The sequence below is a fragment of the Vitis riparia genome, chromosome 5 (genome assembly GCF_004353265.1).
Source record: "Vitis riparia cultivar Riparia Gloire de Montpellier isolate 1030 chromosome 5, EGFV_Vit.rip_1.0, whole genome shotgun sequence".
Lineage (NCBI taxonomy): Eukaryota > Viridiplantae > Streptophyta > Magnoliopsida > Vitales > Vitaceae > Vitis > Vitis riparia.
The window spans coordinates 8,698,183-8,828,890 of NC_048435.1; the positions used below are offsets into that span (position 1 = coordinate 8,698,183).

General features: G+C 33.9%; 11 protein-coding genes and 1 long non-coding RNA gene across 19 annotated transcripts; 4 read left to right on the forward strand and 8 right to left on the reverse strand.

Annotated features, from left to right (window-relative positions):
• Nucleotides 1–14,717: 14,717 nt before the first annotated feature.
• Nucleotides 14,718–16,610, forward strand: LOC117914086 (transcription initiation factor TFIID subunit 7-like). The gene is made up of 3 exons (XM_034829275.1): nt 14,718–15,090; nt 15,172–15,260; nt 15,406–16,610. Exons 1-3 carry the CDS (start codon nt 15,007–15,009, stop codon nt 16,232–16,234), a joined length of 1,002 nt encoding a protein of 333 aa, XP_034685166.1. The 5' UTR covers nt 14,718–15,006; the 3' UTR covers nt 16,235–16,610.
• Nucleotides 16,611–17,080: 470 nt separating this feature from the next.
• On the reverse strand, nt 17,081–23,721 carry LOC117915400. 2 transcript variants are annotated; one of them, XM_034830978.1, is made up of 2 exons: nt 22,741–23,697; nt 17,081–17,609 (listed from the first exon to the last, which is right to left on the reverse strand). In XM_034830978.1, exons 1-2 carry the CDS (start codon nt 22,959–22,961, stop codon nt 17,552–17,554), a joined length of 279 nt encoding a protein of 92 aa, XP_034686869.1. In that variant the 5' UTR covers nt 22,962–23,697; the 3' UTR covers nt 17,081–17,551. The 2 variants fall into 2 exon arrangements, with proteins under 2 accessions (XP_034686869.1, XP_034686868.1); XM_034830977.1 differs by lacking the exon at nt 17,081–17,609 and adding an exon at nt 22,021–22,410 and having other exon boundaries at nt 22,741–23,721.
• Nucleotides 23,722–25,804: 2,083 nt separating this feature from the next.
• LOC117913817 (actin-related protein 2/3 complex subunit 2B) lies at nt 25,805–32,139 on the forward strand. Of its 2 annotated transcripts, XM_034828868.1 has the most exons (10): nt 25,805–26,188; nt 27,626–27,692; nt 27,995–28,202; nt 29,197–29,363; nt 30,342–30,419; nt 30,526–30,658; nt 30,985–31,076; nt 31,159–31,215; nt 31,417–31,468; nt 31,751–32,139. In XM_034828868.1, the coding sequence occupies exons 1-10, from the start codon at nt 26,130–26,132 to the stop codon at nt 31,924–31,926; spliced, it is 1,089 nt and encodes a 362-aa protein (XP_034684759.1). In that variant the 5' UTR covers nt 25,805–26,129; the 3' UTR covers nt 31,927–32,139. The 2 variants fall into 2 exon arrangements, with proteins under 2 accessions (XP_034684759.1, XP_034684760.1); XM_034828869.1 differs by lacking the exon at nt 31,159–31,215.
• Nucleotides 32,140–37,184: 5,045 nt separating this feature from the next.
• LOC117914554 lies at nt 37,185–38,009 on the reverse strand. Its single transcript, XM_034829906.1, has one exon. The coding sequence runs from the start codon at nt 38,007–38,009 to the stop codon at nt 37,185–37,187; it is 825 nt and encodes a 274-aa protein (XP_034685797.1).
• A 22,289-nt stretch (nt 38,010–60,298) lies between these two features.
• On the forward strand, nt 60,299–61,221 carry LOC117914689 (protein PROTON GRADIENT REGULATION 5, chloroplastic). Its single transcript, XM_034830133.1, has 2 exons — nt 60,299–60,738; nt 60,922–61,221. Exons 1-2 carry the CDS (start codon nt 60,457–60,459, stop codon nt 61,024–61,026), a joined length of 387 nt encoding a protein of 128 aa, XP_034686024.1. The 5' UTR covers nt 60,299–60,456; the 3' UTR covers nt 61,027–61,221.
• A 145-nt stretch (nt 61,222–61,366) lies between these two features.
• LOC117914688 (eukaryotic translation initiation factor) lies at nt 61,367–70,777 on the reverse strand. The gene is made up of 5 exons (XM_034830132.1): nt 70,541–70,777; nt 69,696–69,864; nt 69,446–69,571; nt 61,839–61,904; nt 61,367–61,758 (listed from the first exon to the last, which is right to left on the reverse strand). The coding sequence occupies exons 1-5, from the start codon at nt 70,744–70,746 to the stop codon at nt 61,711–61,713; spliced, it is 615 nt and encodes a 204-aa protein (XP_034686023.1). The 5' UTR covers nt 70,747–70,777; the 3' UTR covers nt 61,367–61,710.
• Nucleotides 70,778–72,035: 1,258 nt separating this feature from the next.
• Nucleotides 72,036–73,706, forward strand: LOC117914655 (peroxygenase-like). The gene is made up of 6 exons (XM_034830079.1): nt 72,036–72,165; nt 72,407–72,556; nt 72,641–72,726; nt 72,875–72,969; nt 73,062–73,187; nt 73,274–73,706. The coding sequence occupies exons 1-6, from the start codon at nt 72,057–72,059 to the stop codon at nt 73,425–73,427; spliced, it is 720 nt and encodes a 239-aa protein (XP_034685970.1). The 5' UTR covers nt 72,036–72,056; the 3' UTR covers nt 73,428–73,706.
• Nucleotides 73,707–74,279: 573 nt separating this feature from the next.
• LOC117914656 (60S ribosomal protein L23) lies at nt 74,280–77,171 on the reverse strand. Its single transcript, XM_034830080.1, has 4 exons — nt 77,097–77,171; nt 76,576–76,860; nt 74,909–74,950; nt 74,280–74,626 (listed from the first exon to the last, which is right to left on the reverse strand). Exons 1-4 carry the CDS (start codon nt 77,107–77,109, stop codon nt 74,544–74,546), a joined length of 423 nt encoding a protein of 140 aa, XP_034685971.1. The 5' UTR covers nt 77,110–77,171; the 3' UTR covers nt 74,280–74,543.
• Nucleotides 77,172–78,236: 1,065 nt separating this feature from the next.
• LOC117914653 (probable inactive histone-lysine N-methyltransferase SUVR2) lies at nt 78,237–86,793 on the reverse strand. 3 transcript variants are annotated; one of them, XM_034830076.1, is made up of 11 exons: nt 86,715–86,793; nt 85,730–85,788; nt 82,946–83,217; nt 82,096–82,717; nt 81,504–81,614; nt 80,254–81,374; nt 79,816–80,081; nt 79,477–79,543; nt 79,335–79,385; nt 78,587–78,741; nt 78,237–78,486 (listed from the first exon to the last, which is right to left on the reverse strand). In XM_034830076.1, the coding sequence occupies exons 3-10, from the start codon at nt 83,147–83,149 to the stop codon at nt 78,604–78,606; spliced, it is 2,580 nt and encodes an 859-aa protein (XP_034685967.1). In that variant the 5' UTR covers nt 83,150–83,217; nt 85,730–85,788; nt 86,715–86,793; the 3' UTR covers nt 78,237–78,486; nt 78,587–78,603. The 3 variants fall into 3 exon arrangements, with proteins under 3 accessions (XP_034685967.1, XP_034685968.1, XP_034685969.1); XM_034830077.1 differs by lacking the exon at nt 86,715–86,793 and having other exon boundaries at nt 85,730–85,886; XM_034830078.1 differs by lacking the exons at nt 85,730–85,788; nt 86,715–86,793 and adding an exon at nt 84,046–84,100.
• A 15,237-nt stretch (nt 86,794–102,030) lies between these two features.
• On the reverse strand, nt 102,031–102,993 carry LOC117914646. The gene is made up of 2 exons (XR_004651297.1): nt 102,927–102,993; nt 102,031–102,646 (listed from the first exon to the last, which is right to left on the reverse strand). It is a non-coding gene; the product is annotated as an uncharacterized LOC117914646 (long non-coding RNA).
• A 1,622-nt stretch (nt 102,994–104,615) lies between these two features.
• On the reverse strand, nt 104,616–109,028 carry LOC117914645. 2 transcript variants are annotated; one of them, XM_034830061.1, is made up of 3 exons: nt 108,475–109,028; nt 105,588–107,470; nt 104,616–105,032 (listed from the first exon to the last, which is right to left on the reverse strand). In XM_034830061.1, the coding sequence occupies exons 2-3, from the start codon at nt 107,355–107,357 to the stop codon at nt 104,874–104,876; spliced, it is 1,929 nt and encodes a 642-aa protein (XP_034685952.1). In that variant the 5' UTR covers nt 107,358–107,470; nt 108,475–109,028; the 3' UTR covers nt 104,616–104,873. The 2 variants fall into 2 exon arrangements, with proteins under 2 accessions (XP_034685952.1, XP_034685953.1); XM_034830062.1 differs by having other exon boundaries at nt 108,458–109,028.
• Nucleotides 109,029–113,406: 4,378 nt separating this feature from the next.
• On the reverse strand, nt 113,407–116,993 carry LOC117914232. 3 transcript variants are annotated; one of them, XM_034829471.1, is made up of 5 exons: nt 116,786–116,993; nt 114,893–115,696; nt 114,158–114,343; nt 113,909–114,019; nt 113,407–113,821 (listed from the first exon to the last, which is right to left on the reverse strand). In XM_034829471.1, exons 1-5 carry the CDS (start codon nt 116,828–116,830, stop codon nt 113,714–113,716), a joined length of 1,254 nt encoding a protein of 417 aa, XP_034685362.1. In that variant the 5' UTR covers nt 116,831–116,993; the 3' UTR covers nt 113,407–113,713. The 3 variants fall into 3 exon arrangements, with proteins under 3 accessions (XP_034685362.1, XP_034685361.1, XP_034685363.1); XM_034829470.1 differs by having other exon boundaries at nt 113,409–113,821; nt 113,909–114,034; XM_034829472.1 differs by having other exon boundaries at nt 113,734–113,821; nt 113,909–114,009.
• Nucleotides 116,994–130,708: the final 13,715 nt, after the last annotated feature.

Consider the following 130,708-nt stretch of genomic DNA (forward strand, 5'->3'; position numbering starts at 1 on the left):
CAATTATAATTATAAATAGGAAATACAATGTATAATCTTTTTCATAAAAACGTTTGAGTTTCAAACATGCTAAAGCATCTAAAAAAATTTAAACAAACATCTCATATTTATGTCAATAATAATTTCATATATAATCTAAATCAAATGCATTCAAAATATTTTTGCTCTGATTATCAAATAACAAATAATCCCAATTAGGTGGGACTTTGTTACCTGATTAGATGAGACTCAACAAATGGAGTAACTTCAAATGTGTTTCTTTTAAGGTGAACGAAATCAAACACTATTAGCATTAATAACCTCTAACCAAAACTATAGAGTCAAAGCAATTACATTTGCTACCAAGAAATGTAAAGGTTAACAATTATAAGTCATTGACTAAGATTGAAAGGTTAACAATTACAACTCGTTAACTAAGGTCATTGACTAAGATTAATTTACATAATTCAAAATAACATATAAAAAATTATTTTCGTTGACAAAATATGTATTAATTTCCTTTACCTCAAACAAACACTCAAAATCTGGAAGAATTTAATCTTAAAAAATCTACTCCTTATCTAACAATAACATAAAGAAAAAAAAATGATTATATCTATTGACTATTTATCTAAAATTATTACTTGATAATTCTGATAATATTTCATGTTAATATCATTATTTTAAAAACCAGACTGGATCGGCTGGTTTGAATCTAACAATAACATAAAGAAAAAAAAATGATTATATCTATTGATTATTTATCTAAAATTATTAATTGACAATCTTGATAATATTTTATGTTAATATCATTGTTTTAAAAACCGGATCGGACCGATCGGAGGGCTTTTCAGTCTGGTTCCCCTTTTTGGACCGTCTACCAATTAGATCAATCTCGAACTGATTAAATTGGCGGTTAGATTGATGACCCGGGCAAGTCGGACGGTTCTTTAAGAACCAAATGAGTCAACTCCATCACCTCATTTTCCTTTTAGCAAGCTCACATTTCAAAAAATTATCACTGGATTATTTTCAAAAAAGATAGTCCTAAAAAAATTAACCATTTATAACCCAATTTAAACTAAAAAAATTATCCCCAATATTAATTTATATTCCTAAATTATTTTCAAACAAAATAACAATTATTAATATTTTGATTCATTTTTAAATACTTTCACAAAAATATATTTTAACCGCAGATTATTTTAATTTATCAAAATATTTTTAGGAAATGAGTTATTTTCCATTTATTACTATCCTATTTTTCAAAACATATTTTCAGGCATTTCATTCACATTTTAAAATTTCAAATACTAAAATTATTGTTTTTATAAAACAACAAAGCACGTAAATTTCAACTACTAAAATTATTGTTTTTATAGAATAAACAAAGCAACATATACTTTTCTTCCATTTACTAATTCAACTATTACAATTACCCCAATATTTTGTTCACCTACCAATAATTCATTCCATGTAGGTGACTCTAAAAAAAAAGTCATATTTATAATACTCTTTCCCACTTTGATACCCAATATTCTATTCCATTTAGGCGACTCAATACAAAGAAAGTGGGAATGTTTTCTTAGGTTAACCGAAGAAAACCCTAAATAGCTTAAGTGCTTTTGGATTAATTGAGCATTTTCCTTGTAGTAGATGTCAATCTTTGTTGTTAGACTTTACCAAAAAGCTCCTAGCACGGTGGAAAAAAGTATCAAATATAGTCAAGTCTTCAATAAAATATTTTCACATGTGAAAAATTACAACCAATACACTATATAGTCAGTCTTCAATAAAATATTATTTCATGTGAAAAATTACTACAAACTAGTGTATCTCTCATTCTCAATTAGACAAAAAATTTAAAAATCATTCATTTTTCTTGTTTTCATTTGTTTTGGGGTTTATTAGCAATGAAACGAAAAATATGTTAGAATGTTGAACCTAGTTTTTACTTCCCTGGAACTCGATAAAAAACACCATTTACAAAACCCACATCATAGATATACTAAATCAAGAGATATAAAACAATTATACTAACAAAGATTTTTGCATTAATAAAAAAAAAATGAAGATGATAGATAAGGGATTTTGACTTACCCGAGATTTTACGAAGCAAAGAATATCAATTATGGGTGTGCTGACCATGGGTGTGAGAAGAAGGAGAAGAAAACGATGGTTAGGGTTAAGCAATAAGATCTTTTATATTAGTTAATGTATATATGGAAACAATGGACTTTTCATAAATTGTTCCTACTCACTATTTAAAAAAAGGGCCCATTGAGTTATAAAATTTAAAATTTTTTATTTCATATGGTGCTACTTCCAAAAAATGACACCATAAATATGAAATTAGCATCATCTAACTACCCTAATTGAAGATTTTTTATATGATGTGTCACCTTTATAAATTTTAAACTCAATGGTGTCATTATTTTAAATGCGACACCATAAATAGTGACATCATAAATTATTTTTGTAGTAGTGTCAATCTTCAAACCCTAAGCTCCCAACTCTCAACCCTACGGTTTTTTTATCTTTCCAATCTTCGTGCAAAAGGCTTTATGTATAGAGAAGTTAGGAAAATCTAATTTATACCTAAGGCTTAAATGCGAAAAGACCTTTCTACTATTTTTAAATATATTTAATTTATTCTATATTTCTAATTTATAACTTTACCCTTGAAAATAAAGTTAGGGCGTTACAATAAGACTACACAATTTTCTTGCATTATGATTAAACTTTATTTGGTTGCATGGAATTGGAATTAAAGGTCAAGTCCCAAGTATATCGTTGGGTTGCACTTGCATACATCTATGCACATTGCCTCTACTTTTGTTGATTTAGAACTTTAAAAGGCATTTAGGTATCAAATATGACGTGGTCCATGTAATTGATAAAAGGAAGCTTTCTTAGATGCTTTACCTTTCTTGATTTTATATACATCTCATGCTATGTTCATAAATGGGTCCAACTCAAAATATTTTTCTAGGACAGATTGTTGTAATAGGCATGTCACATGAATAGAACTTAACTCTACTTTGTGAATGTCTTGTTTGTTTCATGTGACTTTGTTTAAAGTCTCTATTTGTGGATCTTTGTGTTTGTATGTCTTATTTTCCCATTCTCAAATGACTTTTCCTTCTCAACCAAGAAGAGGATATTTTGAAATATATGCGAATAAAGTGATAATAAGTTCATCAGTCCTTTAGTAAAACTCATACCTTATCACTAATTGTGTCATAAGAAAGCATTATGTTCTTACCATTATTTGTTAGCATGATATTCTTTTTTTTTTCTTTAATGGTTTGCATTTTAATTTATTTCATGTACTATACATCTATTATATTCAACTATATTTTAATTTGATCATGAAATTGTGTTGACTAAAATGAAGTATTTTGATGATGAAGACATGCAAGAGGATAACCTATTATGAAAAAATATGCATGGGGCTAAGTAGAGATAGTTGGAAAGGAAGTGGTGACAAAGGAGAAGTAAATATGGGGTAGCTTAAAGAGGGTAACAAATACTTAAAACATAATACATGATGATACATTAGAGATGGCAGGTATTCCCTTTACATGTCCATTTTCACAACCACATGTTTTTATTTTTTTTTCCTTTACACCTACACTCATGCAAAACCTTCATGCCCATGACCATTGAACTCTCTATTTTATTTATTTATTTATTCCACGTACAACCACAAATTTATATTATTATTTTATATATTTTTATTATTTTTTCAATATAAGCCATGTACATCCACAAAACCTTTTTTTTTTGCACATCTAAGATCTAATATTTATTTTTATCCATTTATTTTCTTATTTAGATTTATTCATTTGAATATTTAGAATTTTCTTACCTTTATCAATAAATCTACTCATGTTCAAATGTTTTTAATTTCTTTATCTAAAAAAATTAAATAAATAAACCCTAATCTAGATTGAGATCTTCCAAATAATATTTAAAGTGTTTAAAATTATTTAACAAATACAAAATACTAATCTAGTGATTAAAATCTTACTTGGAAAAATCAATCTTCAAACCCTAAGCTCTCAATTCTCAACCCTATGTTTTTTCATCTCTCTAATATTCGTATAAAAGGCTTTATGTATAGAGAAGTAAAAACAAAACCTGATTTATACCTAAGACTTTAAATGTGAAAAGACCTTTATACAGTTTTTAAATATATTTAATTTATTTTATATTTCTAATTTTTATCCTTGAAAATTAATTTGGGATGTGACAATAGGACTACATAATTTTCTTGAATTATGATTGAACTTTATTTGGTTGCATAGAATGGGAATTAGAACTCAAGTCCCAAGTATATTGTTGGGTTGGATTCACATACATCCATGCACATTGCCTCTACTTTTGTTGGTTTAAAACTTTAAAAGGCCTTTAGATATGAGCTATGGTGTGGTGCATGTAATTGATAAAAGGAAGCTCTCTTGGATGCTTTAACTTTCTTGATTTTATATGCACGTCATGCTATGTTCATAAATGGGTCCAACTTAAAATGCTTTTCTAAGACAGAATGTTGTAACATGCATGTCACGTGAATAGAACTTAATTTTGTTTCTTGAATGTCTTGTTTGTTTCTTGTGACTTTGTTTAAAGTCTCTATTTGTGGATCCTTGTCTTTGTCTTTGTTTTATTTTCCCATTCTCAAATGACTTTTTCTTCCCAACCAAGAAGAGGATGATTTGAAATATGTGAATAAGGTGATAAATAGTTCATTAGTCTATTAGTAAAACTCATACCTCATCATTCATTGTGTCATGAGAAACACTATGTTCTTATCATTATTCATTTTGCATGATATGCTTATTCTTTTTTAATGGTTTTCAGTTTAATCTACTTCATGTACTATACATCTACTCCACTATATTTTAATTTGATCATAAAATTGTGTTGAATAAAATGAATTATTTTGATGATGAAGACATGCATGTGGATAACTTATTATGAAAAATATGCATGAGGTTAAATATAGTCAGAAATGAAGTAGTGACAAAGGAGAAGTAAATATGGGGTGCCTTAAAGAGGATAACAAATACATAAAACATAATACATGATGATAGATTAGAGGTGATAGGTATGCCCTTTACATGTCCGTTTTTAAATACCAATATGAGAGTGATGGGACCAATGTTGGACATATCATTTCCTTGTGTTGAATAATCTCAATCAAAGGTGTCATATTTATTTGTTAGCCTACACCTACACCACTACTCGACAACCTTATACCTACACTACTACTTAACAATACTAGCGACGAGAGGAAAGAGAATAAAATATAGAGTTAAGCTTAAGGTCTCATTCATCCATTAGTATCTCTAAAGTCCAAAAAAAATATGAAAATGAATTTGAATATAATTTAATTATAGAAAATTAACCAAATTTAAGTAACCTATATATGATAGACTATGAAAAATTATTCATTAGACTATGAAGAGAACTAAAATGATTTAATTTCTAGAATTCAAAATTTTATCAAGATTAGAAAGAATAAAACATGAGCAAAGAAAAATAAACTTCAATTCTAGGAAACGTAATTATCAATAACCTAATATCGCATTTCATCTCCATTCATTATTTCAACCAATAAATTTAAGGTGAAAAAATAGAGATATTCAATTTAAAATTCATCTAGTCGAATTTCTATTTAACATGACATAATTTATTTGACATAAATATTCATAAATATCAAGTGACTTTATAATTCCATAAACATTTTCAAATTTTTATTTATTTTCCCATTTCTTGTGGGGAAATTTTAGAATAAAATCAAACACTACTTTCATCTATAATTACACATTCCAATTTGGGGATTTTCCACTTTTGCAAGTGATTGCTTCATTTTTGGATTAAAGATATTGAATTTTGAATTGTTATTTGGGGCAGAACTATATCTTTCTAACAAGTTGATAGAAAATGTTATGTCTGGTCTAGTACAATTTGCAAGATACATTAGTGCATCGATTGCACTAAGATATGGTACTTCTAGACTAAACAATTCTTCATTATCTTCTTTAGGATGAAACAAGTCTTTGTTTGTTTTAAGTCAACGAACAACTATAGGGGAACTTAATGAATGTGATTTATCCATATAAAAGTGCTTCAAGACTTTGTTTGTATATGTTGACTAATAACTAACATTTTATTTGAAAAGTACTCGATCTACAAGTCAAGGCAAAAATTTTGTCTTCCAAGATCTTTCATTTCAAATTTACTTTTGAAATAGTCAATTATTCTTGTAAGCTCTTCAACAGTTCAAACAAAATGCAAATATTCCACATATACTATAATAATTACAAATACTTAACATAATAAATATGCATAGGCAAATAAGGTATTAAACATATACTTCCCGTTTCAAATATTCATCAAGGTAATTGTACAACATGCCTTTGGATTGCTTAATCAATACAAGGATTTTTGTAGCTTAATTAAGTATATGTTACAATGTTTTGAATTAGTTGTTTTAGGCATTTGAAATCCTTCAGGGATTTTCATTTGTATATCATTATCTAAAGATCCGTATAAATATGTAATAACAACATCCATGAGACGCATAGTCAGTCCTTCTGAAATTGCTAAACAAATTAGATATCTAAATGCGTTTACATCCATCATAGGAGAATATGTTTCCTCGTAATTAATACCAAGTCTATACAAGAAACCTTGAGCCCTGAGTCATACTTTATATCTTGTGATTTCATTTTTCTTATTGCATTTTTTTTATTAATACCTATTTATACCCAACAAACTTGACAACTTCAAGCATCTTGACTATTGGTCCAAATACTTTTTATTTTTTAATGAGTCTAATTTTTTCAAGATATATTTTTTCCATTTTGGCCAATCTTTTCTATGTTGGCATCCTTCACATTCTATGGTTCAAGGTCATTATCATTTCTTATTATGTCAATGACTATTTGGAAAAAGAATACATTATCTATAATAAAGGTATTTCAATTCCATTTTTCTCTTGAATGTAAATAACTAATTGAGATCTCATCATTATTAGGTGTTTGTACCTTTTTAGGAGCTAATTGTATAATATATGTCTCCCCTAGGGCTACTTATTTAAACTAGGCCTCTTTATGGGCTGCTTGAGGCTAATAAGTCATTTTAATAACCCATTTTTATATGCAACTTCTTTAAGAGTGCCACGTTTTCATATATCCTTCCTTATGTTTGTCTCTTCAAGGTCTACCACGCTTCATGTGTGCCTTAAACTCATTATTTAATAGTCCTACGGGGATATAAACCCGTATTGGAATATTCTCAATTAGTAAAAATCATTTTGTCACTTTCTTTACATCAATGAAAGTATCCGATGGTTAATTTGCAAGTCCTTACAAATAAATAATCTTTTGAACTTCCAATTCACATTGATTAGTATGAGGATCAAGATGAGACAAAGTCAACGCATTCCAAATAATTCCATTTTATTCTTCTAAAACTAGCTCTTCTCCCCCTAATGACGGGAAAATTGTCTCATTAAATTAGAAATTTGCTTAACATGTAATAATGTGTATCAAATATTCAAATATACCAGTCACTAGTTGAAGAAACTTTTGGTTCTTTAATGAATATCCATTTGACATTTCAAGGAGTTGATGCATCATTGTTCACCCTAGGGAACCAAGTTGGTCATCTCATATTCTTCTAGATTTCGTCGAACGTCAAGTATGATTTTTATGCCACTAGTGACATAATATGAGCTCGTCTGGAGCTTTCAATCAAGTTTTCATAAATTGATATAATTAGTAATGACATCAATCAACTAATGACATGGCATGAGCTCTTTTGGAGCTTTCAATCAAGTTTCCATAAATTGATATATGCGTTAATAACATCAATTATTACACATTGTACAATTAATGAGACAAACATCTTAGAATATACTTATTAAGCAATCAATATTATATGTAAATAAAACATAAACATTTTTCGTAACCAATCAATCAATAAATTTTATCATTAGGATTTCTAAAAAATGTTATAATAATCTAGGTTAGATATGCTAACCTTCTATTTACTAATCTGTTTTTTCTAATTTTGGTAAAAGTCAATGAAATGTTTGATCGTATGACTAGTATACATCAAGAATCATTTTTTGTTCAACTATGATAGGTTTATTCTACAAACCTAATTTTTTTTTTTTTTTTCATTTCACTTCACAACTTTGGTGATAGGGTTTGAATTTCTTTTTGGGAAAACAATGACCCTCATGGATAAAGAAGTTATTGTATACTTAGATTGAGATCATATTATAGTCTATGATCATATTGCTAATCAATTACATTCACAAAAAGGAACAATTCCAATCTGATTAGCAAAGATTAGTGGTTATTAATGAAAAACTTACTATTCTTAATTACATCTAATTGTAGTAAACTTAGAGAAGGATCGTAGTCTTTTAGTGAGCATATCATTCTTTATATTATTCTAAGGAACTAAAGGGCTATTATATTTTAATTACATAGAAATTACAGACAATAACAAGCAAAATAGAAAACTAAAAATATTTAAATAAATTTATAAATGTAAAACATTTAACTATGCCTTTTCATGAAACATGACGACTATTTTTTTAAAAAAAATAAGCATAAAAATTATAAATCTAGATATTTAAACCTCCATATCTAACAGAAAGAATACTAATGATACATTCAAATCCAATCATAGAAAATTAAGGATTTCAATAATTGAATTCTTAAAAAAAAAAAAAATCATATTTCATAACTTCAAGCTATAATATATATATATAAAATTCTTGTAACTCTAGGCTATAAATGAAACAACAATATTTATATTATAACACTTATAATAATTTCTATTTATGTGTAATACATATTTTGTTTCACATATATGACTTTAGGTCATAAATTTTATATATGGCTTTTAGTCATGAAAGATTATAAAATTAATTGTTCCACATAGATCTTAGCTATGAGAAATTATATAATATTAACCTTTATATATATATATATATATATATATCTTTTAGCTATAACAAAATAAAAATAATAATTTCTATAGTTTTCATTTATAGAAAATACATGCTTTCTTTCATAGAACTTTAGGTTATGAAAATATTTTACATATTTATTTTCAAGATATAAAAATATATACAAAAAAAATTCATATAGTTTCGGGTTATAAGAATATATAAAAGTTTTTCATATAGCTTTGGGCTATAAAAATCTGCAAATTAATTATTTATATAGCTTTAAGCTATAACGATATACAAATTATTTTTCATGTAGCTTCAAGCCACCAAATACAAATTATTATATTACTTCTAATTATAAGAATATATATTTTCCTTATCTACATAGGTTGATCATGATAAACAATATTTTTTTAAACTAACAAGGCAATATTAAATAAAGAATAAATTTGTCAAAACTTCTAGTTAAACAACAAAATTTTAAAAACTGTCTACATGAGTCTTACTATGAAATACTTATCAGTAGAAATTTTTTCATAACTTTTGCCTTTAATAAATTTTATGTATAGCTTATGACTGTACAAAATTAAAATATTAATATTTTCAAATTTATACATTGAGTACAAAAAGTATGGCTTATATAGCTTCTAGCTATAAAAACATTTTTTATATAGATTATACTATATATTCTATTTTATTGTAACATAAATGTATAAATTTATACATAACTTCATGTTATGAAATATTCATTGTATAGCTTTTGGCTATAAAATTTTGTTTTGTATAACTTTCGGTTATACAATATAATTAAAAGAAATTAAAAGCTAATATCTTTCATAACTTTAGGTTATGATTATTTTGTCAGAACAAAAATGTGAAAATTTGTACATAGTTTCAGGCTATGAACTATTTATTGCGTAGATTTGTACATAGTTTCAAACTATGAATTATTTATTGTATAGATTTATGCATACCTTCAAGCTATGAACTATTCATTTTATAGTTTATGACTATATAATATTGTTTTGTATAACTTCCAGTTATACTGTATAATTAGAAATCATATACATAGTTTTTTACTATGTATTTGTAATTTTGTAATTTACCCAAAAATTTCTAGTTATGAGGATTGCACTTTTTTTTTTTATAACTTCTTATTATGATTTTTTTTTTCTCATGATTTCTGACTAAAAAGAAAAACATATTCTCTACGTAATATTTGTACATATTTATGTATTCAAATAAAATAAATGAAATAGAAAATCAAAGGATAATTTTATCACACAAATAAAATAGAAAATTAGAGTAAAAGTTTATGACATCCCTTTGTTGTGAGAAAGAAGAGAAAAAGTCTTTCTATTTGTTTTACAGAGACAATTCGTGCTGATAACGCATTATAACAAAATTGAAGAAGAAGAAAACAAGAAAGAAAATATGGAATGTACGGGAAAAACCGAATATATTTTCATTAGGGGTCCCTCCATTTTATACAAAAGATATATATGGATAATCATTCACAAGTTACCATAGTGGTACAAAAGCTCATATTTTTATAACACTATTTACATTTATAAAACCTCTTTTAATTTAAAATTTTAGAAAGTTTCCTAATTCTAAAATATTTCAAAGATTTTTTTTGAAATCAAATAATTAGAATTTAACACAAATTCAAAGATAATTTTCAAACTTATCAAAAACAATTTTTGGAACTGAAAACATACTAAAAACTAAATTAGGAAATATAAAGCATTCTCTTCGTAATTTTTTATATTAGTCATTCCAAAAGTTTTATCAATCATATATTCATACTTACATTAAATTTTACAACTTCAAATAACCCGAATCTAAATTTGATAAAGTCTAAAGTCATATTGAGTCATATAAGACCCAAGGGAGTAAGTTGCATCTAATTAGTAAGAAAGAAATAAAATTGTCAACTAGGTAAAATACACTATATAGAGAGAAAAAATAAAAAAAAGAGAAAGAGAGAGAAAAATGAAATATATTTTCTAATTTCATTTTTATTCCAATAAAAAAACCAAATATTAACCATGAATATCATTTTCCTTAAAAATGATATCTTAAGAAAATAATATTACATCCATAACTGCATATTCATTCTACATCTTTAACCCATAATTGCACCAGGTTCTATTCTTTTTTGCAGTTTTTCTTGTTTGTTAATGGAAATTTCTCTTTTAGGGATGATTCTAGTTGCCTATTTCGATCCTTTTAAAGGTTTCAACTACCACCACCCATCATAGATCCTAAGACCCTTACCTTTGACTAGAGGTTAGTCAAACCACATCTCAATGGGTAGCATTTGTAACTAAATTGATACTCAATAATGGTACACCTTTAGTAGGTATGCGAAGCTCTTTGCTTACATTTATATTATCTATTTTTTATGGTTTAAAATATCTATAACAAAAAAAAAAAGGTAGTGATAACATGATTTTATGAAACATACTTGAAAAAAAAAATTGGTTATGAAAATTATTATAACAATTTTGTTTAAATAATCCTATTTATCTTATGGATTTTCAAATTCATTCTTTTTATTTTCCCTCTTTATTTCCTTTTCCCCAAACTTTCTAAAAACCATAGTTTTACTATTCCATTAATTTAGGTTGAACTCTTAATAAAATGGTCTCTTTGATGGTATTTGAAGTTTTTCAAGCTCTCAATGTTGGCTTGAACTTGTAATAAGTTCATTAGTGGTTTTTATTGATTTTTGTGAGTTGTAAAAACCAAATGTTTGTTGTGTGACATTTTTAGGTTAATCTTGTAAGACCAATTTGAGTGCATAAATATTGTTATGTAATTTGGGAGTAGATATATGCTTGAGGTTACTTGTAAATTTTTTTTTTCGATGTATGACTCCTAAAGAGAGGGGCATAAGTCAAGGACATAGGATCTGTTCAAGGAGCATTGAAACCAAAAAGATAGGAAAAATAAATGCCTCAAGCACTTAAGAGAACTTCAGCCCATTCTCATCCTATCAAAAGTAGTGTTTGAATTACTTATATTCATGTCTTTCATTTGAATTGAGTTTGTTTTTTCATCATTGTATACTATTCATGTTCTATCTTGCATTTCCTATGTTGATTAGTTGTCCTCCTTGTTTGTACAATTATTAAGTTAAAGGAACTTATCTAGAGAAAATATAGTTTTTGACCAATCAATCCTTTTCAATTTATCTTTGAAATGGTTATAGCATATTGAAGATCACAATGAAAATATTGTTCTTCTCATTTTAGAAAAAGAAAAGTTGGTGACTTTTCTATGTCTTGTTTTTATATTGTTGATGTTACTTTTTTTTCTCTCTATTATTGTTTCAAATTACATTATATTTATCATTGATAATGTTAAGCATTACTTAGAAAAATTTTGGTGTCATTGGAAATCATAGGTTTCATGCGTTATATAAGGCATGTTGTCTATCTAAAAAATTCATAGGGGTTACGAGAGGTTTTTTTTTTTTTTTTTTTCCCTTATAAATCAACCGTTTTGTTATGGATATGTTTTGTTAGTATTAAATACTATAACGGATTTTATACCTTAGAATATAGTATTAGTAATATCAATTACTTATATGTTTTGTTGCTTTTAAAGTTTTTCAATTTCAATTTTTTCCTTTTTATTATATTATAATTTTGTTAAATTTAAAATAAATTGTCTACTATAAATGAAAACCAATCCACGATATCATTACAACAAGTCCCTAGTAGCATTACAATATGTCCTAATATCATTTTTTATTTAAAATTAAATATTTATTGATGACTTTTCATGATCATCAATTAGTGCATATAACATTGAAAAGAAAATTACCATAATAGGTAAAGATAACCATTTTCATAACGGTCATCAATGAATAATAATGATAGTGGAAAATTGACTTCATTAACAAAAGATGACTTAAAGAAATAGACGTTATTAAGAAAAGATAGCAGGAAAAAACAATCATCATTAACTTCACAATGCAGTTTAAATGATGGTTAACAAATGACCCTCTAATTGATGATTGTAAAAAATATGACTCTTTATGAAATAATCATCATTAAAAAAGATGATTGTGTTTTCTCATCATCCTCTCCCTTTTTTCCTTGTAGTCTCCCCAAATAATGTTTACTTCTTCCTCAAATGTTCATTGACTAATGCATTTGATTTTGTGGCTGCATCTTTACAATGGAAAAGATTGCCTCCCAAACCATAATACAAAGGAGTTTTTGCTATTGCAATATAGATAATAGAGATGAGAAACAAAATTTGTGAAAAAACTACAATTGTTGCAAGTTTACCAAGAGTAACCACTTGCCACCAAAGCTTGTTCCAAATAGTTGTGTTTCAGTGGATTATTTCTTTGGTAAATATAAATTATGAGTCGAAAGGACCTAACATTTAATGATAAACTCAATTGAAAAAAAATTGTGTAAGAAATTAGATTTTTGAATTTAACATTATTCCGATAAAATTTTACCTTGTACCAATTGGATTTAATGATTAATTAATTTGATCAATATTCCTAATACTTCTTTTGTAGTTCTCATTGCGAGATCCTTTGTTCGGGCTTTGCAAAATAAGATAGTTTTTTTTTTGTCCTTTTTTTTTTCTTTTTAAACTAGTTCTATTAATTCTAGTTAACTTAATATTGTAACAAATGGAGTATTTGGCTTGTCGATGCATCAAACACAAAAGAATTAGAGTAATCATCAATTTATCATGGTAAAAATGATTTTTAGTTGAATATGTGTCTTGGAATTAATCAAGTTGAGATGTAAAGCTCTTTCCCTCCTATACATTTTCAGTACAAAACAATTATATGGATGGTAGAAGGGATTGTATAAGACGCCTCATTATGGATCTCCTCAAGGTTTTTCCTCCATATCCATTGATTGGATTTCATAATGAACCACATAATAACATTGTTTACACACTCGTACACATGTTGCCTTCAATTTATTCACGCTTTCATAATATCTAAACAAACTTTATACCAATTGTACAAGGCAACCCATTAAGGGTATTTTGGGTATTACGAAGGTACATTGAGTGTATAAAACCTAACTCGAAGTCATTTATCACTATAACTAAGAGACAATCAAAGCATCATTTTTGAAAAGTGAGTCTCCTTGTTGATGTGGGGAGCTGGACACAGCAGGACACATGAATGAAAGTTTCAACAAGTTTCACCGAACCATTACTCACAACATTGGGTTTCTATGCAGCCATGCAGGCCGATATGTAAGCAGAAACTAAATGATTTTTCTCATAATTTCAAGGTATTTTGGCAATTCCATTGCTGATGTTCGAGTTCATTTGATTATTATCTTGAGACATATTTTAATTGAGGAAATTTGAATGATTTTTTTTTTTTTTTTTTGTAATTTCCAAACTTTTTGGCGGTTCTATTTTCTCAGACACAGCCCCGAACTAAGAGCGGCTGGTTCATGGGTTAAACGGTCTGGGCAGTGGGCCAGCAGATAACTCCTCTTCCTTTAAGGCTTTAAGCCCCGTCAACTCAAATTTAATACAGCCACTGCCTCACCGTGTGTCAACTCATTCATGGACCCACACTATCAAAATTTCAAATTAATGTTTCTTAAATTCATATCCTCGACTTCCAGTCCATGTTAGTAATGGATAATTGAATGTACATGGGTGGAGTCTGGAGACAAACAGCAATCCAAAAATTGGGAGAGCCATCACCCAGGACCAGGAGAGGCAAAAATTAAAATACAAGGTGGGGGGGAGGAGAAGAGAGCAGCAATTTTGGAAAGCAGTGTAGGAGACACGGCTGCTTTAATTGGACTCATCCTTTTCCCCTTCATCATTATTCCTACCCCCCAACGTTCCTATTTTTCAAAAACATCTTTGGAGCCAATTCTTTCAAATTTCTCTCTCTCTCTCTCTCTCTATCTTTGTCTCTCGTGTTTGAGTCTCTAGTTTCTACTTTGTATTTGAGGCAGGCACTCTCACCATGAAAACCCTCTAGAAAACATTCTTCCTCAACAAGGCAGTCTTAGAAGAGACAGACCAGACCTCCAATGGGGTGCTTTCTTGGATGTTTTGGATATTCTGCCAAACACAAACGCAGAAAACCCGCACATAAATTTCTACAGGGAGAACAGGTAATCTCATCTATCATTTCAGACTCCATTATTTTGTTTACTTTCTCACCAGACGCCATTGTTCTTCCAACTTCGTTGCAGGGGCTTGGATGTTATGAACCTCTGGAATCTTCCATCTCTGTAAAACTCGACGTGACAGAGAAACCCATCACCTCAGATTCTGAGTTCAGGTCAGTCGTCGCTTCATGGCCATTTGGTTTTCTTCTGCTTTTTATTGTTGTGCATCAACCCAGAAAGGCCCGATTCCCCCGAAAAGAATGGCAATTTTTTTCTCATTTTTATGCTTTTTTTTTTTTTTTTTGGGCATGTATGTAGAGATAAACCTAAGGAGCGATCAAGCTTAAGAATTCGAAAGAAGGTTAGCTTTAATTTGAATGTCACAACCTACGAGCCTATACCAACAGACGACAACAGTACAGATAAATTTTTGGGGAGTGATGAGGAGAAAAGCTGGGCAAGGGGCAAAGAAGAAACAGAAAAAGAAAGACCATCCCCTGAAGGGGAGTCAGTTGCCTCAGGAACGAGATCTTACCCCTTGAATTATAGATATCACAATTGTGAAGACAGCTTTGATGAGAATGAGGACTTGGAATATGAAGAAAATGATCTGGATGATGAAGATGAGAATGATGGCGATAAGGATGAGGATGATGATGATGATGATGATGATGATGATGAAAGTGATGGTGGGGGCAATGTGGATGATCTAAAAACAAGGCAAGAATTCACTAAATTCTGCTCTGCTCCTACGGAATCTCAGAAGGGAGTCACTTTGACTCAAATGGCTGACGAGAAGACAAACAATCTTATGTCCCTTCATGCTTCTCAAGATCAACAACTGAAAGCGGTAGGGTTGAATAAAAATGCTCGAGATAGGAGCCAATATGTATATTCTGTACTGAACCCAGTTGAAAATCTCACTCAATGGAAAGAAATCAAGGCAAAATCAAAACCACCATTAAAGAATCAGAGAAAAGAGAATATTGCCATAGTGCAATCACCACAGGCACCTTTCAATTTTAAAGCTAACAAGCCTCTGTTGCTTGAAAGCCCGGTTGATGCCAGCCTCTCAAATTGGTTGGGTTCATCAGAAATCATGCCATTAAAAGAAAAGTGTGGGAAGACTGATTTCAAAGGTTTCTGAATCACAGACCACAGAAGACCTCCCATGACTTCTGGAATCATAAGCAGACAGATTGTGAATTCAGACTGCCACAAAAGAGTACCGAACAAAAGAAAGCAACTGATGTTGATATAGAGTTGAAAGAGGACCTTTGAACAGAAGAATTGCAGAAGGTAGCTTAGTGAAGGTAGCAGTGTGAAATAATCTGGGAGTGGTTTTGTGTTCTATTTCCCTGTCTCTGGTGTTTTGTATTTGCATCTTATTGTATCTTGAGTGATGGTGTTGTTGGCTAATCTTGTACTGTCAAAGAGACTTGGCTATCTTTTGTTATTCCTTGGATTGCTTCTTGACCAATAATACAGTATACTATGTGAGATAAATTCTCAATAGATGAAGATACACATGTTTCAGATGAAGATTTACCTTTCATACATGGTTTATACTCCATATAGTAATAAAACTTAAAAGACTTACTACTCTGTATTACAGAAGTGAAAACACTATAAAAGTTTATGGAAGTTTAAACCAAACCTTTTTCAAGTCAAACAATATTCCTTGTTCCCAGTGGTCGAATCTTCACTCTAAATGTGGAACTAATTCATGCGGTTTCATGGAAGTTTATAGAAGTTTAATACCAAAACTTATGTTACCGTTTCAGAAGGATGAAGTGTAGTGCACACTGGTTTTGGTTGGAACATTAACATGAAGTCCGTCAGTTCAACTATTTGTTTTCTTTAATTCATTCGAGTGGTAAGACCTGGACTTCATCTTTTAAATGCAGTAATATATACCTCAAAACAGAGCATTGTGTTGGATCAGATTGGTGCAGAAGGTGAACCACTGGAACTTTCTCAAGATAAGGAAATAGATAAACATCAAACAAATAGGAATAGTATTGAAGTAGCTGCTAAGTCATGAACTATGCTGACCGTGCAGAGTAATCTATTGAGTGAATATCCAAAAGATACATATCAACATATGTGACAAAAGCAAACAAAAAGCTTAATTGTACTACAGAATATATTACATAAGGAAGGAAGATTGCCGTTATCCTGTCATCCACCTCTATCCCTAAGAAACAATCCATGTGGCTCATCAGTTGATTCGAAACCCCACCTCAAACCCATTGATGAAATGTATTAACCTTACCTTTTGATAGAAAGTGAAAAAATGTTTCCAGAGCACGAGAGATTGCCTTGCCCTTTATTGGGTCCTTTGGTCGTCCATCCTTACAATAGAGACTTGGAAACATGGCTACCTTTATACTAAAATCATCAAAATCAGTGTTGGAGGGGGATGGCCCTTACGGTTATCAGGCATATATCTTGTGATAAAAGTCTACATTAGGGTGCAGATGCAAGAATCTGACTCCTCATCATCAGTATCACTCACATCACTGCAGGCACAAATGGGGGAATAAGGAGGGGTTTAAACAACATGATACAAAGTTAATTGTTCATATACAAAGTTGATCACATCACAAATTCAAGTGATTCTCCAATGGAGAAATTTTGTTTTGCAATTTCAACTGCATTGTAATTTACAACTTTAGATAACCAAAGGGTACTGGTTATTTTTATTTTATTTCTGGTGGTATTAAACAAATCGAAGAATTTAAAAAGATTGTTTGTCTAAAATTTGAGCAAACAAGGAAGCCATACTGAATAAAGGCATGTTTCTAACAAGTGTTCCACCAGCCTCTTCGGCATGTTTTCGTAACTTGTTAAATATGAAAAGCCACTTACATCTTAGGTATATTCATATTTTCTTGACAGGCCAACAATTTTGAACACACAGAACAGCTATCACAGAGCATTAGTAGAATTACTGAGTCTTGTCACCACAAGTGAACTGGCATACATAAAAACCAGAAATCCAAATACTATTGGTGATTCTTTTGAAAAAAAACTCTTCACTCTTTCAAGCTGAATGCACAATCCATCCTTCTACAGTGCATTAAGCAATATAATATAATTCTTGTACTAGAAAACTGAAAAATGTAGGAACCTTTGTGTTTCTATGGTTCTAGAATGAGTTTCAATTCCCCATACCAATCAACTGTACAATTATAGAGTTGACTCAATTTTGGAAAACTATTTTTTACACTTAAAGCTATTATATTGGAAAACAATGAACTAAAGTCTAGCTCAAAAATAGTATATATTTGCATGTTTTCAAAATAAATATTCAAGTGTAAGATTTTCATAATCCACTCTCAGTTAAAGAAATGAAAAGTTATAAATCAAATGAAATAAGTTCAGATACTAAGAATTTGTGTTTGTAGTTAGATCAAGTATTTGAAGCTATTAACTTAGATTGCACCTAAACAAGCATGGTAATATATATATATATTGGCAGATTAAACTGTCAATTATTACAATAATAAATTAAAATTATTTCACCTAATATTGCCGGATTAAACTGTCAATTATTATAATAATAAATTACTATTATTAAACTGTCAATATAATAATTGACTGCTTAATCCACCAATAGTAGAAAAAAAAGACCATTATAATAATGAGTAATTACCTTTACTACTACAAATAGACCCATTTAAATATGAGCTCAGAAATTACTATCACCCCCCATGAAACCTTTTAAATTCACTACAGATCTCACCATGACACGAATCAGCATGGAGAATTAACAATTCCCTTGCCAAAGTATATAATCACATGTAAATGGAATAACTTACTATGGAAGTATCATACTTTATTTGTAGATAAAAGAAACCCAGGGTAAATTGAGCATAATTGGGAGCAGAAGACCAAAGTATAAATGAATTGGGTTTAAGTAATTTGACGGTTGTTTCAGAAATTCACATGGATTACAGAGAAATAAGTTCTCGGCTTGGTTAGAATCCAGGAAAATTTGAGATCTAACTATTTTATGACCAGCTAAAGATTTGCAACAGCTTACTTTTCATTTTAATCTTGATTTCCAATAAAGCTATAAATTAAACCTAGTTTCTTTAATCTAGAACTTAAGTTTCCAAGGAGAATAACAGCCCAATTTCATTGTAAGATGCAGTAAAGACATGGATACCTGGAATAAAGATGATGGGTTTCCTGCAAATAATCAATATGGATGCTCAAGAGCTCACTATTCATGCCACTTCAACATAATTAAAGCTATTTAATGCTGTCAAGGGAAGATTCAGATTGTCAGCAATCTTTGAATGTGATAAGAGACTCTAAGAAACCTCTGCCATGATTATGTGTTACCAGCAGAAAAACAACTGCAGTGTCTCATTGATGCTGAAATTGGGTCCAAGGACACTAAGAATAAAATGTAGAGAAGCTAATTTAGTTTCTGATGCAGCTTTCTGATACATCAGGACATTTATTGTAACCAAAAGGAGCCTATTTGAGGAGGGAGATGTTGACATTGGGGGACTCCCTTGAATCAACTGCATCTGGTTATATTGAAACTTCAACAAGCCTTAAATTCCTAATCTCTCTAATCCCTCAAGGAATATTTCAAATACCAAGCTATTCCCTAGATTTTCACCCATCACTGCACATTCCTTTCTCATTAAAGGCCATTCTTTGAAAGTGCATTAGCAAGCACTTCCCTAAATGAAAACAGGGGAAACTTGACATAATAGAATTTGTATATTTGATGGAGATCGGGAAGGCTTCAATGGAATGGTCTTGAATTCAGTCCTAGAGTTCCTAAGAAGTTGGACCTTGCAAACAAAAGCTAATAGCGAATGGTAACAGCACCAGCTACAGATTGTTTCTGATTCTCTCAATGGGTGGGCAGCAAAGAAAAATGACACAGTGCATAGATATATGCCAGATTACCATGCAACTTATAAAAACCAACTTCTTAGGTTGAATAAACTTCCATGGATGACTGATAAGCTCAACAAAGAAGAAAAAGAACTCTCATCACATTAGTTCCAAGAATATACAACTCTGTCCCAAAATCAGCCTGATATCTTTAGCAGCTTCTCTCAAGGTTAATTGAAATAAGTGCTCACAAATCACAAACTTTGCCCCGGTTGAACATTAGGCCCTACACAGGCCAAAAGTAGCAAATAACTTGACCTAAATTCAACTGAAATGAGTCCCACACAGGCACGCTCAATAGGTTTGGGCCTAGATGGGCTTAAGTCACAACCTAAAACACATAACCAAGTAACATGGTTTATTACTAATAATCATCAGGATCACAATCCATGTAAACTAGGGGCCAATTGCCTATATATAAGGCTGAACAAATTGTATCTGCATATAATTGTGGTCAATAAGAAACACCCAGTTTGTTCCTCCTTTTCTCCAACTTCTTTTATCACCTTTGTTGTTTCCTACTTTTTTCAATTACTTTTTTTTTTCTTTCCCAAAATGCTGAATCTCTTCTTTTTCTTTCTTGCCTAACCAAAAAAACAACAAGATAACAAAGAGAGAGGTGTCATTCTTGGGAAAGCTATCACATGTGCCCTTTTCTTTTGTTCTTTGGTTTGTTTTTAGGAGCCTAACCACAATGGCTTACCATTCTTTCAATCTCTGATCTCAGACCCTCATTTAAAAGACAAATAGATACAACAACAGTAACTATGACCCCTCCAGTGTTGTATTCTCATTTAATGTCTCTGTTTCTTTCTTTGACCCAGTCATTTTTGGACATAGAAATGAATAATGCTAGCAACAAAGCCTTTTCTGATACTCGATAAAGTTGCCAATGTTAGTGTGCAGTGATGAGGCACAGTACACATTCAGCCAGAGCATACACCAAAAGAAAAACAATCCAGATTCTCAATGAGGAGAAAACAGAGGCATGAATAGATATAGATTGAGATTGCTGAAGATCAAAATACAGATTCAAAACAACAACTAAGCAACATGATTATGTTGATTTGAGACAATTCCAGTGTCAGCAAGAAAATAGATGACTGATGAAAGGGACATATGATGAAAATGCCAAATCTGAAGATAGAACTACTAGGAGAGTGGGAAAAAGAATTCTACGGATATGAAATAACAAAACAAATGATAGTTCTTTTCTAAAGTCAGATTATTTTTAGGATCAAGAAAAAGAAAACCAATACTTGTACATTCTAAGGGAATCCACTAAATAAAACTGCTGGGGAAATAAGAACAAAAAATATATAATTATCTGCACCTGTCTATCTGCCTCTCTCTCTATCTATCTATCTATCTATACACACACATATCTATCTATCTATCTGCCTACCTACACACCTATCTATCTATACACATATCTACTTATCTATGTATCTACACACATATCTATCTATCTACACACATAACTGACTACAAATGTGATTAACAAATGGCATGGTTCCAGATCTTGCTTATCCTATGCTTGCAGAAATGCTGCAAACTGCATTATTGATACCACCTGAAAAAGAAGTTCCAGTTCTGCTGTTATCATGCCCAGAGTGTCTTAATGGAATTAAAGACACATTGCAAATTGGTACTTAATGAAAAAAGATCAATAAAGTCTAGAATCATGAAGAATTACAGGAATTTCCAGGTCTGCTTTGATAATTATCCATGTCACAGCTCAAGGCTGAAAGGAATGATTATTATGATGAAGAGGTCTAGAAATGTGTATTGGAATAAACTACCCTTGATCACCATTCAGCTCTATCTAGAGCCATGTCCTCTCACCATCCCACAATTGACAATTTGACATGACCCAAAAGGTAAGTTCTTTATATCCAGGGTCAATCATCCCTGCTCAATCATCATTATATGTGAAGAAAAACAGGACATGGAAAGGGCACAACATGGTTACTTTTACATGTAAAATGGAAAGCCAGTAGTGATACAAGGTGAGACACAATAATATTCACATATAGTCATATTTTACTTGATAAACATATGACTTGGATTAAGCCATTCACACTTTTATATGAAGATAGCAATTGCATAACTTTGAAGATGAAGCTCAATAAATGTAATACATAAAGCATTACAACTAATACTACCCTGTCTATCTCTATCTTATTAAATTTCCTTACCCATATTCATTTTCTGTGCAAAAACAACCATTCATGTCATAATGTCTCCACTACTTTTTGACCGGTGTTGACATGTGTAGGATATCAAAGGTTTAGCTTTAAATTCTGGATGCATTTGGGTCCGTGCCTGACATGTATATAGGTGTGTGAAGAATGTTGCATGACATACATATCGCTCCTCTTAGACGTATTTGTTCCACAGCTACAGATCAGCAAAAAATTACTCATTTAAGATGTTGAATGACATTAGATTGCCTTTTTCTTATTTTTGGAAGTACTTTCCTTCCACAGTTGGGTTCATTGCAGAATTTTAAGAGACACCCATTTGTTCTAAACCAAAATGAATTGTTCAGTCAGATTGAAGAGAACCCATCTAGGGAACAAGATAACAAGTTTTGGAAAAACTCACTACTAAAAGCAAAGCCAATTTATACCACTTCAGAAGCAAATTGGAAACATACGGAATTTCTTCTCGGTAGTTTTTACCATAATTAAGTATATGTGGACAATTAAATTTGCAAGCAAACATTACCTTGGTTGAAATTCGAGAACTTCCACGAGCTTGTTCCCATTCCTATCGTTCCACTGGACTTTCCTCCGTACTTTGTCCTGCCTTCTCGACATCCCACCTCTTCGTGGTGGCAACAAAGAATTTGACTCACTGTCCTCCCCATCATCACGATTTTCGATCTTTGGTGAGTCTAAAGCAACCAGAGGCTTATTTGTGCAGTTAATAGGGTCCTTAACATCCATATCTGTTGACAACCCCACTAGTCCAGAATCTTTGAATTAATTTAGAAAAACATACGCCTTCTGGCTGGCAACCAATACAAAAGCCTGAGATTTTGGATGGATAATAAAAAATTCCATTCACCCAATCACAAAAGATCCAGAACCCTGAAACCCTAAACCTAGATTCCAGTTATGCAAATAATGCGCCGCACAAATTCCAGATTTTCTAATTCTCCAATGAGGTCAACGCACATTTCAATATGATCCAACCTCTAATATTCAGAAATGAAACCAAACCATGATTCTGACCCCGAGATATCATTCAGATAAAGATAAAGAAATCCGTTGACCCTGTTTGATTGCAGAGAAAACTTGGGAAAACGAAAAGAAAATAAAATAGACTTTCCAAATCTTCCGTTTTTCTTTTTTTGCCCCTCTTCTTTCACAAAACGAAAAGGTCAGCTTAATTGACCCATATATCAGAAAGCGTTGAAAAGAGAATCTTGTTCAAACAATGAGGGAAAATAGAAGGATTCAAAATCATACTTTGTTCCGCTTTCCTATCTTTTCTCGGCAAACAAACAGTAAAAATAAATGAGGCGTGAAGGAGAGAAAAAAAAAACACACACACAAACAAAACAAAAGATGACAGTATATGAGGCGGAGAAGGAGAGCCGTTGGATCAGAAATCAGGAGGCGAATAAAAAAGGCGCGGGGGTGGAGATCGGAGGGTCAGTATTGGAGGGAAGAGGGTAATACGGAGAGAGATCTGAGGTAGGTTAGTTAATCTCGTTATAAATAAAATAGGGACAACATGTGATTGGTCAGTTCGTAATGATAGATGGGTGATCCGCTGGTGATCACAGCGGCATGCGTCAGTTTTGTGCGAATGCTGTGTGCGCTCGTACGAAGATGTCTATGATCGGTGCTTTCTGACCTCATCCCCCATCTTTATTTTTTTATCATTTATTTTTGGAATATTTTCTTGGGTCAATTTAAGGTACCGATTTCTTTTTCTTTTTTTCTTTTTTTATTTTAGAAAAGCACATGCCTATATCACATCCTCCACATAGAAATAATATTTATATTTTTTAAATATAAATTTTGTGAATTATCCTAAGTCATCACCCTTGGTCAAAACTATCATCTAATAGAAATAGTTGTACCATTATTCATTATCATGAATTATAAAGTAATTTAATAATTCCATTTGCATAATGGCTTCTAGTAATTTAGGATATGTTTGGTAAATATTTTTAAAAATAATTCTATAAAATAGTTAAAAAAAAATTATTCTCTGATTTTGTAAAATAAAATTTTATTTTAAAATCTAAAATGTTTTTAACCTATTTTTTTAATATTTTTAAATATGTTTTTAAAATATTTTTTATATTTAATGTTTTGTTTTTAATCATTTTATATAATTATTTTTTTAAATCGTTCTAAAAAAATAATTAAAAAGATGTTCTTTAAAAATACTATATTTTTTTTTTAAAACCAAATAATAAAAAATAACTTTTTATTATCAAACATGATTTCTGTGTTTTTTGTTCCGTTTTCAAATACCAATTCTCAAACAAAACCCTTCCTTTTTCTAGGGTTTTTTTTTTCATATTTTTCAAAAATTTTAAAAAATGAGACAAAATAAATTTTAAATTAATAAATCATTTTTATTTATTACTTCAAATTTATTCCCCTAATTTTAACTCAAATAAATAATTTAAAATATATAATTTTTTAACCAATTTTAATTATTTTTAAAATTTTCTATAATGAAATCAAATAGAAAATATATATATATATATATATATATATATATATATATATATATATATAATATTTTTACTTCTTTCAATTTGCAATTTCTTTTTCAATAGTTTTGGTTAGGCATCATTTGATGGGACGGTTGTTTTCACTCCATTACAAAAGCTGGCGGTCAATAGAAGCCACGGTGCGAATAAGGACAAGATTATATTCTCACACTGGGAGGATTATCTGAGGCCGTCGGGTCTTAAATTAATTAATTTAATAGTTTAATTTTTTAATGGTAGACTCGAGAATATCAAGAACTCATAAACAATAATTGTTGAATTGGCAGTGTTGGAAGAATGGATATCATTTACAATAATTGAAGGCTTGGCACTGTAGAGCATGTGATCCATGTTTTATGTATATTATGCAGTGTGCACCACTACCAATCTTATGGTATATTATTGACTTCAATTATTCCTAGATTTGCTTTTCTTTCCACCACACAAGGTATTCATGTGGATAAGAAAATTAAGAACATGTTTGAAAATTTATTTTTGAAAATAATTAAAACAATTTTTTAAAAAAATTGTTCTTGAAAGCTATCATGTATATTTTAATTATTTTATGTTATTTTCACTTTTTTATGGATTATTTTAAAAAATAAAGATATTAATATGAAAAATAATTAAAAATAATGCATTATAGGTAAAAAAAATAAAATAAAAGATGTTTTTAAAAAATATTTAAAAGGGTACGGTACAAAAATGTAATTTTTTGATACTTATTGAAAATGTATCATCAATCAAGAAATGTCACCTATACATTTGTCGGTCTTAATGTTTGTACTTTTATTTGATAGGTACCATTATAGTACCATAGCATTTCCCCAAGTTCTGAAATCAACTTTTGTTTTAAAAAAGATCATAAAACTAATTTTAAAGCTGTTCGGAAAAATTATTTCTTTAAAACTATTTTTGAAAACGTTCCGAAACATGTTTTAAGGTTTTTTTTTTTTTTTTTTAATTATATGATTAAAAAAAGTACCAAAAATACATAAGTTCGTACATGTTTGGACATGGGTGGATGAGGAGAGATGACCAAATCTTATTTAGCACCAGAGAAAAAGGAAACAAATGGTTGTTGAAGGCAGGCAGTTCAAGTTTGGGTTTGTTTACATGTAAAGTATATGCGAGCCTTGGAGCTTTTTCATAGTGGTTGCAAAGAAAGTGACATAGATTTGGCATGGTGGGGAGTAGGTGTTTGCTTCAAAGGTTTCCTAAACATGATTGCTACATGGGACTTACAATTCACTCAAAGTTCTTACCAACCCAGACATTTAACTAAAATGTTCAACACTGCATTTCTCAGTTCATCACCCTTCACCCCCAATGTGTAGAGAGGGAGAGAACTAGGCAGAGATCAAAGAGATTACCCAGAATGGCGTGCTTTGAAAGGGCTTCGCCTGCGCTGAAGGAGATCCTGCTCAAGTTGTACCGGTAAGAATCTTTTGTCTCTGGGAAATGGCAACAGAGCATCAGTGTTATATTTAACAGGTGTGCAAAGCATGCATGTAAATTTTCTTTTTCTGGTTTGCTGATGAATTTTTAGATTGTCACTGCGATTTATGTAATTCTTTATCTACATATTTTTTTGCTTCTGTCCAAATTGATCTGCAACTATGACTACTGTGTGTGACAATGTTGAAGCAGTTGTGTTCATCCAGTGTGGACCAGTGTGAGTCATTATAACATAAATAGCAGTAGAGAAACAGAAGCTCTTGTCTACTTTCTAACATGTGTCACTTGAATATTAAAGGATAGGATGATATTTTCTAGATATTAAATCATCAGTAACAGTAAAAGAAAGTGATTAAGTTAGCAGAAAGAAACAATAGTAATTTCATTTGACGACTGAATTCCAGAAACCAAACCCAGGAAAGAGATTTTCATTTTGATATTTTGGATGGCAAGTGTGGCAGAGTAAATAGCCTAACCAATCCATCATTCTAAAGAATTGAAAATGTAGGAGCTAGGAATGAAACAGGACATAATGGAAGGTACAGAATTGCACATATGGATGAGGGAGCCATATGTAATTTTCACCTTTGGTGGGGACCTCTTGAGCACTCGTGCTGTTTGGCAGACAAGAAAATGTGATTTCCAGGTAGATACCCAGTGAATAGAGTTCCAATGATTGCCCTGTGGGATGAAGCTGTTCTCTTCTTTCACTTTGGTTGGTAGTCACAACATTTTCCAACAAGTGGGTAAGGGGGATCTGTCAATTCTTGTCTTCAAATTTTGAAGTCAAAGATCACCAACTTGGGTGGGAAGATGGCAACCTTCTAGCACGTTCTATCTTCAGTTTCAGTCATCCGGAAATGAGAATCTGCCATTTCATAGTGTTGGATAGGGTGCAAAACAAAAGGTCACTTTTAGTGCCCTGCATTTTCAATGAAAAATGAGTCATTGTAATGCTTTGTGAGAGCTATCAGGTGCATTGAACCTTTAAATCAAACATCAATCAGTAATTATTAACCAACTTACAAAAGTTTAATCTTCTTTAAAGTACATATCATCAGTTAATTTGACAAGCTCTCATTAACCTCCTAGTCTAATAACTCAACGTTAGTAGAATCAATCTCATGGATATTTGCCATTGTTCCAGCTGCAAATGTTTCAGTATGAATTAGCTGTTTTGCCACATACAATTTCATTATTAAAAAGTTAATCCCCTGTTTGGTTTCCTGAGAAGATGAAGGAAAAGAAAAGAATTTTTGGATCTTTGTGGGAATGAAAATGCTATTGTAGTATTTTTGAGGTTTCATTTATTTCTGACCATCTTCTCAGCAGCCAAATGGAGCATGGAAGAAGTTTGATTAGTGCAGAACAAAATTAAAATTACACTAATGATCAAGATTACTTCTTTCATGGCAGCACTGAGAAGCCTATGGAGATTGATCACCACTTGTATGAATTTGGGTCAGTGGAATACCATGTCCAGGTAAAACCTTTGGCAAGCTTCTCACATACTTTAGATACTATACTTTAAATAAGTTTTCCATTGTTTCCCCCCGATCTTGATTGACCCTTCACTAAATGGATTAATCAACTGCTCCATCATGTATCATCTATCATTTTTCATGGAAAAGTTACAAATTCAAAACCATGAGATAATCTAGACTCAGGAATTACTCAGTTTTGGGAATAAGGTGCATCCTAGGGTAAAAATATTTTATCATCTTGGAACCATATCCAAATATTGACAAATAGTTTCAGAATTTCTGACATTTCTGTGTTTAACAGTCTTCTGCATCTGATCCACATGACACCTACTTGTCAATAGCTACCCCACTACTGTCCCAAGGAGTTCTGCCCTCACATGGCCTTTCACATTACACCGTAGAGATGATAAAGGGAATTTGTTCTGATGTTTTGGAGATTGTTGAACCTGCAAGAGAGGGATATCAGCTCACTCTAAGACTTGATCTTGCTAAAATTCCACAAGGCAAAGGTTTGGTAATTTCAATTGACCTTAGTAATCTAACAATAGTTTATTAGTACACAGATGCATTTTCTTAAACCAGTTATATTAGTTTTATTATTATTACTCTACTACAACTGTCAATGTTATATATATTATTATAATTCATATTCTTCTAAGTGAACAGATCTATTTGGAAGATGAATTAAATACTCAATTTAGTTGCTAAGAAGGACAAAAAAAAAATAATATGAATTTTAACAACTTGCCACGGGATGGTGGTTTTATAGGATTCCAAGAGGAGGACTAGATTAAGTCTTATAGAAACTGATGTAAGTGGCATATGGATACTGAGATCAACTTGAAAGGGTAAAGCAATATCATGATATTTGAGAATGAACTGTCTCATTGTTACATTCAAGAAGAGATATCAGCATGCATCATCACATTTCCAACAGTGGGCTAAATGAAACAAAGCCAGACATAAATTAGGGATAAACCATGTGTGGAAGAAGAAAGATGAAGTGTACCAGCATTTTAGCTCCAATAAAATCTCCATTTTAATTGAGGATTCCAGCTTCTTCCCAGCACGGATGTCTCAGGATTTGGGTTGGAGCATCCATCCAAGAATGTTTGACTCTAAACATTCTGAAGGAAATAGCATAAGACTTCTAGTTTTCCCAAAAACAAGTTATGGAGCTTAAGTTAAAACACCAGTTGTTAGACAGAGAAATAAGCAGGTTAAGCTTGTAACATTAGTATTAAATCAACAAAAAAAATACAAGAAAAGTCCCATTGAGACTTATAAACATAATAAGTTCTCCATTACACCTTGTGAGTTCTAGAATCTTCTAGATTCACCAAAATAATGTGTCTTCTCATACTATTGAGTTGTAGTGGAAAAATAATAGACAAATAAAATACTTACTAGAAGATAACATTCTTATTCTTGAATGCAAAAACAGTACTCATTTGAAAATCATTTAGTGACTTTCTAATTGTGTCCATGGATGTCATGTTCCAGACGGTGCAAAGGTAATAGCACAGATTTCCTCAGTACAAGCTGTAATCCTAAGCTCTCAGCTGAAAGAAATGTTGCAGAATGTCAATTCACAGGACACATCACAAGGGATGTACAAACCAATCAAACTTGTCTATCATCCACGAGAGCCTTTCTTTGTCATCAGGCAGGTAATTTCCATGTCTCAAATAAACCTCTTCTTTGGGAAAATTAAGACTTGGCCAATATAAAAGAGAAATAGCAAACTAAAGTATGCCTACAACAAAAACACACCTAAAAAGGACAAAAGAAAAGCCTCTTTAGGACACCTCTTCTTCTTAAGAAAAAATGACAATTCCCGAAAAATGTAAAAATGGTTATCCAGCTATTTATCCCATCACAGAACTTGGCCAAAATTTCAAAGTATGAAAGATTCAAGGTATAATCTTTAGGTCATCTCTATCATTAACAATTGGCATGTCAGACACTTGTTCAGTGTTCACACCAAAAACAACATATATATAAAATATATATTCATGTCAACCAATGTTCAACACCAGTTTGTACACCTAAAAACGACCATGTTTACTCACAAATGTTGTGCAAAAGAAAAGCTGTATCATGGCCATGGCGTTTTCTTTCAGCTTACAACACCTGCTATGAAAATGATTAAATTCTGCAAACAAGCACAAATTCAAACATAGAGAACTATCATATTCATTGACACATAGGTGTAGTTTGCGTCCTCATGTCTCAATTTTGAGGACTTGTCATGTCCTACACTTCTTGACAGTCTTAGAATGCAACACTTTTTTCTTTCCTCATATCAAAGGATTTTAAAATTTTCAACAATTTGAAATTTCAACTGATGTTAACCTTGGGTTTCCAGTATTTTGACCAAAATTCCTCAAGATTACAGGATTCCAACTAAAACTGAAGCTGACAATGTGAAACTTAGTATCATGACTTGCAAGGTCATAACCTCTATTATTTACTAATTTGGAATTTATACCACCCTAAAAACATATTTGGTTGAGTTTATTTGAACCTATTTAACAGTGGCAACTGAAGCCCTTCACAGTTATAATATATAAAGTAACACTGTATGAGTTATAATTTCTTATGCTACTAGAATTGTCTAAACAGAAGTGGATTTGTCTATTTGACAGCCACAAAAGATCACTGCAGTATTTCCAATGCGCTTCAGAGAAAATTCAGATGTGATTATTGCAACCGCCTTCTTTCAGGTTTGTGGCAGACAATTATTACAAAACTAATGGTGTTCTCACGATTTCTAGAATTGAAATCAAATTCTGCTTCCAATTCCTTGGAATAATGGAATTTTTTTGACAGGAACTCATGGATGTGGGAAGTTCAGAAGCATGGGCTAAAGCACCTCCTTGCACCTGGTCACCCATTCCTCCTCCTGAGTTGAGAGGAGAGCTTTTTGAAGATTTGAGCACTAATGGAGGATTTGTCTCTTTTGGTATTTGCTAGACATACAATATTAAATCAAAGCCATCTGCAGTATAGTGTAGTTCTAACTACATTATGGTCATCTAATTAAAAGATGGTCACACACCATTGCATAACTAACAAACTTAAAATCAAATGCCCCAACCACAAATAACTGAAACATAAATCATTCATCTGAAACTCAAAAGTGACATCTATTTTTGTTCAAGAACAAACCTTACGAGATTTTCCTAACCTACCTAACGCTTTTCAATGTATATAAATAGCAGTTTTTTTCTCATGTCCTGGGCCTGAGAAGGCTTTTCTTAAATTTATCTTTGCGTGACCTATTTGCAGATATTTTTTCACATCATGTTGAAGGTAAGCAGCTAGACAAGACAGTGTGGAGTCTCTTGAACTTTTATGCCTATGTGAAATATCATGTAAAGGTAAAACTTCATTCTGGTTGTTTATGGAATTATTAAGGACAGGTGTTCTTGCATCTTTGGACTGAAAAGATTGTGCAAATAGTGTACCAGAGGTTTCATACAAAGAAGGATGAAAAACCGTTTGGAAAGTTTAGTTGAGGTAATGAAATGAAAACCTTAGAACAAGCGGTTTAACAGTAGTTATACTAAGAAACCTTTTCTTTTTCTTTTATTCTTCTTCACATTAACAAGCATATTGAGACTGAACCATACTTCAATGTTGCAAAAAATGAGCAAATCCAATTGAGCTGTTGGAGCTGAGCAAGAAAGAACCACTGATTTCCGGTTTTGCAATGAGCAGGTTCTGCAGAATGCAAGCATGGAAGAAGAGGTGCATATTCAGAAGGTTGAAGGTATGCTTCAGTTGATGAATCTTAAAAGATAATAACAAATATAAATAAATAAATAAATAAAGAAAGAAATGTAGGAAGCAGCTGGTTTCTATTGTTTTCAATGTTTAAAAACTTGATGAAGAGCTTGGCTCAACCCACTATTCATCTGATTATTTCCTAATTATTTCAAGCAAAAGTTTTGCAATAGGGAATTATGGAAGAAATAATGACCACATAAGGTTTCTCTTAGCTGTTGGTATTGACTATATTATTTTATTCATGAAGATAAATGGTCTGGTGCAGGATGTAGGTATGTAAGGAAGCTGGTCAGTTTATCAAGATCAAAAGTTCTCAATCGAAGATGTCATTTCACCAAGAAGATCCGATCTCCTATTAAAATCCATGGATTCAGTCGTTTTCGCCAACAGTGGTTGACCATGCCAAAGTTTTCCCTGACAAAATATACCAAATTAGATTAATTTCTATTTCATTATCAATAATCAAATATATCACCATGTTGATTATTGTCATAAGTTCACAAGTTTTTTTTTTCGTTTTTTTTTTTTTTGGGTAAAGCAAGTTATAACTTATCAATCAGTCCATCACTGGATCTCCATTGCTTCTTTTGTCACAATATTTATGTTGAAGGGCATAAATTAATAATTTCAGGAAATTTTCAAGAAAGTTTAACATTCTTAATCTCTGGTGTGCTTTACATTTTAAAAACCAAAATGCGCAATGTGTCTGTTAGTCTACTACACATTTATAAAAACAATTCCCCATTCAATTCTCACAACACCATTTGTTAATCATAAAATCATAAAGCACAGAAGAAAGTTGGTACATATCAACATCTAAGTTGTAAGCAATACATGAATAAAAGAACTTCCAGAAACAATACCTTTGATGAAATCAAATCTATTTAACAAGTATTTCAAGCCAACATTTAAAAGGAAATGGAAAGTCCTACTATTGCAAGTAAGAAAAATGGGTTTCTCTTGGATTTTACCATGAAAACCTGTTATAAATTCTAAGTCAGAAAGATTATGGCAACAGACAATTCAAAGAGGCACCACACTGAAGTATGACTGAGTGATTGGCAATTTACACTACAAACATAATATTCTAGTTTAATCCAATTTACAGGCACAAAGGAAATGGAAAATTAAGAATAATCTGACCCAATCAATTCATTTTCTGGAAGACAACATATATATCTGGTTTTGAATTGATCATTGCCACAACAAGATCACTAAGTACTAAAATAAACAAAAATCAATAAGTCTGAAAGAGAATTGCCTCAAAGCTCCTTTGCTGACATTGACTCTTTTGCATGTTCATATATGAATCCCCTAAATGATTTGCCTCGTTTTGCTCAACTCTGTAATTTGAGAGCAAGGAAAATAATGAAACAGCAAATGCAATTTGTTTGGCACAAATTAACTCCCACAGTAGGTGCTAGTCATGATACACATGCTGACGAAGTAGAGGGGTTTTACCCATCTCTTCAGTAGAGCTTTCATCTTATGATATTTTGTATGCCTTGCTTCTGGACTTGATTTCCAAGTGTTGAAGTTAGTCATCCTATCTAGTCATAGTGTCTAACAGAATTTTGGAAAGCCTTTCATGTTTCACAAATGCTTTGACAAGTGAGGGCACCTTTGAAGGATGATTTACTTGAATTCCAGTCAAGTATCAAATCATAAAATCACAATGGTATTGTCTTACTAAGGATTCTGTCAAGATGTCCTCTTCTAAACATATCCCTGGACTTTGATCTCCAACACACCTAATACACTCCCCACCCATGACCAACATAACCATTACAGACCAGAAATGGTGCCAACTGAACAGCCAATCAATATAGGTTGTATGATTGCCTCCAAGTTGAACAAGTAAGGCTCACCACAAAGGGTGCTATGCTAAACACAGTGAAGCTTTTTGATCAGTAGAATCATCAAAGCTCGTTATTAATGCCAATTAGGAATTGTCATTAAGAAATAGTGCTATTACAGAATTACCTTATATGACTGATCTTCAAAATTAGAAGTCAACTAACCGTGCTCTCAGCTGCTGGCACATGGCCTTACAAAAAGGTGCCATCTAGAGTCATTTAAAACTTGAAGAGCCTGAAAATATACACTGTTTGAAGACATAAATATTCACTGCAACCATGAAATGTGACATCAACTCTGTTTCATGCACTGAAGTGGAAGATAGAATTACAACAAAAGAAGTTGACCCCCAAGAACTTAATTCCAATGAACAGCCATTGGCACTGGACCTTGATGTGGTCATTCTCAGTTGCATGTCCACTGCTTTATTCTCTTCTATTAAAAAAAGGACCTTTAACAAAGGATAAATTTGTAAATAAAATAAGGATAAAAATCACAGTTGATGAAACGAAGTCTGAAATCCATGAAAATCAACAATGGTGGAACATTCTACAGGTCTTGCAAAAGAAAGAAACCATATTTTACAAGAACAGATTGTTGATGATTCCAGGAGAGAAGTTAAGAACCTTTCTTGTCATACAAGAGCAGCTGATTTAAGTTTGATAAATTGGACAAGACAGTAATATATCTATCTTGCAAGGTACTAAGTATTAAAAACTACAATGTGCCACCACAATTAGTATGATGAGTGTCTATGATATCAAAAGCCAGCAAATTTACATGCCATGGAGAAATTTCAAAGTAAGAATAAAATTTTACTCAAGAAAATCTTACTAGAGATACAGAGAGATCTATCTGCCAAAGGCCAATGAAAGGATCAACATAAAATTAATTCCCTTTACATCACAAAACCATCCATCTTAACCTCAGAAATAACTCATCACTTAATGGAAGAAAGTTCAAATATTTACTGTTTCTAGAAGAAGCTACTGTAATGTGCTGTAATCAAGTCATTAGATGCAAACTACATAGTATTGACTTTGGTAAACTATCCACAACTGAATTGTATGTAATAATTTTCTCTACACAAGGAAAAATCTTTGCCCTCTGACTTGTTAAAGAAACAAAAGAAATAAACCAAGCAAGCAAGCAAGAAATTTACAAAGCTTATGCTGTAATACACACACACTGGGGACAATGTACCTTGAGATGTGAACTACATGGTATTGACTTCAGTAAACTGTTCCTTGCTGAATTGCGTATAAGAATTTTCTCTATACAAGGTAAAACTTAGGCCTTCTGGCTAGTTAAAAAACAATGAAATATAGCAAGCAAGAAAGGGCCAAGCTTGTGTATAACCGTATATTAATATGTCCTTTAATTGTGGGTTTGAAACACAATCAATGCGAGAATCCATCAATCCAGTCAATCATGGGATGGTAGATTCTCTACTCGGAGCAGAGCATGACCATACTCAGAGATTCTTCATCTTGATCCCCAACTTCAGAGCCATTTGTACTACTCCAGGATAAACCAGTCATTTGCAACTTTATGAAAGTAGATCCTCAAAATGATCCCAGAAGTCCTGCTCTCATGTGTATGCCCCAATCAGTAATGCATAATTGAGAGGTACAGGAATCAGGTAACTGTTTTTCCTTGACTTAGATACTATTTTTCTTCTCTAAACACAAGCTAGGGGATGAATTCAGGAATCATTTCCACCATCTAACTTTCTTTTGAATAGAAATTGCAGCCATATTGTTAAGATGTCCATGAGAATAAATAATTAGGCTAATGATCCCCAGTTACCTATTTCACTAGACACAATTATAGGTTTCAGGGTGTTCCAATAATCTAAACATACCATATGTTACTCATCAATAGCAGAAAAATGATCATAACAGTTTGCTTTCTTCAATACTGAAATTATTTACAAGAACAAGATGTTAGAATATGGCTACAATCCAGTTTATGAGCCCCGTGCTCATGGACAATTGTGTCCATGTGGATTTAACTATTTGATATCATGGAATACAAATTTCAATTGCACATGTGCTCAGTCTGCTTTATTTATTTTTTGATTCATCCATGTCAATTTAAACTATGTGCACCATATTTCTAAGGAAATTATTTATAGGGAAAAGACAAAAGCAAGATTCTGCAAACAGCCACAGTTTTGCATATGGATTGATGCATTTACTTCTATTCACACTAGAAAAAATTGATAAATTTTTAAAAAACACAGTGGCTTTATCTTGCAATGTGGAAACACGTTACAAGTAAAATTTTCATAATATGATCCATTTTCCATCATTTAGCAAAAACCATCAAGTGGTTTCCAACATATTTAATTGACACAAGGAGAAGCATGAAAAATACTGATCATCATTATAGTTTTAATCAGTGATGCAATCTTATCTTTCTCAGCCCACCGTAATTAGAAAGGGAGATACTTCCTCAGTTTCCTATGAGCTGTAGGCAGTAATAGTGCAAACTATGGTTGCTGTAAATTAAGAGTGTTCTTGGCCAAATGACACTTCAAAATAAACTTATGCTATGCAGGTTACTTCTACCTTCCACTCATTAGGCTTCAGACACTTGTAGACCTGACAAACATGTCCACATGCTAATGACCCTTGCTTTATGAACATATCAACCTGTGTTTGCTTTTGAAACATGTAGACGAATATTTGCTTTGCATTTAGTAATATAATAATGCAGTTGTGTCTGGTGGCCAAGGCACATAATAGCTTATGTCTCTTACCACCAGTATATTTAATTGAACAACCAAAAACAAGTCCACCTTGTTCTTTGCACACACACACAAACATCTGTGTAAACATGGCCTATAATACATAGACTAGAACACAAATAATTGTGTTCTTGAGTGAAGATTTTGTAGACTTCTTTTCTCTGGGAGGAACAACACCCAACTTGATGTCCACAAACTTTATGTAGAAACTCATGCCAGAATCTGGGGCATGATTCTCAAATTCAAATAAAAATTAAATGAGTGGCTAACAACTACTTTCTGGATCATCAATCTTCTACAAACAAGTCCACCTTGTTCTTTGCACACACACAAACATCTGTGTAAACATGGCCTATAATACATAGACTAGAACACAAATAATTGTGTTCTTGAGTGAAGATTTTGTAGACTTCTTTTCTCTGGGAGGAACAACACCCAACTTGATGTCCACAAACTTTATGTAGAAACTCATGCCAGAATCTGGGGCATGATTCTCAAATTCAAATAAAAATTAAATGAGTGGCTAACAACTACTTTCTGGATCATCAATCTTCTACAAACACCTCCATGTATCTTCACTAAAGGCTGTAGAACCAAGAACTGGCAGGAAAGTAAGTCTGAAGGGAAAATCCCCCCAAGCAGATAAAGGCATCATTGAATGACAATAGGCATCCATATTGCTATCGCAAGTGCAACAATTGATCTTTAGCAGAGCTACATTTCAACAAATGACCAAGAATTGGAGCCTTAAAGCGAGACTGTGCAGACTTCCCATGAACCTGATTTTCTGTACTTGAATAACCGAGATCAATCAATCAATCAATCAAAAAGATATACACATCATGCATACGGTCCACCCTCAGTAGTTCCTCAAACTGGAATTTGACCATCATTATTTTCAATAATTACGAGTAAAATTAACAGTAAAATCAAAATGGAACAGCCAGCTCATGATTAAAAGAATCTAAGAAACAAATTCTGTATGCCAACAAGTAAATGGAAGAAAAAGGTCAACACAACCTACCTGTAGAGAAGTAACAAACAAACAATCCCCACATGATACCATTTTCTTTGGTACCATGATACAAGCTCACTCAACCTCAAATTCATGAAGCAAGTCAGGCTCTGACAACAATGATCCCGTCCCATCGGCATGCCTCAAGTTCTGGTTAGAAGACAAGGTACCGAACAACACGAGACATGTAATCAAGACTCCAATTGCATGCCCAATAAACAAAAGATTCATTAAAGCCACACCCCTCAAGCTATCCTCTTCAAGATCACATACAACATCAGTCAAAAATTTATGACACCCCTTCAATGAGAATACATCAGAGTACAATGACAGCCCCGCTTGCAATAACCATGTCCCCTTAAACACAATCCCGGAACACAACAAAAACTCCGCGAAGAAAGCAGTAGGCCTAATTGATAGATACAGGCAAGAAGCAGCACAAAGGAGAGTCAATCCACCTAACCACTCGTACACAGCTTCGCCCAGGCCATTAATTCCCTTACCAATCACCGAATACTCGGCGACAAACGAAATTGCAGCGAAAACAAATACCAAACTCTCGTGAATGAGAATATGATCAAAATTTTCCCGTAAAACGATCAAAACGGCAAGTATCCAGAAGAGCAAAATCACCAGTGATTTCTGGATGAAGGCGAATCGATAGATAGGGTGCCCGGAAAATGTCAAGAAAAGGAAAACGTCTGCAAATGAAGCAATGGGAAGGGCGATGATGAGGACGTAAAAATCCAAATTTTTCCACCTGGGATTTGAGAAATACCATAATTTCGACCTGTATTGAGATGGGTTTTTGAGGTAGAGAGAGGAGGAGCAGAGAAGACGGCGAATGCCCAGGGGAACGAGGAAGAGTGATGCTGTGAAATTGGTTGCCAGTGATCCCATCTCCTATGATTTCTTTTTGGTCTTTCGATCACAGTTGTGGGATATAATGAATAAGAATTTGATAGAATTCAAGAGAGAAATCTGGAATCCCAAGATGAAGAATTCGTCACCTTGACGCGCTGAGAAACGTTGGATTGACAGAAAGATTCAACTCTGAGGAACGCGGCTTGGCACGTAAGCAGAAAACGACGGCGTTAGCAGTGTAAATCAAACGGTGTCGTTTTATAATGATGATAACGGAGATAGTAGAGGGGTTTTGACGTTCACATAAGTTTAACGACATCGCCTCATCGGGGAGTGCAACAAAGAGGGACACACAAATGGTGTCGTTTCCACTGTCGGGGAGAACTAAGAAACTAATAATCAATATAATTAAGATATAAATATTCCAAAACTAATAATTCCAAGAAAAATAATTTTGTTGTAAAAGAAAAGAAAATAAATAGAAGAATTAATAGAATTTTTTTTTTTTAGAAAAGAAAAAAAAAAGGAAGAAGAACTTGAAGTTATCTATTTCTAACAACATATAAAATGATCCGATCAGAATGACGTCAAAAAATACTTTTATAATTATGATAAACATGATATGGATATACAAAAAGTTTAATATGAGAATTGATGATATTTACAAATTTCTACACATGATATGTAATACTCTTCCTTTATATATCAATCATTCTTAAAATATGTTTCATTAAAATATTATTAAGAGAAATCTTAAAGAAAGAAAAAGAATGTAATATTTTTTAATGACTTAGACTATTAAAACCGTCTCAATAAAAGTCTTATTAGGATAACGGGACAAAACTTAGATGAAGGTAAAAAAAAATTAAAAAACTTAACAAAAAGAACCATGCACTAACAACCAACAACCACACTATATAAACATAGTTGTACTTTAATGCAATAGCTTGAAAATATTTCAATCTTTGTATTCCAATGTCATGTCTTAATTTCTTCAATGTAAGAGATAGTAATGTTTTCATGAATACGCTTTTAGATTATGACATGATCATATATATTAACGAAGATCAATTTCACAACTTTTCTAGAACTTATAAGTGTAAAATAATTTAGAAGAGATATGTTCCATTCTATCACATTTTACATATTATCCTTTAATTTGTGTAATGCAAACAATATTGCCCTCATCTAACATTATAGATTTATCTTTGATGAACAATAATTCATACAAAACTTGAATATGTTGATCATAAATCTTAATGATATGCAATCACAACTATCTTTGAAGGATTTGAAGAAAAAACTAGCATTGTTTGCTACTATAATATGTAAGATTTCATACATGAAATATTCAATTCAATGAACACTTACAACATGAATTCAATCTGTAAAAGACTTGGACTTACCTCCAGCCATCGGATCAAGTTGCTGGAATCGGTTCAACCTTTGGTTTCCAAACTCTGATGATCTCCTATGGATGGTGTATTGCTGAATAATGAAGACACAGATATCGAGTTCGGGACCATGAGAAATATATAACCGTGGCCTCCCATCATACCATGTTTCTGCAGATTTGCCACACCCTCTTTAAACGCAGCGGAAAAAGTGCGATCATGGTGGAGGACGTGGGTGTTGGACCACTTCAAGATCACCCCTTAATGGTGGTGAACGTGGAGACGACGTGGGGTGATAACATTCTCCCACTTGGTCCACACCTTTAACTTAATGTCCTATCTTAATCCATCAATTATCCGTATTAAGTAACAAATACTTGAATCATGGCGATAAGTCCTCTATATAACGAGTGTTATCTTCCATGTATTACAGTGCATTCATTTCTTAACATTTTACTTTATGTGGCAATATTACTTAATGAATAAACCCTATGTTCATTCTTGGTCCAATGAAGTTGAATTTTTCTCAAAATTAAATAAAGGTGCACATCAATATGAGAAAACATCATAATAAGAGTTTGTACAATAAAAAAAAAAAAAACTACATAAGGGAACTAAGTCCCATGTTCATTACATGATCCTTGAATTTCAACGGTGGCATGCCCTTAGTCAAAGGATCAGCAATCATCAATTCAGTGCTAATGTGTTCAATGACCACTTTCTTTTCTTTAACACGTTCTCTTATGGCTAGATACTTAATGTCGATGTGCTTGCTTCGACTTCCACTTTTATTGTTCTTTGCCATAAAGACTGCAGCTGAATTATCGCAATATATGCTCAATGGCCTAGATATTGAATCCATAACTCTAAGCCCCGAAATGAAACTCTTAAGCCATACACAATGTGAAGTAGCCTCAAAACAAGATATGAACTCAGCTTCCATAGTAGAAGTAGCAGTCATGGACTGCTTAACGCTCCTCCAAGATATAGCTCCACCGGCCAATATAAAAATGTATCCAGATGTTGATTTACGTGAATCAACACAACCAGCAAAGTCTGAATCTGAGTAGCCAACTACCTCTAAATTGCTTGTTCGTCTGTACATAAGCTTGTAATCTTTGGTTCCTTGAAGATATCTCATCACTTTCTTTGCAGCTTTCCAGTGGTCTATACCTGGGTTACTCTGATATCGTCCTAACATTCCAACAGCAAATGCAATGTCAGGCCTTGTGCAGACCTGAGCATACATCAAACTTCCGATTGCAGAAGCATATGGAATGTTCTTCATCTGTTCCCTCTCAAGATCATTTTTCGGGCATTGGTCCAGATTGAACCTATCACCCTTCACTATAGGAGAAACACTAGGTGAACAATTCTTCATCCGAAATCTCTCTAAAACTTTATTGATATAGGTTTCTTGAGACAAACCTAAGATACCTTTAAATCTGTCTCTATGGATCTTAATGCCAATGACATAAGATGCCTCACCCATATCCTTCATGTCAAAATTTTTAGAGAGGAATTGTTTCACCTCATGAAGTAAACCCTTATCATTGGTTGCAAGTAAGATGTCATCCACATATAAAACGAGAAAACAAACTTTACTCCCACTAACCTTAAGGTATATGCATTGATCCATAACATTTTCAACAAAACCAAATGAAGAAATTATGTTATGGAATTTTAAATACCATTGGCGGGATGCTTGTTTCAAACCGTATATGGATTTCTTAAGCTTACAAACCAATTGCTCACCATCACTAGAGGGGAATCCTTCAGGTTGTTTCATGTAAACCTCCTCCTCTAACTCTCCATTAAGAAATGCTGTTTTCACATCCATTTGTTGCAATTCCAAATCAAAGTGGGCTACTAATGCCAATATAATGCGTAAGGAATCTTTCTTTGATACAGGAGAAAAAGTTTTCGTGTAATCGATTCCTTCTTTCTGAGTGAACCCCTTTGCAACAAGTCTGGCCTTGTATCTCTCAATGTTGCCTAATGAGTCTTTCTTTGTCTTAAAAACTCATTTACAACCAATGGTTTTTGCACCATTAGGCAACTCAACAAGGTCCCAAACATCGTTGCACTTCATGGAACTCATCTCATCCTTCATGGCATTATACCACAATTCTGATTCTTTACAACTCATGGCTTGTGAAAAAGATTCGGGATCATTTTCGGCTCCTATATTGTAGTCACATTCTTATAGATACACTACATAATCACTAGGAATTGCTGACCTCTTAGTTCGAGCAGACCTTCTTAAGGTTGCACCAATATCTTCCGAGGAAGTATGAGGTTCAACTTGTTGTTCAGAAGTGTTAGGCAACTCCTGATCAACTTGGTCTATTGGAATGTTGTCAACAACTTGTGGAACTTCAATGACTGGTTGAACTTCATCGATTGTTCGTTCAACACCCGTTTGTACTTAAGGGGTGTTATGAACAATAAACAATCTATCGCTTGAAGTGGAAGGTTGATACTCTGTATGATCAATATCAGAAACTATGTTTCTAAATTGATCACTCCCACCGACCAAGTCATATTCAAGAAATTTAGCATTTCTTGATTCCACAATCCTAGTGTTGTTAGATGGACAATAAAATCTGTACCCCTTGGACTTTTCAGCATATCCAATGAAATACCCACTAATAGTCCTTGGGTCCAGTTTCTTCTCCTGTGGATTATAAATTCTCACTTCAGACGAGCATCCCCAAACGCGCATATGTCGCAAACTCGGTTTCCAACCTTTCAATAACTCAAATGGCGTTTTTGGGACAGCCTTGGTTGGAACTCGGTTTAATATATACACAGCTGTCTTAAGTGCTTCAGTCCACAAGAATTTAGGAAGTTTTGAGCTACTAAGCATACTCCTCACCATGTTCAATAAAGTTCGGTTTCTTCTTTCTGCTACACCATTTTGGTCTGGAGAACCAGGCATGGTGTATTGGGCAACAATCCCATGCTCTTGAAGAAACTTCGCAAATGGCCCAGGTGATTGTCCATCTTCCAAGTATCTACCATAATATTCTCCACCTCTATCTGATCTCACAATCTTAATTTGTTTACCATATTGTTTCTCTACTTCTGCCTTGAAGACTTTAAAGGCATCTAAAGCTTCATATTTATTATGAAGTATGTAGAGATACATGTATCGTGAGAAATCATCTATGAAAGAGATGAAGTATTTCTGACCATGAGAGTCCATGTCAAGACTACATATATCAGTATGTATGATCTCTAGTATGGTGGAACTCCTAGTAGCACCTTTCTTTGACTTATTGGTCTGCTTACCCTTAATGCAGTCCACACAAGTCTCAAAGTCAGTAAAATCTAGAGTACTAAGTACCCCATCATTCACCAATCTTTTGATTCTATCTATGGAGATATGACCTAATCTCCGGTGCCACAATGTAGAGGAATCCTCTTTTACAACACATCTCTTAATGCCAGTTTGGACATGTAATGAATTATGAGCGGTATCATTTTGTAAGAATATACAATAAAGACCATCAGACAAGATACCATTCCCAACACAATCAGATTTATAAATCAAACTGAAAGATGTTTCTGAAAAATGAAAGGAATATCCAAACGGCACAAGTCTAGAAACTGAAATCAAGTTTCGTGAGAAACTTGGTACATAAAAGGTCTTTTTCAATTCTAAAACAAAACCACTATTTAAAGTTAAATAACATGTCCCTATTGCTTCCACATGCGAGCCCATCTTGTTTCCGGATAAGATGAATTGCTCACTTGTCATTGGCTTCCTTAGGTTTTGCATACCCTGCAAGGAATTTGAAATGTGGATTGTAGATCCAGAATCAATCCACCATGTGTTGGTGTTTACATTAACCATATTAGATTCATAGCAAACAAATGAGGTAGGGTTACCTTTCTTCTCAAGCCAATTCTGAAATTTCAGACATTTCTTCTTCACGTGTCCTTTCTTTTTACAGAAAAAACACTTTTCGTCTTTCTTAATGTCAGATTTGGGAGGAATTTGTTGCTTCCCTTTCTGACTAGCTTGAGATTTTCCTTTCTTTCCTTTCCTTTGCGTCACCAGCATGGCACTTTCTCCCTGTTCCATCAATAACCTTCCTTCCTCTTGAACACACATGGTCATCAATTCATTGATAGACCACTTATCCTTATGTGTGTTGTAAGAGATTTTGAAAGGTCCATACTGAGGTGGAAGAGTGTTAAGGATAAAGTGCACCAAGAAAGATTCAGACATTTCTACCTCGAGTTTCTTCAATTGAGCCACTATGTCCCTCATCTCCATGATGTGTTCTCGCACACCTCTTATACCGGTGAGCTTCAGGGATGTGAACTTCATAATCAGGGTGCTTGCCAAGGCTTTGTCTGAAGTGACGAATTGCTCGTCAATAGCCTTTAGCAATTCACGGACATTCTCATGTTGCTCGATTGAACCACATATACCAGCACTGATTTTTGTCTTAATGTACATCACGCTAAGGCGATTAGATTTCTCCCAGCGTTCGTACAATAAAATTTGTTCAGGTGTGCTGGTATCAATGATTGATTCATGCCTAATTGGTGTCTCAGCTGATGTATGTCCAGCTGGTGCTCCTTGATGGCAGGTGTAATCAACAAAATTTTTAACCTATAACACCATGAACTAGGGTAGCAAATACAAAGCTACTATAACATAGTGGCTCTAGGATCGTTCCACTGGGAAGGATACTCAAGTTGAAAATGATACCAATTCAAAGTGAATTGGTGTTGTTTCATTTTAAGATTAGCTTAAGAAATAAAACACAAACTTTGGTTAAAAAAGGTATGGACTTAGATTAACAACACAACAAGTGATGAAAATAACTTAAGAAGAAAAGCATTCCTTGGAGATTCAGGTATACAGGGGAGGTTTCTCATGCAAAAGCATAGCTCCGGTCACTTGGTTCAATTACTCACATTAGAGACTTAACACTAAGTCAATTCTCTAACAGGTGCTGCATAAATGCATCCCTCAATTGGATTTCAGCTTTAATTCTCTCACTGATGCAACTTGCAATGGTTCAAGCCTCTCACTTAGCTTTTACCATTCAAGGTGATCTTTAACCTTGGATTATCCGTCAAAAGCTCGCAAGAGGTAACTAATGGATGTCTCCTAAGAGTCCAAAAGCTTACCAAGTGTTGGCTATTCTAGAAAATCCTACCTTCAAGTCACCTACCAGAGGCTCGCAAGGGGTAAACTAGTGCATCTCCATGGGTGAAGATCACTTGCCTTACCAAGTGTTGGCCCAGGTGACTCCAAGGTGTTTTAAGTTAACTAAAAACATTAGAAACCATTCACGGGACACACTTACTCTTCATTCATAGCTGAAACCACAAAGCTTCTGATTGATGCACTTGGAACCTTTCCCGGCAACCTTAACTCCAAGGAACTAAGAGGTTTAGCTACTCATTCTCTGGGGAAAACTCCTCAGAGAGTGCATAACTTAGTAAAAATATTAAAATACAAAGAGAGAAGGTAAGGTAGTAAAGAGCTAAAGCTCTTTGTATTTCTTTCTTTTCAAACTTACAAAAGGTTCAACAACCAGAACACCCTCAGAACAGGCTCCTCGGGCTCCCTTTTATACCAAAAATCCCAAGTACAGCTATCCCAAGGTATTTTGCTAAATTCCTAACTTAAAAGCTAAGGAAATCTATCATTGGTGACTTACAAGGAGAATTTAGGCATTTAAGCAACAAAAATCTAATGAAAAATATCTCCAAGAGTCGGTTACAAATATCAGGAAGCACTAAGGACCACTTCGCAGGTGAAAGATGAGGTCTGCGAAATTTCGCAGGTACTCAAGAGGAGCTGCGAAATTTCTTCATAGCAACCAGCTGCTTCAACACCTTTGCAAAGTGGACTTCCAACTTGAGGTGTTTGGCTTCCATCGCGGCGTGAAGCTTCAGGGGAACTCCATAGCACTGTGCAAAAAGGCTGCGAAACCATTCCGCAACAAGAATGGTGATTTCGCAGCACTTTACTGAAGTCTTCCTTCCTTCAGCTTGGAGTAGTTATCTTCCAACGGCTGTAGCTTCCTCATTTCAGATCCAAATTGCACACTGTTTGAGGCATTGGATTGTTGACTTCCCAAGCTTTCAAATGACATATTGTATGCATAAATTGAACATCAGGAAGTGCTCCAAAACTAGCTGCAGTGACTGTCATCAAGAGTGCTCCATGGTTGAATCCTCTTTGCTTCCCTTTGCATTTCCACTTTGCTTATGGCATAAGAGCTTCAAGGCTCTGATTCTTCATGCCTCTGAGCTTCCTATTGCTTGCCAATGATTCCAAATAACTCTCCTCAATCTCATAATGCTTTGGTGATCAAAATACTAACAAAAACACCAAAACTTACACAATTTGATTAGTATTGATTGAAAGGGGCCTTAACATGCTAATTGGGTTAAAAGGCACTAACTACTACTCAAAAGTGCTTAAAAGGATTAATTAGATGCTATCAAATAGCACTTTTTGAGTAGTAATCAATGATCTTATGTGGTTCATCTTTCCTTATAGCATAATCTATGTCCATGCACCCTAATTGAAGAAGAATTCTCTTCTTCCATATCTTAAAGTTATCTCCTCTAAGTTCGGGAACCTCACAACGAATATCAGATATGCTAGGTAAAACTGCACAAAAGGATTACAAGCTCATTAAAAATTTGAGGCTTTAATATAAATTCATGTTTTACCAATGTAGAACATGCTTAAAATTGAATCTAATTTTATTAAAAATTGCCTGTGGGCTAAATCTTTAATTCAATCAGATTAATTATCTTTATGATAGACTTTATCAAACTTTTTATTGAATTATGAAATTTATTATGAATATAGTTTGATATTTTTTTTTTTTTTGTCTATAATATTTATGATAAACCTATTAAATTAATTATTCCTAACTCCTGTGGGTAAATTAGGAAAAATTAATTTTAATATTTTATCCTAATTAATTATATAAACATAATGAAAACCCTGTGGGGTAAAATCATCATATTTATATAATTAATTACAATTAATGTCCATAATGTGATCCTTATTTACTTAATATATAATTTTTATATAATTAAGGATGTTGTGGCTATTCCTTAATTATTTAAAAAATCATATTCACTAGACATTAAAACTATATGATATATATGATATAATTTTAATATATCTAACTAAATTTTTAGGCAACAATTGCATGCATTAAAAGCTACAACTTTTAATTTATCTAACTCAAATTTAGGCTACATTTTTACACATACAAGCATATAAATTAAAATAAATAATTTAATTTGCATGTATAAAATCACATATAATTTAGAATAATTTAAAAGGTTTCAAATAATAAATGGGTGCCTAAACCCAATAAAATTATTTCAAACAGGTCATAATTGCCTAAATTGGCCCAAATTTCACAATCAATTACAAGCCCAATCATAAATAATTTAAACTGGGCCATAAGAACCCAAACTAACCCAATTTTTAAAGCCCAACACTTAAAGCTCCTTAATTCAGTAAAATGGGCCACTGCCATGCAATAAGCTTCATAGGCCCAAAAGTCATTTATACCAAGGCCCAAAAACTTAGTAGAACCCAATCTCTCTCTAGTTTTTTTTTTTTTTTTTTTTTTATTATTATCAACTGCAACGAAAACCCACCATCCTAATTTTCCGCCACCCCGTGGAATACTTCATCACCGGTAGCCACGTACTCGCCGCCACTCACATGGATTGCATCATTATCAGCTAGCTATGGAGCCGCCTGCAACACATGCAAGAACAGCCCCACGCAGTGCCTTTCAAGCAGCCTGCATCACCAGCGGATGAACGCCACTGCTGCCGCCTTTTCCGGCACCAAAATCCACCGCCGCTAGTCCAGGTCCGACCATGGCTGAACTGAGGCAATGACGGTGGAGATTGAATGCACCAGATAGACAGCACCTCTCCTCACGGGCAGCACCATGCTTCAGCCGCAAAACAGCCTGGCAGCGCTCCGGGATAGCTTTGCATGACTCACAGTCACAATGGCCTCTTAAACACCCACCAGATTGCTTCCTTAGCCCTTATCATGGTCACCTTTGGAAATGGGTGTACCGGAGGCAGACCCACTTTGGAAATGATGCAGGATTTCTGTCGGAAAGTCGCCGGACAGCGGCTTTCATTGGAGATAATTGGAGAAGTCGGTCTCCAAGTTTGGCAAATGGGTTCTTTCAAGTAAAGCTATGGCTCATAGATTGGGTGGAGGCTCACCATCCAGAGCCGACTTTATTAAAATTATACTACAGTGGTAGTAGCAATGATCCATCATTTGTGGTGTCGGCAAGCATGGGTATTTTAATCATAAAACGGATATTCCTATCAAGCATACTGTATGATTGTATTTTTTTTAACCAGAAAAGGAAACATTAACTAAACAATTCTGGTGCAAAATAGATACAAGGCAGAGGCAAGGTTTTCATGGCTCTGATACCAAATGTAAGATTTCATACATGAAATATTCAATTCAATGAACACTTACAACATGAATTCAATCTGTAAAAGACTTGGACTTACCTCCAGCCATCGGATCAAGTTGCTGGAATCGGTTCAACATTTGGTTTCCAAACTCTGATGATCTCCTATGGATGGTGTATTGCTGAATAATGAAGACGCAGATATCGAGTTCGGGACCATGAGAAATATATAACCGTGGCCTCCCATCATACCACGTTTCTGCAGATTTGCCACACCCTCTTTAAACGCAGCGGAAAAAGTGCGATCATGGTGGAGGACGTGGGTGTTAGACCACTTCAAGATCACCCCTTAATGGTGGTGAACGTGGAGACGACATGGGGTGATAACATAATATTGTAGTATCATGTACCATAAGTAAATATGTACCCTATCTAAGAACTAGCATTATGAGAATTTGTAAGATAATCAGCATTTGTATATCTAAATAGTAGTGATTTTAATCCTTTTGAGTAAAATAATCTCATTTCAATTGTTTCAGTAAGATACTACAATATGTATTTAGCTTCATTTCAATGTCATTCAATTGGTGTAAAATTGTATCTTGCTAGAAGATTGATTGAGAACATTATGTTTATTCATGTACAATTTACAAGATACACCGGTGTGCTAATTACATTAAGATATGGTACTTTTGGGTCAAACACTACTTTACTTCTTCTTTTGGATGAAGTGAAGTTTTGTTCACTTCAAATGAATGAATAATTATAAAATAAAAAAATAATTATGATTTGCCCATATGAAAGCATTTCGACACTTATATATATATATATATAACAAAAAATCCACTTTTACTCCATTTGTGAGTGAGGAAAAAAATAATTTTTTTTAAGGTCTTTCATTTCAATTTCCTTTTTTAGATAATTAATTATTATTGTGAACTCTTCAGGATTTCTAAAAGAATTATAACAATTACAAATCCCTACTTTTTTCTACGCAATGACCTAATTTGATTGAGTATATTATCATCATGATTTGATTTTCAATCATTACTTTAAACACTTTAATTCTTCATAAAATTATTTGCTTTAGGAATTTTGAATCCTTTAAGAAATTATTTGCTTTAGACATTTCAAATCCTTTAGGAACTTATTTGCTTTATATATTTGGAATGCATTAGGGAATTTAACATATTTATGGATCCCTATAAGTGTATTATAGTTATATCATAAAGTATACATCAAGTCTTTCAACGACTATTAATCATATGATTGAGTGATTAAGTTATTACAAGAGTTGATACAATGTATCCAAAGGAAACCCTATGCTATAATTCATTTATTTCTTTTTATCTCAATTTCATTTTCACATAATAATCCATTTGTATCCAATAGTTTTTATATCTTCAAGTATTAGAGTTCAAGTCTATTTATATCAAATTGACTTTATGTCTTCAAGTATTGGACTTGAGGTTCATTTGCATCCAATCAAACTTTAGATTTTTAAGCATCCAACTTCAAAGTCCTTATATTTCTATAAACAAATTTAATTCTATCTTAATTGTTTTTTTTCACTTTGACTAATTATTTCTAGTTTGCTATTCTTGCACAATTCATGACTTAGGACCTTCATTATTCCTTATGATGTCAAGGGTCATCTAAAAAGAAGATATATTGTCAATGACAACATTATCTTGATCTCATCTTCCTCAACATATATCTCTTTACTTTTAGGCACCTAGAGCTCTTCAAGGCCTATTTTTTATCCTTATGTGCCTCTTAAAAGTCTATCTTTTATCATTGTGTGTCTCTTTTTAGGGCTCTTCAATTAGTACATTTTCAAGAACAACTTGTGCTTCTTTAGGGATCATTTATTTAATTAGTTTTAGAAAAATAAGTCATTCTTATTATTCTTTTTCATAGGTATGGCCTCTTCAAGAACACCAACTTTCGCATACATTTGCCTTTTCTTATGTCTTTTTCTCTTTTAGGGAATTATGTATTTTAACCATCACTATACTAATTCATTGTCTTATTAGGATACCATTTATCATGCTTTAGATGTGTTATGAATTTATTTATTGCAATCTGCCTAATTATTCTTTAAGGGCATTAATGCATGCAATATTTGTAACAAATATATGATTTTGAAAGTGTTTCAAGAATTTCATATTGTTATTCCAAATATAGCTTTCTTTATCCTAATAGTGGAAAAATGGTCTCATTAAAATTATAATTTGCATAACATGTCATGCAACCCTATAAGGGTTTATAAAAGGATTAACTAGTCACTAGGCAATAAAAGAAACTTATGGGCTTTTAATATACAACCATGTGATATTGCAATGAGTTGATGTCTCACTAATCACCTCGGGAATTAAGTTGATAATGCTTGATTCTTTCGGATCTAGCATAATGCAAAGTATCATTCACATTGAACCATGTATTATTAGACACAAGATTTTTAGTTCTTCTAAAGCCTTTAATAAAGTTTATTTAATATAAGGTTAACATTAGTTGTTACCAATGTTGTATAATTGATCAAACAAACATGTTAGAATATATTTATTAAATAATTAATGTTATGTATAAACAAATAACAATAGATAAAATATATAAATATATTGACAAACAGGACATGTATTATATTATGTTAAATAAAATGAAATCATTAAGATTTGTGTTGGTGTATAATAAGTTGTACTAGAAGGAAGTAATTATCCAAAGTGATAATCTAAAAATAAACATTTTCATAACCAATCAATAAATTAATTTTACTATTATGATTTAAAAATAAAATTGGAAACATATAGGTAAGGTATACTAACTGCTCTCTATGAGTAAAGTCCATCTTCACCTATGAATTTGTTACTTTTAATAAAGTTTGGTGAAAGTCAATGAAACACTTGCGTGTATGATAGGTATACACCTAATGTCATTTTATGTCATGCTTGTAATAATTGTTTTTATGATCTCTAATATATTTATTTTACAATCTTCCTTTTTTTTTTTTTTTTTTCTTTTTTTTTTTTTTTTTTTTTTTATTTTATCATTTTACCATTTCTAGTTGTAATATGAATTTTCTTTTTTGATAATGATGACCACCATAGTCTCAAGAGTTATTTTATCACATTAATTCTAATCCATATCCAGACTTCTAATTGATTACATTCACTTTAAGAAATGTGGTTGACTTAATTTGACAAAGCTAGTGAATTTTCATCAAAAACTCATTATTCTAATAAACTTTAAGATGATAAAGAATATCAAAGTGCTTGAGCTATCCCACAAGGATATCATATTTCCTTCTTTAATTATTGATCTAAATTTTATCATGACAAGATAAATTTTGACATCAATTACTTGGTATATATAGTTTAGGTTTAGGATAAGTAATTTGGATCCAAAATGTCAAGAGCCACAAATTTAAGTTTTTGTAATATTTATCATAATTTAAAAACGTTTTGATTTGTGAACCAAATAAAAATGGGCTTGTAAGAAAAAAAAATGGTTTAAATAAAAATGTCGTATCATGAATCAAATACGCATCATATTATAAAAATAATAGTTCAAATAAAAATGTCATTTTGAATAAAACAACGTCATATTATAAAAATTATATGAAATCATAAACAAAACAAAACCTAAAAATAATTAAAATTACATGAATTTATAAAATATAAAACACTTGCAACCTAGAAATCTTTTAAAACTTGAACACTTCACAACATGAAATCTATAGTTTTAGAGATTTCAACTGCTATCATTAGCAAAGAAAAAAAATACTAAGAATACAATCAAATCTAAATTATAACTAATTAAAAATTCTAATAATTTTATTATCAAAAACAAAAAATTCATATAATTCCTTCATAACTTCAAATTATGAAAATATATAAAATTTACATACTTTTAAGTTATAAATAATATAATAGTTTTTATGAGAATATATAAAATAATTGCTTTAGATTTTGAGAATATATGAAATTATATATGCAAAATTTGAGTACCACAAGAACATAAGACAAATAAAAATCATATAAAATTTTCATAATTTGTGAGAATTGGTTGGATTGGTTTTAGATTTCATCAATTATTTGAAAATGAATGAATGATTTAATGTGAATTGTGTACTCTAAAAGTGACTGAATATTATATTTAGAATTCTGGTTCATAATGTAATTTTTTCTATTTTTCTAATTGTATCTTGTAATGTCAATAATGACTTAATTCTATTTTTTAAAAATGTTTGCATGGTTATTATCTTGTCCACTTATAATTTTATGTGATGGATTCTGGAGATATTATGATAGATTTTTTGGACTAATATAGAAATGGTTGAATAAATGAGAAACAAATGAATGAACAATAAAACTAAGAAGTAAGGATGGATGCAAAAAAGGTTGAGAAAGGTTAGGATATCCGGATTTTATAGTTTAAGCAATAAAAAAGGAAATAACAAGAACAATTTTAATTGATTAATTACATAAATAGTGAACCATTTTTTTAATGCAAGTGAATGTAGACGATTGATCTAGATAACCATATTACCATCTTACACTGATATAGGAAGAACAAAATATCAATGTATAGCTTTCGATCATCATAATCTAAACTTATCAAATTTTATTAAATTTAAAAATCTGATTGTGAAAATATAAATTATGTTTCTTTAAAAGCCCTTGGACAAATTACATGACAATAGGTTTTGGAATAAAACTCTCTATTTTAGAAAAACCTGATTTCTCATTTTTCATATAAGATATAAAATATCCCTTAATGTTTTTCAAGAACTCTCTCACCCTTATCTTCTTTAATCATTGAACTTCAAAATGACACTTTATACATGTTAAATAATCTATTGTTTTAAAATCAATTTTGAACCCCTTTTATAATTATTTGATTTTCCATTCAAAATAATTTAGTTCCCTTAGGCCACAAAACTAATATTCTTTGAAAATAGATGCTGCCTAATTTCATTTGGCAAGCATGTTTAAAAAATGTTTTAAAAATGATATATACGAATTGAATTTCATGGCTCTAATTAATGGAGACTTATGGATCAATTCGTGTAGATCAAAATGGGACTCAAAAAATGCCAACATATCAAATGATTTTTAAAAATGAATTTTGTTCCTCTTATATGATTTTCCATTTACTTAAATAACGAATTCTTAAGCTAAAGCTTAAATTATTTAGGGAATATTTCAAATCTTCACAATATTAGGAACCATTGAGTTAAAGAGTAGCATAGGATTAATCAAACAAAATATCCTTAAATTACATTCTGATTTTGTATGATTCTGAATTTGATCATGTTTCTTTAATCATATTTAATTTCTTATTAATATCCATTTCATTGGTTAGATTTAAGTTTGCCCTTTAAAGTCAATGTTATTGCATTTTATAAATTAAATATTGCCCTTGGAAGAAACGCTATATTTGCTAAACCAAGTACACAAACTTTCTCCTCTTCTTTTTATTTAAATTAAGGTTTATGGGTGAATTTTGTTTGCAATTGTTAGTTTGTTGTGTTGAAATGCTATTGATATGTAGTACTTATAGTGCAATTTGATATTTATTGTTTGCTACTTAACTTTTATAAAAGTGCTTTTAAATGCTATAAAGATCATGGTTTTAAAAATCGGATCGGACCGGACGGTACGACCACCGGTTGGTCACCGTTCCGGTCCAGTCCGGTCAATTAGACCAAAAATAGGTTAAACCGAGATCGGATCAACTGAACCGGTGATCTAACTGGTGATTCGGACGAACCAATCAGTTCGATTAATTTTTTTTTTTCAGCATCAAAATGACGTTTTGGAGGATATAAAACCTCCTTACAAACCCTCACTCTCCAAACCATAGCAATTGTCGCCCGTCCCCAACGCGCCGCAACAGGCTCCCATCGTCCAGTCATTTCACCGTGCAAAATCTCTCTCCACTGACCGTAACACTGTTGTCTCTTCTTTGTCATGTCGTTGCAAACCAGCAAGCCACTTCCTACCACTGTAATCCCCCTCCAGCCAACTGTAACCCCCCTCCTTCCCCTTCTCCTGTCCTATTGTAAGCCTTCACTCTGAAGTCTGGCCAGTAGCTGCAACCTACAAATCAAGGTATGATATTTATTATTTAATGTTTTGAAATTTATTTTTTAGATTTAACAATTAATATTCAATTTTTGCCAATTATATTAAGTTTACAACCAGCCACCTATATATTATATGATATTGAGGCCAACATTTATAATTAGCTTTATCTTAGTTTGGTTATTTACTTAATCCCTTATGGTACGTGGTATGGTACAATCAGTTAATACTTTGATCCAACTGTAAGATGATTTGAACACTTGAGATCAAAACTTACTTGGTATATTTAGTCATGAATCATGATTCCTCCGACTCAAGTCTTCCTGACTGGTCCCATTTGAAATCTCAAATCTGTGTTTATTGTTTAAAAACAAATTTTATCTGGTGAAATTTTAAACTCATGATGTATGCAACCCCTATTTGATAGACTATTTTGATATTTTCAAGATGAAGTAAAGAGAGTGTGAGATTTGACTGAGCATTTGGGTTATGGTGGCAAGCTATGAATTTTCAATTTTCAAATGTTCACAAAGTCCCCGCTCCCCCCGACTGTGGTGGCAACAATTTATAAATTTTAGATAAATGCTTGGTTTGAAAGTAATTTTCTCATTTTATTTTTTTTCAATTGTTAATGACTTTTATTCTCTAGATTAATATGCAATTTTTATAAATTATTGATGACTTGATTATAAATCATTAAATTGTTGATGACTTTCATTCTCTGGATTAATGTGAGATTTTTGTTTCTAATTTGATAGAGAAATAAAAAATGGAATCAAACTTAACTCCATCCTCTAGTCAAAATTCAACTACCAATTCACAAACAACTAGAAGTAAGACCGACCTTGCATGGGAACATGTTTCTGAAGAAAGATATGCAAATGGAATGAAAACTCTTATTTGTTTATATTGTAAAAAGATTACAAAAGGTGGGGGTATTCATAGAATGAAACAATATCTTGTTAGAGTGAAAAGAGATATTAGTCCATGTAAATTGGTTGCTCTTGATGTTAGATTTCAAATGGAAAATTCTTTGCAAGACTTTGTGAATTCCAAGAAAGCAACCCAAGAAGCATATGAATATAGAAATCCTTATGGCCCTAATGTGTCACAATTTGAAGGGGATATGGTAGAAGGTGAAGAACAGGTTCAAGAAATGCAAAGTCCTATGGCAGTTAGTAGTGGAAAAAGAAAAAAATCAACAGTTAATAAGTATTTTGTACTAAGAAATACTCAAGGAGTTTAACCTTCCATGAGGAGTGTATTAGCTGGGAAAAAAGCTATTTGGAGAGCAGATATGGCGGTTGGGAGATTCTTTTATAATGCATGCATTCCTACTAATGTTGTGAATTCATTCTACTTCAAGTCAATGTTGGGTGTTATATCTGCAATTGGTCCTTATAATGTCAATTGTATCTTGTAAAGGTCCAAATTATCATCAGCTGCGGGTTAATCTTTAAAAGGATGCCAAGAAGGAAGTTCAGTTACTTGTGGACTCTTATTGTGCAATTTGGGCAAAAGTTGGGTGTACAATAATGGGTGACGGTTGGACAAATAATAGACAAAAAACACTATCAACTTCCTTCTGTATTGTCCTGAAGGAATATCGTTTGTGAAATCTATTGATGCTTCATACATTGTCAAGGATGAAACTAATTTGTTTCTATTATTTGATGAGGTGATTGAATGGGTGGGTCCACTCAATGTAGTTCATATAGTGACTGATCATGCAGCAAATCATGTGGCCGTGGGGAGATTGATTTCTTAGAAGCATAAACACATTAATTGGTCACCTTATGCAGCTCATTGTCTTAATTTGATCTTTAAGGATATTGGTAAGATGGATCATGTTGTTGAACTTGTAAGACGTGCATCAAATGTGACAATTTTTGTGTATAATCATGTTGTTTTGTTAAGTTGGTTGAAAAAAAAGAGTCGGATGGATGGAGATTCTCCAACCTGGTGCAACTCACTTTGCTACTAAATTCATTGCACTCAAAAGCCTTCATGATCATAAACATAACTTGCAAGCTTTGGTGACTAGTAAGTTAATCTTTGTGGACTCTAGATATTCAAAGGGTAATAAAAGCAAAGTTGTAGTTTCCATTATCTTGGATAATAGATTTTGGAATGATTGTTTGATTGTTGTGAATCTTATGTCTCCACTAATGCGCTTATTGTGTATTGTTGATTGTGATGAGAGGCCTTTGATGGGATATGTGTATGAAGGCATGTATAGGGTTCGTTTAGGCATCAAGAAATTGTTTAACTACAACAAAAGACTATACAAGCCTTGTACAGAAATCATAAAGCAACGTTGGGACCAACAAATAAAGAAAACATTCATTCAACAACTTATTGGTTGAATCCATGTTTCCAATATGATCAGGAAAACTTTTGTAATAAGTCAACCATTATTGGAGGTGTCATAGATGTTATTGACCAGAAAGTTCTGAAAGGCAAGCTTGATACAATGAATGAAATAAAGTTGTTTCGTGATCAATTGGGAAGTTTTGAAAGAGACTTTGTTTATTCTTCATGTTAAGTACTTCAACCTAGTAAAAGATTATTTTCATTTATTAGTGTGTTTGTTCTTTTTCATTAGTTACCTACTTACTATTTAATATTTTAAACTTGTTAATGTTTTTTTTCTTATTTTTAATGTGAAATGGTAACTAGATGAATGGTGGAGGCTACATGGATACAGTGCACCATATTTGCAAAAGTTGGTCATTCAAACATTGAGCCAAACTGCATCGTCTTCTGGGTGTGAGAGGAATTGGAGTGTCTTTGAACGTATACATACCAAAAGAAGGAATAGATTGGAACATCAAAGGCTTAATGATCTTGTATATGTTCATTACAATTTGCGGCTAAAAAATCGGTATAAATGTTTTCTTAGTTATTTTGAATTTAAATTCTTTTATTCACAATTATGAATAATTATATACTTTTCTTTTTTAGGTTCTATAACAAGAAAAGAATCTATGATCCCATCGACTATGCATGCATTGATGAGACTGATTTTTGGATAGTTGATAAGGATCAGCCAGTAGAGCTAGATGTTGAAAAATTGGAAAATCTTTTATATGAAGAAGGGTCAATTTCAATAAATGAAGTGGAAGGTTCAAGTTCTCACATTGGTTAGTAGAATATTTAAACTTATAAAAGTTCAATAATTTTTTTTTCTTCAAAAATGATTTCTTGTTGATATATATTCAATATTTTTGTAAATGATGAGGATGGTGGTGGCATGGCTATAGAAGGGCTTGATGTGGAGAACTTTGGTTTTCCAGATGCTCATTTTCAATCTCCATATTCCAATTTCCAAAATGAATGAAGACATGAATTTTATATTTATTAGTATGCAAAAATCTTCATGAATATTCAAACATTGACTTGTTATATTTTGAGTAACTATTTAAGTATTGTGGTTGACATTTGTATTATCTATTATGGACAATGTGTTAAGTTAACAACTCTTTGATAATTTGGTTATTATAGGATAGCAATGGTTTGATTATTTGATAAATATTGGGTTTATTGACATTATGAATGTATAACATCGTATATTGTGTTATAAATATCATATATGATGATTGATGACTTCTACAAGTAAAAAAAATTGTGAAAAAAACTCAACAAACAAAGTAGATGCTATCAAAATTTAGATAGAATTTATTAATTTATTAATTTTTAATAATATATAAAATAATAAAATATATATTTATAACGTCACCGATTTGACCGTCGGTTCGACCAATGAACCGTGAACTGGTAACTTTTCCGGTTCAATGATCGGTCCGGTTCATAAAACATTGATCAAGATACGCTTCCTTCCTTTACCTCTTTGTGTGTATTAGCATGTATGCTTACTTCACGTTATTGGTTAGCTTTGCTTTATTTGATCTTTGTGTTGATATGTCATTGCTTATTGATCTTGGGTGGAATGCACATTGTATATGTTATGATATTATTGCTTGTGAACTAATTATTTTGTTTTATGGAAGCGCTTAACAAGTTATAAAGGTATGTTCTCCACTTTTTGTGATTATTGCTTATTGAGTGTGCATGTTTTGATATATACTTTGACCAATGGTATCTACTCATTTACCTATTGATTGTCATAATTACTTCAACTTACTTAATAAAGACCAATTTTAAGGTTTAAAGGGGTGCTACTATTATGGTACATTCTCGATAAGTTACCTAACCCCTAAACTTAGACTTGAGTTTTCAAAGATATGTTTTTTCCAAAACAATAAGTCAATTTTTTTAGGGTTTTATTTCTTATTTTGTTTTCCCTTAAAAAATTAATGAAATAAGTGGCAACTACGATATTTATAAAATTAGTTTTTCACAAAAGCGAGTCTTGGGGATGTGCCAATAGAGACATGATGATCAATGGAACACTTGTATAATCCTTGTCCTAGCATGGATATTTGTGTGCTAAATGCCATTTTTTTTTTGTTCTTTCGTGATTTGGTAGGATAGTTGAATATTGTACTTACACCACACACTATGTACCTCTAAAGTATTGTGGATGAATGTGAGGGTTATAAGATGCGTAAACCAACAAGAAGACTTCACTAAAAGGAAACCCCACAATCTCCATCCCCAATGAAGTAACCCATGCTTGTGTGAAGTAGTCTATCTCTTTGGATTCTTCTTTCATGATTTGGTAGGATAGTTGAATATTGTACTTGCACCACACATTATGCACCCCTAAAGTAATATGGATGAATGTGGGAGTTATAAGATGCACAAACCAACAAGAAGACTTCACTAAAAGGAAACCCCACAACCCCATCCCCAATGAGGTAACCCATGCTTGTGTGAAGTAGTCTCTCCTTGGAGACATCCCAAACTTCCAAACAAGCAAATGCATACAAGAAATTTAATAGTTAAATTTTATCTTAATAAATCAATAACTTTACTTAAATAATAAAATCGTCTGGTTCCAACTTGGGTCAATGTACTAAATCAATAACCTCATTAACCGTATAAGATAATAATATTTTTAGAAATCTTTAAGGGCCCAAAGAATTATAAATTAATAATTGATAAAGTACACACACACACAAAGATACATATATAACAAAAATTCATAATATAATAAATATAACTTCATAATACAGTATTAAGAACCTTTTTACTACTTCTATTTTTCTCAATTCACTTCTTAAAAATCAATACAAACTTGAAATATTTTTATCTTTTAAGACATTAAGTTTTGGCACTACATTTCTTCCTTTCATGAATCCTTCTATCTTTTACAATTAATAACTATCTCTTATCTTTTACAATCTCTTAAACTTTATTATATTAATTTTTTATCACATCCATTGTTTTTAAATTTGTAAGTCATATGTGCAAGTATTGAAAGTCTAAAAATATATAACTAAATGCTTATTTGAATGTACTTCCTATTTTTTTGTTTTTAAAAATGGAAAATTAGAATAACTTTTATACAAAATATAATAGATATGAAACAATAGAAATCAATAACAATTTTTGGAAAAAGATATGAAGGAATTTCTGTCACATACTAACATAAGTTATTAGCTTTGGTTCCAACTAGAACTTAAAACTTCTAGTCTGGTCTAGGACAAGATCAAAGGCTTAAATCAGCCATGGTGATCATCATTCTCAATGTAACCATCTTTCACACAAAGTGCCTCTTGTCTGCAAGTTTATGAAAAGGTGGAAGAGGCTTTACTTAGAAAGCAACACTGCCCAAATTCCTCCTTTCACATTAACAACCGGACACTTGTTGGCTAACTTGGGAAACAGACAACGTTAACAAGGAAAATACATGTTCAACACTAACACATGTTTTTTTCTACAATTACAGAGCACAAATTCGATCGTAACAGCTTCTATTCTTAGAACCTTCCTATGATGCCTACATCTATGGTCAAAAAATTCATACTTCTCATGTTCAACAGAGGTTCAAGAGAATAGCATGGCTGCGGACCACCGGCCCTCTCCAACAATTTGGTTCACATGCAGGTGATGGTAGACAAGTGGGACTGTGACCTTCTTCCAAATGGTGAGGTCTAAACGTTGGAGTCCTGGGAACTTCAACACCGTCGGATGCGTTATACTTAGTCACAAAACCCAACGAAGTTTCTGAGTTGGACGGTTGTGATCACTGATCATCCATGGAGGGGGTCCCATTGAGAAGAAAGAGAAAGCCATCGGGAGGCAGGTTCAGATCTTCTACCAAGAAAATGGGGACCATAAAGAGAAAAACATCCAAGTGTCATACGCGTTCAGGAAAGCCACACAAAAATCCAAGCCATCAGGATGTGTGGCTCTCAGACCTCCTCCTGTACTCTCAACACTACGGTCCAATAAAAAACCACAGGCTCTCGAAATTACACCAAAACATATCTCTTCACAACAACAAAAAGAAAAAGAAAGAGAAGAAAAAACCTGAAGCAGAGAAAAGCCATCAAAACCTTGCACCACAAGTTGTGAGAAGCAGAGGAAGAGGCTCTACATATCTGTAGCTAGAGGAACTAGTTGTTTCTTCTGGTTTTCAATGGCTACATCGGTTTGTGCAACTGGGTTTAAAGGGGGTTTGTGTACTTCTTCCTTCCATGGAAGCTGGGGAACTTCCATGGCGGGTGAAGACTATGCGGCGCTAGCCAGGTCGGTCCGGACCAATGTTCCAGTGGGAAAGCCGGTGAGACTCAGGCCCATGATGAAGAATGTAAACGAAGGAAAGGGTCTTTTTGCTCCAATTGTTGTCGTCACGCGTAATATAATTGGAAAGAAGACCTTCAATCAGCTTAGGGGCAAAGCAATTGCTCTACACTCACAGGTGAATCCTCCCCCCAATCTCTCTACCATTTACTCCTGAAACTGTTGGTATTAATTTCCTTTATCATTTAATCCTAGTTTTTTCAGGTGAAATTCATCATTAAATTGCTTATTCTTCAGGTTCTTAGATGTTATTTCCTATGATGATGCTCATTTTTTCTATCTTTCATTTGAATACTGTTAGGTGATCACGGAATTCTGCAAATCCATAGGGGCGGACGCGAAGCAGAGACAAGGATTGATTCGACTGGCAAAGAAGAACGGAGAGAGACTTGGCTTCCTTGCATGATGGAATATAAAATGTTTGAGAAATGTTTAATTTCTTTTATGGATTTCCAGATGTAAATACTTTCTTCGTCTGGGCTTCCCTGAGCATGCTATATGTATTCAGTTTAGCTCTAGTATTTCATTTTTCAATTACTGGGATAAAGGTCATGAAGGTATCAGGAATGTGCTTTATAAAAAATAAGAAAATTCTGTCTAACTTCAAGTAATCAATTCCATAACCCTATGAAATCATGAAAGTACATTAAATATCTCCTATTTTTCCCTTTCCAATGGTGGATTATAAGATAGAGATCCTGTTGATCATTACCAACTCTCACAGCTTCGTAACAACAGTGGATGCATATTTAACATTTACTTCCTAGAATTTAGGAGAAAACTTAAAGCAGAGATATCATTGTAATTGATGGAAAGCTACAAGAAGAAGGGGAGAACCCAGAAAACAAGCAAGTCAGGTTTTCCCATTACAATATCTATAAGGAATGGCAAACAGCCTCAGGCAGTGGACAAAACTAGAATCCATTACATTACATCCATCAACCGCATGGGTCATTCATGAAAAATATTTCAATTACTAATGTTTTATATTGAAAAGTACACGAACAAAATGGTAATGCCTCTTTGGTGTTTGTCGCAATCTTGATTCGTCAAGGAGATAAACTCACACAACAAAATGACCAACACGTGCTCACACGTTGTATCGAACTTTGACTGATCTTTCCCTTCTGGAATCATCCTGCAACACAACCAAACCAACGTGATTGAGGAAAAGGACTTCTTCCCAAACTCATGAGATAAATATGAAATGCTATTTACATGAAAGCTGTAAGTGATCTTATCGGTGACATCAATGACCTCCTTCCACTTCCTTCCAATGCTCATCTGCACAACAAGAATCAAATCAAATTTATCAGATTACATGCCTTTTTGGCCTTTAAAATCATTGTGATATTTTGTTCAAGAATGGGCATTTAGAAATGTTAAATTGGAGGCCAAATAGAAAATGCCAGCATGGAATAATTTATTTTATTTTATTTTTTTATCAGAATCATGGAATAGTTTATAGAAAAAGGTAAAAGCAACAATCAAGAGATCCATGGAATAGTTGACCAAATGACAATGGAAGATAGGCACCAAAGAAAAGCAACCTAAGTCTGTTCATCAAACCTAAAATGCCTTTTGAGAGGGAATGTGACTATCAACTTGACCAGGCTTTTGTCATAAAGAGGTCATCCATCCTTCAAAATGAAGAAATTTTCCTTTTTCTTTTATTCCCCACAGATGGAGGGATAATGTGGCAAGGCCCCATAGTATTTTGGTGGTCAAACCACCCTATACAAGCCCAACAACCAAGACTGGAAACATAGAACATTATTTTCACTTAAACCTGCAGAATAAGCAGAAATATACTATTAAACAACTCTTTTCTTATGTAAGGTGCAATCATTTTGCTTGTATGCTTAACAGTCCATGAAGTTTCAACTAAAATAGTTTCCTTGCATTTCTCAATTTTCCACAACAATAACCACAGTAAATTTTCATATCTTCCAAGGTTTGAAGTTTCGGTAAAATTATAAACTAAAGCTTAACCATCAAAATTATTTATAATTCTAGTAAGGAAAGTGAATTACAGTTAAAGAAGAAGAGCAGTCACTACCTAATGGTAGAACAGAAAATTCACAAAAACAAGCAACATGAACAGGTAGTTACCATCTAAAGTTGCATTATAATTTATAACTACTTTTCTGAATCATGTATCGTATCATATCATGAGTCCTGCCCCTGGCCCCTCTCCCCCATGTATAGGGAAATTGATTCACACAAATAAAACACATAAATATTCCTACAATGAAATATAGAGCAATATAAAACCAATTTCATAATTCATAATAACATCTGTTTGGATCACACAAAGTACTAACAAAAGGAAAACAGCAACGAAGGATCCAAAATTTGATGTCTGATTTATGAGTAAGATTATTTAGAAACATATGAATTTTCAATTCATTCTTTATATGGAAGAGAAAATAATATAAATAAATTGAGAAAAGCATGTAAAAACACTTTATTAATGTTAAATCTCCATTTTATTTTCCTACTGTTTTTCTTTCCTTCCATTTTTTACTTTTTACTTTTTTCTTTTTTTTCTTTTCCTTGTACTTCCCTTCAAACTCTCTAAGGTCCAAATGAAGCCTAAAGGATTGATGAAATTAAGTTTACAAAATACAACATTTAATGCAAAGTTTCATCATAAAATCCAAGAAAAAAAATCTTCTAATAAATACTCAGTCCAAAAGTTCCAAATTTTGCAAATCCCAATCAACATACCATAAAGAGAAACTAAAAGAATATTCAAGTATAACAACATAATAGAATGTGTTAGAGAGTTATTAGTAGTTATTTGGAAGGGGTAGTTTAATCTTTTTGGGTTTTTTTTTGTAAAATTCTTTATATACATGCACATGCTTTGTACTCTTTTCTTGAGGAATAAGACAATATTTTCTTTTTCACTTAACATGGTATTGGAGCAAGTTTAATTCAGAACTGTAGCCCTGAAAAAAGAATGTTACAATGTAATGCTACAATACATGGCATAGGATCGAGCTATAGTGATTCTGCTACAGTGATTTATTATAATATTGCTACAATGACCTCTAGAATGAGCGCCTATGTGATTGGTTGTACTTTGTGATGCAAATGTAGCGTATGTGTTAGCGTTGCAAGTTTCCTAACATCCCTTCATTCCTATTTTAAGTGCAAGTATGACATCTAGTAATGATCATAAATCTAAAGATAGCATTGGCATTCAAATTATTCCAGTAAAACTAAAAGGACCTAATTATTTATTATGGGCTAAAGTTGTGATTGTGACAAAAGGAAAACCAAAACATCTCATAGAAGATCCTCCTCCCCAAGAATCTAAAAGTTTTGATGAATGACAGGATGACTTCATGATAATGACATGGTTGTAGAACAGTATAGAACTCAATGTTAGTGCTAATTTCATGTTTCTAGAAATTGCAAAGCAAATATGGGATGTAGTTAAAGAGGCATACTTTTAAGCAAAAAATATTTTGCCAAACCTAGAGTGAGCACCATGCATCCCTCAAAGGGTTGTAGGAGGGTCTGAATATGTATCACCCATTGTCTATTGATATTGAGGTTCAAAGAAGGCAAAGGGAAGAGTTCCAGGTAGCTAAATTTCTTTCAATCCTTGATTCTGAACATGTTGAGGTCAAACATGGTATACTTGATAGAAAGAAGTTACCATTCCATGCTTAAGGCATTTATAGTCCTTTTCATCAAGGAATGTCTTAACGATACTTCTGCATGGTGGAGGTGGTCCTCCTATTTGAGGCCAAGGCTGAGGTTTAGGAGGAGGCAGAGGCAGAGCTAGAAGTGACAGGCAAAGCTCACATTATGGTAGAACAAATCATACATCAGATAAATGTTGGGATAAGTTTGGTCCTCCTACATGGACTAATCAGGTTTTCCCTTCTTCCAATGATGGAATTGATGTTCCTACTCTTGTTCAACCTACAAGTGGTAGCAGTGAGTCTATTACCTTATCTTTAGATGATTATAACAAACTGGTACAACAATCCTCAAAGATTTCCTTGCAATCCAACATTAGTGCTCCTACTGATACCTTAGCACATTCATACACACATGCTCTTCTAAATTATGGTTGTTCTTCTTCCCTTTGGGTTATAGATTCTAGAACTTCTTATCATATGACTAGAGAATCCTCCCAATTTTCTCACTTAACTAAGTCCTCTAATACATCCTCAATTCTGTTCGCTAATGGATTTTCTTCTTTTGTTCTTGGTCAAGGGTTGATCCATCTCATTCCCTCATCTCCTTTTTAAACTTAATTTTGTTTTATGTGTACTTAAATTTCCTATTAATTTATTATCTGTTATTCAATTTACTAAGCAATTTAATTGCGTTGCTATCTTTTTTCCTTCTCATTGTGTTTTTCAAGATCTCCAAACGAAGAGGATGGTTGGTGGAGGACTTGAGTGAGATGAGCTTTATTATCTCAATAATCAATCTATATTCCAGTCTCATGGTATCAAAAAAAAAAAAAAAAATCCAGTCTCATGGTAGAAATATGTCAGAAGTTGTTGCTCTCCTTGTCTATTACTCCTCTCCAATGACCTTACAAATTAGGTCATGCTTCTTTTGAGGAGGTATATTCCTCAGAATTGTCTCCAAAGTTGCCCAATAAGCCTAAGTGTGAGTCATGTGAACCAGACAAACATCATAGGTTATCTTTTCCATCTAGGTTTAATGATAAGAGTCCAAATCCTTTTGTTTAGATACTTAGGGTCCATGTTGCATCCCTAATGTTTAGGGGTTTAGGTACTTGCTAGTTTTATTAATGATTGTTCTTAAGTCACTTGGTTATTTTTGTTTAGAGAAGGTCTGAAGTACCTCACTTGTTTAAATTTTTTATCAAGAAATAAAAAATTCATTTGGTATTCTTCAATCCAATAATGTCCTTGCATTTAATGATAGTTCTCTTTCCTCTTTTTGTAATAAAAATGGAATTGTGCGCCAATTTTCTTGTATATACACCCAATAGAATGAGGTTGTTGAAAGGAAAACTCATCAGTTATTGGATGTTGCTCATTCTATTATATTTCATACGAGTTCCAAAATCCTACTGAGGGAGGGGATGTTATTCTAATTGCACGTTATTTGATAAATCGGTTACTCTCTTCTATATTGCATCAAAGGACTCCATATTCTATGTTATTTCTTGATCACCCCCTATTTCCTCTCCTTGCAAAAGTATTTGGATGTGTTTTCTTTGGTCATAATTTTTCTCCAAATAAAAGGCAAGCTTGATCTTTGATTCATCAAATGTGTATTTTTGGAATATTATAAAACTTAGAAAGAATACAAATGCTTTGATCTTGTGTCTCGAAAATACTTTATTAGTGCTAATGTAACACTCTTTAAGACTACTTATTTTTCTTATCATGGTTTACAATTAGAAAATAACTTATCTCAGTCTAAGTTTATCACTCTTCTTGTTGTTATAGATACTTTTGTATCTAAGACTGACAAACCATTACATCTGTATCCACAAAAAAGACTAGTTAGAGAAAGTGAAGTACATCAAACTCAATTTCTACCTCCTCCAGACTCGTTAATGGATGATCACATACCACCACCTATTTTTGTTCCCTTAATTCTTGATGATTCAACCTTCTTATAGCACCTAAGAAAGGTAACCTTAATTGTACTCACTATCCTTGGTGGTTTGCTCATGTCTCGTCCTCTATTTCCACTCTTAAGTCTTATAAGGAAGCTCTAAATAACAGTGTATGGAAGAAGGTTATAGAAGAGGAGATGCATGCTCTCTTAAATAGAAGTACATGGGAACTCATTGATTTGCCTCGAGGAAAGGATGTTATAGGTTGTCGTTGGGCATTTACTATTAAATATCATCATAGATAGGACCATAGAATAGTTGAAGGCTTGGTTAGTTGCTAAAGGGTATACAATATACTCAAACATATGATGTGGACTATTTTGAGGCTTTCTCTCCTCTTGCTTGCCTTAATTCAGTCTGTATTCTGATTTCCTTAACTATTAATTTCGAGTGGCATCTATATCAATTAGATTTGAAAAATGCATCCTTATATGGTGATTTAAGTGAGGTAGTCTATATGAAGCAACCACCTAGGTTTGTTACTCAAGGGGAGTCAAAAATTAGAATTTGCAAACTAAATAGGGCTATTTTTAGATTAAAGCAATCTCCTCCAACTCGGTTTAATAAATTAAGTATCATTATTCTATCATTTGGTTTTAGAAGATGTAACTCTAACCACTCATTATTTGTTCTCAAGAGGGAAACAAACATAGTAGTACTCCTTGTAAATGCGGATGATATTATTGTTTCAAGTAGTGATGCTATAGGTGTTGAAAAAGTGAAAGATTGCTTGAAAAGGATCTTTCAAACAAATGATCTTGAGTTATCGCATTACTTCCTAGGATTGAAGTTGCACATAGTAGAGGTGAGATTGTTTTGTCCCAAAGGAAATATGCATTGGATTTGCATAATGAAAATGGCATGTGAGGAGTAAAGCCAGCTAAGACTCCAATGGAGCAAAATGTGAACCTTAATGGAGATAAGAGCCCTGTACTTTCGAATAAAAGAAAATATCAAAGTCTTGTGGGCAAACTCATTTATTTGATAGTTGTTAAACCTGACAAATTAACATTACTTTTCTGTTAGAACAGTTAGTCAGTTCATGGAAGCACCTAAGCAAATTCATTAGAAGTAGTATGTAGAATCCTAAGGTACTATAGGTATGGGAGTACTCTATAAAAGAAGGTCCAACTCCAACATTAACATTGTGAGTTTTTTGAATGTGGACTAAGTAGGATCCTCAACTAATAGGAGGTCCACTAATGGGTATTATACATTTGTTTGTGGTAATCTAGTTACCTAAAGGAGTAAAAAGCATCCTGTAATAGTTAGGTTGGAGCATAATACAAGGTTATGGCACATACAATGTGTGAGTTAATGTAGATTCAAAACCTATAGGGCCTTGGATATTCTCTTGAAAAGGCCATTACTATATATTGTGATAATCAAGCTGCTATTTACATTGTCAGTAACTCAACGTTTCATGACAAAACCAAGCATATTGAAGTGGACTATCATTTTATTAGAGAAGTTGTGATGAGCAAGAAAGTGATAACTCCGTATATCAAGTTTGAAGATCAATTGAGTGTTGTGTTTACTAAAGCTTTAAGGAGAAATCTTCTTTCTATCATATGTTCCAAGCTAAGTCTTAGTAAAACATGTATGCCCCAGCTTGAGGGGGTGTGTTAAAGCATTATTAGAAGTTATTTGGTGGAAGTTTAGCCTCTCTTTTTTTGGGGTTGGGGGGAGGTAGGTAAAAGTCTATATATTTGCTTTGTACTCATTCTTGAAGAATAAGATACCATTTTCTTTGTGTCACTCAACAGTAAGGATATATGTGCCTATGGAATATGTTTAAAGCATGGTCGTCAACTAGTAAAATGCATCATGTATCATTTTCCTCCATTCTTGTAGTATACTATATCCTATGGTGCACAATAAGTATTTTACATATGGGCAAACAGATATTGAAAATTTTAAAAAATAAAAATAAAAATTAAAAAAAAAAAATAACGCATATAAAACATAGGTATTTTGCAAGAAAGAACTAAAATAAGATATTTATCAATAGGATTAATCAATATACTTGTATCAAATTGTCAATAACATTCTTGAATATATTTAATGCCAAAAGTTTCAAGTTCTAACTTTTAAGTTTCACAAAGCACTACACAACCTCCAAACAAATACCCAACAATATATCAAAAAGGAAACTATTAGCACAAACAATTATAACTGCATATCAGATTGTATAGAGTATGGGGATATGTATAATTGTGTGTATAACTGTATATATGTTCGCACTATAAGCGTAACTTGCCACTCGCTTTATATTTTCTCTAAAACAAGATGAAAGGGAACATAAACATAAACAAGTCACATCTAATGGTCAAATCCCAAATCTTCACATCACAACAAACTTGTATCTACCAGGTCCCATAATGTGTATAAACAGGTGGTGAAAGAAATGGGATCTGATTCAAATATTTAATGGGGAGAAGGATTTGGAATTTTGTAAAATAGAAATCAGAATACTAAAAACCCAAATCCTACTCTCTTTTTTTAAGATAAAACAAAGGACAACCTGAAAAAAATGTTTTCTAATTGCCACATTGCATGCCTAGTGAATCATGCAACTTTGTTCCTGTGTATGAAGTCATACACACATAAGCAGGGCGGCTGTAATGTTATATATTTCAGGATATACTGTACTTTATGATGCACAATATATCACATTATACATCAAATATAAAGTGCAATATGTCGCAATACATATTACAAGGTTATCACTACATTGGTTTGGAGCTAAAACATTCCAAGTTCATAATTATTTCCTTAGAAAACACTCTGTTCATCCCTCACCAACTCCTTCCTCTCCCCACCACAGGAAAAAAAACACTAGAAAAAGGTGCCACAAAAAAATAATAATATGCTACTGAAGCTAAAGAAAACAAAAATGAGTTTCTAAAGTTTTATTTCAGTGAAGTTTAAATTTAATTTTCCTCAAAAGCCATTAGAAAATAGTCAAATCTGCACACATCATGTATCTTATACATCATAACATGTATTATACGTGTACTATAAAATATACTTAATATGAGATGCATATTGATGATGCATACCACTTTCCACAGAAAAGTTATCATTTTAAGTTTTACACAATCATTCATGAATTAACCAAAGCCAACTGTAAGTTAAGATTACTGATACCAATTTAAAAAATAAATAAACAAAAAAAATAAAGAAAAAGGCTTAGAACCTGAGCAGCCTCGTTGGTTGCTGTCTTAGTCCACAGAGCAAGTTTATCCTGCCTTTGACGTACACTTGCAACCACACCACATATTTCATCAGCCTCATCAAATTGCTCCCCAATTAAGGCCATCAACTACCCAATAAAACACATCAATTATCAACTTGCTGATATGTTCAACTCTAAAATGAACCAACAGCTCATGTCTCCCAAAAATATTGTCAGATCCAGAAAACTATATGCAAAGTTCACATTTTACCGTTTCTAGCCACATGGTATCAAGGTTACCCTTTCGGCTGCTGGCAACAGTCCATTTGCCTCCATTTGCACACTCAGGATCTTCCCATTTTGGTTCAACCCCAGCTTTGAACAAATGGAAATCTGCATTGGCTGGCAACTTGCTGGGCTTAAATATCTGATCATACAAACTGCACAAAGACGTTCAGTTTTCAATATGTGTAAGAAGGTACATAAATGAATCTGATTTAAAAAACTGATATTGATAAAAAGAATACAAAAAAAATCAATCCCAATATGGGAAATATTGCAGAATTGACTCAAACAAATCAAACAAAGCAAGAAAAACAATGATTTCCAGGGAACCAAAGGAACCAAAACATATGATTGAGAATTATATTTCCTTCCCTTTTTGGCTACCAAACAGAGAGCGAAAGAAATTAACAAAACACCATACAACAACATCAATATAAATTTTGTTCAATTTAAAAAAAAAAAAAAAAGAAATCCCTTATCTAACTCCAATGAACACATCCCACCAAATCCAAGAGACGAACGAAAGAGCAAACCGATGAAAAAGCAAGCAGCTCACGAGAATTAACCCTCCATTGTCCGAGAAAACAAAAACTAAAATAAACTAATCAAATCGTTCAATTGAGCGGTTGTTGCTACTTTTTTCCATTTTTCTTTTTCTTTTTTCTTTTTTTTGTGTGTGTGTTTTTTTTTTGGTGTTAAGCTAAAAAAATAAAGGGTAAATCTAAGATCCAAAATTAAAGTTCCACTACTTTCCGGCGTGTTTTCCCATCAACCAAACAGAAGAAAAATATCGAAACCAAAGATTAAAGAAATAACGAGCGAGAGAGATACCACCAAAATTCTTCGACGGTTTCGAAGGTGTAAGCCTTGCGAAGAGAGGTCCCCCAAGCCGCGCCTTGCTTGGGCTTGGACTGGTTATCAAACCAGAAGGTCCACTTCCTCTCCAGCCTGTGTGGCTGCTTGGCCGCCTCCGTTGGTGCTGCGCCGCTCTCCATCCCTGCTGCGCCGCTCTCCATCCCTGCCGCCTCACTCGCCATTGCTTTTCCCTTTTGATTTCTTCCTCTTTCTCACTACGTTGCAAGCGACGCTTGTATTGGATTATAACTTTGTGGATTGGGCTGAGTTGAAGAATGAATCTAAAAGAAGCGGCCAGCCCGGCCCAATAACCAAGTTTTTTGTAATTTGCTTATGGGATATGGTGAAATATTAGTCCCATTCATTGACACTAGATGCTCTATAGATACAAAAATACAAGGCTAATAAATCATAAAGAGAATTCATTAAAAAAGAACAAGTATACCGTTTTATCTAAATCATATGTTATCTTTTACTAGCGGGACTAACATTGATATACACTTACACTTATTTTCACATCTGCAACACAACATCTCGTATTCTTTAATGAACTTCTCAACGACTTAAGGGAATGTCATCAACCACCACGAATAAACTTAGGTGGTGTTTATTTTTTCATTTAATTGTAAATAGAACTTCAATGTTTAATAATGTTAAATATTAAGTTGTTTATTTTTCTAATATTTTATTTCTATTAAGTATTAAAAAAAAATCAATATATTATTTTTTCTATTTAGAAAAAGTTACATATTTTGACTTTTTCTATTTAGTAAAAAATTTATAATAAACCATGAAAAAAAAACAGACGATCTAAATTCTGAAAACAAATTATTTTTAGCAAAAAGTCAAAAAAATAAATACCACCTTAAATAAAAATCAAGATTCTTTTAAGGTGCAAATGACAGGACACTCAGTAGTAGAAGAGGCATCGATTCTTGGTGTGAGGCAAGAAGGTTAGAGTTGTGTGTAAACATAGCAATGTCATTCTTTGTGTTGCGTTAAACAAAAGCTAATGGTAGTTTGGTAAATAATTGAAAACAAAGAAAGATATAAAAAAATGAATAAAAGTTACAACAAAAACTGTATTCTGAATTTTATAATATAAGGATAAAGATATAAAGAAATGAAAAAATAGTATTAAAATAATAAAAAAATAAAATAAAAGCAGGATTTGGCTAACAAGAGAAGTGAAAGCGTAGGAGATGAGGCTTAAAATTGTGAGAAAGAGCAAAGCAAAGAGCAAGTGGAAGAGTAGAAGCTAATGCATGTGAAAGGGAGGCCAAGTGTCAGAAGATGAGGCCACCACTCCTGCATGCAGGGCTTGGACTTGCCACGGAGCACCTTTGGCTTCTTTTTCACTTTTGCCAGGCCTGGCAGGAGGCGTTACCATATAACCATAAGCAAAACGTGAGGAGAGAAGAGTCTTGGAGAGATAAGAGAGCTGGAGATCGAAGAAGAAGAAGAGAAGAAGAAGAGGCTAAGAGAGAAAGAGATGGCGACGGGGGTGGAGGTTGATGCATTGGCTACAGTGGCCGAGTGTGCCCCTGTTACTTTCGAGAGAAAGGTCAAGACTGATTTGGAATCCTATCTTCCCAAGCCTTGTATGTTCCTCCCTGCCTCTTCATCATCCTCTCTTTTATTTATTTATGTTATTAATTTTGCTTATTCACTCTTGGAAAGCCCATGGTTTTTTATGATGGAGTGTTGGAAGAAGTGCATGTTGGTCTGCTATATTTGGCATGTGGAATCCTAAAATACTTTGATGGCTTGATGAGTTAAAGCATCGATCAATTAATTTGGTTTGGCTTTGGACTAATCTATATATATGTATGAATGAATCAGATATGGCAAGAGCTTTGGCTGCTCCTGATGCGGGGCATCCAAATGGAACACCGGGTCATAAGAATTACAATATGAGCGTCCTCCAGCAACATGTAGCCTTCTTTGACCAAGACGACAATGGGATCGTTTACCCTTGGGAGACCTATATCGGTACCATCTCACTTTCAAAACTACACCTTTAATTTGGATCCATCGTCTCTACTTAATTTTTTCTTTTGTGCGTCTTGGAAACAGGCCTGCGTGCTGTTGGTTTTAACACGATTGCCTCACTTATTATGGCGATTGTGATCAACGGAGCATTGAGTTACACCACTCTCCCTGTAAGCTAATCATCATGGCAATCTTACCAACTACACGTACATGCAACAATTTAACTCAGAAACTGAATTTGAAACCGAGCTTGAATCCATTTTTGAGCATTGAGTTATTGTTTCTGACTATCATGTACACCCTATATTATCTTTCTAGGGGTGGATCCCTTCTCCTTTTCTTCCTATCTACATACACAACATACACAAATCCAAGCATGGGAGTGACTCCGGAACTTATGACACTGAAGGAAGGTAAGCACTATTGGGTGTAGTATGGAACAGGTACTATATATACTCGAGGAGAGTTCAATCTATTGTACCCTTCTTTTCCAATTGAGTTGCAGGTACATGCCTGTGAATCTAGAGAACATCTTTAGCAAGTATGCCCAGACTGTGCCTGAGAAGTTGACGTTGGGAGAGCTCTGGAACATGACTGAGGGGAATCGGGCGGCCTTCGACTTCTTTGGCGGGTTTGTTTCAGGGCCTGATGCTCAATTTTAATATTCAGAATTATAACTCGGGTGCTAATTTTTTGTTCGTTGAGCGTGGATTGCAGGATTGCAAGCAAGCTGGAGTGGGGACTTCTGTATGTTCTGGCAAGAGATGAGGAAGGTTTCCTGTCCAAAGAGGCCGTGAGACGTGTTTTTGATGGTAGTCTGTTCGAGTATTGTGCCAAGGCGCAAATGGGGTACGAGGGAAAGATGAGCTGAAGGCTGAAGCAACGCTGGGTTTGATCAGAACATGCTCTTTCTAGTTTCATATCACAAAAAATTATGGTGTAATAATAATAGGTAGGTGCAGAGAGGGTCCTCCCTACACACATACACACACATGGGAGGCCATCTCACATGTCAGAACCACTTGTGTAGATGTGCAGACGGTGGCTTCACATAACCATCTCTATATCCCATATGAATAATCAGTCTTGTGACGGAACCCATATCACAATAATTAATAAATAGTGTAATTGAGCAGCTAAAGTTTTGAAATGGGTTGGTGCTAGATGCACGGAATTTAATTGTATAAGAGTTTGTTTCTCACATGGGAAAGAGAGGAAAAATTCAAGTCACGTACCCTAATACCCGTACGCTCGCCTTTAAAGCGTGAGAAGGGAATGAAATTAGTCGCCAACACATCTATGCATCTCTACCATCCTGCACCTCCTAAAAACGGTTCTCAAAAAATTCATCTCTACTTAAAAATATTTTTGCAATAACAGTTATAAAAACACAATTTCTATAGAATAATTCTCAATGATTTCCCTAAATTTCTTCTGATGATCTGGAATCAACAGTATCTGCATTAAACTTTAAACGATCCAAATTGATAATCATGGTCCACACGAATTTATCTGCATATTCCACTTTGAAAGGCTCTATTTAAATCACATCGGTTTCCAAATTTCGTCTCTTTTTATAAAATAAAATACTTCAATAATACATATCATCTTTAACAACTTTCTCAATGTTTTCCATGACAAACCGGGAGAGAATTTGAATTTCTCATCGCCAAACCGCTACACAAAGGGCAAGACAAAACTTATAAACCACAGACGCAGCATATCCATCAAAGCAATGCAGACTATCAAACATATAACTTGATCATACAATCCACATAACCCCGATTTGCCAAGAAAATAACAAAATAAACCAGAATCGCAGAGAAATCACATAGGCTGTGGTGTTATCGAAAACATAACTCATTCAACCATAGTACACCTTAAACCAAACTCTTTGAAACAAAGTACTTTCCTGTTTTCCTAACAAAATTTAAAAATAAAGCAACATCCCAACCAAATTAATCAAAATGTACGGTAATCAAAGTTCTTAAACAATGGCATTTGCTGCGCTGGCAATCCTGGGCCACAAATCAGCACACTCCTTACCAATTGGACCAGTGATAGCCGAACCTAAAAATCACCAACCAACAAAAAGTAAGAAAAATATTAACCATTTCCAATATCATAATAATGTATGCAAAGTTTTCTTTACAACAAAGGTAAGGTAGGATATTGAAAGAAACGGCAGGGCATATTAGTTTTCCAGGATAGAGGCAGAGAGAAATTAATGTCTGATTTTATGATTTCAGTTTAACATTGAGGCCATCAATTTTGACTTTTGAAAGGGTTCTGTTCTCGGTACCACCAGTACAGATGCCTTTAAAAGTAACAATTTCATACGCTTAACCATACCTTTCATTTCTCCCTTTGGGTTCACGATGACACCAGCATTGTCTGCAAATTCAACCAATTCACACAGCAGAGATCTTAGAACAGTAGCCAACCAATTAACAACAAATACAATTTCAATACAAAAAAGAAGATTAATATTACATATACATACACACACCCCCCTACCACCACAGCCACAATCCATTGAACAAGAAACCATAAAAAGCTACTTTAATGGAAATTGAAGAGGAAGTAAAAACAGTTGGTATGACTGATGTATGAATTTTTTAGCAAATATCTCATGCATAGAACCATGAGAAAAATAAAATAGCAAAAACAGTTGACCATGCACTTGAAACACGTAACATCTAGATTAAAGCTAGGGAGGGAACAAATATTGGCATGTTGTAGTAAAACAATCATATATGTGAGGACCAAGAATCCTTTTTTGAAAAAAAAAATATTGTGCTTGAAGATGACAACACTGGAAAGTGCAGCACAAAAACCAGCCAGTAAAAGGGTATTACCAAGTTTCAAGCTAAAATCGTGGCTTCATGACATCTAAAAGAAATTTACAACATATCTATTAATTTCATAGAGTGAAATAATACCAGGCACTACAAATGTGATCAGAGTCTGAAGCATTCAACAGAAATTCATAGTAATACTGTTGAATGTGAAGTAGGATGCATTTTTCTCTACCATACAGAGAAGGGTTCCATTTGAGGGGAAAAACATTCCACTTCAAATGATGGGAGTGTTTTCTTCCCTCATGAGGTTAAAACAGATAATATAAAAATGCAGTAAGAGTAAAACCATCTGAACTTTCTACAATGATTCAATATAACTTGTAGGGCCCAAATGGAGCAGATGAGCTAGAAAAGTTCCGGCCCATCTGTAACGATGGACACTGTTAATTTTCCAGACTCGTAACTGTATCAACCACTGATATAAAGGTAGCTACCTGACTTATGTCTGGTGAAATGGGATTATTATAGCTTACAACTTATGTCATGAAAAATTCAGTGTTAATATTTCCACTTCACAAAAACACAGGATTCTGCCTGATAGTGGCAGTTAATTTAATAGCCCTTCTATAAGACAACGACAACACTAAAATTACGTTCTTGTGCTGCCTGGAAATTGCAAAGGAAGCAAAAGGCAAATGTAGGTGGAAATAGAGGAAAAAGCCCTCCATGCCACATAACCAAGAATACAACAACTTTAACAAATTGTGCTGCATAAAGGGTGAGAGAGAATAACTTAACAAGGATGAATTCAGACACAAGGAGGGCCTCTAAGCAAGCAGGATGAATTAATCCAAAAGGAGACCTTCATAGTAAGCAAGAATGCATTAAATCACAAAAGAGAACATTATTTTAATCCAAAGAGTGAACTCTGCACGTCCTTCAGCGAACCGGGCAAGAGAATAATTTCAACATAGCATGCACAACATCAGATCATTTTAAGAAACTTTCAAAAAAAAAAAAAATTTAACTTTTTCCGACGGGGCCCTGTTAAACCTCCAGTGGCCCTGAGGGGACTCGAACTGTTGAGGAACAAACCCAAGGCCGGACCAACTGAGCTACCCTCAGGGTTAAATTTTAACCTTTCAATTTCAAACAGCAATCACAGAAAATGGATGACAACACCAAGTTCTTTAACAATACCATAGCGAGAATAAGTACCTTCAAAGTACATGAAGACGCCATCCTTTCGGCGCCACGGCTTGCGTTGCCGGACGATGACGGCGGGCATGACCTTCTTCCGGAGATCAGGCTTCCCTTTCTTGACAGTAGCCATCACCATATCGCCCACACAAGCCGAAGGCAACCTGTTCAGGCGACCTTTGATCCCCTTCACCGATATGATGTAAAGGTTCTTCGCCCCGGTGTTATCGGCACAGTTCACCGTCGCTGCCACTGGAAGACCCAGCGACATCCGGAACTTGTTTCCGGCCGATCCTCCACGACCTCGCTGCGATCCCGAAAAATAACGAGAAAATTGAAACATTTCCTACTAACCGGTGTTTGGTTACTTCGAAAACGATGTGAAGTAAAAGAAAAAGAAAAAAAAAAAAACCTAAATCTAGTCGAGGACTCGAGAAATGATAAGAGAAAAGCAATGAATCAGTAAGATTCTTAGTTTATTTTCTAAGAAATCAAACCGATCAGAGATGAAAGCCCTAGGTTAAAGAAAAAGAGACTACCTCGCTTCGACATCTTGGCCTGCGGAAGTGAAAACAGAGAAGGGTTAGGGGTTTTTGTGCTATATATATATAGGTGGCGACGTTGAGCGTCTAGGGTTTGTCCTCAACTGAATTCCCATATATACCCTTCATCTTTTACCATAATGCCATAATGGTATTCACGGTCAGGGTCCTGTTGGTCAGCCCGTTCTTTAGTGGGTCGGGTCTTTGTCAACTTTGTGATCCGCTCCAGAAAAGGCCCAAGCCGGTTGGTTTGTGGCCTTGTGGGTGTGGGCCTGGATTGTGCTACCCAAAAAAATGGAATATTTTATACAAACATAGATGGCTTTTCATTCATTAGGTACCAAATTTTAGTCTATTTAGGTCAAACTCTCCACCATGAGTCTTCGTACTTCCTCCTAATGTGATTAATCCATGCTTTGAAAAAACTCTCACATTATAAATAGTTTTAAATAAATTTTTATTTTAAAAATACATATATTTGAGAGTTTTTTTTTCTAAATAATAAAAACCTATTTAGGCTTGTAATTTAAAAACAAAAATATTTTTAAAAAATTAATGTCATTGTTTGGTTGTTGTTATTGAGGAACATTTTTTTTAAAACAAAGTAATAAATTTAATATTTTTTTTTAAAATAGTATTAACAATTATTATTTCTAAATCAATTATGTTTTTATAAAATGTTAATATTCATATTTTATAATATTTATAAAATATATATATATATATATATATATATATATATATATATATATATATATATATATAATTTATGATTATATCAAAATATTATTATTCACATTTTATTAAAAACTATTTTTAATTTATTTGTAATTATAAAAAAATTTTATTTTTAATAAGACTTTAGTTTATTTTATTTTATATTATATAAATTTAATTAACAATTTGCTTTTTATAAAATCAAAATAAAAAATTATTTTTAAAAATAACTTATTCTAAAAAGTTTTTGGTTTTTTAATTTTTTAATTTTTTTTTTTCAAAAATAACTTGTACTATGCAATCAAAATGTTTTATTTCCCTTAAAATTAATCTTGATTCCATTCTCATTGTCCATTAAATTATCCCAACATAGGAATGGATGAGAAACAAAAAAAATGTTTATTCCCACGTGCTAAATCATTGTTTGCAATTGTTCTTTCATTCTCTTGTTACTGTTAAATTATGACAATTCGGATTCCGAAAGATACAAACAAAGATGCATAATGTATGGAAATCACAGACTGATCAGTGAACAAGGACCCTTCCTTAAAAGGGGTGAGTTCAAACCAAACTCAACACCAAAATCCATTGCCCACACCTTAATCCCCACAGCTCCCATTGCGCCCCACGTTAGTTGGTCATCTCAAAATTCACCAGCTCCATCTAGTTACTGCACAAACATTCACGAGTTTGATGATAATTAATCACTGGGATACTTCTCTCAACATTCTACAATCCATTTTATGCTTTCAATGAATTAAGATACTTACACTTCATGTTATGAGGCCTACGCCTTCATCTCCATCTTTCGCCTTTTAACACCATGTCTCTTTGAATTCCTTGTGTCTCGGCAGCCTTTGCTTCCACAGCAACATCGGAATGCCTTCACTGGATGATTATGGTCATCAAAGTCAATGCCATAGTCCTGCAGTGGATTACATACACACCACAGTCAAGCTTGAACCATTTTTTATCGAATAAGGATGCTTAATGTTTCTACACAAACTTCCACAGAACTAAAACGCCAGTTTCATACAACCATGAGATAACAGGCAGGAAACTTATACTTGGATTAAATGCAGTTTGCACAAAAGATAATCATCTAAACCTAAACCAGGCGCAGTTCAGGCCCGAACAATTGGTTGTTGTTCACCTAGTTTGTCTAGATTATGTTTAAAATACAATATATGTAAGTATGCATGATACATTTATGTTTAAAGATGTACTGATAAACAAATGTAATGCACTGCGATTACATATGTAACGTAATTTGGAGATACGGGTGCTTTGCGACTCTCCAGAGTTCATAACCACTTTCAAAATAATACACTTGCCTCAAAGTTCAATCAAGTTGACCAGAAAATCATGGCTTAAATAGGAACAACAAAACCCCATCCTCTGCAATCTTGAAACAGATAGATAATAATAATAATCTATGTATTGGTATTGCCTTCAACATCAAATAAATTCCATATCAATTTACCATATATACAGCAGAAACAGAAAGAGCCTACTTACCCAAGTCAGCTCTTCCAAAGCATCGACCTTTCTTGTTGTAAAAAAGGCAAGCTGCATAAGAAGAACAGAAGAAAACTCATAGATTCACAACTCCATGGATTGCCTCCAACATTAAGTAAATCATTTTTGTTAGAGACCATACATGATAATAGTGATGATCTGGGGTCTCCACTTCTACTGGGATCTCAACCAAGTTGGCATCAAAACATCTAGTAAAATAATATGTGCAGATGATCAGATATACAAAAAATTGTCTGAAGAAGAGACGATGAATTCATTTTTCCTTTCACAATCCAAAAGAAAGTAGAAGAGGAGAAAGAGAATTAAACAATCCAAAGACCATAAGAAAACTGATGAAAATAATAAAAAGGTTAAAACCGGCATTTGTTTACAAAATCTTCTCAAGCAACACAAATGGAAAAGCATTGACTAAAAGCTTAAAACGCAAACGTGCACATGTAAATGGATGTTCAAGAAATACCTGTGATTAATAAATCTTGCAACATTACCATAAAATGTTGCATCCAAACAGAGGGCTTCTTCATCCTTTAAGACTCCCTCTGAACCCCAATCTGCATCTAGCAGCACTGGGTATGTATGTCGCTCCTTACCGGTGCTTCGCAAATTTCGCTCATATAATTCTGTGTTGGTTACTATTTCTCCCACATATTCACAAACAAAAGCACCTTTTGGCAAGTTCTCCAGAGTTCGGAGACCCCAACCTTTCCCTTCAGGAGTCAAAAATACCTGAAACATAAAAGTACCACTGAATGACCTTTGGCAAATCACACAAGTGCCTTACTTTAAGGACTTACAGGGATTTATGATTGATTATCTACCAAGATAAATTCTTAATTCCAGGATATCACAGCTAAGTATATCAAGCACATTTTTTGAAATACCAATAACGAAGTCTGACCTGCAAATTCACTGTTATACCACGCTGAACAACCCGGTTTCCACACTTCTTACTGCATCCACATTTACACCAGCACTCTTTTATGAACTTTCTCACTAAATGGCCTTTGCATGGATTAGATGTGTTTTCATTCCTAGACCTTTCTAGCGGGCAATTTTTGCAATAAAAAAGGCGATGGTTTTGAGGGTCACGATTCATAGAGATACATTCCTCTAGAAACTTTTCCTTAACAAGTCCTCCTTGTTGGTAAGCAAATTCACCCCCACTTTCACGGGCACATGCACAAGGTATGGCTAATGATGTACAATCCCCAAAACAATTTGAACAACAATCTTCATCTGATATACGAGCAAGCGCAAAATTCACATATGCTTTTTGGAAAACTATGTTCTGTGGAATGTAGAAAAAGTTGGGAGGAAGTTGGGAGCTGGTTTCATTTACCAAGGAGATCTTTACCATTTCTTCACCTTTGGTTATGTCATCAAAATATTGAAGGGGTTTCATTGTGTCAACAGAGGAACAATGCTTCTGAACAGCCACTATACCACATGAATTCAAAGATTCTGGGCCTCTCAATACCTTTAAATTCTCATCCCTTTCAATGTAGCTTTTGTTAACCTTATTTGAAGTTAAAGTGCAACGAAGAACATCCAAACCATTCATGTATATAGATCTCGGAATTTTTTGACCCACTTCAACAAGATTCTGACATTTGACAGATCCGTTTGAAGAACTTGATGGAATGCAAAACTTGCCTTTATGATCACCTCTGCCAAGCACATCTTGTGCTGCAGGTTCCTTTAATATATCAAGTGTTGATGATGTTTCCATGGTCTTTAACTTTTCGTCATCGGTAGAATCAGCACCCATTGCTAAGAAGTACTCACAGAATTCTTGCATCAATTTCATCACTGAGAAACTAGGTTCTGTAATTCCATACGTGCCACGGCACTTATCCTCCAGTGCTTTTGAAACTGCATCTAAATTTGGAATGTGACAACCAGATTGCTGAGAAGTGTTGAGGATGAGGGAAATTTTCACCTCGCCATTGGGAGAGGAAGCAATATCAAATTGTGATGAATCAGATACACCATCGGCTTGATCCTCTCCAGAAGCATTTGCTAGAAGATTAGAATAAGTTTTTAGTTGAAGGACCATCTTCACATAATTAAACAAGAACAGATACTTGAGACAGAGCTATGCATTCATTGAAGTACAACATTCAAATATTTGGAATCTAAACATTATACCTTCATCTGCTACATCAAAATAGTTGGATTCATGGACTTTGTGCTCATCTTCTTTAGAGTGAGAGCAATTTCCACTTGAAGGACCATCTTCAATTTTTAGACTGGGAGAAGCTACAGAAAAAAAAAGGTTTATCAACCAGAAAAGACCCATTAAAGTTAAATATTCAATAAGAACCAAAGCATATTTGTGTTTGGTGCTTCCTGTGTCGAACTGCCAGACTGTAATAGAACCAATGCATAAAATTAGGTCTTGTGATAAACATGACAGACATAAGCTTAAGCCAGTCTTATCGTTACTTATGTTTGAATGTACTGCATCTGGTTCAGGGTGTAACTTAACCAAGAAAGGACTTTAAAATGAAGTTCATCAGTCAGTTGCCATCTACATTAGAGGGAAAAAATGGAATCCATATATGGTTATTAGTTCATTGTTGTTAATGGTGGTGCTGGTTGAGAGAGAATGTTGAGTGGCATAAACAACTTTATCTTTTTAAATATAATTTCCACATCTTTCAAAAACAATTTTTTGAATCTTTTCAAGGTCAATAATTGAAATCGCCATTGTTGCAGGACAAGAAAAATAGAGTCGTACCTGGATGGATCACAACAAGAGGAACCGCAAGTTGCAAGTTGTCATTGGTGAATGTTTTATTTTTAGGCACAATTGAAGGGGCATTATGACACTTATTAACTGCATCTTCTGTGGGAGAATTAACACAGTCAGGCTCAATCTTTGGCACTTTAAAGCACTCAATATGTGTTTCCTTTTCATAATTTAATCTATTCTCTATTTGACCAAGTCGAGGATGAATTGGCTTCTTTCCTTTGTCTTGCACTTGTGTACGAGGAAAAAGAGGATCAGATCGACCTCTTTGGTCCTTAAGGCATGCTTGAGATGGTTCTTTTTCTCTTAGGATTGGATGAGTCTCCGGGTACTTGTTACTGACACCTTCTGGTGGTAAAAGAGGCACTAACTTAACTAGTTCATCTCCTTCAAAATGTTGAGTTGACCCGACTCTGTTCTTCCTCCAATGAAATTGAGGCAATTCTTGTGAACTTCTTGATGGAGTTCCACCAAAACCTGCAACCGAGTCAACCATTGCCACCAGAGCATCTTTTTGCTGTCTTGAGCACAATCTTTTCAGAGGCAGTTCAGAGTCTTCTGACTCATCATCTAAAGACGCTTCTTCCTCTCTTGCCTTAGATTTTGTACCCTGGTAAAAAAAAAAAGGGAATTACTAACAAAATATAAAAAGGCTTGAACAGAATCACAGACTCAAATTAAGTGCACAAGAAGATCAGTTTCTCATATTTCCCTTTCATTGGCCTGTAGATGAGAGCAATAAAATAATAAGAATTATTATGACTAAAAATCTTTGAAAAAATTAAAAACCGCACCGATATAAAGAACACAATAAGTAACACAAAACAAAAGGATGCACCTTAACTTCCTGCTGCTCAAAAATGGCATCTATAAGAACTCTATAATTTTCATCTTCAATAAGTGCCCAGTTGTTGTCATATAAATTTGCAAGATCATTGAGAACTGGCCTTACAAGTTCTTCAGCAATGCCCATTGCTTTCATTGAATTGCAGGCCTTCAAAATTTTTGCCTTTGGAATTTTAACCTTGCGTGACGGCATCATAGATCCTAAAGGATTTTCCAAAATTCAGTGTGTGGTCAGCCCCTTCACTCCAGCTTCTGAAATGGTACCTGCATTCTCCCAGAAGTGCATGATAAGCATGAGATGCAAAAACATCTATTGTGATCTGCAACACTATGAGAAGAAACCTCGGCCATTGGGAGACTGAGCAAAGCAAAATATATATAGATGACACCACTAAAGAAGAAGCCTTTGTTTTTGTTTGACTTCAAGAGAGTTACTACTTTTAAAGAACTAAAGGGCTACTTCATTAGGATGAGACTACTTCATTCATTCACAAACATACAATTTAGTGAAATAATTTGCATGTGATGCCCAAATAAAACCTAGATAAATCCAAGCAACACCTGCTGCACAGTTCTTCTTTTTTTTTTTAATAGGTACTGTTGCGCAGTTGTGAAGAGTGAGCATGTGAAAAGCAGATGGCAAAGAACAGTCTTGTCAAGCAAATAATAGTTCAACCCTCACTAGCTTCTGAAAAATGCGCATCCCTATTACTCAAATTTAATCAAATAAGTGAAGATATTAATGTCTTCCAAGGAAATAAGAAGGGTCCTCTAAGCAACCCGTGAAAGTTGAAATAATTCAGTATTTTTTCATAGCAAATAAAATGCAGTTCTATAAAGTGTTAAACCTTGACTACACAATTCTGCAATCATTGCCAATTTAAAGTAAAAACACAATGGGCTGCCTCTATTTCGAGGTGGGATCTAAAGACTCCAGAAGAAAACTAATTGTAGATAAATAGTTCAACTGAAATGCATAACTCCAAACAACATAGGAATAAGAGGATAAAAAACTGAGAAACCCTACTTGCTCTGACAAATTACAAACAAAACCCCTGACATAAAACAAAAGGTTGAGCACCCCATCCATACCTTGCTGATGCTATGTCAACATAGACCACGATCAGGTGGACCCATGGGCTGAATTGGCAATGATAGGTGAAGTGCTGAACCTCCATAGTACAGGAGAGAAGCCAAAATTTTCCACATCACAAATTCCACTTAGTATTCCAATTACCTAAAATAAGAGTTCCAAATTCCTTTCTATTTAGGAAATATTATTACAACAAATCTCAACTATAATCTAATTCCCCTTATTGTACATAGACACACAGGTGAAGTAGTACTATCTTGAAAGTTTTGATTAGTCAAATAATGCTACATTTTCCAATTGAGACAATGGAATGAGCACAAAACAAACAAACATTTAATTAGTAAAAAGCCATGAGCACATTCAAACAACTCGGTCATGACTCATGTGACTTGTATACAGCATGACTTTGTTTACTTCCCTCCAGAACCTTAAACGTAAAAAACCTTGTATCGAAAGAACCCTTTCTCACAGAGGTCCCAAAAGTTGCAGTTTCACAATGAATCACTGTGACACTTAGCAAAGCAAGATTCAGAGTAGCCCATAGCACCAAGGAGCTCATCACAGAAAATGGTGAAGAAGAAATTAGGAAAATAAGATTAGAAAAATCCATCAACATCAAGACCTGAGCGGCTGTTGATCAGAGCCCCAACGTAACTGATTATACCATTCATAATTTCATGCATTTCCTGCCGACACTAGAGGCGACTTGAATCACAATCTTATCAAGGAGGTTGCTTCATTAAGAGGTATTTTTCCAATTATTAATTTTGATCAATGATTTTTCATTTAGAGATTAGGTAGCATAGAGGATTTCTTGAATTTTGTGCATGATTTTATCAAACATTGTTTATCGAACTTTGATCTAGAAAACTTAAACCTTTAAATTACTCTGGGTAATGTCTAATAAAAATTTTGGATCAACCAGCCAATCGACTTTGCCATTGAGAACAATGTTCAAAAGCCAGAAATTGATATCCACTTCAAGCGAAGATGAAGGTATGTACCACTTCAATCTTTTGCCTACACTGGGTCCAATAAGCCTCAACTGTGAGAACAATTTCTATAAATGGATTGCAAACTTGAGAAATTATAACTAGGTGGGTGTAGTAGTTTGAAAAAGATTTAAGATTTCAATTCAGCAGTTCAAAATCTTTGGCCTGCTTGAATGGCAGTCTGATGGAGGCAAAGCTAAATCGATACTCTTTTAAGTCTACATTCATTTACATTTTGATGGGTGATATAGGGACCACCTCCTTTTGTTACTTTAATATGTTCTCATCAGCACCTCGAATTCGAGGTCCTCATTGAGTGCTTTATTGCATTGAGGAACTTTCTTCGATTGTTCAATCACTGCAGAGTATTTTTTTTTAACCCTAGTAAAGAACCAAAACGCACAAAGACCGAACAACCGATTCTAGATGACCATTAGGAAGAACAAGAATCATCCATTAATGTTCCACCTAAAGATATAATTTATGATAAAGACAAGTTCATTGGTCTTGAATTTATTTACAAACACCTTTGTCATCTGAGTACTCTGCATACAACAGCAAGCTATTAAAGAAAATGTCCTTAGAGGGTAAATAGTAAATACCATTCACAGGGAAATACACAAGCTTTTGTAATGAGAAAACAGAAAGAGGCATTGGTACAGGGCCAAAAGTAACCAAAGAAACTACATACCTTTTGGGCTTTCAGAGGAAGTTGTGAGCCTGCAAAGGCGAACTCAAGAGAAATGGGCCCTGAAAAACAGTATCAGAAAATTGTCAAGCACATTTCAAGATTGTCATTCAAGAACGAGAAAGATGGAAATTAACCAAGGATTTTACTTTATTCCAAGTCTTCAATTAATCTTCAAAATTCAAACAAAAAATGCAGAAATAAAAACTGCTGGAAGCAAATGAAAACCAAAATGCATAAACCCTAAGCCACAGATTCACAACAACTAAAAAACTACAATCATTTGCTTTAAAGAGAAGTACCACAAGAGACTGAGAGAGTTCAAAAAGTTGAGCAACCCCAAATGATTAACATGCAAAAATGAAAACTAACAGTAGTATTAGTAATGCAAAAGAAGATAATTCTCTGCTTGGTTGCCGAGAAAATTTAGGAAAAGAAGATGAATCAGAATTTTGTTTTATTTTCATCCATTTTCTCAGCAACCATACACTACGAAGATTAGACTGGACCTGAAAAAAATTCTTTAAAAAAATTTAAAAAAAAAAAACCCAATATTTTAATATAACTAATAATAAAAAATCTGGAAAAAGATAGAGAATATGCATTATATTAAAGAAAAAGGATAGGGGAAATAAAAATTAAAATTAATTTGAATAAAAAGTTGATTTTTGAACGGACCATTGCTTGAGTCCTGAGTAGGCTGTAAGTCAAAAAGAATTAAAAAAGAAAGAAAAAAAAGTGGGGGGACAATTACAGAATCCTGTGAAAGCAACTTCACAGAATATTCTTCTAAAAAAATAAACAAATATAAAAAAAATATATAAATAATTAAAAAAAAATGATCATTTTAGGATGTAAGCTTCCATTACAATCTGTAAAAACCGCTCTGAATCCACAACACCCTAAAAAAAAAATTTTTAAATTGGTCAATTTAGGGAAATTGTAGGAACTGAAATTACAAAATTAAAATGAAAAAATAAATAAATACCGCTTCAAATTCAAAAACACTCCAGAAAAACCCTAAAAGCAAGAACTTTGAGTATTCACTCTCGTTATCCATCCTTTTAATTTGAGTTTTTGATCTTCATTTTGGCTACCCTTTACTCCTATTTAATTACAATTAACATAAAAGATTTTATTCAAAAAACGAAGGGTAAAATAGTAATTGGCTTTAGCATGTGAATCTTGGAAATAAAATATTAGGGAATGTTTGGCAATTGCTTGCGGAACGGTTTTTGTTCTCCAAGATAAAAAGCAAGAAAACATTTCTAATAATTAAAACCTATTTCTTATTTTTTATTTTTAAGAAAAAGATAAAGTATTTTCAAACGATATTTTTTAATTATTTTTAAGGACTATTTTAAAAATAATTATATAAATATATAAAATGATTAAAAATAAAATATTTGATATAAAAATTATTTTTAAAAATAAATTATAAGTATTTCAAATCTAAATAAACTGTTATTTTATAAAATATTATATAATAATATTTAAAAATTGTTTTTTAAAACTATATTTTAGAATTGTTTTTTATAATAATTATATGACTTAAATAAAAAAGGAGAATTTTAAATAATTTTCGTTGTAAATAACAAAAAAGTTGGATTTTTTTATTTTTTTAATATTTTTTATTGAAAATTAAAATATGAATTATGAAGTCAATCATTTTTCCTAACTTATAATTTTCAACGTTATTTAATATTGGGTGAGAGACTGGAAGTGGGAAGGCGGCAAAAGGTTACCAAACAGGGCGTCAACCTTTTGGGATTCCCAAAAAAGTAAGCAAAAAATGAAAAATAAAAAAGGCCGGAAAAACGGGAAAGCAGGTGAGGCCGTGAGAACACTTTTCTGTCAAAGAAAGTACGATTTTGGCAGTTCCAGGCATGGAAATCTGAAGAATTACAAGTACACAACATTTTTAAATTTTTTTTTAATTTAATTTAATTTATTCTAAGTAATATGATTAGTTGGGTGGGTCTGACGTGCAGTGAGACCAAGGACGTGGGAACGGATGGCCAGTTGATGGATTCCACTGTCAAAACGGTGTCGTCTTGGTGAGAGCTAAATCATTTTGAGATGGAATCATGAACTGCCGTATTTTCCCGATGTGGTTTGCTAATTTCACTAAATGCTTTCAATAAAAACTATGAATATAAATTCATTTTTTACGATGTAGCCTAGTTTTTATTTTGTAAAAAATAATTAATATTTGGATGGTTATGTAATAAACCTTAAATCTTATTCCTGGAACTCCTTTGTTTAATAGTATTAAGTATTAAAGTATTTATTTTTATAATATTTTATTTTTATTAAATATTAAAAAGTAAAAAAAAAATCAATATATTGTTTTTTTTCATTTAAAAAAAACTAAGAGGGTGTTTGTTTTTTTTTACCTTTTGTTGAAAGTAATTTGTTTTTAAAATTTAGATTGTTTGTTTTTCTATTTTTTTATGAACTTTTTACCGAATAGAAAAAAAAAATTAGCTTTTTCTAAATAGAAAAAATAACATATTGGTTTTTCTTTACTTTTTAATACTTAATAAAAATAAAATACTACAAAAACAAACAACCAAATATTTAACACTATTAAGCATTAAGTTTTTATTTAGAATTAAGTAAAAAAGAAAAAAAAAAAACAAACATCACCTAAATGTTTTGACTTCTTTTATTTAACAAAAAAGTTTATAATAAGTTATAAAAACAAATGGAAAAATAAACATTTTAAAGTTTGAAAGCAAATTGCTTTCAACAAAAAGTTAAAAAACAAACACCCTAATGTCTTAAAGAGATTAAGAGTTAATAAAATGTAGACTAACGACAAATGTGAAGAAAAAATACAAAGAATAATAGTAAGAGGCAAGAAAAAAAGTAGAGCAACTCCAAGGACACCGAAAGATTAAAGCAAATTGAGTTTGAATGAGTGTTTAGTGCCTTAAAAAGATCGTTACATATTTTGGCTTAAGTGGAAATTAAAATCCCAATGAAATGTAAGACCTAAACGTGAAGAAAAAAATGAAGAAGAAATAGCAAAAGCAACATGAAAAATGGTGTAAACACCTTGAAATCGAACGAACATATACAAAAAGAAAAATAATAATAATAAAGTTGAAATGAAAATCACCATAGTAAAGGAAAAGAAGGTAAGGGCAAGAAAGATGCCTTTTAAGCGGTGTAAGAAATGTTATTGGGAGGAATTCGAATAGGAAAATATGGCATGATGGTTATCCCTTTTAAAAAGGGCTTTCAATGAGACTTTAGGAAAAAGAAGACACAAAAGTGAAAAATAAGTGTCAACAAAAGCTGCTAATGATGTAAACCTCTTATCTGGAAAACACCTTAGGAAAATCATCATCCACCAAAGCATTTACAATCCTAGTACTAATGATGGGTTGTGAACCTCATAAACATTAACACCAATCCCAAAATATCATGTGTTTTCATCAAAATATTTCAAATCTTCCCACTCAAATTTGGCTACTTAAAACACTACAACCTTGAAAATGGGGCATTGAAGGTGTTTGACCTAAAAATGGATAGGCTTGGCTCAACTCACACAATTGGTTTGATTAACTTGACTTATTAAATTGGTTATGGCTAAAAGCCTATAAAGGTCAAAACAATCGAGTTTAAGAAAATAGTCTAAAAAATAAAGGTATGGTTCCTCTTTTTTGTCTAAGGTAGCGTGAGCCAATGTTGCATCACAAGCTAAAGTAGGACAACCAAAATGTGTCCTTCCCTATGCATACTCAAAATGACCCTCAAAATGAAACAAATCATAATAGTCTAAACATGTTAGGACAATCAAAACCATAGTTACAACTATCTAAAAAAAAAAAAAAAAAAGATAGTGGTCTGGAAATGGGGATTAAGGGCTTAGAGCACTTAAGCAAGAACACTTGGATATAGACTCAAGAGCTCTTAGGAAACCTAAAATTGAATTGATCTTGGTCTTATTATTCTCTCCTTACAAATAACTTTTAAGCCTTTTATGTAAAGCTCCAAAGTTGAATCTCATTAGTAGAAAAGACTCAACCAATGGAAATCCATGGAGGACTTAAAGTACTTAAGCAAGAACACTTGGACATAGGCTACAAAGCTCTTAGGAAGCTTAAAATTGAATTGCTCTTAATCTTGTTATTCTCTCGTTACAAATAAACTTTTATGCCTTTTATGTAGAGCTCCAAAGTTAAACTTGATAGGCAAGTAAGACTCAACCAATGGGAAGCCTCCATAAAAATGTACCAATCAACTTTTGATCTAACACACTCATGCTCATGTTGACACAGGGCATTAGACGATAATGTGTCTCTCAAGATATAGCTACAAGGCCCCCATCTCTTAGTATAAAGAAAGTAGATTTGATGGATATGGTACTTATTCTATCTCAATGTAGACAAGCCTTCAATTCCATTAACCAAACTAAGACCATCAACCTGTTCTAGAAGCTAATGAAGAGAAGGTCAAACCCACTATTAAGTTATATCAAGTTTATGTGGGCCCTTAAATTCCTTCTCCTAACTTAAGTAGATATGATAGCATTAAGGTGCCATGCCCTAAGTGGGACATCTTCAAGAGAGTATGGAGACCAAGCAGAAAGATTGTGGAGCAATACAAACTTGAAGAAAAGTGTCATTCCCTTGAACCTCAATGGAATGAAGTGTTCATTGCCATTTTACAATATAAGCAATACGCATATGAATGATAAACAAGATAAAAAAAAAAAAAAATGAGAAGTAAAAAAGAGTCAAGGATTTAAAGAGTCAAACCCATGAGATATTATGGTGCCTATCTTGAGAATACATGTTAATGCTTACCTTAATCAATAGTGACTCAATTCATGGGGAATATATCACCACTTTAGGGTTTCATCCATAGGTTAAAATCATTAAAAACCTCAACATTAACTCAATATTCTTTGAAGGTTGAGAGCTCATACAGTATGGTAGCATGGTAAGGTCATGACTTCCTAATAGCCCATGTCATAACTCATCGTATGTTTTGTCCAATATTTATACAAACGGGTGAACTTACTATGGGAAACTCGTCCCAATAACCAAGACAAGTCATCCCTCTAACTATATTCCTTCAAATTATGAGGTAGTGTACTATAACTTCAGATCAATTATTTAAGCCCATGAACTAATCGTGAACAAGTTATCAACTAATAAGGAACCCATGACTTGGATCTTCCATGTAATTTCTAATGCACCTAAATCATGTATAATGCAAGTAATACATGTTTGATGCTTAACATAGATAATACATAAGTAGGATAGTAAAAGGAGAACCAAAATCATTAATGAAATCTATTTATTGTTACGTTACATGATTACATCATGTTTTTCAAGACTTTATCTTAACAATCTCCTACTAGCCCTAAAACCAAACTAGGCATAGTAGAAAGAATTTCCTTCATAGTCACCTTTATAAACTATGTCACAAAACATGCAATACTTCATCTCTAAGTGTCTTCCCTTCTAGTGGCTTCTTGGTTCTTTGGCCTGTGTCACCATTCTACTATTATCACAAAACAAGGTCATGGTCGATATAACCAAGATGACTATCCCAAGTCCCATGAGGAACTTCTTAAGCCGAACAACCTTTTTTGTTGTTGCAAAAGTAACAATAAATATCACCTGGAGTGTACGCATACCTAGAGACATAACTATGAGAGTCTTTACTAGATTGAAAGTTTAAATTCATGTACCAAAGGATATTGTCTCATCGCTAAGGAACACAAGCATGTAATCCCTTGTTTTCCTAAGATACTAGAGCATATGTTTGACATTCATCTAATACCCCAATCCTAAATTTGATTGTCATCTAAATAAGTAGACAATAACTTTACATCATTCCCAATAAGTAGATTGTCATCCAAATATAAAATACACCACCACACTTCCTTATGCTTTCTTGACACATAAGGCTCATCCTTGTTTTGATCTAAACCAAGGGTCTTGATTTCCTAATAAAAACATTTGCTCTATGAGCAAGATGCTTGCATTAATCTAAAAATGAAATTATGCGACTTTCATAATAGATGCTCTTAACCCTTTGTTATGAAACTAGCAAGTTGCATCAAATAGATGCTATAATCAATATAATCATTCAAGAACTCTATTTTGACATCCATTTTTCATATCTTATAATTGAGATACACCAAAATGGATAAAAGTAGACATATTTGAGCATGGCTACCACCAAAAAGGTTTCCTTAAAGTTGAAACCAAGTTTCAAACTATAAACATTTAGCTACAGGCTCTGCCATATAAATATCAAATTCTTCATCGACTTCCCTCTTCCTCTTATAAACTAATTAATCTCTTTGCCTTAAATTTAGAAAATGTCATAAGTATAACCAAGATCTTTGACATCAATGTTGCCAAAGAGTTACATCTTTTAGGATTGATCGCTCCCACTATTAACATATCTAGTCTTATCTTCAAGAAAACTTACATTCTTTGGTTCTTTGGCACAACCCACCATTAGGGTCATCATGACCCAAAATCAAGATGATTCTTAAGATGATGATGAAAGTCCATATCCCTTGATTCCTTAGACCAACTCATCTTTAGAATGATGATTATCCAAATGAATATGAGTTTAATCTTGGAGGCTATAAGCTTGCCAATAGTCCTTTCCTAGTTAATATTTTGAAATAATTAAAAAATTTTAAAACCAAAGTAATTACCTAGATGAATAAATTATCTTCTAAAAAATTTTCAAAAAAAAAAAATGTTTCTTAACTAGAAACTTAGTGCAATAGGAGAACATAATCTTGAAAAAAATTAAATTTCTATGAGTATTTTATTTAAAAATTAATTTTGATAAAAACTCCTACTCTCAAATTTTAAAAAATCTAGTTTCATAAAATTTTCCTTTTTTACACAATTCCAATTCTAATAAATATTTTCTCTTGAAAATATTTTCAAAGAAATTTATTTCCATCAATTTGTTAAGTTTTCTTAAACCTTTTTGCAATATCCTTCAATAATAAAATTATGTCATATGAAAATTTTCAAAATATTTAATTTACAAATTAAAAATTATAGTGTAATAAGGAAATTTCCAATTTATGAGATTTTAAAATTTTGAGAGCACTTTATCCAATTAAGAAAGATTTAAGGTGGTGTAGACCCCCATTTTGGGGCTCGGTTTCATGCACTTTCATGCAGCTTGCTTTGCCAAGTGTCGCAACCTCAGGAGACCACATGGCATCTTTTAATTGGCTGCTATGGAATCAAATATGGCTTTTGGGAAGAGCTATCAGGAGGCGACACCTGGAGGAGGAGATGCAGAGGACGTTCAGAGTTTGTTGGAGGGGGAGCGTCTTCTGCAGGGAGGCCAGCTGCAGGTGAAAGGGGAACGGGGGGTTGCTTTAGGAAGGGGGCAGAGAGCTTTTGGCGAGGAGGGCTCTTGTTTGGTTTTTTTGGAGAGGAGGAGGAAGGATTGCAGAGGTGGCTTTTTAGAGAGGCTTTTCATGCTGGTTCGAAAGATATTTTCAGGCAGGGGAGGTGGAGAGAGCGATTTTTTAGGGGCAAGAAGGGGAAGCTGATGCATCAAGCTTTCTGAAGGAGAGGTTCAGAAGGTAAAAGGAAAATTCGACTATTTTAGTTTGAAGAAACCAGGTACGTATATGATGGTTCTCTCATTCCTAGTTATGATTTGTTCTCTTCAGTTTCCCATTGATTACTTTTCAGCATTATTTCGATTGGGAGAAGATATAGAGGGCTACATTATTTCTTTTATTAACCTTTGAATCGTTTTGATGATGCTTTTACATGTTCATTCTTCTCTGTTTGGTTTTTGTTGAGATTTGCTCAGCTTTGTTCCTCTTGATATCCGTAATAGCATTTCTCGTTTGTATTTGCAATTTTATTTTTGTTCATCCCACCTACTTCTCTTAACTCACCCATCCCTTATGAAATGAGGTTGCGACTCATGGATTTTGTTGTTATTCTAGTTTTGTTTGGGTTTCCTTTCCCTTCCCTCTTTTCACCCGCTTTGACTTGCAATGGAAGATGAATATCTCTTTACTGTGAATTAAAGTAAGGCTGGGCAGAAAACGGGGAGATTACTGAGGAGTAAAAAGGGATGAAGTGATCGAAACAGATAATGTTGATGTCATGGATGAAAGTCTGAGTTTGTTCGAAATGAATATATCCACGAATATCATCTCTATTTTCAAAGTCTGTGCAGCATACTTCACCCCCTAGCCATTCAGCCATTGTTTGGAGAATTCCTTGAATACAACCAAAGCGAGAGGGAAGATTTCGGATTGTCAATATGTCGTGAGATTAACAGATTCGAAGTTGGCAAAGTGGATTGTAGTTGGGGAAGCTGGTGGGGTTTATGCTGCTTGAAGTGATTTTGATAAGCTGTAAGAGGCTAGTTATGAAGTGTCCTATAATGACCCTGATTCAATGTGATGCATGATTAAAAATTCCAGAATGGCTGAGGTCTGTGAGTATCATCGGGTGGGAATCTAATCACTACAGAGTGCAGGGCCCTACAGGTGGGCTATAATGGGGGATATGAGGTTCATGGCCCGAGGAAGAGAACATGGGCCCGTCCAAAAAGAATGCCCTCACTACCAAGGCTACCCCGCCTTGCATGCCTTCCACCCATGACTCCGACCCACCTCATCCACTTATTCACCTTCCAACACAGAAGACCCATGATTCTCTCATCACCTCACATCCCTCATGCCCTTCTCATCTCCATGTTCTGTCACTGGTCCCACTAATCGATACCCATTCATTCACTAAATCATTTTTCAACCATTCCACTCATTATTCAAGCCTATTTTTCTCACCACTCATAGATCTCTCACACACCACGTACCTTCCCATTCATTTATTCACTTATCTCTCTAAACCTCCATGCCCTTGTTCCAAGGCAAGCTCTATTCCGTCATCAATCTCTGAAGTCCAAGAAATTTGTAACCCATCCTTGATAACACACACTACCCTCTTGGTTACCTTGATCTCCCATGCGTGTCATCTTTTCTTTAAAACCTATAAACCACCTTTCTCTCTCATGCATGACCGGAGGAAAACACTTGTGACGGCTTGGATATCGGCAGTGGTGTTGGAGATACATGTAGTACCTGGCTGATTGTTGAAGTTGGAATAGGAGATTTTTAGTCAGAAGCAGCTGGTCATCCATACTCCCAGGCCTAAAAGATTCGTCATCCTTTGCAAACATAGGAAACAGGTCTCTACCATCGGGATTGATAGAGCCCAGCAGCTGTTCGTTACTGGTGATGAAGTTTCTTGGAACGGAGAAGGAAGTCCAGCATGACCAAAGATTGCGCTTCCTCTTTAATGAGATATTCTTAGATCTTCATTGTTGCTACTGACAGTGTACGCTCAAGGCATGATGATGTGATGTCGAGCCGTTTTGTGGAGCAGAGGCTCCTCTATTTGCTGCTGGAACTAGATTGGTGCCAATGTTCTGGTGAAATATCTTGGAGGGGATGAGGTTAATATTCCTCTTGTTGGTGCTGCTGCTATCTGTTCTCCATGGGATCTTTTGATATCTGACAGATTCGTTAACCGCAAGCTTGTACAGAAACTCCATGACAAGGCTCTAGCAATGGACCTACAAGACATCTCATTGTTGGGTGGGACCACTTACTCTATCATGTATTTTGGGTTACGATAATTTGGTGGAGATGGAAGAAAGGGCAGCCTCCACAGTGAATTGAGCCCTAGAGCGATGGACTTAGAAGGATAGAACTGGCAGTTTGAGTGTGTCCTTAGCAGTTTCAGATGGTGGAGTTCTGGGTGGCGTTCTCGACCCGAATGCCTTGCATCTGATCATCAGTGGCATGAAGACGCTGCATCCTCATGTATATCAACAGCAATGGATAGATTCCATGCCATGCATGCCGCCACATATTTCTCAACCCATTGAACCTTTTTCCTTCCCACTGATCATATCCTTTACCACCCATACCCTCATGCATTGACACGTTACTCACCCATTATTTTCCTCACCACCCCCATCTTCATTATTTCATACCCATTGACCATCTCTTCATACCCATCTCATTAATTCTCATGCACATCATTCTACCCTTCCCACTAACCTTCCACCATCATTCAAGCTGCCATCTCGATCTCATATTCCTCAAATCCGTCACCCATCAATCTTCATGTATGACTTTTCCCTGCCGACACTGCAACTCATCATGTTCATTGTTGGTGCCATCGATAAGATCAAGAGTGAGGATTGGCTGTGCTTCACCTACTACCGTATGGACCTCCGACATAGACGAGACCTCAATCATTCTCTCAATCATCCTTCAGCTATACAGAGAGCAACTCTGTAATATGATCTTTGAGTTAAATTTTATTTTTGATGATCACAGAATAGACGTGTCGCGGAAGTAAACGCAGGGTTTTGTTAGCACTCAGAACTCCTTTGATGCTAACACATCTATTGAAGATGGTTCTGTTGGTCGAAGTTTCAGAAGTTGCTCCATCATTGTTATTAGTGGAGGTGCAGGTGGTAGCCAGAGGAGAATTTGAGGAGTTGAAATGGGAAGTTGTGAAAGCTGGGCTTGAAGATATAGTTGTTTCATGGCAGAATCGACGTTCTACAGGGCATGCTTTCCACTTGGAGACCCTGCTGATGCACCTTGCAGGAATCCAAATATTTCACTTGCATACATGAATTCATAGCATCACATATCTCGCTAATGGAGTGCATCAATGCAGTTGTCTCCTTGGGAACCAAACATGCAGCTCGGGTGAAGATTCCAACTGGTAGAGCAGCGTAGTAGCTACTGCCAGTGTTTGTTCCACTTTGGGCTGGCTTCAGCTCAAAGCCAGAAGACTCCAGTTGGAAATCAACCTATTTTAGTCTTTGAGAACCCTATTAAGAATGTCTCGACAAAGACACAGGCCAATCCTCGCCAGACAGTTGGTTCCAAGCTTGTTGCACCAGGAACTTCATGCAGACTAGGGGATGGGCCCACTGCAAACCAGAAACCAAGGCCCCTACCTCCAACAGAGTGGATCAGAAGGAACGGTCTTGATGAAGCCATTGACTTGGGTGAAATGTTGCGAATGGAGTCACAAGATTGGATCTTAGGATTAGTAGAGAGGTTCTCGGATGTTGATGTGGACATCTTTGGCATCGTCAAACAATGGTCGAACAACAGCTGGGACAATTGACAGGCCAAAGAAGAAAATTATGGGTATCTTCTCACGCATGTGACACCTGCTGCTGCCTTAGAAAGATAAGCTACAGGAAAAAGCCCTCTATGCATGGCCATCTTTTTGGCACGCCACCTCTAGGCCACGTGCCACCTTCTAGTTCACCATCATCAGCTTTGATAATGTTTTGTTTTAAATCTCATTTTTCAAATAAATTTTCAAATTTCAATTCTTCCACTTTTCATCCTTAGTTTTTTTAGGTTCCAAAGATTTATTTTCCAATAAAATTTTGGCGTCATTTTCCTTCATGGCGAGCAACTTTCACATTTTCTCTTTTTTTAAAAGGTTTTTTTAAATAAGCAAGAATCAAATTTTGTAATTCCTAATGACGGAATTTACGGATTTGATTCATGCAAAATAAACGGGCTTTGGTGGGGGCCCCACATATATGATTTCATGACTGATTGACTAGTTGGTTGACTTGTCTGCCATGTGTGATTGATTCGCTCTGTTCCTTGATATGCATATAGTCATTCTGTGTTTATTCACTAACCCCATTCCATGATAGCGCGTTGTTGTTCGCTGCTCAGGTACACATTCATTCATTCTGATCATTCTCTATATGTATTCTGATTCTCATATATGCATGATTGATGTGGGCATCCATTGATTTACTCATCCATTGCCATGATTGTTTCATTTTATTAGTAGAGACCCGACTTTAGGGATTTAAAGGAGTGCTACGGTCTATACCGTACCTTCCCGATAAGTAACCTGACCCCCGAACCCGATCAGGTTTTTCGTAGATCGCTTTTTCCAAAATAAGGAGTCGCACTTAGGGTTTTTCTTTCTTATTTTGTTTACCCTTTAAAAATAAAACAAAAATAAGTGGCGACTCCAAGTCATTTTCTTAATCAATAAATAAAATCAATTTTTTTCAAAATAAAAAAAAATCGAGTTCGCCATCGAGTGGGAAACGCATTGAGCCGAAATGCGGGGTCCACAAATGGTGTTTACTTTTTTACTTAATTCTAAATAGAACTTTAATGCTTAATAGTGTTAAATATTAGGTTGTTTGTTTTTGTAGTATTTTATTTCTATTAAGTATTAAAAAGTAAAGAAAAACCAATATGTTATTTTTTTTATTTAGAAAAAACTAAATATTTTGGTTTTTTTGTTTAGTAAAAAGTTTATAATAAGTTATAAAAAAAATAGAAAAACAAAAACCTAAATTCTGAAAATAAATTGCTTTCAGCAAAAAGCAAAAAAAAAAAAAAAAAAAACCACCTAACTCTTTAAGGATTCTCAAAAATACATTTAAGGAAAATATTTTAAATCATTAAAATTAAATTTAGTAGTGAACTTTAGCTTTCATTTTCAAAATTTCTCATATTTACTTTCTTTACTCTTACACATTTCCAATTTAATAAATATTCATAAAGAAGAAATCTCATTTTTATAATAATTTATTCCATTAAAAATTACCAAAAAGCTTTTAGTTATTTCCTTTACGATAAATTACCTATCTTCAAATTCTCCAAAATTATTTATTATTCCAATTAAAATTAGTGTAATAAAGAAACTTCCAAAAATGTGAACAATAAAAATCTAGAGAATACTTCATCCAATAAGAAAAGCTTTTATTCTACGAGGATTAAAGTAAAATAATTTTAAAGAAAATAATTTAAAATCCTTTAAAATAATATTTCAAAAAGAAACTTTGCTCTCTTAATTTTATTTTCACAAGTTTTATTCTTTTAATCTACACTATTCTAAAATTTAATAAATAATATCTCAATCTAATTTTCAAAGAAACAAAAATCTATTTCCATTAAGAATTACTAAAAATTCCATTTTATGCAAGATATGCCACATATATAGAGAGAGCATACAAATTGGAAAAGGAAATTAAAATAATTTTCAATAGCCTTAGGGAACATGTCACAAATTTTTGTAACCAAAATTTGGTATTCAAAATATCCAAATTTACCAAAATACCCTCACAACCAAAAATAGAGTTAGAAAAATTAAGAACCCTAAGAATACCCGAAGACGCCTAAAAGACCACTTAAACCATCTTAGAGTACTTGATTGTCTTGCTTGAGCATTTGATGGGCATTTGAACGTCTTACTTGAGCGTTCAATGAACCCTTGAGTGCTACAAGCTACTTACAAGCTACTTAAGTGCTAATCCTAACACTTGAGTGTTGTTGTTTGCAGTTGCACACCAAAGAGGCTTCCTTATCTTTTATAGTTGTTTTTCCCTTAGAAAACTTATCTTTGGAAGGTTGGTATCTCACCATGAACATCCATGAATGCTTAAAACCTTCGATCTCTTTTCTAAGGTAATCAAAAAATGAATAAAAAAAATGATTTTTTACATCATATGAAAATTCTATGCTCCAAAAAAATGGAGCTTACAACCCATCTATGAACAAAAGAATGATTTTTACATTGCAAATAAAAATCTTATACTTCTTATAATGTTTACAACCCAATCTAGAGAAAATATTTAATAAGAAATAATCCAAACAGCCACTTAACATTCACATGTTTATCCTAAGGCAATGGGATGAACAAGAAACCCTATAAAAGAAAACAAAGCATACCCAAGAAAGGTTTTAGCATGCTTAATCCTAACCTAAGGCTCTAAAACCAGTTGTTAAAATATCTAGATTACTCCATTCCAAACCCCCTAGATCATTGAAGTGCATGCAAGACTATTTAGGGATCTTTAGATCTATACAACAAAAGCATATACATGATATACTACAAATCTATGTGCTAAAAAAAACATACATTTAATTTGAATGCTCCTAAATCAATTCTTGTCAATGAAGAGTTCAATGTGGATCTCGAATACCTCGCGATCTTGCATTTGATGGCTCTCTCCTAGACCTTGGCATGTGAGGCTAGTCAAATCCTCTCTGTAAGGATGGAGGCTAAAACTCTTTTTGCCTCTCTCTAGAAAACTGAATAGCAAGATTGCATAGATTGAAGTCCTAAACCCTTAAGGGGGTTTATATAGACTTTCTTATAAGCTTAAGTGACTTGAGCTCATCTTAGGCTTAAGTCATTTCATCTAGCCAACTAGGTTTCAATTAATTAATTAGTCATATTGGGCTCCAATTAATTAATTACCCTAGTCCAAAGAGATTGTTCACAAGTTGTTGTGCAGTGTTGCATATTTATTAAAACGTCTTTATGCACACATATAAATAAAGAACTCAACTATCACCAAGGAATAAGAGCTTGAGTGGGGACCACTAGGAGCCATATGAAAGTATGGGTTATTTCAAAATTCAAGTCTAAAGTTGATTCAACATCTCACTACAAAAAGTCAATTACACTTCAGTATGTTATGATATTAGATCGAAATGAAAAACTCAAGTCCATAAACTACTAACGATTGCATGCAAACTCCCTATGAACTAGCAATCTAACAAAATGAATACCACCAACATCTCAAGATCACCTCTACCACCCTTAAGTTTCAAATACTCCTATTATTTGATCAACTAGTACACTCTAGTGCACTAAAAACATGTATCAAATTTCATTAAAAGAATTACTATTACTACAAATTTCATAATCACATGTTCATATGATCACCTAAGGAAACACATTGTATGAAATATTATGGTGCCTGTTTTGAGAATACATGTTGTCACTTGCCTCAATCAATAGTGACTTAATCTATAAGAAATATATGATCACGTTAAGGTTTCAACCATAGGTTAAAGTCATTGAAGACGTCAATACTAGCTTAATATTCTTTAAGGGTTGAAATCTCATTTAGTACAGTAACTTGACAAGGTTATGATTACTCGATAGCCTATGTCATAACTTACTGTAGGTTTTATCTAATATATAACCATACACACTAATGCACTCACAATGGAAACCCATCCAAATGACGAAGGCAAGTCATCCTTCTAATTAGGAGATAGTGTATTATAAGATTAGATGGATTGTCGAAGTTCATGAACCAATCGTGAACGAGTCATTAACTCGCAAAAAACCCATGATTTGGGTCTTTCACGCAAGTCCTAGTACACCCAAGTCCTGTATAATGCAAGTGATGCATGTCTAATGTTGTTTGATGTTCAATATAGATAAAGCATAAGATAGTGAAGGGAAAACCAAAATCCTTAAAGGAAATCCTTTATTGTTACATCATATCATGCTTTTCAAGATTATATCCTAACATCAATGAGATGGAGTAAATGGCTTAAGCTCATTAGATTCACTTAGTTACTTAAGCTCTATACTAGTCTATATAAACCTTCTTAGGGTTTAGGGTTAGACAACTTTTTATCTTCCATTCTTTAAAGCAAAAACCTTAGCCACCATCCTATCAAGGATAAAGAGAAGTTTACATTTCTCTTTGTGCTAGGATCCGAAGGGAGAGTCATTAGGTAGAAGACATTTGATCTTCAAGATACCCTTCATCAACTTGATAAAGGATTTGGGAACATCTAAATCCAAGATATGTTCGGGAACACCCTAGAAAGTAAGAATAAAAAACTGGCATATGTTTTCATTGCACAAGACTATATTAGAAAAGTAAAGGTAGATTCCTTAAGAGCAAATGTCTAAGAAAAATAGTACAAGAAGTGCGCCAAAAGTAGATTCCTACATAGTCTTTTGAAAGTAAATTATTATTAATCCACAGATAATTATTGTTACCAAAAAGTGTCTTCTTATATTGACAAGTTGCAAAATAACCATTTTAGATTCCTTTCATGCTCCGGATTGCAATTCTATGATTGACAAATGACAAGTGAGGCCGACCAAAGGCATCTCAAACTTCTACCAATGGAAACCTTCAATGAAGTCTATCCATTTCGTTAGGTTGACCCAAAAAGGCATCCCAACAACTGATTCTTTTTCTTTGTAAAATGTTGTCTGATTATTAAAATTTGTTTGAAATGTCAAGGTCATTGGTTTCATTAAGTTGTTATTACAATAAATTTGCTCGTTAAAATATGTTGCAAAGAGTTGGAATGGGGAATGTAATAGAAAATTTTAGAAGTAGACATGAGAGTAATTTGAGTAAAGGTAGTAAAATCATTAGAAAAAGTAGAACATATAAAAAATACAATAGAGGTCCACAGCATGTTACGAGATATAACCTCAAAGGAGCAAATGTAAATGTTTTATATGTGGTGATAAGAATTGTTTGGCAAACAAATGTCTAGAAAGGAAAAATAAGGATTTTAGATATAGAAATGGGATAAACCTCTCAAAAGGATTATAAGATGACATGATCAGTATAGTATACTACTAGTGAACAAGTGCTTGTGGGACTTCCTGAGGAAATCCATGCAAGGAAAAGGAGATCTGCTGCAAAATCAAAGAAGACCAGTAAAAATTGATTTTCGAAAGCAAAATTTTAGAAAAACTGGTGTTTGTTTTGAACAAAGCTTGGGAGAATACATGTTTAATATAAATTAAGTAAGAATATTTAAAGGAATGTTTCTCTAAGAAATTTTAATGGCTTTCTTTGCATTTACATGAATCTTGAAGTTGAGGTCTCAACAATTTTGATATCAAGGTTTGCACAAATTGCACAGATTTTTGTTACCAAGAAGCGCATGATGTTGCTTCTTAACATCATACAATAGAGCCAGTGCACCTTCTAAACCGTTGGGGAGTTTCAAGCCATCTCTGCCATGATTGGAGTTTCAAGCCTCTATAAATGCCTGCATGCAAAGTGGTACGGGAAGCAAAAAGGGCACTTCAGAAAATACTTAGGTGGTGTTTGTTTTTTTACTTAATTCTAAATAGAACCTTAATGCTTAATAGTGTTAAATATTAAGTTGTTTGTTTTTGTAGTATTTTATTTCTATTAAGTATTAAAAAGTAAAAAAAACCAATATGTTATTTTTTCTATTTAGAAAAAGCTATATATTTTGACTTTTTCTATTTAGTAAAAAGTTTATAATAAGTCATGAAAAAGTAGAAAAACAAACAACTTAAATTCTAAAACTAAATTGCTTTCAGTAAAAAGCCAAAAAAACAAACACCACCTTAGATGATAAAGGAGGAAAAGGAAAAGGTTTAAGACTATTTCTTTCAAGTGACCTGCAAAAGCAAAAAGACTCGAACACCAGTTGCAAAAGCATCATCTGTAGCATGTGGGAAATAAATTTGTAGGCAAATGAGTTCATGTTACCATTTCAGGTCTGGACTTCATCAGCAATCATCAATAGTTAGTTCATCCGTACACATGAGAGGAAAAGGGAGCACAAATAGCCACATGCATGAGCAGTGTTCAGGGCCCTCTCCTATGATGTTTGATAGATGGAAGTCTTGAACACCTTCATAAACTCAAAATTTGTATGTCCTTCGCTATTTCTCGGGACAATAGCATCGCAAACTGTGATCTAGCTTACACTCAAAGTTGGTTGAACGCTTCACATTTACCTTTGAGTTCAAGAAGGAAGAAAAAAGGATGTAGATTCTGCCGTTGCCTTTCTTTTTTGGTTTCCTCTTTTTCAGGCTCCTTAGCATCTATTCCATGGTCCCACACTTTAGTGACCTAATCCACCCAGCAAGGCGACAGATCCATTGCACTTGCACACCTTGACTTCCACGGACTGAAGTGCTCTGAAACTGTCGAGCAGATCTCCCAACAATCTCCAGCTGTTTGACCCTCCCTCTTCAGTCTTCACAATTTATCTGTGAAACGCCAAATACTGTTTCCGATCATCAAATTGAGAATTCTATTCTTTCTTTTCCTAGTATACTTTTCATACTTCTATTGATGGTTTGGTTTCTTTAAATTTTAACCACAATACATTTTCATGTATATACATGCATGCATATCTAAAGAGAAGCACACCCAAGGACACGCTTGGCAATAAAATTTTCCATTCTCACCCCTGTTTCTGCATCACACAGGTCTGGTGATGATTGTAATCTTGTCAGAGGTCCATGGACAAACATCGTAAAGGATAACACATACTAATATTAAAAGATAATATATAAATCCAAAGAAAGTGAAGGGAAGAAGTAGAAGGAAGCATACATTTTGGAGGATCTACTGTGATAAGTTCCCCTCAAGAAGAGGAATGGACTGGTGGTAAATACAGTGAGCTTGTTTCCAACTGCAAAATCTACCAGTCTAACTGGTGAATAGATTTTGAATGAGCTGGAGCTGAGCTGAGCCTCAACTGACCTCTGAGCTTCTATCAGACCAGATGCAAATGGCAGTCCCTGAAAATGATGGCATAAATGCATTTAACATTAATCCTTGATCAAAGAAGAGAAAAGCTATAAGACACAAACAACAGGTGCAAGGAAACAGACCTTTCAAAATCCACTTTACTCCAATGGCATGTATACAGCATGGTCGTTCAGGTGTAAAGATAGCAAAACACTGTAGTTAACCTTCTTGATCCTCCAACTTAGAATGGAACTAAAACATAGCCAGCATCTTTTGCGCAACAACTCAATTATTCTGACCTCTTGCCATCTCAGCATCAATTGGTAAAAGATCCAACTTGGATCATCAAATTCAAGTTCTGTTGACAAAGTACACTAGCAAATAACCAAGTAATTAAAAGAAAAAAATATTGCCCTCTTCAAATTGCAAACTCTAGATGTATTTTGCAAAATATGTTTTTCAAATTGGTTCTTTTCGATCTTGAGTTCTTATTGTCTGTAAAGAATTCTAGAAGGTCATCCTAGATCATACAATAGCCATCAAGACAATCTGGTACAAAATTTTCTGTAATAAAAGCATTGTGAATTCGTTCAAGGAGAGGATTACAAGTTGAGAATTGAAGAACAAGCGGTTGAATCAGTATCTACTACCTTGACATACAAAAACAGCCTGAGACTAGAGAAATCCACAACCGTAAAAAAAAAACAACAGACATCTCAATTCATGTATAAATAATTTAATTCAGAACTGTAATACAGTAAGAGATTATAACTACATTAGCTCATCGCTGGTTCTTGCTACTTCAACTCTATACAGTTTTGGGTCGGAGAATGGGACTCCGAGTATGAATAATTGCCACTGCAATTGAGAAAGACTGCAGAGCTGACAGCATTGATCGGAAATGAATAAAATACAAACCATCATGCACGTTTACCACCCTCAAGATAGGTGCACTGAGCTCTGAACCCTGAAAAATTGAAGTTGTGCCATGGTCATCCCAATGCTAATATGGATAAAGGTGTAATTGCTTAAAAATCAACAAGAACAGAAAACTCTTAACAACTATGGAGGCTACAAATGGTCCCTGATTTTGTTCCTCTCATAAGAACAAATGCCATGGCACCAGAAGAAAAGCAAAGAACTATAAGATTATATTGTAGTCTTTCTGGAACAGATGATGGAAGTATTGGTTGAGATCCAAAGACCCAAAACGTTGAAAACTATAAACAGATGGTAGTCAATAAAGCATGTCTCCTTTCTTTTTGTCAAAATAGTGGACAGCCAAACTACCATGTCATATATTTCCAATTCGTTTGCATCTATTGCAAGACCTTAATCAGGACAATTGATAACCCAGAGGAAAGTGGAAATTTTGCTTATGAGGATAAACATGGGAGGCAAAAATAAGAGTGCGTGTTGCCAAGAAAATTTATCATTCACTGTAGCTTAAAGCCAGTAGTTGGCAAAGCATCAGCTACTTTTGATCATAATAATGCAAAACAATATAAGGAGATAAGCATACCTGTGCAAAAAGATCAAATGACTTGTATTCCTCTTGGATATCTGTGTGGTGTGAAAACTCTTCTTTGGTTGCTCTAGTTTTGAGTACTGTGAGTGGGCACCCAATATCCCAGCCACCACAGTCACAGTATCCACCAGATCTCCACCTTTCAATAAGACTAGAAGGACCACCATTTCTGGTTCTTGGTCCACCATGAATACCAGCAGGGACAAGAATGTCCATGCTTGTAGAACAATCACCTGTACTACGTAGACAGCATTCTGAAGGTAGTGACGCTTCTAGATAAGCAGAGTTTTGCTTAAGCCCAACCTTCTTGAGAAATTTCAAACCCCAACCTCCAACTTCTGCCTCCTGACGCTTGCCAGGAAGATGGTCTTTCACGACTATGGCAGCCAATTCAAGATTTGGTGGAAGATCATTTTCTAAAAGATTTGTCCTACCTAGAGCACTGGGATTGTTGCATGTATCTTGGCATTGTTCCCAAGAGTCATTCTCTAGTATGGCAGTCGTTCCACCAAATTTGGAAGTGGTCCTCTGCTTGGATGAGTGACTGGTTCTGAACACTTCCACCACCTTCTTTGACAACCCCTTATTCTTCCTAATGATGCTACTGGAAGTTTGCATCTTAGAGGCATAATTTTCTCTACCACCAAAGAAAACAAACTCAGTCTCCATGATTTTTGAATTATTTGGGCAAAGTGTGAAAGAAGACGACACTTTCATTTTACCTACAAGATCTGCTTTATTATCAGGAATCTTGTGTTCCTTTTGGCCACCTGTTCTGGAATGAAACAAGTACATGCAGTCCAAAGCTTTATCATCTGGTAGCTCAGCCTTCCACTGGTTGGCTACATAGACCTCCCTCTGATCATCCACAGAGAAAACAAAATGTGGAATTCCACCCTTCCATGTGCATTGGAGCATTCCCTGAGAAACAGTGGCAAAACCAGAAGAAGGAGACTGATCTGAGCATGTTGAGTTTGTACTGGATGTTGAAATAAGCCTTTTATGTACGGCTTCAGGTCCATATCTATGATTTCCTTGTGAAATATTCCCCTTGGGTAAATTCTGTGGTGACCTGATGCTTAACCCACCAGGAGAGCTAATGAAATCAGTGCACATTGCTCCTTTAGCATCAATCAGACTTGTTCCTCCAAATTTGACATCATCCTCTAATGCACCAAATTGGCGAAACAGAGGACTCTTCAATATTTTCATCATACTCTTACTTCCCATGAGTGTACCAACAACCCACTGTCCTGCAGGGCTTACAACTACATCCCCAGTTCCAGTTGCCACTGGACATTCAATTACAAGCTTAGACATATCACAAGTATTTCTACCTCTAAATTTAGGCAAATTCAAAGTGTCAGAAAAAATGCCCATCTTCAGGGAGCTTAAGTTCAAAGATATGTTACACGGAGCAGCTTTTGATGCACTGATATGTATCAGTTCCAGGCAGCGACGGAGATATCTTTCATCCAAACTCATAATATGCTTTGGCATCCTATTATTCAAGCCATGAGTAAATGATTCCGCCTTAACACTTCCTCTAGATTGCAATTTCTTAACATTCAATATCACTGCTTGCTCTGATCTTCCTTTTCTTGCCAACCTTTTGGATTTGGATTCAGAAAAATCCAAATCATTGCCTTGTGCTGATTCTCCATCTTCTCCTAAGCTATTCAACATATCTTCTTTCACTTGGCCATCTTTTGGCCCATTAACAAACTTATTTTCCATTCTTCCCTTCCAACTAAGTAGCACCATTAACGGCAACCAAGTACATTTTCCATATTCCTTCTCGAACTAAATAAAACTCATTTAGTGGCAGACTGCATAACATACACCTCTATCCATCTGAGTCATATACCATGAGTAACCTGTAAAGCAAAGTGAACAGTGAGAATTAATATATTCTATAGACATACATGTATAAATGATCCGGACAAAGCTAAGCAGACATACATTTAAGAACAAGAATCTCAATGGGTATACCATATTCCATAAGAATTGAAGAAAGAAACTAAAAATTTATTAAATTTAGTCATGGATCAAGATGGGGAAGATAGGCTTTCAAAAAGCAAGACAAAACCTGAAAGTTGGTGTGGTCTGTTCAATTATTAACTTTGAACATATAATGAAGGAATTCTTTTCTTTCTTTTCTTAACTTTGTGAGATGGACATCAAAAGCAAAAATAAAAGGTAGTAAAAAGGGGCAAATCCATCAAACCAAAGAAAACAGAAGATGTGATTTCCCGCAGAGATACAGTACTCAGATTGCACTATTCTGTATGAGAACAAAATCCAATAGGAAGCTCACAATTCAACTGACATACGTAGATTATGAGAAACTTGGAATTTTTCAAGGATTATGATAATCTCAGTATTTATATCCTTCTACCATTGACAAAAGAACAAGGAAACTTGAAAACAAAGGAATCAATCTATAGAAATACACCCCAAAAAAAGAGTTTAAAAATTCAATCAAGGTCAAACAAAATCAACCATCCCACAGAGCAGAAGTTACATAGATATTCGAGAAAATCAGTCGTGTCACAAACTAAACATCTAATCACACAGCAGAAGTTCAGAAGTTCAGCTTTCATCAATCCAACCAGCTTTGAATACATGTTTATAGGCTTATATAATCTGCTCCTACCACCTTTAAACAAAACCCTCGAACGAATTAAACCAAAAAACCCAGAAAAAAAAAAAAAAGAAGAAGAAGAAGAAGAAGCACAGAAAATTAGGATTACAATCAATCAATCCACACAAAGTGCTAAAAAAACATTAATAAACAAACACCCAACAAAAAAGCAGCAAGCTTTTATTAAAAGAACACAAAAACAAATAAAATAAAAACATACCCACAACTTTATCTTACCTCAAGAACCGGATCCAGGAGCCAAAACCCACACAAATCAAGCAGAGATGGCAGCAGTAAGCAGCAGATTCCCGAGAAACAAGCAGTGTTGGAGGGGGCAGATTTGCTAGGAAGTGAGAGAAAAAAAAATGGAGAAAGCCAAAATAGTAGTGGAGAGAAAGATAAAGGGGAAAACGGAAGGATAAGCGGCACCCCCACTTCTACAGCAACAACTAGTTGGAGATTTTAAGAAAAGAATGCAACTGTTTGGACAAAGCACATACTGACATACCAACACCGCTATATTCTAGAGAGAGAGAGAGAGAGGGAGGGAGACCAACTGAAAAAAGTGGAAGACTTTGTGGTGGCGTAATGGAGAGGAAGTCAGCCGTAAGCCACGTTTTGTTGCCAAATCCTTGGGCTCTTCCCTTAACTGCCTCTACCTCGGCTCCTTTCTCCATCACCTTTGCCCCAACATTTTTGTGGAGAATATATCAGACGACTCTGAATTTTTCTTCCCAAGACAAAGGTAGCTTCATCTAAAGTGTAGAATTATGATTTCTAAGAGTGGTTATCAGACACACTTAATGATTCCTCATATTGATTTATACAAAATCTAATGGGTCCTTTGATTCCTTCTTTCCTTTTCATGAAATAATTTTAGTAAGGCAAACATCAACCCTCTTTATCCTTTTTTGTAATAATTAACAATAAATAAAATAAATATTTAAATTTAAAAAAAAAAAAAAAAATCTTGACTTTTAAGTAATGACTCCTAAAGGGGTATTCTTAAAATCTTAAAATCTGATAATTATTAAAAAATTAATAAAAGGTATATTTTATTCAAAAAGAATTATTTTTCATATTCCCAAAAAAAAAAAAATTCTTTCATTTCCTACTTTTCAAATTCAGTCTTCCACAGAAGATTAATTTTCTTAGAAAATTTTGAGATTGTGGAAAATCCTAACTACAAAAGGGAAAATGACCCAAACAAAAAACCCTGCTGGACTCAAATTTGATTGACCGATTCAACTTTTCAAATCATATATACATATTTGTTTTGAATAAGTAGGTTTATGTTTATCAGATCATTGGATAGAGGAATGAGCTGGTGTGCACGAAAATAACAGGAGGAGTTGTGGCAATATCACGCTGATGTAGACGTGTTTCTTTTTCTGTTTGGCTGCTTTTTCCTGGAAAATCTGTGGGACATGGGAGAGAGAGAAAGCAAGGGAAAAAACAAAAGAAGGGTAAAATATAATAAGAAAAAAGGGTTGGTGGTGTACACATATACTAATGGTGGGAATTTAGACTTTGTTCTCTCTACTTTATTCAATGCTGTTGGGTTTAATGTGCTCATATTCTTCTTCTTCACTCATTTATTCACTGGGCGGCACCCATTATTAATAGACTTGAATGCCAACTTCTCCTGCCCAACAATAGTCTGAGGGAAAGCTACAACGGTTAAAAATTACGAATTTTTTATTTATTTATTAAAACTTAGATGGGTGTGGTGGAATATTTCCGTTTTGGACCCTTACATTCATAAATTAAAAATATTTTTATATTATATTTTATAAAATATTAAAGCTAATTCTAAAAAAATACAATGAAAAGGAAAAAAAATATTAAGAAAAATAATTTTTTTTATATTTGATTTTATTATAAAAAAATATAAAAAAAATCAAATATAATTTAAATTAATTTAAAATTTATATAATATTAAAATACTTAATTTTGTTATAACATAGAGAAGTGAGTAATATGTGGAAATGTATAAAAATAATTTATTAAATTTAAATTTTTTTTTTCTTCATTTTTTTTTTTTTCACATTTTCCCTCAATTCGGTTATGTTTAATTCCTGAAAAGTACAACAAGAAAAAGATACTAAAAAAAGGTTTTTTTATGTTTGGTTTGATTGAGTGAAATAGGAAAAAAATAAAATTAGTTAAAAATTTATACATTTTAAAATTATTTTATTTTTATATAATTGAGGAAAATAAGTAAAATAAGTTGAAAGAGATATACCAAAATAATTTATTAGCTTTTAATCTATTTTTTATTTTTCTTCATTTATTTTCCTTTTCTCATATTTTCCATCTTTTTTTTTTAAATCAAACATAACCTAAGATTTTAAAAACTATTTTCATGAATTTTTCTTTAGATGTACTTTTCTTAACTATAATACTTTTTAATAATGTGAATTAGATTTTAAGTAATCAAAGGAATTATGTTAGGTAGATCACCAATTATGTTTTCAATAGAGATAATGGTAAAATGTTTATGAGAAGGAAAATTAAAAAAATTGAAATAAATTCAAATTGAGCCATCCATATACTTTAGGCCATTGAATACTTCATTGGTATTTTCTTATAGTAATCATTTTTTTGGTATCACCCTCTAAAAAATTTCAAAGAAAGCTAGGTATTCACTAACCAACAAGCTAGGTTGAAAAGGGCAACAAACATACAAATGAATATTTTGTCTGAAGATGAAGATGAGACCCATTCCACTATTGTTCTCATGATCATGTGCCAATCTTCTTGTTTTGCTGCAAGCAACAGTGGCCTGATTGTTTCAGGAGAGGAAAAAAAGGGGGGGGGGGGGGGGGGGGGGGGGGAATTTGTGGAGGGCCCAAATGAATCTTGACCCAATTGAATGAAGCTGATTTTAGACTGTGGTTGACAAGGAAATGCTAGTTATTGTAGGAGGCCCCTAGCCACCAACCATTTTGAAAAAATGGGGAAAGCCTCCCCCCCTCTGTAGCTTTGTTTGTCAAGTCTATTTTTTCAAATGTAGGTGACCTCCCTATGGTGGGTTTGTCAAATAGGATTAGGCAGCTTCTATCTTTTATTGGGCTTTTGATAAAAAATAAAATAAAATGAACAATTTAAAAAAAAAATGTTTATTAAAATATGATATTTTTAAATTTATGACAATTTAAAAAATGTTTTATGAAAAAATAATTTTTATATTTAAATTAAAATTATTTTTAATTGATATTATAAAAAATACTATAAATTTGAAAATGCTTAAAATTTACACTATTTTAATAAATATTTTTGATAAAAGGGCTTTTGAACCCTACTTTCAGATGCCCATAAACTCATGTGAACTTCACATCACAAGACTCCTTTCTCTTGGCACCCATCGAAAGGCAGGTTGGTTTCAGATTTTGACAGAAAACTACTAGGTTCTTGGGCAGGAAAAGTTTAAGAATCATGAAATTTGACCAAATTGTAAGGAAGTTTGAAACATTCAAGAGCTTTAATATTTTATTTGGACCTTGGCTGGACATAATTATCTATTAATAATAAGTGGGGCATTGATGTTTTATTTTAAAAAATAAAAAATAAATAAATATTTTGTCAAGCAAAAGGCTAGAGACATAGCCAACAATAAATGTTGCAATAAATTTGGACTATCTTCAAGTACTTGAATATGCATCCACTCTTTGACATTGTAGCATTTTGTTTTATTTTATGTATTTTTGTGGGTAAGTTGCATGTGGGTGTGTACTACTTTGTGCTATGTGAAAACAGGCACATTGACAAACAAACAATGCCATCCTCAATCACCTCCTATATCCATGCCTCTTTGCCAAATCATTGGCCCATTTTTAAATTTTCTCTTGGATCTTCCAACATTTTCCATGAGCCCCAGCTAGAATTTTCCAGAGCAATTCAGAATGATATCAAGTTTTGGAAGCTCAAGAAATACATTCCACCCTGTCAAAATCCCCAAAAGTTGTTCATGTGATGTTGGCACATGACCCTAGCGTTAAGACTCTACCTCACACCTGAATTTGGCACCATCAAAGCATATTAAAAACAGTTTGAATACTTTGGTTTTGGTCACTTCAAGAACCCAACCCCATGTTCTTTCTTACAAACAAAAAAACATTCATTCTTGTTCATGTAATGTTAGGTCCTTTTCCCTGAAAGTCTGATGCACTTCCCAAGAACATTGACACCCAACTGTTCCCAAGACCCAATTAGCAAAAGATTCCATCCCAAACCCTAAAGTTAGGTCTAGTGCTCACATGCAAAGTCTCCAACTAATCTTACTTGCAATTGATTGATGAATGAGACAATGATTACTTTGCCAAAAGTCTACCACTACTTCACATACAGCCAATTAAAACTAAACATTTTTCTTTTCCTGATTAATTTTGTGGTCATTAGAGGTAAGACTATCTATATGGGCCTGGCCCACAGGTTGGTAATGGGTTTAGTCATTGGGACCTGTTCAGAGAAGCTCTTGAGCAAAAGAAGGTACCCTTGTAACTAGGCCCAGAAGTGGAAGCCTATGAACCTAATAGCTATGCTTCTGTTGCTAAACTTAGATTCAACTTTAGTGGATGATGTCAAACCAGGCTATAACCCATATTGGGCTTTTGAAACCAAGCCCAGATTAGGGAAGTCCGGTGGTGTCTTGGATGAGAGGGAAAACCAAAGGGAACATCAATACTACTTTTAGCATGTTGTTCTTAACCTTTGTTTGGTTCTTAGGAACTATGAAAAGAAATGGAAACCAAAGGGAAAAAGAAAAAGAAAGTGAAACCTCTATACAATTTTGAGCCCAACAATTTCTGCAATTCTTCTCATTACTCTCACCATTTTTCCTTTCAAACACAGAAAAAGAGTTTCACATAAGATATCTGCATAAATTTTCTCGTATTTTCTTTTCCATCACAACCAAACAATAGAATTAGAATCCATACAGCACTGTAGCAGTTAATCTTTTGCGAAAAACCTGACCCAAAGGCTCCCCTGGTCCAACCCATCCGATGGAGGAGAGTTGCAGAATCTAGACGGTACTGTACAGTGCATTTGGATACAAATAAAGTAGATTGTATCCTCAAGTGTAAGACATGCATACAACACAAGAATAAAGGCTAAAGATTTTCATGTCCATCCCCAAAGATAATGCAATGTGTCAACTATATAAACTCGATCGTTGTTAAGGAATATGAACATAATAGTATTATATAGCTGAGTTCACAAAGTTTAAACTTAGACAAATAAGTTTGTACGTACAACTCGTGCCTTTCAGCATGTAACATGCAATACATGGATATATATGTGTTCAAGCTATAGCATAAGGTACATATATTTCTTATCTACAAAATTTGTTTTTATATACAATGGATACTGATCCCAATTATTTAAGTTTTATTAAACCGAGGTCACGAAATCCAGGCAGAAATAAGGGCCTGCAAAATTTGTAGAAATGCTTCATCTTGCAAAAAGGCAATGATCAAATCCAGGATTGGATGGGAAAAGTGCATTTGAAGGAGTTCACACCACTGATATGTGCCAGGATATCTGAGGAATCAACCAGTTCATCTTCTTCTTTCATACCCATCTGTTTGGGAAAATACAGAAGGGAAAAGAAATTAATGGGCTGCATGCCGCATTTAGTATCTCATACAGGTAATAGATCAGATCTTACATCTTCCTCGTCATCCTCATCATGGTGTCCACCACTGGCTCTAGGGGCCTCTCCAAAGTCATCATTTTTGGCAAATCTTCCTCTAACTCGTGGTCTGCTGTCTGCCAGTGTCTTGCGACATGCATACTGCATTATTATTATTATATTTTTCTAACATTTAGTAAGAAAATAAAGTTTAAGTTATCATACGTATGCCTATACATGATCTGAATGTAAAATGATAGCAGAAGAACGAGAGAGAGAGATAACCTTGATTTTCTTGCTGAAATTCCTCTCGTTCCTTTTCTTCATGTATCTATGGATCTTCTCTTTCCTTTGCTCCACAGAGAGTTTTCCAACCTTGAAAGTGGATTCTTCCAAACTTGACATCTCTGATGCTAAAGGAGTAGTAGTCCCACCTCCACCCATCAGCTGCTGGTTCTCATTACTAAGTGCCTTCAGAAAAACACAAACATAAAATAAAAAACAAAAGAGCTGATCACGGTCATTCACCTTTCTATGGGGATTCACCTTAGCATCATGGACATGGGGCCCCATACCCGTGCAGTACTAATTCTAATATTGTTCTTCAAGTTCTTCAACTCTACCCATTCTACAGCTCCAAAACTCAGCTTGGTCAACCTAGGAATCAATTGATCCTCTCATAATCATCCAAATTTCACTTTCGTGTTACAATTAATTTGAATGGTTCCCTCTAAGGGAACAAAAAAACTTATATTTTTCACTTCGTTCTATCTGTAACATATTGGTTAACTAATTTTTTTAGTGAATTTCCAGAATTATATGTTGTCATATGGAGATGCAATTAATTTTGGGTGCCACCACGTCCACCAAACTGAAAAGGTGTCATGCAAGTCAGCCTTGGTACTGTTTAATTGTAGACACAGTGGGAGAGATGGCTGTGAGTTTCCAACCATAACTCATGACACAGAAAAATTTTAGCAAAGGAAGAAGTTCAAATATTTTATGGCTGATATATACTACCTGTAGCTCTGAAGAGTTGAAAATCCGCTGCATCGAGTCTTGACAATAAATTCCACCGTTATCGCCTTGGTACTCCAATTCTTGTGGTTGCAATTCAGGAGCCATAAGAACACCCCCAGAGAAAATACCACAACTGTCTGCAGATAATGCAGCTGTAAAATTCCCCAGCAGGTAAGATCCCATGGTGGCCGGCTCGATGAAAGAGCACGAAGGAGATGACGGGTTGAGACGCATGTATGGAGGAGGGATGGAAGACAAGCACTCCTCTTCACATACTGATGGTAATGGAGGGCCGATAAGAGCGGGAGCAGGGTCAGGAGGATACTGTGAGAGCCCATCAACAATAGTATCCGTTATCTGTATTTGAGGTGGTATAGGAGAGATATCGAACTGCTCAGATTGGGGATTGAAATATGGAGGAACAGAAAATGGAGGGGATGGAGAAAAGCCTATTGAAGCAGAAATATCGTTATCTATTTCCTCTTGAGAATCAAAGATTATAGAGAGATTGCTATTGTTGCTAGCGGTTGTGGTGGTCGAGGTGGTTGTGGCAGTGGTGCCATTATTTTCATGGTTGCTATTGAACTTGTTTATGTCTGAAGGCAAAGGAAGAGTTGTGGTTTCAAGGTTGCTAGTGAACTTGTTTATTTCTGGAGGCAAGGGAAGAGTTGTGGGATAAGAGGAGTTGTCTTCACAACAACCATTTGAAGAGGAAGTGCCTCCAGAGCTTTGTAGGGTTTCCGGGAATAATTCGGAGTTGAAAAATTCAAAAAGTTGAGCACTTATTGGGCTGGCAATATCATCCTGCAAATCACAGATAGTCAGTGTTGTAACGACAGATAAAAACAGCTTAAATATATCATGGAAAGGCCATAACATCACAACCGACAACTGAAATCACCTTGTCTTTAAGCAAACCTAAAGAACAATTCTTCATGTTTTTCTTTAATGAATTTGAATCCAATTCTTTCAGACACAAACCAACCATGATTCAAAAACAAAATAAAATCTAAAAGCTCATATTCCCAGGTTATCAGTTATGGGTCTATTACATGTCTCCCCCTTTCTCAAATGTGCTGTGTTCCAATACACCTAAACTTTTCTGCATCCCCTTTCGATAAAAGAAAACAAAAAAAGGGCTCTCAAGGACGGCTATTTGATGGTGGATATTTTGCGCAAAGCAGAAAAGGACTGTCATTTGTGCTCCACGTGACATGTATAAACAACGAGAGTAGCCAAAAATTTAATGGCGTTAACAAAGAAAGGAAGTTGACGGTATGCGAGTTCTGTGAAGGATATGGCAATATCCAAATTTGTACAAACATCTGGAATTTAAAAGCACTCAAGAGCCATTATGTCTTACATGTGAAGTGCTGCCATAAGCTAGGCCCCTTCATCAACTTAATGAAAGAATCAAAATTAGAAAGCTTAATCATTAAGCACCTAAGGTTATTTATTCCACAATTATCCAAACAAAGATCTGAATTAAATCTCAGGAAAATTTCATGATTGGATTACAGCAGTGGATGATAGTGGCCCTTAGAAAATGACATTTTGGTGTTCACGTCCATCCGGAAACTAATGTGAATTACGCATACCATGATTATCAGAAGCAAGGAGGATGATGAGTTTGGGAAAAAGGTTCTTTGAGAAAAAGAAAAACTGCCCTACTTTAGCATGAGAACAAGGCATATTGTAAACACGTAAAAACATTAAGACCATAAAGCCTGCAACACTCAAATTCGGCAAAAATGATAAGAAATATGCACCGACCCACCGGAACGAAAAGACTGAAACAAGCAAAAGGGCAGACGAATGATGAGAGGAGAGAGAGGAAATGCATGAGACGTTGAGAAAAGAATGTGGGAAGTGAAGAGTGAAACATTGTCTTACGATGGGAAGGTGAGGCTGGGGCGGATGAACGACGTCTTGCAGCATGGCGATCGGCCTCGCAGGCTAGAAAAAAAAAAAGGTGGAAATGATATCTCACCTTCCTTTATTTTCTTCTCAGCCTCGAATCTGAGACTGAACTACCCATTAAAGAAAAAAACGCAGCTCCATAACAGAAGCTAGAGATAGAAAGTAGAGAGAGAAAAGTATAAAAAGTAAAAACAAAGGGCGTAGGCTAAGAAAACGGTGGAGTCCGTTATATAGGGCTTTCGATGTCCGTACATATCAGTCGGCCTGGATTATTGGGCCTGACTCCGAGCTTGTCGGCCCACCATCCATTTTCCTTGTTGCCATCGTGTCCATGTAGCCCTGCCTGCTGTTGCCACGCAAGGGGATCGGGCACCCAGCCAAAGCTCCCTGCTCATGTCCGTTCGCGTTTTGACCAAGTTTTAAGTGAAATGACTAAACTACCCCTGGGTCTATTCACCCTTTTGGAGTTTGGACCTAATCAACTGGTTTTGGACATTCCCGCGTGATTTATGCCGATTAACTCAATTTTCTAATAGTTAAGAGCTAATTATAGTAATTATGTTGCTAAATCTTCAAAAAAAATTTAAAAAATTATGGTCGAACGTCAGATTTGTAGGGGAATATGCATAATGACAAAATAACGTCAGATTTGTAGGGGAATATACATAATGACAAAATTGTCATTTCCATCATTTTTTTTCTAGAAAGAATTGGTATTAATTTATAATAAAATAGTCTATTATGTCGCAAGTACATTAAGAATATATTGTACACGTGTAAAGTTGTGGAGATTGTGATGAATTGATGATATTGAAGAAGAAGAAGAAGAATCGGTTTAAAAGTAATATAAAATAACAACAAAAGGCAGTACAATATCCCAACAGGTGATTAAACACTAGAAAAGTAGAGTTTGTTTTGAGTCTGGGAATTGGTTTGTTCTCAATCCATCCATGCTGATCTGTCTGGGCATTTTGCCTTAGGGTTTATGAACAAAATTTCCTTGGTTGGAGGAAACTTTAAGCTTATATATCTTATCCTTTTAAAACATTTTTTGCTGATGGCTGCATGAGAATACTATGTCCATTTCTCATAAAGTTGAAGATTCCTAGAGAGAAAACATGCTTCCCAAAAATCTCAATAGTGCGTTATGATTATGAAAAAGTGAATAAAAGTACCATGAAAACGAGCCGCTCTCTTTTTATTACTTTGTTTAAATTTTTTATATATGAAGGGTAATGGGCAAATGTTAAGTCATTATTTTGAAACTGTTTTATGCGGTAGTTCTGAGATATAGTTTTTGAAAACTGTTTTACGATGTTTTATAAAATAAATGTTTTTCTTAAAAACTTGAAATATTTTTAACATGTTTTTTATATTTTTATATATTTTTTAAAAATATAAAATTTTTATATATGGTACTTTATTTTTAATCATTTTTCGTATTTATATAATTATTTTAAAAAAAATTATAAAAAACTAATGAAAACAACTAAAAAAATATTTTCGGAAAGCATCATGTTTTATGTTTTTAAAAATGAAAAATTGTTTTCTATTTTTTTAAACGCATTTTTTTAAAATAAAATAAAATAATATTTATAAAAATAGTTATCAAACAGATCCTCCGAGTATACAAAAAATACCTGAAATAATTTTTTAATATTGTTTCCCTTTCTTCCTGGATTCAAATAATACATACAAGTTTGTATTAGAGATTGAGCTAACTAACAAGACGACAATAATAGGTGATGAGTTGTTAGGCTTGGGATGTGACACAAATGTGAGAAAAATCCTTGATTTGCTTGCATATCCTCATCCTGTATGCTCAAAACTGTGCATGTCTGGGGAGATTCTTGTTAATGGAGCATTCTATGCTAGAGAATCAAACCATGTTTCATGCTTCCACTGTAAGTTTGACGACAAGGTTTCATTGATCTTTCATGCAATTCCCCGTAACCATGTTCGATTCGCCTGTTCCAAAAGAAAAAGAAAGGGAAAGCGAAAGGGAAAGGGAAAGGGAAAGGGAAAACTCCGGTACTTAGATCGACCATCACCAGAAGTACATGAAAAAACCAAACTGTTAATCGCCACCCTTGGATCACTGTGTCCTTACTGCTGGGGGTATAAATAAAACAGTAGCTAGCATGGAAACAGAACCAGAAAAGAGGAATAAAGGGTGGTTCCACTTTAGATTCCCTTGGTAAGAACAAAAGGCAGACAAACTACATAAGCCAGCACGAAGAAGAAAATCAAAAGTCTATTGACTAGGTTGCTTTGCATCAATTGATAATCTGTTCAAGGAGTTTCCCAAGTTCCATTCCCACCTTCGTGCATGGCATTGGAATCTCTGGGTTTCTGTCCACTTTATGATTAACCATATTGATTTGAGCCTACACTTATGCTAGTCGGCTAAGCTTCGTAGCATTAATCAATCTTTATGCCTTGATTGGTAACTGATCAAATATACCCATTCCCTTCTAGAGAGCTTCCATTTGCCCAGTTTGGCAAAATTCGATAGCATGGAGATGTTTCCGGTGTTCCACGGGATTTTCATTATTGGGTCTCCTACAACATGACTCTTTTTGTGAAACTACAGAACTGAAATTCCAATTACTGAGGGGACTCAAAGAGTAAACACTCTACCATACTGAACTTCCCTCACATGGTGGCATTAATGCCCAGATTCTAGTCTAGCTATCCACCCAACCTAACAGTACAAGATAATATGATGATATGCAGATGAAATTGACCCCATGATTCTTTGATTCTACATGAATTTTGGCACTCTATTTACCATGCAACTAGAATCCATTATGTGTGAATTTTTTCTTTTTGTCACGGGCATAATTCCGATGACATCAAAAAAGCAATGTAGTGTATTGATGCTGATTATTGACTCTCAGAAGCAACAAAACATGTTACATCAGTTATTTTTCAAAAATTTATTTAATAATTTGGCCTGTTTGAAATTTCATGAATACTTTCATTATTTTGAATAAAATGTATAATCCTTAGAAGAAGTCAATAAAGTTAACCCTAACTTAAAAGGATCGAATTCATTAGGTGCTAGTTTTATCAAATTAATTCATATCACATGATAGGTTTTGATGTTAGCTTCATGAGATTCAGAATGTAGTGGATCAAGTTTCAAATTGTTGGTTAAATGTTAACTAACTTATGAGACTGTTGGCTCATCACCTTCTAAGCCCAAGCACCTACAGGCCCAAGCTTTTTGAGTTATTCAGCCTAGCTCTTACGTGATTTCAAAAAAATTGGTTTTTAAGAGTTTGTACGCACAAATTTCGTAAATTTTGGTCTTGCGAAATTAGCAAAACAAAATAGGAAAATAATGTGAACAAAATATTTATTAAAATTAAAAATATAGTGGGTACAATCTAAAAATAATAATATTCTTTCCAAAAAGAATATTTTCCCTCTTATTCTTTTGCCTTAATCACACTTTTGAAGACGACGATGACGTTTTCTTGATTTCGAAAATCAATCGAGGGTCACAAGTGGCTTATTCCCGAATGGCCTTGTTGAATGGCGAATAACGCGTATAGCAGTTCTTTTGTCGCTTACCAAACTTGTAGGGAGATTTGATGAAGTTCTTTCTTTTGTTGTCAAACCCCTTTTTTCTATACGAAGTTACCTTTGGATTTCTCCTTAGGATTTTCCTTTTTGTAATTTTTTATTTATTTATGAATTTCCTTCCCTTTTTAAATAGAAGACAGCTCTGTTTATAAGTGAAGATAAAGAATTTGAATTTCAAATTCCCGAATTTTAGTTGCTTAATTCGAGGGATTTAGTTCCTTAATTTTAGCAAATTTTCCTGAGGTTTTACCAACAAGATAATAATAATAATAATAATTTTTTATAATTATTATCATCCTTTTTATAGTTGGAGATTAGGGAAACTTATCATAAGAGGATTTTTTTATTATTATTCATTTTGAAGACCAAATTAGTGGTAATTTAATCCGCTAATTCTTTTATATCTATAAATGCCCCCACTTCAAGACACACGTGGATGGCATGAGTCTTGAAGTAATTTTATTTATTTATTTATTTATTCAAACTCCACTTTGTTTCTTACTTGTTTTACACTTTAAATCTTCATCCAATTCGTTTTCCTTTTTACTTTACACTTTCAGTCCTCTTCTAATTTATCATTCGTATATATATATTTTTTCTTATATAAAGGGGACAATAATTGAGAAACTTAATTTGAATCTTATTAGAGAGCTCTTTTGATTTTGGGTGTTTTTCAATCCAACTTGAGAAATCCGATTTAAATAATTCACCGCGAGAAATCTTCACCTCTTCAAACTTGTGAGTGTTTTTCTTTTTTTCTATTTCTTTTTGTTGGAGCTTGGTGGGATGGAGCCACAATGTTGGTGGAAACGTGAGCCATGATAACGGTTGCCTTGGGACGTAGAGGTCATGTCATGGAGATCGTATTGTGGTGTCCAACGTCATGTTGTTGAGAGGCTTCAATGGTGGTTGTTTGTGGCGTGCATGGATGATTAAATATATAAATATATTTAGAACACCAATCCAAAGTGAATACTTGGGATATGTGTATCAATTCTTCATAAATCAAACCTTACCATGGAAAAACGTGGGCTTGTGGGTCCTTGATACCCACTTTCTGGTTTTTCATATATGGTTGAAACGTGAACCCACTTTCCAATTTTCATGTACGTATATATATATATATATATATATATATATATATATACACCTGTTGACACGTGTTATCCTTTTTCATTTTTTTTTGCTAACCCCTTTTTTTTTCAAGGAAGAAAAAAAAAAGAAAAAGAAAAAAAACTTATCTTTTTTGAACACATGTCTGTCTTCATCATTTGCAGAGACGAATTTGATTCAGGTACTTTAATTTAATTTAATTAATTAATTAAAAAAATTACCTTAATACTTTAAGTGAATTTTTTTTAATAAAATTAAATATTCATAAAAAATATGAATATTTAAAATTTGACCCTCATGTAATCAAGTCGTAGCCCTGACACGAAGCGGTATCGTATTTTCGGTACTGCTGTGCTAAAGTCTTCACCCATGCAAATTGGTTTGATTTGAATGCATAGTAGTGTTCAAATTTTAATATTTAATTAAAACTAGAATAATACTTGATATCTATGCAAACAAGTTATAGCCCTGATGCTATGCGGTGTTGTATTTTCAGTACTTATGTGTTAAAGTCTTCACTCATGCAAATTGACTTGACTTAAATGCATCGTGATATTTCAAGGGAGGAAAAAACCTTCCTTTTTTTAGAGCGCATCGGCCTCCATTATTCGCAAATGTGAATTTGATTTTAGGTAGTTTAATTTAATTTAATTTAATTAATTAATAATTAACTTAAAAAAATTACCTTAATACTTGAGGGGAATTTTTAACAAAATTAAATATTCATAAAAAAATATGAATATTTAAGATTTGACCATCATGTAATCAAGTCATAGCCCTGACGTGAAACGGTGTTGTATTTTCGACACTTAATACGACTTGAGTGCTAAGGTTTTCACCCATGCGAATTAGCTTGACTTAAATGCATAGTAGCATCTAAAAACTCAGACCCATATTTTATTCATCTCTCTTTCTACCTTTTTTTTTTTGTAGGATGACATTCTTCAAATGTTTCAAGGTGAAGACCGTAACCATTCTTAAGGATGATAGTGAAGATTTTGAGGAAGGGACTATCTTGTCAGTGCATAAGTCACTTACTGACCTTCAATCTTTGTTAGTGCCAGTGACAAATGACCCATTACACATTTCTTCCTGATCTCGAGTCACATCTTGCAAGCTTACAAATATCAGCAATTCAAAACTTAATAAGGTGAAACCTGTTTCTGATGTTCTGTTGTTAAATTCTTCTCACGCAACTACTATTGAAGTTCATGATGAATTTGGATTGTTGGGTTCTCGTGTTCGTGGCAAAGAAGCCAAATGAGGAAGCTCATTCAAAGTACTTGGGGAATCTTTCTTTACAGAAGGATATTGGGAATGGGTTGAGGAGATATTGGGTTGGCATGAACCATTTCTTAAAGGATGTGAGCTTTATGAAGCTATTTCTGCATCCTTATTCAGCTATGATCGTCATGCCTTTGTGATTAGGGCATTTTGCGAACGTTGGTGTCCTACCACTAACACCTTACATACTTCCATTGGAGAGGTTTCCATCTCTCTTTGGGACTTGTATCGTATTGCTGGACTACCCATTAGTGGATCTTTTTATGATGAGATGGTACCAAGCGCGGAAGAGTTATCTAATGATGCAACAAAGTCCTCACTCCCACCAAGTTGTTGAAACTTATTCCTTGCATATCATCGAATTTGCTCTGAGATGAAAGTGAAGTCTTCAATCAAGTTAACCTCTTGGGTGTCATTTTGGTACAAAGGCTCTATGAAGTATGCAAAACCTCCAAAGAAAAGTACAAGGAATAAGGCGTAGAGGCCTAAAGAGACTCATAACCCCTCTGGGGAAATTGATCCTATTAAATATCGTACTCAGTCGGAGATGGAAGTTTTTGACAACCTTGGCGTAGTTGAGACAGATGTTAAAGAGACTTACTTGGCCGCTTTCTTAGCATGTTGGTTATGTAAGTTTGTTCTTCCTTGGGGGGGTGTCAATTTGATTCATCTTGGAGTCTTCAAAGTAGTTAGTAGAATGGCTCAAGGTGAGACATTTAGCCTTGCTATTCCGTTGTTGGCAAGCATTTACAACGGCTTAAATGAAATCGCTTGTTCTTCGAAACCGGGGACTAATGCATCTATTTTCCCTATTCATTACTTATATAGATGGTTAGGTGAATACTTCGACACCCATTTCATCTCTCCTTCTTGGAACCATCCCCCACGGATGACTTATTATGCTGGCGAGTTTTCTACTAAGTCTTTTGATGATTTGCAAGCTTAGGCTTTGATAATGTCTTGCAAAGGCGTAAAGTTGGACCAGTTGGCATTACGCCACAAGGAGCGTGTGCACCGGTCTGATAATGAATTCATTAGTGTTACCAAAACTTCTTATCTCATAAGCCTTCGCTCTAGCTATTTATCTTTGCGACAAGGTAACCATCGAGTGATCCAATCGTATTATCCTCATCGGTTTTCCAGGCAATTTAGGTATCCTCAAGACCTTCTAGGGGGTTTGCCAGAGATTTTTTGCATTGGACTTTAGAGGCGGTGTATCAACATTGGGAGTCATGCACCAAGCTTGGTACCTACTCCAAAGTTACTATACCATATTATCATTGTCTTGAAGAGTTTTTAGTAACCAAGGCTTATGAGGATTGGTGGATCAGAGTGCGTAATCTTCGTAAGGAAATTCTTACTACTGCTTGTATAGAGCCCCCTCTTGATTCTTCTCGGCAAATACCCTCAAACTATTTAGAGAGTAGAACACGTAAGAATGACTCAAGTGTTTATACTAAGGAGAATGTTAAAGACAATGTTGAGAATGATTTTGATGATTTACCTAATGATTCAAGAGCTTCTTCAAAGCGCTCAATGGGTGGACATCAAACTAATACCTCTACATACTTAGAGCACGAGGAAACTATTTTCAATGGTGGTAATACTCACTATCACAAGACTTTGAAACAACATAACAATGCAGAGGGTTTTTGTGTATCAGACGATGACTCTGAAAATACAAGTGAATGTCACTTCAAACGCTGAAAGATTAGACCCAACCCTATGTATTATGATGAGACCAACGCTCATCCTCTTAATGTAGATGTCTTATTTGCTGACGTCCTAGCTTCTACTCAACCGATAGAACTTGATGGTGAAGAGGTAATTTTTTTTTTTTTAGCATTGATACTAACAAAAATAAATATTTGCCTTAGGTGGTGGGTGACAACCAATTTGTCGATGAAGAGGATGAGTCCTCTCCTAAGGATCGGTTTGAAAATATTGTTGCTATTAGGGAGTCGACGCCCTTTATATTGACTATGCAATGAGATAATCACTCTATCATCCCATTACCTTTGACTAATTCTCGTTTTGTTGATGAAGGTATTACTAACATCTTTAAGTGATGTTCTTATTGAATCTCAAGGTCAAAAGACCACAATTAGAGATATAACATATGATGAATTAACACTTTTAGCAGTTGCAAGTTTAATTGCTGAACAACAATCTTCATGCCCTATTGTGGTTGCTACTTCTACTTCCGCTCACACATTCGACGTCGAATAAATTATCCTTAATGCCCAACGCCAAGCAACACTTATGATAGGAGAAGACATTAAGGAGATGATTATCAAAACTTCCAATGAATGTCTTCCATTATTGAGAGGAAAACTTGATGAGATTTTCAATGCTATCACAAAGATTGGAGTGGACCCTTCACCATTGAAGTCTCAGATTGAGAAGTACATGGAAAGTGTAGATCACCTCGATGTAGTGCAACACACCCATTTGATGAAAATATCTCTGAAAGTATAAAGCGAACGTTTAGCTATTGTTGCGTCTCAGATTGTGGATGCTATAAACTCTGAAGGTGTACAGACAAACCGTCGTCAATCATTAAAGGTTGACTTAGCTACTCTCGATGCTAAATAGGAAGCACTTAAGAAGGAATTTGAGCAACTAGGTATACAAAAGGAGCACCTTCATAACTCAATCTTAGAGATCGATGAGATTATAGCCAATAAACAAAGTGATGTTTCTTGCTTGAGGAAAGAACACGTCATGATCGCCCAAACCCCCGTGCTAACTGATGTCGATGTCAAGACTTTAGAGATACTTCAAGAAGCCTTAAGGATTCAATGTGACGAGCTTTCATGCTTGGTGTGGATGTGATCATTATACATTTTTACTTAGTTTTAGCTCTCATTCTTTTCCTTCATTCATTATTTTATTTTTATTAAGATGTAATAAAGTCTAGTATTTGTTAGCCAGATTTATGTATTAATAAAAAAATGAGACTTTTTTTTTTGTAGTGACTGAACTTAAGTGGTTTCCCCGAGTTGCCTATGTACCCTTCGAAAAGAAGGGATCAAGTTAAACATAGTTCCATTTTTTATTTTTATTTTTAATGCTCTAACTTTTTCCAAGACTAAAAGAAACAGTTAATCTTGTGAGCATATGCCATAATTTTTGCCTAAGTCGTCTTTTCAGGTTTTCAAATTAGCAGACTTTTTTTTTTTTGTGCGTCGTACGCAGTTTATACTCATGCGGGCCAAGAGCATAGTATGACTCAAGCATAATAACACTTTAAGAATTCACCATTGATAGGGTCAATTCTTAATCCGTCTTCAGCGACGATCTTATAAGCACCATTGGTGTAAACTTCTTGCACCACATAAGGTCCATCCCATTTTGATGTAAATTTGCTCCTAGTCTTTTGTGTGGTAATGATGGTTCTATGAATGGCAAGAACTAGATCATTGATTTGAAAAGACCGAAGATGAACATTTTTGTTAAAAGCTCTTGAAATGCGTGCTTGATAACACTCTAAGCGTTGCTGGGCTTCAAGTCACTTTTCATCTAGTGCTTCTAACCCTTGAAGACGTAACTTAGCGTTATCTTCATCAGTTAGTCCTTCATGTATAACAATCCTTAATGAAAGGATCTGATGCTCAAGGGGCAATACAGTTTCTACCCCATAAATGAGATAATAAGGTGTTGCTTGTGTAGGCGTTCGATATGCCAAAAGTGCTCCTCTTACTCATTTATGCCAATCTCTCTTTGCCTTATCAACAATTTTCTTTAATAAGTTGCAAAGGGTCTTATTGAATGCCTCTGCGAGACCATTGGTCAGTGCATTGTACATTGATGAATTGTGTTGTTTGAAACCGAACCTCTCACAGAGATTACTCATCAATTTGTTATAAAAGGATTTCCCATTGTTAGTGATTATGTATTGTGGCATTCCATACCAATAGATAATATTACTTCGAATGAAGTTCACTACATTTTCTTTCTTCACTTCTTTAAGTGGCACAACTTCCGTCCATTAAGAAAAATAATTTGTTGTTGCTAATATGTAAGCATGCCCAGCAGGGGATTTAGGAGTAATGGGTCCGACCACGTTAAGTCCCCATGCATCAAATGGCCATGACGCAATCGTATGATAGAGTAGCTCAAGGGGTTGGTATATAAAATTTGAGTGAAATTGGCACGATTGACACTTCTTTGCATATTCCATACAATCCTTAACCATAGTTGGCCAATAGTATCCCATCATTTTGATTCGAAAATGAAGTTTTTGTCGTGACTGGTGAGCCCCACAGATCCCAGAATGAGCTTCTTCAATTGCTTGATTTGTTTCTTCTAGTCCTACGCATCGAAGAAGTACTCCATCTAATGAGCGTCGATAAAGTGTTTTTTTGTAGTAAATGAAGTGTGGAGCTCAACGTCGTATTTATGTTTGATGCCTTAGTTCATCAGGTAACTTCCCGTGCTCTAAGTAGTCAATTAATGGTTGTCGCCAATCTTCACTGTCAATAGTGAATACTGATGTAGCGTTTACTTCTTCTTGTTGTAATATCGACAATGGTGCTAGTACCCACTTATGGCAAATAGAGACATGTACAGTCTCATCCTTAAGCAGTGTCAAATTTGCAGTTAGATTAGGTAAAGCATCTGCCATTTGGTTTTCTTTTCGTGGGATATGAACTAAAGAGATTCGCTCAAACTTTTCCATCAGTTGGGTGGCATATTGGAAGTAAAGAACTAAGTCATCACTCTAACAGTTGATTGATTACCAACTTAGAATTCCCACATATCTCTAAGCTTGTGGTTTTCATTTCAATCGCCATTTGTAGACCGATAATTAAGGCTTGGTATTCAATGACGTTGTTGGAGCATCTCTCACTAAGAACAAATGAATACGATAGTATTTGTCTTTGTGGTGAGACAAATACAACACCTGCACCTGTTCTATCACAACGTGCCAACCTATCGAAGAACATCATCCACAAAGGAAAAATGTCAACATAAAAGATCTCCTAATCAAGGAAGTCATATGAAATTTCCCATGTTGTAAGGATAGGATGATCTGCCAAGAAGTCTGCAAGTGCTTGTCATTTGATTGCCTTTTGAGGGATGTAGATTATTTCATACTCAGTGAGTAACAACCCCCATCTTGTTAATCGTCCTGAAATAACTGGCTTTGATAGCATATACTTAATGGGATCGGTGTGTGCTATTAAGTGTACTATGTATGCTTGCATGTAATGTCTTAGCTTCTTTGCTGAGAAGATTAAAGCAAGACAAGTTTTCTCTATTGGGGAGTAATTTAGTTTCGGTCCCGTTAAAGTTCGACTTAGGTAATACAATGCCATTTCTTTATTCTCCTCATTTTCTTGTGCAAATAATGCTCCAAGAGAGCATTCTTCTACGGCGATGTAGAGTATCAATGGCTTCCCTGCCAGGAGCACCTAAGATTGGTGGATTAGCCAAATATTTTTTTATGCTCTTAAAGGCATTATGACTAGCTTCGTCCCAAACAAATGAGACAACTTTCTTCATAAGTTGATTGAAGGGTTGAAATCATCCCGCAAGGTTTGAAATAAACCGTCAAATGAAAACAAGACGTCCTTGAAGACTTCTAAGTTCTTAAAGATTCCTCGGCTCTGGCATATCTCAAATGACTGTGATCTTAGATTGATCCACTTCAATGCCACGACGTCGAATCAATAAACCCTAGAAACTTACCAAAAGTAACACCAAAAGCACATTTAAGCGGGTTCATCTTGAGCTGGTACCTTCTTAACCTGTCAAACACCATACGAAGATCTCGTAGGTGGTCTTCTCTCTTCCTAGACTTTACAACCAGGTCATCAACATATCACTCGACATTCTTATGGAGCATGTCATCAAAGATTTTCTTCATAGCACGTTGATATGTTGCACTTGCATTCTTTAGTCCAAAAGGCATCACTTTGTAACAGTAAATACCATTTGGGGTATGAAATGCAGTAAGCTCTTCATCCCTTGGCGCCATTCGTATTTGATTATACTCCAATGATCCATCCATGAAGGATAAAACTTCATGACCAGTTTCATTATGAGATATTTTAAAACGAAACATTTCTCCACGGGATGATTGACAATTCGATGGTAATGACAGTATTTTGGATCATTAACACGACCCATTTTTTCTAAACGCTTGCACTCAGGTAACTCAATAACCTTTTTTTGGAGCAAGTTTTCCAACATGTTAGGCACATTCGAGTCAAGAAAAGGATATTTATTCTCATCTAATTCCTTCAAGGTGAATCGACGCCTCTCATTTTCCTGGATTGGTCTAGCCTTTTTTACCTCCTTCTTTTTATCCCTTGCTGAGATCTTGATGGGAGCCGTATTTATTTTCATTGACTCTTGGATAGGTTTCTTCAAGGTCTTGTCACTCATTTTCCCATCATGTCTCTCTTTTTGCCGATCAACGGTAATATCCTTCTTAGAACCATGGTTGGCTATGCTGAGCTCCATGTCATGTGCTTGGGTAGCTAATTCTTCAAAGGCACGGGGTCGTATCCCTTAGAGAATGTATTGGAGACCCCAATGCATTCCTTGTATGCACATCTCTACAACTGATACCTTAGATAATCTATCTTTGCAGTTAAAGCTTAAGGAACGCCAACGGTTGATATTGTCTACAACCGACTCGTCTTTCCATTACTTAGTGTTAATAAGTTCCATCATACTTACAGTTCGTTGGGTGCTATAGAAACAATTGAGGAATTCATGCTCCATTTGGTCCCAACTATCGATACACTCAGGTGCAAGGTCTATGTACCAATCAAAAGCATTCCCTCGGAGAGAACAAACGAATTGTTTAACTAATAAGTCATCATTTGTACTTGCATTGTTACGAGTTTGAACGAAATGGGCAACATGTTTTGGATTTCCTTTCCTATCAAATGATTGAAATTTTGGAGGTTGATAACCCACAGACATACGTAGGTTATCAATCCTCTTAGTGTAAGGTTTAGAGTACATGAGCGTACTCTGTAAGGGTCCACCGTACTACGCTCTAATGGTGTTAGTTATCATATCCTGAAGTTGTTGGATAGATAATGACGCAACTGAGGTAGATTCCGCCGTTTGTCTCTCAACTTGCATTGTCCTATACGTCTGTGGTGTATCATCGAGAGAAAATGCAACATTCGGAAGATGGTTGAGTCCTTGACTTGACTCACCCATATTTTGTACTTGTGTCTCAACCTTGTTTATGAGAGAGGCTATTTGCATATCCTTCTCCTCAACCGTTTTGGTGAGTTTGGCGAAGGCACGAGCCATCTCTGCTAATTGTTTCTCTACGGATGTAGTGTCGGTTGCCATTACCGGCATAGTCATTGAGAAATGAGAAGTATGGAGTAGTTTTCCTCATTTGACATTCTAGTTGGCGATCCTGAGTGTGATCCGGTGCTACGAGGACTATGGCTCTTTGCCCCCAGAGAGACCAAGGTTATGAGTGGTTGGTGCTTGTCACGTGTTCTTACTTGTTTTAGAAAACAAACAGACTCACTTGTTTGTTTTGTTGAAATTGAAGATGTTGATTTTGTTTGTTACGAGTCTTGGGGCCCGTAGCAGTGTCATGTGTCGATTGTGCAATGACGAGCTTGTCATTGCCCTTGTTGACATGCACAACTTGAGTTCTTTTAGGTGTCATCGACGTAGTAGAGATCAATCTTCTAACAAAAGAGATGAGAGGCAGAGATGTCCCACCGGGCGTGCCAAAAATTTGTACGCACAAATTTAGTAAATTTTGGTCCTGTGAAATTAGCAAAACAAAATAGGAAAATAATGCGAACAAAATATTTATTGAAATTAAAAATATAGTGGGTACAATGTAAAAAATAATAATATTATTTCAAAAAGAATATTTTCCCTCTGATTCTTTTGTCTTAATCACACTTTGGAAGA

Bases quoted from the DNA above. Each gene is read 5' to 3' on its own strand.
- LOC117914655 (XM_034830079.1), top strand. From the start codon at position 72,057: ATGGCGACGGGGGTGGAGGTTGATGCATTGGCTACAGTGGCCGAGTGT. The intron at 72,166-72,406 runs GTATGTTCCTCC...TGAATGAATCAG, and splicing joins ATCCTATCTTCCCAAGCCTT to ATATGGCAAGAGCTTTGGCT. The intron at 72,970-73,061 runs GTAAGCACTATT...ATTGAGTTGCAG, and splicing joins ACTTATGACACTGAAGGAAG to GTACATGCCTGTGAATCTAG.
- LOC117914086 (XM_034829275.1), top strand. From the start codon at position 15,007: ATGGGGTGCTTTCTTGGATGTTTTGGATATTCTGCCAAACACAAACGC. The intron at 15,091-15,171 runs GTAATCTCATCT...ACTTCGTTGCAG, and splicing joins AATTTCTACAGGGAGAACAG to GGGCTTGGATGTTATGAACC. The intron at 15,261-15,405 runs GTCAGTCGTCGC...GCATGTATGTAG, and splicing joins ACCTCAGATTCTGAGTTCAG to AGATAAACCTAAGGAGCGAT.
- LOC117914689 (XM_034830133.1), top strand. From the start codon at position 60,457: ATGGCTACATCGGTTTGTGCAACTGGGTTTAAAGGGGGTTTGTGTACT. The intron at 60,739-60,921 runs GTGAATCCTCCC...GAATACTGTTAG, and splicing joins CAATTGCTCTACACTCACAG to GTGATCACGGAATTCTGCAA.
- LOC117914232 (XM_034829470.1), bottom strand. From the start codon at position 116,830: ATGCTGCAAGACGTCGTTCATCCGCCCCAGCCTCACCTTCCCATC. The intron at 115,697-116,785 runs GTAAGACAATGT...TGTGATTTGCAG, and splicing joins CCCAGCCTCACCTTCCCATC to GATGATATTGCCAGCCCAAT. The intron at 113,822-113,908 runs GTAAGATCTGAT...TTTCCCAAACAG, and splicing joins ATGAGGATGACGAGGAAGAT to ATGGGTATGAAAGAAGAAGA.
- LOC117914653 (XM_034830076.1), bottom strand. From the start codon at position 83,149: ATGATGCCGTCACGCAAGGTTAAAATTCCAAAGGCAAAAATTTTGAAG. The intron at 81,375-81,503 runs GTATAATGTTTA...CTAATCTTCTAG, and splicing joins TTTTGATGTAGCAGATGAAG to CAAATGCTTCTGGAGAGGAT. The intron at 79,544-79,815 runs GTATTTCTTGAA...TTATTTTACTAG, and splicing joins GCAAGATTTATTAATCACAG to ATGTTTTGATGCCAACTTGG.
- LOC117915400 (XM_034830977.1), bottom strand. From the start codon at position 22,961: ATGGATGTTAAGGACCCTATTAACTGCACAAATAAGCCTCTGGTTGCT. The intron at 22,411-22,740 runs GTAATGTTTGCT...GCTGATCTGTAG, and splicing joins GTTCTCGAATTTCAACCAAG to CTGTGGAACAAATACGTCTA.
- LOC117914656 (XM_034830080.1), bottom strand. The intron at 74,951-76,575 runs GTACTTATTCTC...TTGAATTTGCAG, and splicing joins CGTCTTCATGTACTTTGAAG to ACAATGCTGGTGTCATCGTG. The intron at 74,627-74,908 runs GTATGGTTAAGC...GGTGATTTTTAG, and splicing joins CCCAAAGGGAGAAATGAAAG to GTTCGGCTATCACTGGTCCA.
- LOC117914645 (XM_034830061.1), bottom strand. From the start codon at position 107,357: ATGGTGCTACTTAGTTGGAAGGGAAGAATGGAAAATAAGTTTGTTAAT. The intron at 105,033-105,587 runs GTATGCTTATCT...TCAATTTTTCAG, and splicing joins CATTTGATCTTTTTGCACAG to GGTTCAGAGCTCAGTGCACC.
- LOC117913817 (XM_034828868.1), top strand. From the start codon at position 26,130: ATGGCGTGCTTTGAAAGGGCTTCGCCTGCGCTGAAGGAGATCCTGCTC. The intron at 27,693-27,994 runs GTAAAACCTTTG...TGTGTTTAACAG, and splicing joins CAGTGGAATACCATGTCCAG to TCTTCTGCATCTGATCCACA. The intron at 30,659-30,984 runs GTATTTGCTAGA...ACCTATTTGCAG, and splicing joins TGGAGGATTTGTCTCTTTTG to ATATTTTTTCACATCATGTT.
- LOC117914554 (XM_034829906.1), bottom strand. From the start codon at position 38,009: ATGGGATCACTGGCAACCAATTTCACAGCATCACTCTTCCTCGTTCCC.
- LOC117914688 (XM_034830132.1), bottom strand. From the start codon at position 70,746: ATGGCGAGTGAGGCGGCAGGGATGGAGAGCGGCGCAGCAGGGATGGAG. The intron at 69,865-70,540 runs GTATCTCTCTCG...GTCTTTGTGCAG, and splicing joins ACCGTCGAAGAATTTTGGTG to TTTGTATGATCAGATATTTA. The intron at 61,905-69,445 runs GTTCTAAGCCTT...CTTGTTGTGCAG, and splicing joins CAACCAACGAGGCTGCTCAG to ATGAGCATTGGAAGGAAGTG.